This window comes from Cervus elaphus, chromosome 15 (assembly GCF_910594005.1).
Source record: "Cervus elaphus chromosome 15, mCerEla1.1, whole genome shotgun sequence".
NCBI lineage: Eukaryota > Metazoa > Chordata > Mammalia > Artiodactyla > Cervidae > Cervus > Cervus elaphus.
In genome coordinates this window covers 84,402,920-84,506,036 of record NC_057829.1, presented here as the reverse complement: position 1 = coordinate 84,506,036, position 103,117 = coordinate 84,402,920, and the positions used below count along the sequence as shown (strand labels likewise).

General features: G+C 49.2%; 1 protein-coding gene across 28 annotated transcripts; it reads right to left on the bottom strand.

The window, feature by feature from the left end:
• Nucleotides 1-11,856: 11,856 nt before the first annotated feature.
• DMBT1 (deleted in malignant brain tumors 1) lies at nucleotides 11,857-87,303 on the bottom strand. 28 transcript variants are annotated; one of them, XM_043925351.1, is made up of 57 exons: nucleotides 87,224-87,302; nucleotides 76,813-76,869; nucleotides 75,742-75,771; nucleotides 73,785-73,814; nucleotides 71,319-71,363; nucleotides 69,940-70,263; nucleotides 69,163-69,192; nucleotides 68,542-68,568; nucleotides 67,170-67,493; nucleotides 66,378-66,407; nucleotides 64,769-64,798; nucleotides 64,144-64,170; nucleotides 62,731-63,054; nucleotides 61,943-61,972; nucleotides 60,334-60,363; nucleotides 59,709-59,735; nucleotides 58,296-58,619; nucleotides 57,509-57,538; nucleotides 55,900-55,929; nucleotides 55,275-55,301; nucleotides 53,873-54,196; nucleotides 53,432-53,458; nucleotides 48,986-49,018; nucleotides 47,586-47,909; nucleotides 46,780-46,809; nucleotides 46,154-46,180; nucleotides 44,739-45,062; nucleotides 44,301-44,327; nucleotides 43,671-43,703; nucleotides 42,270-42,593; nucleotides 41,464-41,493; nucleotides 40,842-40,868; nucleotides 36,962-37,285; nucleotides 36,156-36,185; nucleotides 35,534-35,560; nucleotides 34,122-34,445; nucleotides 33,684-33,710; nucleotides 33,054-33,086; nucleotides 32,289-32,315; nucleotides 31,530-31,683; nucleotides 31,029-31,231; nucleotides 30,312-30,632; nucleotides 29,785-29,811; nucleotides 29,147-29,179; nucleotides 28,346-28,372; nucleotides 27,586-27,739; nucleotides 27,085-27,287; nucleotides 26,368-26,688; nucleotides 25,843-25,869; nucleotides 25,213-25,245; nucleotides 24,115-24,144; nucleotides 23,729-23,882; nucleotides 21,876-22,084; nucleotides 20,610-20,794; nucleotides 15,079-15,467; nucleotides 14,241-14,509; nucleotides 11,857-12,414 (listed from the first exon to the last, which is right to left on the bottom strand). In XM_043925351.1, the coding sequence occupies exons 1-57, from the start codon at nucleotides 87,282-87,284 to the stop codon at nucleotides 12,248-12,250; spliced, it is 7,065 nt and encodes a 2,354-aa protein (XP_043781286.1). In that variant the 5' UTR covers nucleotides 87,285-87,302; the 3' UTR covers nucleotides 11,857-12,247. The 28 variants fall into 28 exon arrangements, with proteins under 28 accessions (XP_043781286.1, XP_043781284.1, XP_043781285.1 ...); XM_043925349.1 differs by lacking the exons at nucleotides 40,842-40,868; nucleotides 41,464-41,493 and adding exons at nucleotides 38,363-38,395; nucleotides 38,993-39,019; XM_043925350.1 differs by lacking the exons at nucleotides 40,842-40,868; nucleotides 41,464-41,493 and adding exons at nucleotides 38,363-38,395; nucleotides 38,993-39,019 and having other exon boundaries at nucleotides 23,729-23,879.
• Between the last annotated feature and the right edge of the window lie 15,814 nt (nucleotides 87,304-103,117).

Here is a 103,117-nt window from a genome sequence, read left to right as displayed (position 1 = left end):
AGCAAGGAAATGAAAACATGCGTCCACACAGAAAATTGTGCATGAATATTCATGGCAGTATTATTCATAAGAGACAGAGTGAAAACAATCCAAATTTCCATCATCTGAAAAAAAAAATGGTCCATCCGCAAAATCATAATCATTCAGCCATCAAAAGGAATGGCAGCCCACTTGCCTTCCAAGGCTCATTACCAGCTATATACACACCAACCAAGAGAACCCGATGTCCATTTCCTGATTAAACAGCTCTGAATTTTACCAAGTCTTTCAAAACACCTTGGTGATTACAATTGTTTGAAATAATATCTTCTTTTAAAATGTGCATTTCTCCAACTCCAGTGCATTTGGCCACTTCTCCAGTGTTTCTAGTCCAACCCCAGTTCTTGTGAGAAATGTCTGGTCATACATATCTTTGAGCCAACCGTTTATTACTGTTGCATCACTCATTTTTCCTTATGGGTTGTAGAAACTTCCTGTTCTTTCTCACTCATACCTTTCTTTACAGGAGCTCTAATGGGCTCGCAGTGGGAGAGACATTCCACCTCCAGTGGACCACAGGGAAGCTGTCTGAGCCTTCTGGTCACTCAAGCTCTTCTGGCTGATGAATGGAGGAGGAAGTTTATTGGACAAGGTCTCCCTCTCAGAAAACAGCACTGATTCTGCTCCAGTTGGTTAGGCTCCCTGATTGTTACTTCTGTAAAATGCAATCATTCCTCATAGCTCTCCTTGCATCTAGAATTTCCCTTCCCTTCCATTCTCTGTTATCCCTTAGAGTCCCCTACACACAGAATACTCCCTGGCCCTGGCCTGTGGAGAGAACAAGGAGCACCCCATGGCTGTAAATGCCTGGATGGAGGGAACGCAGGAGCCGTGGGAGGAAGGCAGTTGCTTGTCTTCCATCCCAGCTCAAGCATCCCACCTTCCATCCCCACGTGTTGGGCCCACTGTCCTCCCCAGCAGGGTCCAAGCAGGGCTGTGACTGCCTAGGGAGAAAAGAAACAACAGTCTCTTTCCCAGGGACACGCAGGAATCAGTCCTAGGTTCCTGAAGTGACTGTGCCCTCTGGAGGAAATTTACGAGGGAATGGTTTTTGAGGACTTCCGTCCCTCAGATGTTTGTCCCAAAGCTCACGCCTGGTTTCTGAGGTCCCTAAACAAGCCTGGTCTCCTTGCATCTAAGCTCCTTCCCTGTGGACTGCTCCACTGAACACCTGTCCTCTCCTCTCCATCAGATGCACTGGGTGTCTGCACCCGGTTCACAGACCACCCCCCAAGTGTCTCCCACCTCATCATTTCTTCCCAGCTGCTCTCTGTCTAGACCATCCCATGGATAGGCATCGTCTCCTTCTCAGTGACCACGCTTTTATTCCCAGGGAGGCTCTGAAGGGTCTGTTGGGCATTTTGTAAGCTGCCTTCCTGACCCGGATTCCCTCCTCACTGACAGAGAACTGCAATTTCTTTCAGTTTCTATTCCCCTTGTGTGTGCCATGGGCCACGGGGGAAGCTGACCCCAGACCCAGCTCTGAGAGAAGGTCAACAGGAAGTCCCCATCCTGGTCGGTGATGGTGCAGGAATGAGCATGTCCCCAGGTGAAGGGACAGGAAAGGTCTGGCTGCAGGGGAGGTGGGAGAGGTCTGCCCCGCGTCCTCCCAACTGAGGGTGAAGCCAAGTCACAAGGGAGGCAGAGCAAGAGGATGGTGGGGTCGCCAGTCCAGAGCCACTGGGCAAGCTCGCCCCAAAGCCTCCTCCCTTCCAGCTCCAGAAGGCACTACCTGTCCTTGTGGTTGAAGGGGTTTCAGATGGAGGTCCCAGTCAGAAGGAACTTGACTGACAGGTGCAGGAAAAACAACCTCACCCCTTCAGGCTCCCAGGACTTGAGGGACACAAAGTTTTTCTAAGATTCCTTAGAGACTCTTAGAAGAACCACAGCTATCTTCTGTTTGAGCCCCCAAACTAAGCAGACCTGCTCTAGCTCTGCTTTTCTTTGGAGGAAAGGCCATAATTCCTAAATCTTCCAGCACACTTTTGATGAAATGTGATGACAGCCGTCCTGTAGTGTTCTTAACTCTAGTGCTGCTGCTGCTAAGTCGCTTCAGTGGTGTCTCTCTGCGACCCCAAGGACTGTAGCCCACCAGGCTCCTCTGTCCACAGGATTCTCCAACCAAGAATACTGGGGTGAGTTGCCATTTCCTTCTCCAATGCATGCATGCATGCTAAGTCGCTTCAGTCAGGTCCGACTCTGTGCGACTCCACAGACAGCAGCCCGCCAGGATCCTCTGTCCACAGGATACTCTATGCAAGAACACTGGAGTGGGCTGCCACTTCTAGGAATGCTCTTTATATCTCAATCATAAACAATATGTTTTGCTGGATGTTCTTTCTAGTTGCCATTTGTGAAAGCAAACTTGTTTCCCTCAATGACTAATTTCTAATAGCTTTGTTACAACATTAACAGTTATTCAATTTTTTTGAGTTTGTTTCTGTATCCGTTGAGGTGTTAATATGGGTTTTAGTGTTTACTCTATTAGTATGAGAAGTTACTTTCACAGATTTTTTTGATTTCAAGTTATCTTTGCATCCTTAGCATAAATATTTATTTTTAAGAATATTTTGTAAATTATGAAATTTAGTTTCCTAAAGTTCTGTCCTATTCTTTTTTATCTTATGTTTGCACCTATGTTCATAAATTTTATTTATTGATTTCCTTTCCTGTACTGTCCTTGCCTATTACTCATATCAGATCATAGTTTTATCAGATTTTTCTATATTTAAAATGATTTGAGTGGCTTTTTGAGTCCTCTAAGATATTTTGAATAAAATAAAGATGATTGAAAACAGCAATATTTCCTTGTAAAACTGCCTGAAAGTATGGCCTTTGAGCACAAAACTTTTTTCACTCTGTGGACAATTTCAGGGCATCAGTCGTCACATTTTATTAAATAATCTCTGATGTGATTATGAACGGATTGTTTTCTTAATTTCTTTTTCTGATAGTTTGTTATTAGTGTGTAGAAGTGCAATAGATTTCTGTATATTAATTTTGTATCCTGCAAATTTACCAAGTTCATCAATGAGTTCTAGTAGTTCTTGGGTGGCATCTTTAGGATTTTTTATCTGTACTATGGGGCTTCCCAGATAGTGCTAGTGGTAAAGAATCAGCCTTCCAATGTGGGAGTTCACTTCAGCTCAGTTGTATTTGACTCTGCGAGCCCACAGCATAACAGGCTTCCCTGTCCATTACCAACTCCTGGAGCTTACTCAAACTCATGTCCATTGAGTCAGTGATGCCATTCAACCATCTTTCAACCCCTTCTCCTCTTGACTTCAATCTTTCTCAGTATCAGGGTCTTTTCCAATGAGTCAGTTTTTCGCATCAGGTGGCTAAAGTATTGGAGCTTCAGCTTCAGCATCCATCCTTCCAACAAATACTCAGGACTGAATTCCTTTAGGATGGATTGGTTTGATTTCCTTGCAGTCCAAGGGACTCTCAAGAGTCTTCTCCAACACCACAGTTCAAAAGCATCAATTTTTCAGCACTCAGCTTTCTTTATGGTCCAACTCTCACATCTCACATGACTACTGGAAAAACCATAGCTTTGACTAGATGGACCTTTGTCAGCACAGTAATGTCTCTACTTTTTAATATGCTGTCTAGGTTTGTCATAGTTTTTCTTCCAAGGAGCAAGCGTTTTTTAATTTCATGGCTGCAGTCACCATTGCAGTGATTTTGGAGCCCAAGAAAATAAAGTTTCTGACTGTTTCCATTGTTTCTCCATCTATTTGCCATGAAGTGATGGGACTGGATGCCATGATCTTAATTTTTTGAATGTTGAGCTTTAAGCCAACTTTTTCACTCTCCTCTTTCACTTTCATCAAGAGGCTCTTTAGTTCTTTGCTTTCTACCATAAGGGTGGTGTCATCTGCATATCTGAGGTTATTGATATTTCTCCCGGCAATCTTGATTCCAGCTTGTGCTTCACCCAGTCTGGTGTTTCGCATGATGTGCTCTGCATAGAAGTTTGATAAGCAAGGTGACAGTAACAGCCTTGACGTACTCCTTTCTCAACTGGGATTCTCTGGTGGCTCAGACGGTAAAGCATCTGCCCGCAATGCGGGAGACCCGGGTTTGATCCCCGGGTCAGGAAGATCCCCTGGAGAAGGAAATGGCAGCCCACTACAGTACTCTTGCCTAGAAAATTCCATGGATGGAGGAGCCTGGTGGGCTACAGTCCATGGGGTTGCAAAGAGTTGGACACGACTGAGCGACTTCACTTTCACTTTCTGTTGTTCCACGTCTGATTCTAACTGTTGCTTCTTGATGTGCATACAGATTTCTCCGGAGACAGGTAAACTGGTGTGGTATTACCATCTCTTGAAGAATTTTCCAGTTTGTTGTGATCCACACAGTCAAAGTCCAGTGCAACACATTTGACAAAATTCCTGCCAAAGTAGGAGAAGCATGTTCAATCCCTGGATCAGGAAGATCTCTTGGAGTAGGAAATGGCAACACGATCCAATACTCTTGCCTGGAAAGTTCTGTGGACAGAGGAGCCTGATGAGTTACAGTCCATGGGGTTGCAGAGTTGGACACGACTGAGTGACTGAACACATCTATACTGTGATGACATCTGCAAGCCGTGACATTTAACTTTTGCCTTTTCAGTTTGAATTCCTTTTATTTTTCTTTTCGGTTTGCTATAACTAGGAATTCCAATACTGTGTTGAATAAAAGTGGCGAGAGTGAGCATCCTTGACTTGTTCCTGATCTTGGATGGAAATGCTTTTCACCACTTTTCATCAACTTTTCACCACTGAGAATGATATGAGCCGTGGACTTGTCATATATGGCTTTTATTATGTTGAGTTGTGTTCCCTCTATATACACTTTGTTGAGAGTGATATTTCTTTTTTAAAAAAACTCTCCAGAAATTGTAATCCATTACATCCCGTGACAAAATATGCACCAAGTGCCCTTCATTTCTCTGTCAAGTCTTTCTTATAATTTATGTGAAATCATCTCATATGTTAGGTGCTAAATAAAACTCACTTTGTACTATTAGAAAAAAACTCTCAGGAAGCATGGTTTTTTGAAGTAGAAAACTTTGAATTGCTATTGTTTTTTTGAGAAATGGTATTTATTGAATCAAAGAAGTAATGAATGGATGAATGAGTAAAATACTTATTTTTAAAATGTCTCATTATGCTTGCTTTCATAAGACTATTTATTTGACCATGCCATACCACTTGTGGGATCTTTGTTTCCTGACCTGGGATGAAACATAGGCCCCCGCAGTGGAAGGGTGGAGTCCTAACCACTGGACCACCAGGGAAGTCCCATCATGAGACTATTTTTTAAAGCAGTTTTAGATTCAGAGCACAATTGTGAGACAGGAACAGAAGTTCCCCATATAGCCCACGCTCCACATTTGCACAGCCTCCTCTTTTATCATCACAGCTCATCAGAGTGGAACATTTGTCATAACTGATGAATCAGAGTTGAAGCATCATAATCATCTGAGGTTCATAGTTTACATGAGGGTTCACTCTTGGTGTTGAACATCTATGGGTTTGGACAAAGTGTAATGACATGGATCCACTGTTATAATAACACACAGAGTATTGTCACAGTTTACAAAATCCTCTGTGCTCCACATTTTCATCACTCTCCCTTAAGCCCTACAAACCACTGACCTTTTTACTGTCTTCATAGCTTTACCTTTCCTAGAATGTCAAATAGCTGTAATGGTACAGTGTATAGCTTCATCAGATTGGTGTTTTTCACTTATTGATACGTCTTTCAGTTTCTTCCATGTGTCTTTTTGTGGTTTAGCAGCTCATTTCTCTTTGTGCTAGAAAATGTTCTATTTCTGGACATATTCTGCTTTACTGACCCATTCACCCTCCAAAGGACATCTTGGTTACTTCTGAGTTATGACAACTATTAATAAAGCTGCATAATATCTGAGTGCAGATTTTCATGTGAACATGTTTTCAACTCCTGTGTGTAAGAACCAAGATGCATGATTAGATATCACGTGTAACTGGTATCATATGATATTCGTCTCTGTCTCTGACCTAGTTCACTTAATAGACAAACTCCAGGTCCATCCACATTGTGGCAAATGACACTATTTCACTCTTTATGGCTGAGTAGTATTCTATTGTATGTATAATGTCTCTCTATATATGTATATATACTATGTCTTCTTTATTCTTTCACCTGTCAACTGGCATTTAAACTGCTTCCATGTCATGTCTATCATAAACAGTTCTGCAATGATGTATCTTTTTTAATTATAGTGCATGTATCTTTCAAAATTACTTTTCTGTATTTATTTTTGATTGCTTCGAGTCTTCATTGCTGCGGGCTTTCTCTAGTTGTAGAGATCAGGGCTACTCTTCATTGTGGTGCACACGCTTAGCTGCTCCGTGGTGGCATGTGGGATCTTCCCAGACCAGAGATCAAACTTATGGCCCCTGCATTGGCAGGCAGATTCTTAATCACTGTACTACCAAGGAAGTCTCCTAGAGTGCATGTGTCTTTTCTTAATTAGAGTTTTCTCTGGATATAAGCCTAGGAGTGGGATTTCTAGATGATATGTTAGCTCTATTTTTAGTTTTTAGGGAACCTATGTACTGTTCTCCATAGTGGCATCACCAATTTACATTCCCACCAACAGTGTAGGAGTGTTCCCTTTTCTCCACACTCTTTCCAACATTTGCTATTTGTAGATATTTTAATCATGGCCATTCTGATCAGTGTGAGGTGATAATTCACTGTGGTTTTGATTTGTATTTCTCTAAGAATTAGTGGTATTGATTCTTTTCATGTGCCTATTGGCCATCTGTGTGTCTTCTTTGGAGAAATGTCTACTTAGGACTTCTGCGTTTTTTTGAGTGAGGTTTTTTTTTCAGGTAAGCTGTATGAGCTGATCATACTGTCTTGGTAACTGCAGCATTACAGTAAATTTTGAAGTCAGATAGTGTCAGTCTCCCAATTTTGTTCTTCTCTTTCAATAATTTCTCATCTATTTGAGTCATTTCCCTCCACAAATAAAGTTTTCAATCAGCTTGTCAATACCCACAAAATAACTTGCTGGGATTTCAAAAGGAGTTGTGTTGAATTCGTAGCTCAATTTGGGATCTTGACAATATCGAGTCTTCCTGGCCATGAATATGGATTGTCTCTCCATTCACTTAGCTGGCCTTTGATTTCTTTCACCAGAGTTTTGTAGTTTTTCTCATATAAATCATGAAAAAATTTTGTTTGATTAAAACCTAAGCATTTCATTTTGGGGTTCTAAAGTAAATTATATAGGTTTTATTTATTATATAGGTTTTATTTATTATATAGGTTTTATTGCTTGTCATTGCTAATATAGAGGCAAGCAATTGACTTTTGTCTGCAAATATATAGGCAAGCAATTGACTTCTTATTCTGCAGCCTTACTATGATCATGTATTACTTCCAGTAGTTTTTTTTAAACAATTCTTTCATATTATCTAAGAAATGATCATGTCATCTGTGAACAAAGTGTATATCTTCCTTACCAATCTGAATGTTTTTTACTTACTTTCTTTGCCTACTGTGTACTGGAAACAAAACTTTTCAGTAGTCAGTATGATACTGAAAATGAGTAGTAAGACAGGATATACTTGCTCTGACCCAAATATTTGTGGGAAAGTATTGTCTCTCAGTAAGTATGATGCCAGCTATGGGGTTTTAATACATATTCTTTAACAAGTTGAGGGAGTTTCCCTCTGTTCCTATTTTACTCTGGATACTTCTGATGGATGAGTTGAATTCTGTCAAGTGTTTTCATGCATATATTGTTCTGATCATGTGATTTTTCTTTTTTGCCTTATTGATATGCTAAAGTGAAAGTGAAGTCGCTCAGTTGTGTCCAACTCTTTGCGACCCCATGGACTGTAGCCTACCAGGTTCCTCCGTCCATGGGATTTTCCAGGCAAGAATACTTGAGTGGATGTGCTAGATTACAATAATTGAATTTTGAATGTTGAGCCAGACTTGTATACTCATAATAGATCCCACATGACTGCGCATAATTTTTTTTATACATTGCTGGATTCAGTATACAAGGATTTTGTTGAGAATTTGTGCCTGTATGAGCTTTATTTCAAAATAATTTTTTAGCAATATCAGAACTTATGCTTTCAATGATACCATTGGTCACCTTTAAGATTCTTATTACAGTCTTTGCAGGAGTGTTCTTAAAAATTAATCTTAAAAAAATTAATCTAGAATGCTAGGTAAATCCATAAAGACATAAAAGATTGGTGGTTGCAAGGTAGTGTTAATCTTTCAGTTGGATGGAGGGGGAGAGAGATGACTGTTTACAGGCCTGGGGCTTCATTTAGGGCTGTTGAAAATGCATTGCAAGTCAACAGAGGTGGTGGTTGCCCAACATGGTGATTATACCAAATTCCACTGAAGTGCACTTTAAAATGGTTCATCCTATGTTATATAAAATTCACCTTGTTAAAACGTTTCCCCAAACAAGCTAATCCGGAGTGAATATCTGCTCCAGTTGTTGATTTCATTGGCCAACATGTTTAGCATTTCATCTATTTTATGTGTTGTCATTTGGTTTCACAGGTCCATTTGGAGTGGGATGTTTTTGTGCATCTCTGTGTCTTTCTTCCTCTGCCCTGTCCCCATCCTCCATCCCCACACTCTCCTCTCCTGTCTCAGCAGTTTTACAGTGACCTCCACGCGTCTCTTTCCTGGGCCGTGGGAGCAGAACCAACTGAACCTCCTGCAGAGAGACTGGGAAAGGGCAGCTCTAGTAGGAGATCCGGTCAGAGATCCAAGAGCACCAGCTGTGTCTGTCTTCTGCCTCCCACAGTGGGGCCCCAGATCCAGCAGAAGATTTTCACCAGCCTCCCTTAGCTGATGGAGAAGGCAATGGCACCCCACTCCAGTACTCCTGCCTGGAAAATCCCATGGACGGAGGAGCCTGGTGGGCTGCAGTCCATGGGGTCCCAAACAGTCAGACACGACTGAGCGACTTCACTTTCACTTTTCCCTTTCATGCATTGGAGAAGGAAATGGTAACCCACTCCAGTGTTCTTGCCTAGAGAATCCCAGGGACAGGGGAGCCTGGTGGCCTGCCATCTATGGGGTGGCACAGAGTCGGACACAACTGAAGTGACTTAGCAGCAGCAGCAGCCCTTAGCTGATGGTCATTGGGTAGGTTGATGCTCATCAGTCCCCATGAGGTTGGCCGGCTTCTGGTCCTTCCAGTAGGTCCTGCCTGTGGGAGAGACAGGGTGTCCCAGCTCCCACGTAACCCCTGAGCTTCATCCCACCAGCCATTAGTGTTTCATCAATGTTTCCAGGTCTTAAAAACATTGCTCTTCTATTTGCCATGTGAGCTTTTGATTTTTTCCCCTATGTTATCCATATAGTCATGTATTGAATTGCAGGCAGGTTTTTACCCAAAGGCCAAGGATTGTTTCTCAAAGTGACTGAAAAGTCACCTTTGTAAGAGCTGAAGTTGGGAGCAGTGAAGACTATGAACCACCAGCCTGTACCAAGTCAGCCAAAGAGGCTCCTGAGTGATTCTGAATGTGAAATGACTTCGTTTTAAAACAACTGAGCCTATTTAAAGTCTTGAACATGTTTTTATGTTCACTCCCGAAGGAATTCAGAACTTCCCACTGTAAAATATGTTGATATGGCATATTGACTATTTTGATTTAAAGACACTTGGAAAAAAGGCAAATCCAGAAAAATAACAATGCACACACATGCACGCTCTGACCTTTGTTTTTCTTATAAGCAGGAAATAATTTGCCATTGAAATGCATCCCCTTTATGCCAGAAGGAAATAACATGCTTATCATCAGGGCATAAAGTTGAGCCCAAAGAATTCTACACACAGAGATCGTGATAAAATAATTCCATCTTATCCTCCCCACATGATGCAATTTCTTTTCCACAATTGCTTCTCTTTGCTGAACCACATATAAAAGCAAGTAGGTTTCCCAATCTGGGGGGTTTTCATTTCTTATGAAGTCTCCCCCCCACATCATGTGCAACTTGCACTAAATAAGCTTGTCTGCTTTTCTCCTGTTGCGATGTCTGCTGTCAGCTGAAGTCACAGGCCCTGCCACATAAAACCCTAAGAGGGTGAAGGTAAACTTTTGCCTCCCCTTCAAGCTAAACTGGATTCCAGTTCAGCAGCCTTATCTCCAGGAATGGTCTCCATCTGCTTCCCCGTGTTAGAGAGCAGAGTCGGACACATTACAGATGCAGTTACAAGCTGAGAACAAGTCCAGGGACGAGCCCCGGGCCTCCTCTGACTGCTTTCCACCCCTGCAAAGGTCAGCCCAGGGTGAGCTCAGCGCTGGGGGCTTTGTGGACACAGCTTGTTAGCAAATGCCAGCTGGTCCTTCTGAAAAGGCAGACAACTCCCAAACGCCGTCTTCCCTCCACAGAGAAGTCAGAGCAGGACTAGCCTCCCCTCCAGGAATCTCCTCCTGAAAACGGGCTTCCTGTTAGAACTGGGTCCTGAGACTCCAGCCACCAGGGACCCTTCTCAATTAGAGACTCTTTTTTCCATTTCTCCTGCAGGTGGAGACGTCACTGTGCTATCACACTGGAGACTGAACATGAGCGATGCTGACTCCACATCCTCAAATGGTGCTGGAAGACTGTCCAGTCCACCCCAGATGTACACACTCAGGCACACACAGAGACGCACATACACACCACGAAGGCCCACATGCTTTTGTAACCCAGGGTCTTGATCCTGTCCAGAGCAAAACCTCAAGTTTTCTCACCATCTGTTCTTGGCTCCTAGAGACCAAAATCATGAAAGTGACCAGACCATGACCTGAGCCAAGGGTGGTCTCCCAAACTCTGTGTCCCGGACCAGGGTAGGTAGCAGCCACCTTAGATTCTGCACTGTGACCTGGTCTCCTGCCTCCATCTCCCTCCTGTCTGCTTTTGGTGGTTGTCATAGGAACCTAGACACCGGCTCCCCTGTAGCCCTGCCGCCAGAAGTCTAGGTTGACTAACCCTCCCAGTTTGTTGCGGCAGAGAGTGTTCTCAGGACACAGGAGAGCTGTGCTAAACCAAGAAGATCCCGGGAAAGCAGGGGTGAGCGGCCCCCTCCCAAACAAGAGTGATTTAAATGAGGATCCATTGGCCAAAGGACAGAGGACAGAGGTTTTATTGGCCACATGGCCAACCCTCTGCCGCAGCGTCAACCTGGCCTGCTGTCAGCCTGGTGGGAGATGCCTTCACAAAGACTTTAAAGTACACTTTAAATACACTTCTTGTATTCCCTGACCCTCCACCAACTCCACTGTCCTCCTCGGACCTCCCAGGAGGCCATAAGGGAGGAAGGGAACGTGTCCAGGGTCACTGCTGGTTTCTGTCTTGTGACCGCTTGTGAGCTCCTGACATTTCACCCTCTCAACCCACCGTCCCAGCTTGACACCACCCCAGGGCCCTCAGGCCAACTTCGGCCTCCGGCAACTACCTGCTCCATCAAGACTCATAGCAAGAAGGAAATGTCCCCAAGGCCCTTCTATAGAGGCTGTAATGGGTCCTGGGAGGGGAGGCAGGCAGATGTGGGGGTGGGTGGCAGTCTGCCCGCTCACGGCCACCTTGCCTGTGAAGACCCCCAGGGGCTGTGGGTGGAAAAGGCTGGGAAACTGTCGGCCCCACCTGTCCACTGCTCGCTCCACAGTCGCCTCAGCCTTGGGGTCACTATAGCGCAGGGCCCCGCGGCCATTCTCATTCCTGCCGGAGCCCCTTTACCCGCCTACCAAACACAAAGAGGTCCATGCTAGGTGCAGCCCCGGAAACGAGGGACCAATCCGACACTTGCTCTGAAAAAAGTTCTTTATTCAGCTTGCCCTATAACAAGGAAAGACTAAGATATATACACCCCAGGCCAAAGAATCTGGTTCCTAAAAGGTCAGAAAAGAAATTCTATCCACAAGTGCTCCTAGTGTGTAAGTGTCCAGCTGCAGGCGGGATTTTTAGGTCCCCGACCTGCTTGCCTGACATTTTGTCCCTGCCCCTAGCCTGTGTTTCGGGGAAACCTGCTCTCATCTTTCTCACCCCACTCCTCCGTCCACCCCCACCATGCACCAGGCCAGGGTTTAACCCAGTTGTGTGGTCTGGGTAGCAAGCCCTGGCCACTGGTTTCTTCCCTCCTCACTCGGCTCCAGAGCACAGGGACTTGGGTCTGAGCACCGCGCATCCTCCTGCTTCACATCCTAGTGCTCGGAGGCTGGGCACGGGCCGCCAGCACTCCCCGCCCCAGTGCGAAGGCTGCCACGGCCACGACCATGACCACGAGGACCCCGGCAAAAACGGCGGCAGCGTGGTAGCTCCCGTGGGTGCTCGTCTCCTCCTCTGTGCCCACCACCTGCCCGTCTGGGAAGGAGAGAAGACGCGGGGTCAGGATGAGCCCAGCAGGGAAGGAGGAGGGGAGACAAGAGAGGGTGGGGTGGGGTGGGGTCCCAGGGCAAGGGGATGGCAATCAGAACCATCTGATCTTGGTGGTTGGGAAAAAAAAAACAAAGGGAGAGAGGAGTGCTTTTCAGGAAACTGAGGCCAGATTCCCCCCGGAAGGGCAGCTGAGTGTCAACCCTGGGAGATTTCACAGTGTCTTGTCAGCTCCCAGGAGCAATGAGGGATTCTAAACAGAAGGGCAGAGATGGCCTTTGGCATAGTCTCTCTGGCTGAAGGCTCCTAATGGATGCGAAGGGAGGGAGTTGGGGCATTTGACCCCATCTGGGAATGGCTACAAAGGTCCCAGGAGAGGGCGAGACACAGGCCTTAAGCTACTGCCTTGTCAGCGGGAATAGAGAGAGGAGAGACAGGAGCAGCGCCCCATTGGCACCCTTTGCCCAGTCCCTGCCCCACCTTCCTTATCTCTGTAGCTCCACCCACCACAGCGAGTGACCTACGATGGAGCTGTGTCTCCTCCTGCTGGAGCTGCAGGGGTTTTGATCTATTTAGTTCTATCTCCTGGCACATAATAGACCTTCCAGAGATGATCTTCCAAAGATCACACCAGTCCTCCCTAAAGGAAATCAACCCTGGGTGTTCACTGGAAGGGCTGATGCTGAAGCTAAAGCTCCAATACTTTGGCCTCCTGATGCAAAGGGCCAACTCATTGGAAAAGACCCTGATGCTGGGAAAGACTGGATGCAGGAGGAGAGGACAAGATGGTTGGATGGCATCACTGACTCAGTGGACATGAGTTTGAGCAAGCTCTGGGAGATAGAGAAGGACAGTGCCTGACATTCTGCACCCCATGGCATCACAGAGAGTCGGACACGGCTGAGGGCCTGAACAGCAACAACAAAGATGCCCGGAAAGCTGAAAATGTCAGGGGAGAGGCTGGAAGCAGCCAGACGAGGGGAGGGCCTAGGTCTGGGCCCTGGGAAGGACGGAGCTGTCAAAGAACCTCTGTAAGGAGGAGCCTGTGGTCTGCAGGGGGTTTGTGGCAGCTACTGCTGCCCCATCACTAATGCCACCACATTTGTTGACCTGGCCCAGCCTGGACCAGAAATGGTGGGAATCCCTCTGCAAACATTTCCTCATCCACGCCCACAACAGGACAGCACAGCAGGGGAACTCTGCTCCCCATTCCAGGTGCAGAAAGTGGAATGGCTTTTCCAGGGTCAACCGCTGGGAGCTGTCAGAATAAACCAGTCCTGCCTGGATCTACACGGCCTTGCACAGACCCTGAGGTCACTACCCGAGGGTACAGTTTGTCATCATCATAGGTAATAATGTGATCATTAATGTTAACATTGATGACATGTGATAGTAACAAAGTCACTGTTCTTTGCAGCCAATGACTTGTACCAGGCAGAGGCCAAAGCAGTGTAACTAACGGTGTTTTATGCAACCCTCTCTGCAGTCCTAAGAGGTAGGACAAAAAGAAAGGTGTTTGTTTCATGGATGAGTGTGAGATTGGTATTCAGAACCCACAGGATAAAGGTGTCAAGTGTTCTGTGCCCTGGGTTAGAACTGTCTTGACGGAACCCCACACATGCATCCCGCCACAGCCCAGAAGCCCTTGGAAGAAGATGGGGACCAGGTCTAGCTCAACTCTGTATCGACTCCATGTCATATAGCACAGGTGCCCTATTCAAGGGGAAATAGGACACCCACGGAAGCAGCCTGAGTCCCTGTGGTTCACGGCCCGGGGCCCCGGCAGATGGCGGGATGGGAGGGCGGCCACCTACCCAGGTTCCTCTTCTGGGGGGAGGGCTGCAGCTGGATGGGTCCCAGGACGACGTCCACCTTCTCCTGGTAGGAGCCCACGTCCCTCTTGGCCCTCACGATGCAGCCTCTGTTGCAGCGGGAGAAGGGGTCATACGCCCTGCACACGATCATCTTGCACTTCAGGTACACGGAGGGGAAGCGGTTCAGGAAGTGGAAGGAACTGAACTTGAAGCGGACGATGTTGGACGAGGGCTGGTAGTAGGATCGGTAGGTTTCGTCCTTCACACACCTGGAGGAGGAGAGGAGTCACCGTGAGCCCTCAGCAAGGCGCTGTGCTCCTCACGCCACCCGACCAGGTGCTGTGCGTCCTCCAGGGAGGATGGAGGTCACGGGACCACCTGCTGCCTTCACAACCCTCCTGTGGACCACCTGCTGGGCAGGCTCTTTGTCCACTGCCCCATCTGCCCCTTGTTTAACCTTCCCAGCAGATTGTGAAAAGGGCTTCACTACGCTCATCTGATGGCTGAAAAAACTGGCTCAGAGAGGTGCGATTTTCTAGATGCAGCCAGCATGGCACTGAGCTATCTGCTTCAAAATCAATGTTGCTCCTGCTACATGCATATCTTTGGAAACTTAAGGCTCTCCTGGAGTTTAGTCACTTGGTCTAATTATACTTTATAGCTAACCTGCTGGATGGCAACTGGCGACTCCCTGAGTTCTCCAGATACCCAGAAATGATAGCCTGGCTGCTGAAGCTTGAGCTACTAGAGACCAGTCTGCCTTCCTTGCACTCTGGGCTAGCGGGGCATGAGTTTATCAGGTAAAGGCCGAAGTCCACCCCCAGAAGATGCTACTTACCCGCTCCGGATGAGATCATAGGTCAAAGATGTAAAGTCATTGGGATTCGGTGATGCCACACAGGTGTCCACAAATAAGGCTAAGGAGGCGTTAGAACGGAGGATTTCAGCCTGAAGGTACAAATTCTGGTTTAGGTCCACATAGTATGGGCTGCTGGTCACCGGATACAGGAATGAAGAGGATGTGTAAAAGGTAATGTTCACGTCAAAATTGCTGTATTGTATGTTCTCAATCTCGATGGTGTCATTAGTAACGTAGATTGTGTTAACCCAGGTATTCCGGAGCATCTTGCAGCTGAAGTGAATTTGGAGGTCCTTCTTCCTGTTGATGATGCCGCTTGAAGCAGTCACTTTGAGGAAGTTGGAGTAGATGATGGTGTCGTTATCCACCTGGGAGGGGCAGGAGGGAAAGCAGAATCAGGCAAATGTCATCCACTAAGAGCATCTCGTTGCTGATTTGGATTAGGAGGAGACTGAAGTGATGCTGCAAGACTGCAAAATGCTCCCAGAGCCTCAGAGAGATGGGAGGTATCTGTCTCCATGGCTACCTTTACCTGGGATGGACACACTTCCCAGCAAGATTCCCTCCTTTCACACCTCCCCTTTCCTCTGCCTCATGACACGGACCGCGAGGTTGGTGGTCCTCCCGGGAGCTGCTGCTCATGGAAGGATGAGTGTGTCCGGATGATCCCTATCCCTGCTAATGACTAAGCTGAGTTTTGTCTCCATGGCTTGGGGCCCTTTGGGTTGTTCTGTTTTGGTCTCAGTCTTGCTGGGAGAAATCAGGGGAGGCAGTCATGAGGGAGGGGGTGGCTGGCAGGATTCAATTTCACTGTGCTGTGGGGATGCATGTAGCTATTGCAGCTTGGTGTCTGAAGCTGCCAGAGCCTGAAGCAATAGAGATCCAGAGTTATAGCCGCGTCAGGTCACTGACCTCTGGGGCAGAAACCTCCCCAGAGGCTCATATGGGCCACAGGGTGGGCACCATGGCAATGCAGGAGCACTTCCATCACACTTTGCCTCTCCACTCCCCAAACGACAACACCATTTCCTACTGCGCCTTTCAGGAAGCAGCAAACTCATAAGATTGTTGGTCTCTCATGCTGCTTGATGTGCCTATGTCTTGTAAGAGCAAACTCTCCAGGGAAAAGAGTCTCACAACGTGATGGTCTGTGAGTGTCTCAAGGAAAGGGTGATGTCTAAGCATCTCTCTTTTCCCAGGGCTTGGTAGTGTTGATGATAGCATCATTAGCATCAATAAAAATTCATGGAATGGAGGAAAGGTCCGGGGCACAGAAGCCCAGCAAAAGTACTCTGATGAAAGAAGGATGGAGCTGGCAGTAGCAAGCCCAAATGGCCAAAAGGTCACAGGTGAACAAGTGCCCCTGGAAGCCACATGGTCATGATCCTCTGGCTGCAGGTGAGGTGAGCACAAGAGGAGCATTCCCAGGTGGAGACTGGGGAGAGCTGTGATGGTCAGAAGCAAACTCGTCTGTGCCTGGTACAAGTTCCCACCAGCTATGGGCACCAGCTGCAGGAATGGACACAAAAATAGTGGCCTAGATAGAAGCCCTTGTAAAATGTAAGACAACCTTACTCTTAAAAAAAAAAAATATGGAAGGGAGACTTCCCTGGTGGTCCAGTGGTTAAGACTCTGTGCTTCCAATGCAGGGGGCGAAGGTTCAAGGTTCAATTCCTAGTCAAGGAATTAAGATCCCATATGCCCTGTGGCCCAGTCAAAAAAAAAAGTAAGTTGTTGAGTGACATTTAGTCATATACACTGTGAGGAGCAAAAGTGCATTCCTGGCCATTTGGGAGATTAGACAAGTTCCCTTCTGAAGCCAGCACTTGCACAACCTAAATGTAATTATTCTTTAGAACAGCATGTGTTGCAGAAGCTTTCACTCCATGTCCGAAGTGCAGAGCTCAGCTCTAAGTTAGTCCCAGAAAGACATGTGAAAAGAGAAAAGTTTAACAAGTAACTAAAGTGATTTTGCCACTAGGGGAACCTCGCCTCTTCTCTGACCTTGGTTTCCCTTTTCTCCTGTCTGAGGGAGGCTCTGGTCTGCAGGGGATGCCAGAGCCTGCACTTTGGCCTCAGGTCTGGAGAAGGACCTAGAATGGGCTCTATGCCTTCCAGTCCTCCATGGGAAGTGTTACTCCCTCAGCTGTGTCTGACTGTTTGCGACCACGTGGACTATAGCCCACCAGACTCCTCTTGTCCATGGGATTCTCCGGGCAATAAAGTGGGTAGCCATTCCCTTCTCCAGGGAATCTTCCGGACCCAGGGGTTGAACCTCGGTCTCCTACATTACAGGCAGATTCTTTACCACCTGAGCTACCAGGGAAGCCTCCATGGGAAGTACGCTATATTTATGTTTTCTTTTTAAAAATGGGGAAGTTTATATTGGAGTGCCAGTGATTAGCACAAAAAAACCACATAAATGTTGCCATCTTGTTACTCCTTCAAAGATGAACTGAAGTGTCTTCAATTTGTACATTCGTATGAAAGTGTTTTTGAATCCACATTTGTCTCTGGTTTCCATGGTCAAGCTAGATTCTGAATGCACACCAAGCCACGTGGCATGCAGGCTTAGTTCTTGATCATAAGAAGCAGTTCTGATTTTAAATTAAAATTCATTATTAGACATCTGCCCGGGTGGTGCTAGGGGTAAGGAACCCGCCTGCCAATGCAGGAGATTCAAGAGAGGTGGGTTCGATCCCTGGGTTGGGAAGATCCCCTGGATGACAACATGGCAACCTACTCCAGTATTTTTGCCTGAGAAATCCCATGGATGGAAGAGCCTGGTGGGCTGCAGTCCAAGGGGTAACAAAGAGTCAGACCTGGCTGAGCGACTGAGCATGCACGCCCACAGTGTGCAAGACATGGGATGGATGGGAAGGGCAGGCTGTCCTGGCCTCTTCCACATGGCGTCTGTCCTGTGTAGCCAACATTTGTCTGACACCGGCTAAACAGAGCACCTGGAGGAGATGCAAAAAGTTCCAGCTACGGATCACACCATCCTGCCTTTGAATCTCAGTTCTGCAGCTCATGACCACATGGCCTTGAGCAATTGGTTTAACCTCTGTAAGCCTCTGTTTCCTCTTGATTAAATGGGAATAAAGCTTGTCTCAAGAATTTTGAAAGTCTCGTTGGAGTTCGGTGTCTGGCATGCAAACTAGCCATTAGTAATCTGATTATAAAGGCTTAGGCTCTGCACCAAGGGGCGCTGGCAGTGGCAAAGATGAATGAAATGTGGACCTGCCCCGGAGGCATGGTCTGTAGAGGATACAGGTATTTAAATAAGCAGAGGAATAAGAATTAACCTACACGGCCCACGACCATCCAGGTTAGAAGACCAAGGCTGGCCTGTGGCTTTGGCATCTCCTAACAGAGATGAAGGAACACAGATGGAATGGCCTAGACATCAGAGGCTCCAGGCTGTACATTTGGAGCCAGGAGGGATGGTTGCCTGTGGTGGACCGACTCCTACTGGCTAAACTCATGACAAGCCAGAATCCAACATGACCGATTTGCAAAATGTATAAGCCAGGTGGACTAGAGGGTTTGCAGGGCGTGACTCATCTGTACACTTCTCTGCACTTAATGCATTCGTGACCCACTCAGGTCCTCCCAGAAGCAGATCTGATGGGAGCTGGGTGACCACAATGGTGACTGCAGACCCTTGGGCCCGGGCACCCGTCCGCTGACGACAGGCTCATCTGGTTGGCTAATCGAGTGTCCCTTGCATCTGTCACTGTTCCTTGTGACTGGAACAGATCAGGCACAGTGCCCTCGTGGCCCCTTGCCTGGCACACAGCAAATGGGCAGAATGTCGTTGGTGACTGACAAACCCTCAGATTGCGTGTGTCACACACACTGTACACACTCGAGCATTTCATGCTGTATATTTGCTGCAGACCAAAACCTAGTAAAAAGCTTCCTATGTGGCTCAGTGATACAGAATCCACCTGCAAATGCTGGAGATGCAGGTTGGATCCCTGGGTCAAGAAGATCCCCTAGAGTAGGAAATGGCAACCCACTCCAGTATTCTTGCCTGGGAAATCCCATGGACAGAGGAGCCTGCGGGGCTACAGTCCATGGGGTTGCCAAAGAATCGGACAAGACCCAGTGACTAAGCAACAACAACAAACCTATTAAAAGTATTTCCTCTGTGTCTGTTTCCTGACAGACAAGATCTGGAAGTGGTTACTTAGGTGGTGGTCAAAAATTCAGAACTAGAATGGAGAGTTTGAAATAAATTTGCATAAAGTAAGTGCAACAACTCTGAGTGCCATTGAGTGAGATCTGGCAGTAAGAGGCCCGACATTCTCACAATCCCAGAGCTCCATCTGCCCTTTGCAGGCAGCGCCCCCGCCAGACTGGCCCATCACACACTGACTCTTCATTTCTAAGCTTCGTGGAAATGGAATCACAGGGCAGGGGATCTGGTGTGCCCGCCTTCTTTCACTCAGCGCCACAGTTTTGAGATTCTCAGAGTCTGACGTTAGTCCTACCACTACCTATCTAGTTAAGGAGCCTTGGGCAACCTTCTTGACTCCTCAAAGCCCAGTCTCCCTGCTTTTCAAGCAGGATGACAATGAGGGGAGGCGTGTATCTTGTTGCTGGGGAACTCGGGGAGTTTGACACGGACTAATCTCGGGGTCTGTCACTTGTAGGGTGACAGGATCAAGGAGTTTCCCAGGACTTAGGACTTCTCACTAAAATCTGCTAAGTCCCAAGTCAGCCAAGATAGCTGGTCACCCTAGGTGGTGACAGCTCAACTAGGGACACCTGCAGAGGCCAATGTATTATTGTGAAGCTAATGAAGCTTAAGGGCTTCCCTGGTGGCCCAGTAGTAAAAAGCATCTGTCTAGGTTTGATGCTTGGATGAGGAAGATATCCCGGAGAAGGAAATGGCAACCCACTCCAATATTCTTGCCTGGAGAATCCCGTGGACAGAGGAGCCTGGTGGGCTACAGTCCATGGGGTCGCAAAAGAATTGGACATGACTTCGCAACTAAACAACAATCAAGTGTAGGCGTCAGCACCCCCAACCCCACCCCCACCCCCGACCCCATGTGCAGGTCCCTCCAGGGGTCAGCAATGCACTGACACCACCGTGTGTTTTTGTAAGATTTCTAAAAGTAAGACATGCTTGCGTTCTTTCCATGAAGGAGGCACCCGTCCCTCTCACCCACCCCAACCTCAACCTATAGAAGCGCCAGGCCCTTTAAAACCTGCAACTGCCCCTGGGAGCTGCTACTGTTCTTGCTGACCTGATGGCAGCCTGCCAGGCACCCTCTCTGCTGGACACTGTGGGAAAAACTCCCCGCCGACCTGCCTTCTTTTTCTGTTTGAATGTGGCTGCAGCCACGTCATGACACCAAGGAATGCATTTATAGCCTCACCCAGATTATGTTCCGGTTATACCACAGTTATATTTTCTGGGTCCCCAGGATTCCCAAAGCAGAGCACTTGTCACTAAGAAAGCTTGCTCAGCAGGAGGTGGGGGGAAGCTCCAGGCTTACCTGCTGGCTGGTGCCACAGCCGGAGTAGGGAATCGTGAATGTCACCTGGCTCGATGTAATCTGGGGCTGACACTGGTAGTTTCTGTCTGAGCCGGGAATGGCGAGGTCCCTGGCAGAGTAGCCCAAGGATTGGAGGTAGCTCGTCCTCACTCTGGCTTGCATGTGATTTTGCAGGCAAAGCAGCTCTGGGGGCCAAAGGCAGACAGTGCGGTCAGTCAGCGCACCGCCCGCTAAGCCCACAGAAAAAGACTGAGATGGCTGGCACGTGGTCTTCCTGTGGACACAGCTCACCACCCGTCCGAAGATGCCCTGGGGTTCGAGTCAGTTCCATTCTCCTGAGACTCCTATGAGGGCACGGGGACTAGGATTCCTCTGATGGAGAAATGCAGGCAAGATGTAAAACAACAAAATGTTTTTGCCAGGTTGCTGCTTATCCTTTTAGTAGGATAGCACTTGGGCTTCACTGGTGGCTCAGATGGTGAAGAATCTGCCCGCAATGCAGAAGACCCAGGTTCGATCACTGAGTGGGGAAGATCCCCTGGAGAAGGGAATGGCAACCCACTCCAGTATTCTTGCCTGGAGAATTCCATGGATAGAGGAGTCTGATGAGCTACAGTCCCCGGCATTGCAAAGAGTCAGACACAACTGAGTGACTAAGACACACACAGAGTAACACTTGGGGCAACTTGCAGGGATGTTGGGAAGTCAGCATCCTTAGCTATGGACTTAATATAGGTCCTGCAGCTAAGGGCAGGTCAGTGCTTAAAATCCTGACCGCAAAGAGAGCCAGCACATCTCCTTGCCCAGCCCCTGGTCAATCTGTACATCAGGCCATTTAATAGATCCACCCGTGGCCACCAGCCTCTGCTGGACGTGGCTGAGAGAGCAGCTCAGACCACTTTCAGGAATCAGCCAAATACGCTAGGTCTCAGGACAAGGTCACAGTGTCCCACACTCTGGGAAGGCCACAAGGTCTCAAGCCAGGTGGTCCCCTCTGCCCTTGGCACTGACATCTCACTGTCTTATGACAGCGTCCTCTCACCCCCTTCTACTTCGTCTCTGCTGACCACAGAAAGGCCAACCCGCCACCCATCAGCCAGTCCTGGGCAGCCGGAGTCCCCAGACCCCTTGCTCTTGGCCCCCTTCTGCCCCACACCAAGCCTTGGTGTCCTGATGGGGTGGCTCTCGTTTCTCCTTCCACAGCCACAGGGTGGCTGAGCCGCCAAAGGCGCTCAGAGGTGCCACCCCGGATGAGCGGGGACTTACTCGTGTTCCCATTGGAAAGGCTGGAGTAATATTCAGCCAAGAACCCTCTCTTGGTGATGGAGATGTCGCTGACGAAGCGGATGGACATGAAGTTGGACGATGAGGTGAAGGAGCCCCTTGCCCCGTCACAAACCCGGGCGAGCAGTGGGGAACTGTGGTGGGGGCCGTCGTACACTTCGATGTAATCGTAGTTACAGCCGCCTTCCAGCCTGCAGAGACGGAACGCACAGTCTGGCTTCACTTTCAACCAGGATTTGACATTGGTGGTCAGAGGTATTATACCTCTAAGCCAGAAACTCCAACAAAATTAATAATTGAAAGGAATAGACTTTCTTTTTTTACCGGAGTACAGTTGTTGTACAATATTACACAAGTTACTGGTGTAAATATAGTGATTACAATGTTTAAAGGCTATACTCCATTTATACTTATTTAAAAAATATTGGCTATCCTCCCTGGGCTGTATTGACACCATAGAGCCTTGTAGCTTGTTTTCTACATCATAGTTTGTACCTTTTCATCCCCTACCCCAAGAGTGCCCCTCCCCCAAACCCTCTCCCCACTGGTAACCACCAGTTCGTTAGACTTTCTTAAATCCAATGGAGGTTCATCCTCCCATGACCTCCATACATCGGTCTTAGTCCTGCCTTTTGGGGTCATGCGTATGAAATCTACAGCTCCTCTCCTGACAGCCCTTCACATCACGTAAGAAAGAATGACATCCCACCTTCGACTTTTTCTTTGATCAAAAAGACCCCAGTTTCCCATAGAATTTTTTTTTTAATCCATGAATTCATAGCAACAGAAACAAATAATTGAACAAATAAGTATTGGACAAGTCAGATAAGCTCTCTGCAGCTCAGATTTTTTATTTGCAAAGGTGAAATCTCCCAATGCAAGTATACTGAAGAGAGCTGTCATGAGGCTCTAACAGTATAATAGATGGAAAAATGCTTCATAAAAATGCCATAAATGGTGGTCATTGTTACTAAGATGTTGGCTCAGAACTAGTCATGGTCAACCTTCCCCTGTAGAATTTAATGAGCTTTAAGTACAATCCCCCAAATGAATTGCAATGATGAAGAGATTAAAATAACATCACATCTTTTGCAAAACCCAACATGAACTTCCAAGGCAAAACCTCCCAGGCCACTGCAACCAGAAATCAAGAGAAAAAACTACTTTGTTTAGCAGTGACTGTTAGAGAAAAAACGATGGCACCCCTTTCCTAGGACTCTACAAGCTCCTGGTGTCTCAGTGTGGTCAGCCCTCCCCCTTGAGCCAATCATACATCCCGGTGGTTCTGATGCTGTCTCCTCTGATTAAAACAAGGATCTCCACCCTTCATCGGATGAGGAACAGATAACCTAAGATCTGCCACAAGAATTATTCCTCTTCTGCCCAAAACCACTCCCCAGAGAAAGAGGGAGTGGAGAGAAATGAGTTCAGAAAAGCTAGTGTGGTTGTTAATAGGATTCTTTCTGCTATTACTACTTCTAACAATAACCCCTCCCATTGGGTAACATTGCCCAAGTATTTTCATATATTTCTCTTATGACTTTCCCAGGAACCAGGAGGGGAGGGAACAGGTATTATAGTCTCCTCTTTTGAGGCTCAGGAGAGTTAAATGATTTCCTGAGGTCACACAGCAAAATAGTGACAGACCTGCAACTTGACCCAGGACTCTGGTCCTGGCATCCCCTCCTTGGCTGCTTCTACGCTCGGTCGAAAATGGAACCCATAGAAAAAAAGGGCAGTGGGGCAAACATCTCTCCAGAAGTGCCAGTTATCTCCTTCTAAAATGCCTGCAAGGGGCTCACCACACATCCCCTCCCACCACCGCACACACTTACTGGACATCTCTGAAGACCACAGTCACCCGGTAGTTGTTTTGAACTTCAATGTCCCACACACACTTGGCGTTGTTCGGATAGTTCCTAGGGTAGAATGGGCTGGAAACGTTCCCTGAAAATTGGGTCAGGAAGCCTCCGCAGGAATAATTTGCTGCTGGGACAAAGGGAGAAATGCCGATGACCCTCAGGGTCCACTGCACAGTCACGTGGGGGAATCCCTCCGGGAGGTGCCTACACCTGGACTCCCTACTGAGGGTCACTGCGGTGCCCCTACAGGGAGGCCGTACTCAGGGAAGCCGTCTCCTCACTGTTCTCCTCATCCCTCCCCAGGGTCACCGTCATCGAGGAGAAGGGAAGGGGGACTGGTCAGGGGGCTCAGAACTTACTGGCTGGGCCGGTGACGTTGTAAACAGGATCTGTTGACAAACAGAAAAGATAATGATCAGTTTCCTGGCACCCTTGGTTCAGCTGCTGAGTGCTTGTCAGCTCTGCGCTGGAAATATGCCAACCCCAAGTTCCCAGCGAGATGCCAGCTGCGGGACTTGCCCTCTGGGAGCTCACAGCCTAAAGAAGAGGATGGAAAAGAGCAAATCCCAGCCTCCAGGGATGGGACTGTGATGGAGCAGAGCCCAGGATTTGCTAGGAGCTGGGAGATTTGGCTCCTGGTCCAGACTGAGGAGGGAAAGGGGACGGGTACACAGGGAGGTGAGGCAAAAAGGTCGGAAGGGTGTTCCAGGCAGAGGGAACAGCATGTGTGAAGGAACCTAGGTATGAGAGTAGCTGGCACAATTGGGGAACCCTGAGGTGGATGGAGCAGGGATGGGAAGGATGGCAGGAATCAACTCAACAATGGGAAAGAATTTGCAAGCCCTAGAGATTGTCCTGAGCACTGAGGATCTGTGTCCAGACGGTGCTGAGGATTCCAGCCCCGAGGCAGGGACCGACCTTGGCATTTGATGAAGATACCCTAGCTGCCCTGCAGAGACTGGGTCAGGGGGAGGGGCAGCCTGAAGCTGCTGGTGCTGCTATAGGAAACCAGGTGGTGAGGAGGGGAGGCTGGGGATGCAGAGGAAACATCTGGGGTGGTGGGGGGCGGCAGTGAGGGGTGGCTCAGCAGCCACTCTGAAGCAGGCTATTGGGAACTTCTGCTGATTATATACCAGGCTCCACCCAGGCTGCACTGACCTGGAACTAATGTCCCAGACGAGGGGCAGGGCCTACACAGTGGGAGACTTCACCTAGACACTGACCAGAGATCCGAGTTTTAGGATGACCAGCTGATTAAAGGACAAATAAGAGCCTGGAGAGAGGCCCAGCCCTCCTGGGGTTGGGACATCAGCTACAGAGACGCCACATGGCAGGAAAGTCAGGAGCGGTGAACTCGTTGGACAGTGAGTGCCGTGACTACAGCCCGGAGACCGGCAGTCAAGCCTGGGGAGAGGAAACCAAGGCCTGTGGGTCAGGTGGAAAAATGCGATACTTACTCTGAGTGGGTGTAGTTGTTGAGGGCTGCCAATCTAGAAAGAAAGCAAGTGATTTTAGGATATTGCCGGATCATTTTTTAATTCCATACTCAAGAGTTTGATGGAGAAAATAAATCGTTATCCTTATTCAGGACTTCTCAGAGACTTGATTATACCAATTTGCACTGTGTCTAGTAAAAAGCAGTTAGAGAACACAGCACATCCAAACATATTTGCACCAGATATTTTCCTTGTCTCATAAAGACCATTTGGGGAATTGCTCTCAACATGAAGGATTATTTAACAGATAAACCTCTGTAGGGCTGCTATTCTACTTGGTTCTATGATGGTCACAGTTCTGCATGGCATCAATGGGACACTTATTTTCATAGAAATGATCAGAGGACCTAATCCTCTCCACTCCCACAGCCAACTGAATCAGCACAGGTCCCAGGAAGTGACAAGGAACAGGAGGTCCCTCCAGGGAGAGCTTAGTGACAGCTCAGGTCTTAGGGACTCAGCTGGTCACTGAACAGCCTCCAGAGTCCTCAGAGGGAAATAGCTCCCCTGGAGGAAGCTGTTCTTCTATTGGAAACCTGAGAGGCGGAATACCAGAGAGGAATCTGGCTGCGTGGGGCTGCAGGGACTCACATGGAGTGGAGGAGTTGATCTGTGCAACTGCAAGAAAGAGGACGCACGATCAGCCTCAGCACCGTTGTTGTTGCTTAGTTGCTAACTCATCTCAGACACTTTAGGGACACCATGGACTGCAGGCTGCCTGGCTCCTCTGAACATGGGATTCTCCAGGCAAGAATACTGGAGTGGGTTACATTTCCTTCTCCAGGGAATATAGCAGACCCAGGGATCGACCCAGCATCTTCTGCTTTAGGTTCATTATTTATCCTCTGAGGCACAAGGTAAGCCCATTAAGCAAATGGGAGAGTAATGATAAGCTGGACACCAGCGGAGTGTTCAGCACAAGGACCAGAGATCAAGTGGCCTCTGCGAGGTCTCCTGGAGTGCACAGGTCAAGGGGAACTCTGACAAGCTCCTGCCCACCACCACGCCCTGAACTAGCCACACACACCACCAGTCACTGGCCTCCAGTTTCCACTGCTCCAGTTTCCAGCAGCCCCGAGCTGAAAGGAGCCTTCCACATATGACATCACCCAATACCTGAGCAAATGACTCCAGCATCTTCATAGTGGCCACAATTATGGGAGAACCAGCCTTGGTTCCGGCACTGCCAGAGGTTAGTCTCTGCCCCTGAGCACGCCACGTTGTCCAAGGTGATGGGGCCAGAGCCAGAGCCAAAGTAGGCATTTCCTGGGGCTGAGACTGCGTATCCACAGCCCAGCTGTCTGCACACCACCTGGGCATCTTGAATGTCCCAGTTGTCATCACACACTGTTCCCCACTGGCCACCATGGTAGATTTCCACACGCCCAGCACATGTGGGATGGGAGGAGTTCCAATTCACCAATCTCAAGCTGACGTCTGAAAGACACACACTGTAAGAGGTGATGACCCCATCCCCCAGCAAACACCCAAAGCCAATTAACCCCTGCTTCTTTCCCCATCCCAAAAGCCACCCAATGACACTGATCAGTGAATAAATAGCTACGTGATCCACCTGGAAGGGGCTTCTGACATCACAGAGTTCAGATCCCTCATTCTCCAGATATATTCTTTTCCGTATCCGCTTCCATATTCTGTCCACATGGTTTATCACAGGTCACAGAATATAGCTCCCTGTTCTCTACAGTGGGACCTTGTTTATCCATTTGATATGTAGTAGTTTGCATCTGCTAATCCCCAAATCCGCATCCACCCCTTCCCCAAAACCCCATCCTCTTGGTAACCATGGATCTTTTCTCCATGCCTTGTACTCACTTCTTGGAAAGGAGTTATACCAAGCAGAAAAACCAGTGTTTTGGACACTGCTGTCACTCCGAAATCGAACAGTCAATCGGTTGGAAGGAGAAGTGAATATTTCCCTGGTGTAACGACAGATTCTCCTCGCTGAGGCATTGCTACTAAGTGGTCCATTAAGGATTTCAACATAGTCATAACTGCAGCTACTGTGTGTCTCCAACCTGTGTGGAAAACGGGATTCACATCAACATCAGAATGTCTGCTGCTCATAAACTTTGTAGGTATTTTGGACTTTATGAGAAATGTCCTTGAATCTAAGATCTTCTTCTTGCGCTTCCTTAATCAGATCAAGGGACTGCCCAATATCGAGACTGAGACTTCCTGGTGGGGATCAGAGAAACCTGAAATGTAGTCCATGGGACCTGAGAGGGGAAAGCCTCCCAGACCAGGACCCCACTCAAACCCCAGGGTGGTCCATGGAAGACGCCTCCTTCTCCAGGTGGCCTGGGGGTTACTTACTGCAGACTGTCGAAGCCCAGGTTTATGAGGTAGCCGGGGTTCACTTGTATTTCCCAGACACAGTTGGCATTGTTCGGGTAGTATCCAGGGTAGAATGGGCTGGAAAAGTTCCCACTGGCACTGAATAAGAAGCCACCACAACTTGGAAAGGAGCCTGCAGAGCAGAGAGAGGAATATCCCCATTGTGGTGGGTCTCCGGGGGTGTTGTGACAAGCAATCGTCCTCCAGATGAGTGTCCTCAGGAAGTCCTTTTCCTCCTGCAGGACTTCTCAGAGCCTTGACCATTCCCACCTACACGGAGACTGGCCTAAAGGACTGGCGTCCACAGCAGCACACCTTTCCATGGTGGGCACCAGGTGTTTTCAAGGCGCCGTAAAGATCATTTGGGGGTTACTCTCAACGTGCAGGAGTGTTTAACAGAGAAAGGTCTGTAAGGCTGCTTTTGAAAATGGTTTTGAGAATGGTCACAGTTCTGCATGGCATGAGTGGGACACTTATTTTCACAGAAATGATCAGAGGACCCAATCCTCTCTCTCACACTCAACAGGCACAGGCAGCAGGATGTGGCAGGGGACCAGAGGTCTCTCCAGGGAGAGCTGAGTGACAGCCGTGGTCCTGGGGACTTGGCAGGTCACTGAACAGACTCAAGTCCTCAGAGAGGCATGACTCCGCAGGTAGAGTCTGCTCTTCTCCTTCTGGAAACCTGAGAGGATGGATTCCCAGAGACAAACCTTGGCTTGGTGGGGCTGCCGGGACTCACCTGGAGTGGAGAAGTTGATTCCTGGTCCTGTAAGAAAGAGGAAGCATGATCAGCTTCAGCATCCACGATGGGCTGCAATGAACCCATCAGTTTCCTGAGAGAGATGCTGAGTGCCCGGCCCCTTCCTGGCCAGAGAAGGGCAGCCTAGGAGTTGTCCCGGGGAGCTGAATAGAAACATCAATCTCACACATCTGTCTTCACAAGCAACAGCAAATATTGGGGCGATTTTACTCTTACAAACTTGACGTCCCCTCCTTGATGTGAGGGACTGACCTTGCCATTGGGTGAAAATGACCATCACTGAGAGAATGGATCATGGGGGTGTGGCAGCCTGAAGCCGCTGCTGCTGTAGGGAGCCAGGTGGTGAGGAAGGAAGGACGGGGATGTGGAGGAAAGATGTGGAAGCAGGGTGGGGCAGTGAGGAGTGGTTCAGTGGCAACTCAGAAGCAGGCTGTTTGGAGCCTTTGCTGGTGACACTGAAGCAGAGTCCATCCAGGCTGCACTGACCAGGGACTAGTGTCCTAGCGAGGGGTGAGACCTAACCTGGAGGTCAGCATCGTCAAGAGTCTGACTAGAGATCTGAATCTCACAGGTCAGAATAATTAAGGACAAAAAGAGCCTGGAAAGAGGTCCAGCCCTCCTGGGGTTAGGACATCAGCTGTGGGGACACCACATGGCAGAAGTCAGGAGAGGTGACCTCACTGGAGAGTGAGCACCCTGACTGCAGCCCGGAGACCAGTGCCAAGCCTGGGGAGAGGAAACCCAAGGCCTGCGAGTCAGGTGGAAAAATGTGTTACTTACTCTGAGTGGTTGTAGTTGTTGGGGGCCGCCAGTCTAGAAAGAAAAGGAAGTGATTTTAGGATGTGCTGAATAATTTTAAAGTCCATGGTCACCACTTTGGTGGAGAAAGTAAATCCTTGTCCTAACAAGGACGCCTCAGAACCTTGACTATTCCCACCTACAGTGTAACTGGCCACATGGGCTAAGTAGAGAGAAGTTCCCAGCTTATTCAGCAGCAGATATTAACACTGTGGCCTAAGGATCCTTTTGGGAATTGCTTTCAACCTGAAGGAATTGCTTAATGGATAGACATTTGTGAGGCTGTTACCAGGCCATGGTTCTAAAGTGGTTGGCATGACAGTTCTGCTTGCCATGACTAGGACACTGATTTTCATAGAAATGATCAGAGGACCTAATCCTCTCCACTCCACAGCGGCTCTGAACAGGCACAGGCATCAGGAGGCAGCAGGAGACCAGACGTCTCTCCAGGGAGAGCTGAGTGACAGCCCTGGTCTTGGAGATTCAACTGGTCTCTGAACAGCCTCCAGAGTCCTCGGAGGGAAATGACTCCCCCGGAGGAGGCTGTTCTTCTCCTTCTGGAAACCTGAGAAGCGGAATCCCAGAGAGGAGGCTGGCTGGGTGGGGCTGCAGGGACTCACCTGGAGTGGAGGAGTTGATCTGTGCATCTGCAAGAAAGAGGAAGCACGATCAGCCTCAGCACCAAGTTGCTGTTGTTTAGTTGCTAACTCATCTCAGACACTTTAGGGACCCCCTGGACAGTAGCCTGCCTGGCTCCTCTGTCGGTGAGATTCTCCAGGCAAGAATACTGGAGTGGGTTACATTTTCTTCTCCAGGGAATATAGCAGACCAAGGGATCGACCCAGCATCTTCTGCTTTAGGTGCAGTCTTTACCCTCTGAGGCACGAGGTAAGCCCATAAAGCAAATGGGAGAGTAATGATAAGCTGGACACCAGCGGAGTGTTCAGCACAAGGACCAGAGATCAAGTGGCCTCTGCGAGGTCTCCTGGAGTGCACAGGTCAAGGGGAACTCTGACAAGCTCCTGCCCACCACCACGCCCTGAACTAGCCACACACACCACCAGTCACTGGCCTCCAGTTTCCACTGCTCCAGTTTCCAGCAGCCCCGAGCTGAAAGGAGCCTTCCACATATGACATCACCCAATACCTGAGCAAATGACTCCAGCATCTTCATAGTGGCCACAATTATGGGAGAACCAGCCTTGGTTCCGGCACTGCCAGAGGTTAGTCTCTGCCCCTGAGCACGCCACGTTGTCCAAGGTGATGGGGCCAGAGCCAGAGCCAAAGTAGGCATTTCCTGGGGCTGAGACTGCGTATCCACAGCCCAGCTGTCTGCACACCACCTGGGCATCTTGAATGTCCCAGTTGTCATCACACACTGTTCCCCACTGGCCACCATGGTAGATTTCCACACGCCCAGCACATGTGGGATGGGAGGAGTTCCAATTCACCAATCTCAAGCTGACGTCTGAAAGACACACACTGTAAGAGGTGATGACCCCATCCCCCAGCAAACACCCAAAGCCAATTAACCCCTGCTTCTTTCCCCATCCCAAAAGCCACCCAATGACACTGATCAGTGAATAAATAGCTACGTGATCCACCTGGAAGGGGCTTCTGACATCACAGAGTTCAGATCCCTCATTCTCCAGATATATTCTTTTCCGTATCCGCTTCCATATTCTGTCCACATGGTTTATCACAGGTCACAGAATATAGCTCCCTGTTCTCTACAGTGGGACCTTGTTTATCCATTTGATATGTAGTAGTTTGCATCTGCTAATCCCCAAATCCGCATCCACCCCTTCCCCAAAACCCCATCCTCTTGGTAACCATGGATCTTTTCTCCATGCCTTGTACTCACTTCTTGGAAAGGAGTTATACCAAGCAGAAAAACCAGTGTTTTGGACACTGCTGTCACTCCGAAATCGAACAGTCAATCGGTTGGAAGGAGAAGTGAATATTTCCCTGGTGTAACGACAGATTCTCCTCGCTGAGGCATTGCTACTAAGTGGTCCATTAAGGATTTCAACATAGTCATAACTGCAGCTACTGTGTGTCTCCAACCTGTGTGGAAAACGGGATTCACATCAACATCAGAATGTCTGCTGCTCATAAACTTTGTAGGTATTTTGGACTTTATGAGAAATGTCCTTGAATCTAAGATCTTCTTCTTGCGCTTCCTTAATCAGATCAAGGGACTGCCCAATATCGAGACTGAGACTTCCTGGTGGGGATCAGAGAAACCTGAAATGTAGTCCATGGGACCTGAGAGGGGAAAGCCTCCCAGACCAGGACCCCACTCAAACCCCAGGGTGGTCCATGGAAGACGCCTCCTTCTCCAGGTGGCCTGGGGGTTACTTACTGCAGACTGTCGAAGCCCAGGTTTATGAGGTAGCCGGGGTTCACTTGTATTTCCCAGACACAGTTGGCATTGTTCGGGTAGTATCCAGGGTAGAATGGGCTGGAAAAGTTCCCACTGGCACTGAATAAGAAGCCACCACAACTTGGAAAGGAGCCTGCAGAGCAGAGAGAGGAACATCCCCATTGTGGTGGGTCTCCGGGGGTGTTGTGACAAGCAATCGTCCTCCGGATGAGTGTCCTCAGGAAGTCCTTTTCCTCCTGCAGGACTTCTCAGAGCCTTGACCATTCCCACCTACACGGAGACTGGCCTAAAGGACTGGCGTCCACAGCAGCACACCTTTCCATGGTGGGCACCAGGTGTTTTCAAGGCGCCGTAAAGATCATTTGGGGGTTACTCTCAACATGCAGGAGTGTTTAACAGAGAAAGGTCTGTAAGGCTGCTTTTGAAAATGGTTTTGAGAATGGTCACAGTTCTGCATGGCATGCGTGGGACACTTATTTTCACAGAAATGATCAGAGGACACAATCCTCTCTCTCACACTCAACAGGCACAGGCAGCAGGATGTGGCAGGGGACCAGAGGTCTCTCCAGGGAGAGCTGAGTGACAGCCGTGGTCCTGGGGACTTGGCAGGTCACTGAACAGACTCGAGTCCTCAGAGAGACATGACTCCCCAGGTAGAGTCTGCTCTTCTCCTTCTGGAAACCTGAGAGGGTGGATTCCCAGAGACAAACCTGGCTGGGTGGGGCTGCCAGTACTCACCTGGAGTGGAGAAGTTGATTCCTGGTCCTGCAAGAAAAGAGGAAACATGATCAGCTTCAGCATCCACGATGGGCTGCAATGAACCCATCAGTTTCCCGAGAGAGATGCTGAGTTCCTGGCCTCTTCATGGCCAGAGAAGGGAGGCCTAAGAGTTGCACCAGGGAGCTGAATAGGAAACATTAATCTCACATATCATTCTTCACAAACAACAGCAACTATTGGGGCGATTTCACTCTTACAAACTTGATGTCCCCTCATCGGTGTGAGGGACTGACCTTGCCATTGGATGAAGACTACCATCATGGATAGAATGTATCATGGGGATGGGGCAGCTTAAAGCTGCTGCTGCTGTAGGCAGCCTAGTGGTGAGGAGGGAAGGATGGTGATGCGGAGGAAAGATCTGGAAGCAGGGTGGGGTTGTGAGCGATGGTTCAGTGGCAACCCAGAGGCAGGCTGTTGGGACCTTTTGCTGGGACTGGTGTCCCAGCCGAGGAGCTGGACCTAAACAGGTGGTCAGCATTATCTGGAGACTGACTAGATGTAGGAATCTCATCCAGATTAGACTAGTAAAGGACAAAGAAGACGGGGGGGGGGCAACCCTCCTGGGGTTGGGACATCAGCCGTGGGGACATCATGTGGCAGGACAGTCAGGAGAGGTGAACTCATTGGAGAGTGACACCTTGACTACAGCCTGGAGACCAGCAGCCAAGCCTGGGGAGAGGAAACCCAAGGCCTGTGGGTCAGGTGGAAATATGTGTTACTTACTCTGAGTGGTTGTGTTTGGTAGGGGCCACCAACCTAGAAAGAAAACCAAGTGATTTTAGGATACTGCTGAAAAATTTTAAAGTCCATGGTCATCACTTTGGTGGAGAAAGTAAATCCTTGTCCTAATAAGGATGTCTCGGAACCTTGACTATTCCCACCTACAGTGTTACTGGCCACGTGGACTAAGTACATGGAAGTTCCCACCTGATTCAGGAGTAGATATTATCACTGTGGGAAAAGATCATTTGGGAAATTGCTTTCAAGCTGAAGAAATTTTTTAATGGATAGATACTTGAGAGTCTGCTGCTTGGTCATGGTTCTAAAGCAGTCACAGTTCTGCATGGCATGGCTCGGACACTTATTTTCATAGAAATGATCAGAGGATCTAATCCTGTTTCCCCTCATAGCAGCTCTGAGCAGACACTGGCAGCAGGAGGTGGCAGGAGACCAGACGCCCCTCCAGGGACAGCTGAGTGACAGCCCTGGTCCTGGGGATTCCACTGGTCACTGGAGAGCCTCCAGAGTCCTCTGAGGGAAATGACTCCCTAGGAAGAGGGTGTTCTTCTTCTAGAAACCTGAGAAGTGGAATCCCAGAGAGGAGTCTCACTGCATGGGGCTGCCAGAACTCACCTGGAGTTGAGGAGTTGATCTGTGCAGCTGCAACAAAGAGGAAGCATGATCAGCCTCAGCGCCCAGGCTCAACGCAAGACACCCATCAGGTCCCTGAGAGAACTGCTGAGCGCCCGTCCCTCCATGGCCTGAAAAGGGCGGCCCGGGTTTTGTCCAGGAGAACTGAATATGAAACATCAAGCTCAGACATCAGTCTCCACAACTGAAAAAAGTCTGAGGGGAATTTGCTCTTACAATCGGAAAACACTCCCCTGCTCCAGGGGTCCAATACAGAAGGGGCTGCAGTGGATCCATGAAATCCAGGACTGACATCTATCAATGATGGAGTCAGTGAAACCACCCAACTTCCATGGAAGCTCAGTGTGATTGAGCCCAGTGCAAAGAAGGGCTCTTGTTGGGAGAAAATCACTCACAAAAATGCAGGTCATAGAAACCAACCCGAGCAGATGACGCTGGCGTCCTCGCTGTGTCCGCAGTTGTGTGTGTTCCAGGGGCTGTGGGAGCAGCTCCACAGGTACGTCTCGTGCCCTGAGCAGCCCACGTCGTCCAGGACAATGGGCCCTGAGCCCTGCCCGAACCGGGCATTTCCTGGGGCTGAAACGGCCCAGCCACAGCCCAGCTGCCTGCAGACCACGCTGGCGTCGGTGGTGTCCCAGCCGTCGTCACACACGGTGCCCCAGGAGCCTCGGTACAGGACCTCCACCCGGCCCTGACACCTGTCACCTCCGTTCACCAGCCTCAGGGCCAAGCCCGATTCGGTTCCTGGAAGGAGACAGGAAAAGTCACCCTCCTGTTTCTCCTGAAGGAAGAGGCACTGGGGACTGAGATTCAGAGTCTTCCAGGGAAAGGCTGCTGAGGGCTGGGTAGTGATGTCCATCAGGCTTGACTGGGCGTGTTCACCACTGTGTATCTCCAGTGTCTGTGTGATGGAAACCTCGACTGTGGACTGCGGACAGGCTCTGCAGGTTCTCTGATAGCATCCCCAAGTTCAGCAATTCAGGGACTGAATCCGATCTCAGGGTGCAGGTGGGAAGAGGGGAAGCCCACAGCCTACGTCCGCAAATTACATGACAGACCTCTGGGATAGAATGAGCCTCTGCAGCCGGAGACCACTGACACAGCTTCCCAGTTCCCACCATAGAGCCAGGTTCAGCCTTTCACCCCTACGTGGGAACCCACTCCATCAGCCCAAGGTTATTCTGAAGACTTCCATTCAATATATATTCAGGTACTTTCACACACAAAGCTTATCTTGAAACTTTTTTTTTTTTTTGTAAGTTTGAATCCTGAAATAACCCTGGAATTGGTGACTATCATTGGAGGACTTGGAGATGACTGGGGAGAAGGCCCCTATTACCAGCAGGCTGTTCACAATCCCTCCAGGACTTTATGCTCGGCATTGAGAACCAAAGACTCTCCCCTCTGTGGCAGGAGACTTGTGGCTGACAAGTGCCCCTGGCAGGAAGCAACCTGACAGTGAAGCTCATAAACAAAACCACGCAGAGGTCAGAAAATTGCATGGGGATAAAGAACACTGGGACTTCTGGATCCAGCGCTCCCTGAAGGTTGCCCTATATAGCTCAGTATCCTCGATATGTAAGCCGTGGCACCAGCCCCAATTAAGAGAGTGTGAGTGGCCATCCTAATACTTGCAAACAAAAGCGTTCTGAGTAACACAGGCCAGAACTCATAAGTAAAGTTTATCCATAACTCTGGCAAGTGAAGGCAACCGTCCAGAGTAGATGAGCTGGTGAGCTCAGAACCTGGACCCAAGAGGCAAGAACTGCACCCATGTCTGTGGACTGGAGTGTTGCATGCTGGTAGTTTAGCAGGATCTGAATGATGCTCACCATAGTCAGTTGTCGGATGCCACCAATCTGCAGGGGAAACAAGGCAGGATTACAAAGAAGGTCGGTAGAATCGAGGTTGGCCTGCTGACCTGTAACTGGGATCAGGACAGTGGGGTCTGAGAGCTCCACGGTCTAGGGGAGACAGAGGCCTTTCTGAGAGTTTGCTGTGAGCCCAGATCATGTCATCAAAGGGACACACTCATCTGAGGAGGTGGCACAGCCCACAGAGCCATCACCATGCCCTGCTGACTGGGTACTTCTTGGTAATAGCATCGCCTAGACTCTCTGGGGTGGAGGACAGGAAAACGCTCTGTCCTCTCCATACACATAGCTCTTGGTCCAGAGAGTTCACTCAAGCAGAAATCACCCCAGAACAGACCACCCCGTCACCCAAAGCTCTGGGGAGAGACTGTACAGCCAGGAAGTCCTGAAATCACTGAACCAGCCCAGAGGATGCCGGTGTTATGGCTCATCTGGAACCGTCTACATGCTCTAGAGTGACCAGGGCAGGTCCTGAGAGGAGGAGCACCCCCAGAGTCCCCTCCTGGGGCTACTGGTTGGGGGCCCTGGGGGTTGCTCAAGGGGAGGGGATATCCCAGAGTCAAGAGGCAGCAGGACTCACCTGGCACAGCCGTGGACTGGGTCTGGGCAGCTGGGGGAGAGAGAAGGCAGGTCAGACAAGGTGCACAGAAGGGTCTACATGGGGGCAAAGGAGGGGACGCTGAGATGCAGAGCAGCTGAGGTGTCAGTCCGTGCACCCGCTCTGCCGTGGAGGGCGGGGCCTCTGCCATCCTCAACCCTCCAAAGAGGCTCCTGCTGAGAGGTCCCAGCAGACCAGCACCCCTTATTTCCAAAGTCAAGGTGATTGACTCTGTGTCTTGATGACACAGTGGATATAGAATCAATAGCCAGGCTCCCAGCTTTTATGGATCCACTGAGGCAGTGAGACAGGGCTCCAGCTCTAGGTCAAGTCCCGTGTGTGATCAGTCAGGCTTGACCTTAGCGGATGACAAGGCGGGGTCTGGCAGGTCACACAGGGCCACTGCCCTGCTCACAGCAGTCCTGGTGCCCAGACCGTGCTTCCCAGTTCCTTGGAGGGGCCACAGTCCAGGACTCAGGAGGCAGAACCGGGGCCACCGGCAGCCCCAGCCCATGACCTCTGCTCAGAGACCTCCTGGCAGACCTGCTCTCTTTTGCCTTGGTTTGTATGTGGCATGGAGCAGAAGGCATAATGTCACTTTCAGTTTGTGTTTCTGTTCTAATTGTCCATCTACATTCTCAAAGGCCAGACAAAAGCTATTATACTAAATATCAAAGCACTGGAGGATTTCAAGGAAAAGAGAAACGTAGGGAATGCTTCTCAAGGGGATCAGAAAGTAAGCAAGAAACCACACTCCGAGAAGCACCCCCAGCTTGTTTGAGACCCACCCGAGCAGATGACGCTGGCGTCCTCGCTGTGTCCGCAGTTATGTGTGTTCCAGGGGCTGTGGGAGCAGCTCCACAGATAGGTCTCGTGCCCTGAGCAGCCCACGTCGTCCAGGACAATGGGCCCTGAGCCCTGCCCGAACCAGGCATTTCCTGGGGCTGAAATGGCCCAGCCACATTCCAGCTGCCTGCAGACCACGTTGGCATCGTTGGTGTCCCAGCTGTCGTCACACACAGTGCCCCAGGAGCCTCCGTAGAGGACCTCCACCCGGCCCTGACACCTGTCACCTCCGTTCACCAGCCTCAGGGCCAAACCCGATTCAGTTCCTGGAAGGAGACAGGAAAAGTCACCGTCCGGTTTCTCTTGAAGGAAAAGGTGCTTCGGACCTAGATTCAGATTTCTTCCAGCGAAAGACTGCTGAGGTCTAGGGAGTGATGTCCATAAGGACTTGACTGAGCGTGTTCATCACTGTTTATCTCCAGTGTCTGTGTGATAGAAACCTTGACCGTGGACTGTAGACTAGCTCTGTAGGTTCTCTGATGGCATCCCCAGATTCAGCAATTCAGGGGCTGAATCCTGTCTCAGGATGCAGGTGGGAAGAGGGGAAGCCCACAGCCTACATCCCAGACCTCTGGGATAGAATGAGCCTCTGCAGCAGGAGACCACTGACACAGCTTCCCAGTTCCCACTAAGGTGCTGAGTTCGGCCTGTCACCCCTACATGGGAACCCACTCCTTCAGCCCAAGGTTATTCTGGAGACTTATCCATTCATACCTATTCAGATCACTTTCACACAAAAAGCTTATCTTGTATCTTTTTTTTTTTAAGCTTGAATCTTGAAATAACCTTGGAATTGGTGACTATCATTGGAGGAGTTGGAGAGGACTGGGGAGAAGTCACCTATTACCAGCAGGCTGTTCACAATCCCTCCAGGACTTTCTGCTCAACATCGAGAACCAAAGACTCTCCCCTCTGTGGCAGGAGACTTGTGGCTGACAAGTGCCCCCTGGCTGGAAGCAACCTGACAGTGAAGCTCATAAACAAAACCAAGCAGAGGTCAGAAAAGTGCGTGGGGATGAAGAACATTGGGACTTCTGGATCCAGCGCTCTCTGAAGGTTGCCCTATATAGCTCAGAATCCTCCATATGTAAGCCGTGGCACCAGCCCCAATTAAGAGAGTGTGAGTGGCCATCCTAATACTTGGAGACAAAAGCATTCTGAGTGACATATGGCACAACTCATAGGTCAAGCTTATCCATAACTCTGGCAAGTGAAGGCAACCGTCCAGAGTATTTGAGGTGGTGAGCTCAGAACCTGGACCCAAGAGGAAGAACTGCACCCATGTCTGTGAATTGGAATGAATCCCCAGGCCTGTGGGTCAGGTGGAAAAATGGGTTACTTACTCTGAGTGGTTGTACTTGTTGCAGGCCACCAATCTAGAAAGAAAACCAAGTGGTTTTAGGATGCTGCTGAACATTTTTAAATTCCATGGTCATCGTTTTGGTGGAGAAAGTAAATCCTTGTCCTAATAAGGATGTCTCGGAACCTTGACTATTCCCACCTACAGTGTTACTGGCCACGTGGACTAAGTACATGGAAGTTCCCACCTGATTCAGGAGTAGATATTATCACTGTGGGAAAAGATCATTTGGGAAATTGCTTTCAAGCTGAAGAAATTTTTTAATGGATAGATACTTGAGAGTCTGCTGCTTGGTCTTGGTTCTAAAGCGGTCACAGTTCTGCATGGCATGGCTCGGACACTTATTTTCATAGAAATGATCAGAGGATCTAATCCTGTTTCCCCTCATAGCAGCTCTGAGCAGACCCTGGCAGCAGGAGGTGGCAGGAGACCAGACGCCCCTCCAGGGACAGCTGAGTGACAGCCCTGGTCCTGGGGATTCCACTGGTCACTGGAGAGCCTCCAGAGTCCTCTGAGGGAAATGACTCCCTAGGAAGAGGGTGTTCTTCTTCTAGAAACCTGAGAAGTGGAATCCCAGAGAGGAGTCTCACTGCATGGGGCTGCCAGAACTCACCTGGAGTTGAGGAGTTGATCTGTGCAGCTGCAACAAAGAGGAAGCATGATCAGCCTCAGCGCCCAGGCTCAACGCAAGACACCCATCAGGTCCCTGAGAGAACTGCTGAGCGCCCGTCCCTCCATGGCCTGAAAAGGGCGGCCCGGGTTTTGTCCAGGAGAACTGAATATGAAACATCAAGCTCAGACATCAGTCTCCACAACTGAAAAAAGTCTGAGGGGAATTTGCTCTTACAATCGGAAAACACCCCCCTGCTCCAGGGGTCCAATACAGAAGGGGCTGCAGTGGATCCATGAAATCCAGGACTGACATCTATCAATGATGGAGTCAGTGAAACCACCCAACTTCCATGGAAGCTCAGTGTGATTGAGCCCAGTGCAAAGAAGGGCTCTTGTTGGGAGAAAATCACTCACAAAAATGCAGGTCATAGAAACCAACCCGAGCAGATGACGCTGGCGTCCTCGCTGTGTCCGCAGTTGTGTGTGTTCCAGGGGCTGTGGGAGCAGCTCCACAGGTACGTCTCGTGCCCTGAGCAGCCCACGTCGTCCAGGACAATGGGCCCTGAGCCCTGCCCGAACCGGGCATTTCCTGGGGCTGAAACGGCCCAGCCACAGCCCAGCTGCCTGCAGACCACGCTGGCGTCGGTGGTGTCCCAGCCGTCGTCACACACGGTGCCCCAGGAGCCTCGGTACAGGACCTCCACCCGGCCCTGACACCTGTCACCTCCGTTCACCAGCCTCAGGGCCAAGCCCGATTCAGTTCCTGGAAGGAGACAGGAAAAGTCACCCTCCTGTTTCTCCTGAAGGAAGAGGCACTGGGGACTGAGATTCAGAGTCTTCCAGGGAAAGGCTGCTGAGGGCTGGGTAGTGATGTCCATCAGGCTTGACTGGGCGTGTTCACCACTGTGTATCTCCAGTGTCTGTGTGATGGAAACCTCGACTGTGGACTGCGGACAGGCTCTGCAGGTTCTCTGATAGCATCCCCAAGTTCAGCAATTCAGGGACTGAATCCGATCTCAGGGTGCAGGTGGGAAGAGGGGAAGCCCACAGCCTACGTCCGCAAATTACATGACAGACCTCTGGGATAGAATGAGCCTCTGCAGCCGGAGACCACTGACACAGCTTCCCAGTTCCCACCATAGAGCCAGGTTCAGCCTTTCACCCCTACGTGGGAACCCACTCCATCAGCCCAAGGTTATTCTGAAGACTTCCATTCAATATATATTCAGGTACTTTCACACACAAAGCTTATCTTGAAACTTTTTTTTTTTTTGTAAGTTTGAATCCTGAAATAACCCTGGAATTGGTGACTATCATTGGAGGACTTGGAGATGACTGGGGAGAAGGCCCCTATTACCAGCAGGCTGTTCACAATCCCTCCAGGACTTTATGCTCGGCATTGAGAACCAAAGACTCTCCCCTCTGTGGCAGGAGACTTGTGGCTGACAAGTGCCCCTGGCAGGAAGCAACCTGACAGTGAAGCTCATAAACAAAACCACGCAGAGGTCAGAAAATTGCATGGGGATAAAGAACACTGGGACTTCTGGATCCAGCGCTCCCTGAAGGTTGCCCTATATAGCTCAGTATCCTCGATATGTAAGCCGTGGCACCAGCCCCAATTAAGAGAGTGTGAGTGGCCATCCTAATACTTGCAAACAAAAGCGTTCTGAGTAACACAGGCCAGAACTCATAAGTAAAGTTTATCCATAACTCTGGCAAGTGAAGGCAACCGTCCAGAGTAGATGAGCTGGTGAGCTCAGAACCTGGACCCAAGAGGCAAGAACTGCACCCATGTCTGTGGACTGGAGTGTTGCATGCTGGTAGTTTAGCAGGATCTGAATGATGCTCACCATAGTCAGTTGTCGGATGCCACCAATCTGCAGGGGAAACAAGGCAGGATTACAAAGAAGGTCGGTAGAATCGAGGTTGGCCTGCTGACCTGTAACTGGGATCAGGACAGTGGGGTCTGAGAGCTCCACGGTCTAGGGGAGACAGAGGCCTTTCTGAGAGTTTGCTGTGAGCCCAGATCATGTCATCAAAGGGACACACTCATCTGAGGAGGTGGCACAGCCCACAGAGCCATCACCATGCCCTGCTGACTGGGTACTTCTTGGTAATAGCATCGCCTAGACTCTCTGGGGTGGAGGACAGGAAAACGCTCTGTCCTCTCCATACACATAGCTCTTGGTCCAGAGAGTTCACTCAAGCAGAAATCACCCCAGAACAGACCACCCCGTCACCCAAAGCTCTGGGGAGAGACTGTACAGCCAGGAAGTCCTGAAATCACTGAACCAGCCCAGAGGATGCCGGTGTTATGGCTCATCTGGAACCGTCTACATGCTCTAGAGTGACCAGGGCAGGTCCTGAGAGGAGGAGCACCCCCAGAGTCCCCTCCTGGGGCTACTGGTTGGGGGCCCTGGGGGTTGCTCAAGGGGAGGGGATATCCCAGAGTCAAGAGGCAGCAGGACTCACCTGGCACAGCCGTGGACTGGGTCTGGGCAGCTGGGGGAGAGAGAAGGCAGGTCAGACAAGGTGCACAGAAGGGTCTACATGGGGGCAAAGGAGGGGACGCTGAGATGCAGAGCAGCTGAGGTGTCAGTCCGTGCACCCGCTCTGCCGTGGAGGGCGGGGCCTCTGCCATCCTCAACCCTCCAAAGAGGCTCCTGCTGAGAGGTCCCAGCAGACCAGCACCCCTTATTTCCAAAGTCAAGGTGATTGACTCTGTGTCTTGATGACACAGTGGATATAGAATCAATAGCCAGGCTCCCAGCTTTTATGGATCCACTGAGGCAGTGAGACAGGGCTCCAGCTCTAGGTCAAGTCCCGTGTGTGATCAGTCAGGCTTGACCTTAGCGGATGACAAGGCGGGGTCTGGCAGGTCACACAGGGCCACTGCCCTGCTCACAGCAGTCCTGGTGCCCAGACCGTGCTTCCCAGTTCCTTGGAGGGGCCACAGTCCAGGACTCAGGAGGCAGAACTGGGGCCACCGGCAGCTCCAGCCCATGACCTCTGCTCAGAGACCTCCTGGCAGACCTGCTCTCTTTTGCCTTGGTTTGTATGTGGCATGGAGCAGAAGGCATAATGTCACTTTCAGTTTGTGTTTCTGTTCTAATTGTCCATCTACATTCTCAAAGGCCAGACAAAAGCTATTATACTAAATATCAAAGCACTGGAGGATTTCAAGGAAAAGAGAAACGTAGGGAATGCTTCTCAAGGGGATCAGAAAGTAAGCAAGAAACCACACTCCGAGAAGCACCCCCAGCTTGTTTGAGACCCACCCGAGCAGATGACGCTGGCGTCCTCGCTGTGTCCGCAGTTATGTGTGTTCCAGGGGCTGTGGGAGCAGCTCCACAGATAGGTCTCGTGCCCTGAGCAGCCCACGTCGTCCAGGACAATGGGCCCTGAGCCCTGCCCGAACCAGGCATTTCCTGGGGCTGAAATGGCCCAGCCACATTCCAGCTGCCTGCAGACCACGTTGGCATCGTTGGTGTCCCAGCTGTCGTCACACACAGTGCCCCAGGAGCCTCCGTAGAGGACCTCCACCCGGCCCTGACACCTGTCACCTCCGTTCACCAGCCTCAGGGCCAAACCCGATTCAGTTCCTGGAAGGAGACAGGAAAAGTCACCGTCCGGTTTCTCTTGAAGGAAAAGGTGCTTCGGACCTAGATTCAGATTTCTTCCAGCGAAAGACTGCTGAGGTCTAGGGAGTGATGTCCATAAGGACTTGACTGAGCGTGTTCATCACTGTTTATCTCCAGTGTCTGTGTGATAGAAACCTTGACCGTGGACTGTAGACTAGCTCTGTAGGTTCTCTGATGGCATCCCCAGATTCAGCAATTCAGGGGCTGAATCCTGTCTCAGGATGCAGGTGGGAAGAGGGGAAGCCCACAGCCTACATCCCAGACCTCTGGGATAGAATGAGCCTCTGCAGCAGGAGACCACTGACACAGCTTCCCAGTTCCCACTAAGGTGCTGAGTTCGGCCTGTCACCCCTACATGGGAACCCACTCCTTCAGCCCAAGGTTATTCTGGAGACTTATCCATTCATACCTATTCAGATCACTTTCACACAAAAAGCTTATCTTGTATCTTTTTTTTTTTAAGCTTGAATCTTGAAATAACCTTGGAATTGGTGACTATCATTGGAGGAGTTGGAGAGGACTGGGGAGAAGTCACCTATTACCAGCAGGCTGTTCACAATCCCTCCAGGACTTTCTGCTCAACATCGAGAACCAAAGACTCTCCCCTCTGTGGCAGGAGACTTGTGGCTGACAAGTGCCCCCTGGCTGGAAGCAACCTGACAGTGAAGCTCATAAACAAAACCAAGCAGAGGTCAGAAAAGTGCGTGGGGATGAAGAACATTGGGACTTCTGGATCCAGCGCTCTCTGAAGGTTGCCCTATATAGCTCAGTATCCTCCATATGTAAGCCGTGGCACCAGCCCCAATTAAGAGAGTGTGAGTGGCCATCCTAATACTTGGAGACAAAAGCATTCTGAGTGACATATGGCACAACTCATAGGTCAAGCTTATCCATAACTCTGGCAAGTGAAGGCAACCGTCCAGAGTATTTGAGGTGGTGAGCTCAGAACCTGGACCCAAGAGGAAGAACTGCACCCATGTCTGTGAATTGGAATGAATCCCCAGGCCTGTGGGTCAGGTGGAAAAATGGGTTACTTACTCTGAGTGGTTGTACTTGTTGCAGGCCACCAATCTAGAAAGAAAACCAAGTGGTTTTAGGATGCTGCTGAACATTTTTAAATTCCATGGTCATCGTTTTGGTGGAGAAAGTAAATCCTTGTCCTAATAAGGATGTCTCGGAACCTTGACTATTCCCACCTACAGTGTTACTGGCCACGTGGACTAAGTACATGGAAGTTCCCACCTGATTCAGGAGTAGATATTATCACTGTGGGAAAAGATCATTTGGGAAATTGCTTTCAAGCTGAAGAAATTTTTTAATGGATAGATACTTGAGAGTCTGCTGCTTGGTCTTGGTTCTAAAGCGGTCACAGTTCTGCATGGCATGGCTCGGACACTTATTTTCATAGAAATGATCAGAGGATCTAATCCTGTTTCCCCTCATAGCAGCTCTGAGCAGACCCTGGCAGCAGGAGGTGGCAGGAGACCAGACGCCCCTCCAGGGACAGCTGAGTGACAGCCCTGGTCCTGGGGATTCCACTGGTCACTGGAGAGCCTCCAGAGTCCTCTGAGGGAAATGACTCCCTAGGAAGAGGGTGTTCTTCTTCTAGAAACCTGAGAAGTGGAATCCCAGAGAGGAGTCTCACTGCATGGGGCTGCCAGAACTCACCTGGAGTTGAGGAGTTGATCTGTGCAGCTGCAACAAAGAGGAAGCATGATCAGCCTCAGCGCCCAGGCTCAACGCAAGACACCCATCAGGTCCCTGAGAGAACTGCTGAGCGCCCATCCCTCCATGGCCTGAAAAGGGCGGCCCGGGTTTTGTCCAGGAGAACTGAATATGAAACATCAAGCTCAGACATCAGTCTCCACAACTGAAAAAAGTCTGAGGGGAATTTGCTCTTACAATCGGAAAACACCCCCCTGCTCCAGGGGTCCAATACAGAAGGGGCTGCAGTGGATCCATGAAATCCAGGACTGACATCTATCAATGATGGAGTCAGTGAAACCACCCAACTTCCATGGAAGCTCAGTGTGATTGAGCCCAGTGCAAAGAAGGGCTCTTGTTGGGAGAAAATCACTCACAAAAATGCAGGTCATAGAAACCAACCCGAGCAGATGACGCTGGCGTCCTCGCTGTGTCCGCAGTTGTGTGTGTTCCAGGGGCTGTGGGAGCAGCTCCACAGGTACGTCTCGTGCCCTGAGCAGCCCACGTCGTCCAGGACAATGGGCCCTGAGCCCTGCCCGAACCGGGCATTTCCTGGGGCTGAAACGGCCCAGCCACAGCCCAGCTGCCTGCAGACCACGCTGGCGTCGGTGGTGTCCCAGCCGTCGTCACACACGGTGCCCCAGGAGCCTCGGTACAGGACCTCCACCCGGCCCTGACACCTGTCACCTCCGTTCACCAGCCTCAGGGCCAAGCCCGATTCGGTTCCTGGAAGGAGACAGGAAAAGTCACCCTCCTGTTTCTCCTGAAGGAAGAGGCACTGGGGACTGAGATTCAGAGTCTTCCAGGGAAAGGCTGCTGAGGGCTGGGTAGTGATGTCCATCAGGCTTGACTGGGCGTGTTCACCACTGTGTATCTCCAGTGTCTGTGTGATGGAAACCTCGACTGTGGACTGTGGACAGGCTCTGCAGGTTCTCTGATAGCATCCCCAAGTTCAGCAATTCAGGGACTGAATCCGATCTCAGGGTGCAGGTGGGAAGAGGGGAAGCCCACAGCCTACGTCCGCAAATTACATGACAGACCTCTGGGATAGAATGAGCCTCTGCAGCCGGAGACCACTGACACAGCTTCCCAGTTCCCACCATGGGGCCAGGTTCAGCCTTTCACCCCTACGTGGGAACCCACTCCATCAGCCCAAGGTTATTCTGAAGACTTTTCCATTCAATATATATTCAGGTACTTTCACACACAAAGCTTATCTTGAAACTTTTTTTTTTTTTTTGTAAGTTTGAATCCTGAAATAACCCTGGAATTGGTGACTATCATTGGAGGACTTGGAGATGACTGGGGAGAAGGCCCCTATTACCAGCAGGCTGTTCACAATCCCTCCAGGACTTTATACTCGGCATCGAGAACCAAAGACTCTTCCCTCTGTGGCAGGAGACTTGTGGCTGACAAGTGCCCCTGGCAGGAAGCAACCTGACAGTGAAGCTCATAAACAAAACCACGCAGAGGTCAGAAAATTGCATGGGGATAAAGAACACTGGGACTTCTGGATCCAGCGCTCCCTGAATGTTGCCCTATATAGCTCAGTATCCTCGATATGTAAGCCGTGGCACCAGCCCAAATTAAGAGAGTGTGAGTGGCCATCCTAATACTTGCAAACAAAAGCGTTCTGAGTAACACAGGCCAGAACTCATAAGTAAAGCCTATCCACAACTCTGGCAAGTAAAGGCAACCGTCCAGAATAGATGAGCTGGTGAGCTCAGAACCTGGACTCAAGAGGCAAGAACTGCGCCCATGTATGTGGACTGGAGTGTTGCATGCTGGTAGTTTAGCAGGATCTGAATGATGCTCACCATAGTCAGTTGTCGGATGCCACCAATCTGCAGGGGAAACAAGGCAGGATTACAAAGAAGGTCGGTAGAATCAAGGTTGGCCTGCTGACCTGTAACTGGGATCAGGACAGTGGGGTCTGAGAAGCTCAAGTGTCTGGGGCAGACAGAGGCCTTTTCTGAGAGTTTGCTGTGAGCCCAGATCATGTCATCAAAGGGACACACTCATCTGAGGAGGTGGCACAGCCCACAGAGTCATCACCATGCCCTGCTGACTGGGTACTTCTTGGTAATAGCATCGCCTAGACTCCGTCTGGGGTGGAGGACAGGAAAACGCTCTGTCCTCTCCATACACATAGCTCTTGGTCCAGAGAGTTCACTCAAGCAGAAATCACCCCAGAACAGACCACCCCGTCACCCAAAGCTCTGGGGAGAGACTGTGCAGCCAGGAAGTCCTGAAATCACTGAACCAGCCCAGAGGATGCCGGTGTTATGGCTCATCTGGAACCGTCTACATGCTCTAGAGTGACCAGGGCAGGTCCTGAGAGGAGGAGCACCCCCAGAGTCCCCTCCTGGGGCTACTGGTTGGGGGCCCTGGGGGTTGCTCAAGGGGAGGGGACATCCCAGAGTCAAGAGGCAGCAGGACTCACCTGGCACAGCCGTGGACTGGGTCTGGGCAGCTGGGGGAGAGAGAAGGCAGGTCAGACAAGGTGCACAGAAGGGTCTACATGGGGGCAAAGGGGGGGACGCTGAGATGCAGAGCAGCTGAGGTGTCAGTCCATGCACCCGCTCTGCCGTGGAGGGCGGGGCCTCTGCCATCCTCAACCCTCCAAAGAGGCTCCTGCTGAGAGGTCCCAGCAGACCAGCACCCCTTATTTCCAAAGTCAAGGTGATTGACTCTGTGTCTTGATGACACAGTGGATATAGAATCAATAGCCAGGCTCCCAGCTTTTATGGATCCACTGAGGCAGTGAGACAGGGCTCCAGCTCTAGGTCAAGTCCCGTGTGTGATCAGTCAGGCTTGACCTTAGCGGATGACAAGGCGGGGTCTGGCAGGTCACACAGGGCCACTGCCCTGCTCACAGCAGTCCTGGTGCCCAGACTGTGCTTCCCAGTTCCTTGGAGGGGCCACAGTCCAGGACTCAGGAGGCAGAACTGGGGCCACCGGCAGCCCCAGCCCGTGACCTCTGCTCAGAGACCTCCTGGCAGACCTGCTCTCTTTTGCCTTGGTTTGTATGTGGCATGGAGCAGAAGGCATAATGTCACTTTCAGTTTGTGTTTCTGTTCTAATTGTCCATCTACAGTCTCGAAGGCCAGACAAAAGCTATTATACTAAATATCAAAGCACTGGAGGATTTCAAGGGAAAGGGAAATGTAGAGAATGCTTCTCAAGGGGATCAGAAAGTAAGCAAGAAACCACACTCCGAGAAGCACCCCCAGCTTGTTTGAGACCCACCCGAGCAGATGACGCTGGCGTCCTCGCTGTGTCCGCAGTTGTGTGTGTTCCAGGGGCTGTGGGAGCAGCTCCACAGGTACGTCTCATGCCCTGAGCAGCCCACGTCGTCCAGGACAATGGGCCCTGAGCCCTGCCCGAACCGGGCATTTCCTGGGGCTGAAACGGCCCAGCCACATTCCAGCTGCCTGCAGACCACGTTGGCATCGTTGGTGTCCCAGCTGTCGTCACACACAGTGCCCCAGGAGCCTCCATAGAGGACCTCCACCCGGCCCTGACACCTGTCACCTCCGTTCACCAGCCTCAGGGCCAAACCCGATTCAGTTCCTGGAAGGAGACAGGAAAAGTCACCGTCCGGTTTCTCTTGAAGGAAAAGGTGCTTCGGACCTAGATTCAGATTTCTTCCAGCGAAAGACTGCTGAGGTCTAGGGAGTGATGTCCATAAGGACTTGACTGAGCGTGTTCATCACTGTTTATCTCCAGTGTCTGTGTGATAGAAACCTTGACCGTGGACTGTAGACTAGCTCTGTAGGTTCTCTGATGGCATCCCCAGATTCAGCAATTCAGGGGCTGAATCCTGTCTCAGGATGCAGGTGGGAAGAGGGGAAGCCCACAGCCTACATCCCAGACCTCTGGGATAGAATGAGCCTCTGCAGCAGGAGACCACTGACACAGCTTCCCAGTTCCCACTAAGGTGCTGAGTTCGGCCTGTCACCCCTACATGGGAACCCACTCCTTCAGCCCAAGGTTATTCTGGAGACTTATCCATTCATACCTATTCAGATCACTTTCACACACAAAGCTTATCTTGTATCTTTTTTTTTTAAGCTTGAATCTTGAAATAACCTTGGAATTGGTGACTATCATTGGAGGACTTGGAGAGGACTGGGGAGAAGGTCCCTATTACCAGCAGGCTGTTCACAATCCCTCCAGGAGTTTCTGCTCAACATCGAGAACCAAAGACTCTCCCCTCTGTGGCAGGAGACTTGTGGCTGACAAGTGCCCCCTGGCTGGAAGCAACCTGACAGTGAAGCTCATAAACAAAACCAAGCAGAGGTCAGAAAAGTGCGTGGGGATGAAGAACATTGGGACTTCTGGATCCAGCGCTCTCTGAAGGTTGCCCTATATAGCTCAGAATCCTCCATATGTAAGCCGTGGCACCAGCTCTAATTAAGAGAGTGTGAGTGGCCATCCTAATACTTGGAGACAAAAGCATTCTGAGTAACATATGGCACAACTCATAGGTCAAGCTTATCCATAACTCTGGCAAGTGAAGGCAGCCATCCAGAGTATTTGAGGTGGTGAGCTCAGAACCTGGACCGAAGAGGAAGAAATGCATCCATGTCTGTGAATTGGAATGAATCCCCAGGACTGTGGGTCAGGTGGAAAAATGGGTTACTTACTCTGAGTGGTTGTACTTGTTGCGGGCCGCCAATCTAGAAAGAAAACCAAGTGGTTTTAGGATGCTGCTGAAAATTTTAAATTCCATGGTTATCATTTTGGTGGAGAAAGTAAATCGTTGTGCTAATAAGGTCATCTCAGAACCTTGACTATTCCCACCTACAGTGTAACTGGCCATATGGAATCAGTACATAGAAATTCCCGTCTTATTCAACATCAGATATTATCATTGTGGCTAAAGGATAATTTTGGAAATGGCTTTCAACATATAGGAATTTTTTAACAGACAGACATTTGTGAGTCTGCTACTCGGTCATCCTTCCAACATAGTCACAGCTCTGCATGGCATGACTGGGGCACTTATTTTCATAGTAATGATCAGAGGTCCTAATCCTGTCTCCCCTCATAGCAGCTCTGAACAGGCACAGGCAGCAGGAGGTGGCGGGGGACCAGAGGCCCCTCCAGTGACAGCTGAGTGACAGCCCTGGTCCTGGGGATTCCACTTGTCACTGAACAGCTGTTGGGGTCCTTTAATGGACCAGAACCTGGTGGTCCGGAGCCGACAATAGGAAAGCGAAAGAAGGAAAGAGGCTAATGTTCCCTGGGTTACGCAGCCAGCCTTCACACTCCAGGGAATCAGCCAGAAATAGAGAGAGAGAGAAGGAAGGACACAGGAACCCAAGTCTCTGGTGGAACAAGGGTGCTTTATTGAATTTTGAGTGAGTATATATACCGTTTTACAAGGTAGCTTCTTCAGATAAAGATCAAAAGACCAGAAATTACAAGTTACCAAGGAAACAAGGAGCAATAGAAGCCACAAGGCCAAAAGGCAATTCATATCAAAAGAGGGTCGTAGATAATCACTTTTAGCATATGGAAAAGCTAATGAAGGAAATCCTATGCAAGCATACCATCTCTATGACCTCAGTCCTGGGAGTGGCTTGCCTGCTCCTCTTGCTCCTGACAGGAACTGATAAGGAACAGAGGGCTCAAGAGAGATAGAAAACAGCACACAGGAATCCTACTGTTAAACATTTCCTGACAATTCCCCCTATTTTATTATATGTGTAAAAAAAGGTCCCAACCATTTGAATTTATTTAGTTTTAACAATTTTTGCAGAAAGGCAATGGTAAACAACAAATATAGTTGCCAAGACAATCACCAGAGTTACAGTTCCAGACCCGAAGCTGTGGGTGGTGCTTGGAAACCATCTTTGCGGGTCTAACCCAGATAATTGATCAGCTAGTTGTTCAGATAAAATTTCTATATTGGTGGATGAGGGCAGACTTTTACAGAAGGTTTCAAAGATTTCTTTTTGCAATAATTGTACATTCAGAGAGGCATTATCATGTATATTTTGTAAATGAAATTTGATTTGCTCCCAGTTATAGGCACTATGATTGAATTGAAAAGGAATAACACAAAATTGAGTAGAATTCCAATCACATTTTGGTATCACTTGTTTTTATACATCTATTAATTGATCTCCAACCCATTTGATGGCTGTTTTTAGTTCCTGTATGTCATTTTGAATATCCTCATCTATCTGAGCCTGAGTGGCCCACATAGTATGAGCATCTTTAGTCCAATCTTGGATAAAATTATGTGTTTGAATTGAGGTTTGTAAAGCAACGCCAATGACGGCAGCAGTGGTGCAAATAGCTATTAATCCCCAAATGCCAAGAATCAGCCATCCAATGAATCATTCAGATCATCGAGTAATTTAGTAAGTAACTGGGAAGCAAGCCCGGCCATGGGACCTTCTTCCCAGGGCCGTTGGCGATTTACTGGTAACCACAAATTATGTCGAGATCGAAGAATCAAAAGGAATTCATTTCTTAAGGAAATAGAAGAGTTAAGACAGGTATACAATTTGCAATTTACACAAGTTACAGAACGTAAAGTCTTATTGAATTGTAAGTTTCCTATGGCTGAAACAAAAGGAAGGGGAATACAAGCTTGTATGAAATATGATTGTGTTTTTGATCTGTACTGCCGAATCTGCTTGTCCATACATCATTAGAGGAGTTAATAGAAATATAGGGTAAAAGAAGTAATTGAGCAATTTTGCCCCCCCTTTTGAATTGCCATAAAATCTTAGATGACATCACAATTTGAATTTCTCCTTTATAATCTGAATTGATTATTCCAGAGTGAACAGTAATTCCTTTAGTAATCAAACTGGATCAGCCAAGTAAAAGACCGAAGGTTGTGGGGGCAGACTTTTGGAGGTTTTTTATTAGCTTTCTTAGGGCAATCCCTTTTTAAATTGTTCTTATCCCCGCGTATAAAACATCCCTCATTTCCCTTTTTAAAGCAAGCAGCCATTGTTTCAGCTGGCATTTGCAGTCTTTGAGTTTCTGTTCCTAGATTGCGACAAGCCTTCAAATAATCAATAATAGTCCCTGTCTCACGAACTGGGGCTATAGCCTTTTGACATTCCTGATTTGCATTTTCATAAGCAAGTAACTTCTCTAATTGCCTTTTAGCTTTTTCTCCGATTACAGTACAGGAAATAGCAGTTTCTAATCTAGCTAAAAAATCAGCATAAGTTTCATTAGGTCCTTGTAATATTGTAGCGTAGCTACCTGTAGGTTCCCCTTGAGGAGTAATTCTATCCCAAGCTTCAAGGGCCACTGTTTTTAATTGTTCATGCAACAAAGGAGGGCACTGTATTTGAGCTTCTATAGCATCAAATTGTCTATGGCAGTTAACATTTCAAAAGTAATTTGATTTTGGGGAGCACCAGCTCGAGTGTTTCTGTTAGCGTGATCTCTGGCTATATCTTAAAACCACATTGTCCATTGAAGATATTCTCCTGGTTTAAGGAGAGCTTTTATTAAAGTTCGCCAATCATAGGGAATAAAGTTTCCAATAGAAGACACCATAGCATTTAGAATTTCTCTAGTAAAAGGCGAATGTGGGCCATACATATTTACAGACTTTTTCATTAGTTGCATGTGAAAAAAGTTAATACCTTCATATTGAGGTATTATTTGCCCTTGAGCATTAACATTTCTTAAAACTGGGAAGGCAGAAAAACCATTGGCTTCAGAGACTTGTAATTGCAAAGCCAGGAATTCAGAGAGCCTCTGTCACGAAGGAGAGTGAGTAGGTAGCAATTTTTGCAAATATGAGTTTGTACTAAGGACTTATCATTATTATCCAGAAAAGTATTGCCAGTTTTGGTGTCAAAAAGTGTCTCAGGAGAGTCGTCAGAATCATTAGGTTCTAGCAAAGGAGAGACTTTTGGATTCGCACCTGTTGGCAGAGGAGAAGCATTTGGAGCAGCCGGGGCAGGCCTTGTAGGAAAATTCAGAACTATTTAATGAATGTTGTTCTAATTGGGTCTTTTGTAAAGTTTCATCATCTAATTCATATTCATGGAATAAGTGTTCTGTCTGTTGTCGAAGATCAGGAGGGCTAGAATTGCCTTGAAATGGCGGAATTACAGCTTTAATGAGAGCCCACAGGGGCCAGAAATCAATTGGAATATTTTTTCCCCGTCTGGCAGCTCGTTCAACATTCTCTTTGACCTAGTGCCAAATTTCTAAATCAAAACTGCCTTCATCAGGGAACCAGGGATTATGTTCAACTATTGTTTGAAGGCAAGCCTCTACTCGGTGGTGCGAAACTGAAAGTCCCTGAACTTTAAATAAATGATGAAGTAAAGTAGAAAAGTGAGGGGGCTCTCCAGCCATTTGACCCGTGGCCTTGTATTTACCGGCCTCAATAGGCCCTGAGTCACTCCATCCAAAGTGCCATGTATACCAGGCCCCTGTTCTGGGCGCCACTTGTTGGGGTCCTTTAATGGATCGGAATCTGGTGGTCCAGAGTTGACAATAAGAAAGTGAAAGAAGGAAAGAGGGTAATATTCCCTGGGTTACACAGCCAGCCTTCGCGCTCCAGGGAATCAGCCAGAAATAGAGAGAGAGAGAGAGAAGGAAGGACATGGGGACCCAAGTCTCTGGTGGAACAAGGGTGCTTTATTGAATTTTGTGTGAGTATATATACTGTATTACAAGGTAGCTTCTTCAGATAAAGATCAAAAGACCAGAAATTACAAGTTACCAAGGAAACAAGGAGCAATAGAAGCCACAAGGCCAAAAGGCAATCCATATCAAAAGAGGGTCATAGATAATCCCTTTTAGCATATGGAAAAGCTAATGAAGGAAATCCTATGCAAGCATCCCAACTCTATGACCTCAGTCTAGGAGTGGCTTGCCTGCTCCTCTTGCTCCTGACAGGAACTGATAAGGAACAGAGGGCTCAAGAGAGATAGGAAACAGCACACAGGAGTCTTACTGTTAAACATTCCCTGACAGACAGCCTCCAGAGTCCTCAGAGGGAAATGACTACCGAGGTAGCTACTGTTCTTCTCCTTCTGGAAAACTGAAGGGCGGAATCCCAGAGAGGGGTGTGGCTGGGCGGGACTGCAGGGACTCACCTGGAGAAGAGGAGGTGATCTGTGCAGCTGCAAGAAAGAGGAAGCATGGTTAGCCTGAGCACCAAGGTTGGAATGCAAGAAACCCATCAGGTCCGTGAGACAGAGACGCTGAGTGCCCAGGCCCTCCATCGCCTGAAAAAAACGGCCTGGGTATTGTCCAGGAGAAATGAATATGAAACATCAAGGTCAGACATCAGACTCCACAATTAAAAAAAATCTGAGGGGAATTTGCTCTCCCAACCTATAATCACACCCCTGCTCTGGAGGTCCAATACAGAAGAGGCTGCAGTGGATCCATGAAATCCAGGACTGACATCTATCAATGATGGTGTAGTGAAACCACCCAACTTCCATGGAAGCTCAGTGTGATTGAGCCCAGTGCAAAGAAGAGCTCTTGTTGGGAGAAAATCACTCACAAAAATGCAGGTCATAGAAACCAACCTGAGCAGATGACGCTGGCGTCCTCGCTGTGTCCACAGTTGTGTGTGTTCCAGGGGTTGTGGGAGCAGCTCCATAGATAGGTCTCATACCCTGAGCAGCCCACGTCGTCCAGGACAATGGGCCCTGAGCCCTGACCGAACTGGGCATTTCCTGGGGCTGAAATGGCCCAGCCACAGCCCAGCTGCCTGCAGACCACGCTGGCATCGGTGATGTCCCAGCTGTCGTCACACACGGTGCCCCAGGAGCCTTGATACAGGACCTCCACCCGGCCCTGACACCTGTCACCTCCGTTCACCAGCCTCACGGCCAAGCCCGATTCGGTTCCTGGAAGGAGACAGGAAAAGTCACCCTCCTGTTTCTCCTGAGAAAATGCACTGAGGACTGAGATTCAGAATCTCCCAGGGAAAGGCTGCTGAGGTCTAGGCAGCAATGTCCATCAGGACGTGACTGAGCGTGTTCACCACTGTGTATCTCCAGTGTCTGTGTGATAGAAACCTTGACTGTGGACTGTGGACAGGCTCTGCACATTCTCTGATATTATCCCCAAGTTCAGCAATTCAGGGACTGAATCCTGTCTCAGGATGCAAGTGGGAAGAGGGAAAGCCCACAGCCTAGGTCGGCAAACCACATCCCAGACTTCTGGGATAGATTGCCTCTGAAACAGGAGACCACTGACACAGCTTCCCAGTTGCCAACAAGGTGCCGAGTTCAGCCATTCATCCCTACATGGGAACCCACTCCATCAGCCCAAGGTTATTCCGAAGACTTTTCCATTCAATACATATTCAGGTACTTTCACAAAAAACATGTAGATTGAATTTTTTTTCTTAAGCGTGAATCTTGAAATAACCTTGGAATTGGTGACTATCATTAGAGGACTTGGAGATGACTGGGGAGAAGTCACCTATTACCAGGAGGCTGTTCACATTCCCTCCAGGAATTTCTGCTCAACATCAAGAACCAAAGACTCTCCCCTCTGTGGCAGGAGACTTGTGGCTGACAAGTGCCCCTGGCAGGAAGCAACCTGACAGTGAAGCTCATAAACAAACCCAAGCAGAGGTCAGAAAAGTGCGTGGGGACAAAGAACATTGGGACTTCTGGATCCAGCGCTCCCTGAAGGTTGCCCTATAGCTCAGTATCCTCGATATGTAAGCCGTGGCACCAGCCCAAATTAAGAGAGTGTGAGTGGCCATCCTAATACTTGCAAATAAAAGCGTTCTGAGTAACACAGGCCAGAACTCATAGGTAAAGCCTATCCATAACTCTGGCAAGTGAAGGCAACCGTCCAGAGTAGATGAGCTGGTGAGCTCAGAACCTGGACCCAAGAGGCAAGAACTGCACCCACGTCTGTGGACTGGAGTGTTGCATGCTGGTAGTTTAGCAGGCTCTGAGTGATGCTCACCATAGTCAGTTGTCGGATGCCACCAATCTGCAGGGGAAACAAGGCAGGATTACAAAGAAGGTCGGTAGAATCAAGGTTGGCCTGCTGACCTGTAACTGGGATCAGGACAGTGGGGTCTGAGAAGCTCAAGTGTCTGGGGCAGACAGAGGCCTTTTCTGAGAGTTTGCTGTGAGCCCAGATCATGTCATCAAAGGGACACACTCATCTGAGGAGGTGGCACAGCCCACAGAGCCATCACCATGCCCTGCTGACTGGGTACTTCTTGGTAATAGCATCACCTAGACTCCATCTGGGGTTGAGGACAGGAAAAAGCTCTGTCCTCTTCATACACATAACTCTTGGTCCAGAGAATATGTTCAAACAGAAATGACCCCAGGACAGACCACCCTGTCACCCAAAGCTCTGGGGAGACACTGTGTAACCACGAAGTTCTGAAATCACTGAACCAGCCCAGAGGATGCCGGTGTTACGGCTCATCTAGAACTGTCTTTGTGGTCCAGAGTGACCAGGGCAGGTGCTGAGAGGTGGAAAACCTCCTCAGTGGCCTCCTGGGGCTGCTGGATGGGGCCCTGGGGGTGACTGTGGAGGAGGGGACATCCCGGAGTCAAGAGGCAGCAGGGCTCACCTGTCACAGCCATGGTCTGGGTCTGGGTAGCTGGGGGAGAGAGAACGCAGATCAGACACGGTGCACAGAAGGGGCTTCACGTGGGCCGAGGGGGGCGATGCTAAGCTGCAGAGCAGCTGAGGTGTCAGTCCAGGCACCTGCTCTGCCGTGGAAGGAGGGGGGGCCTCTGCCATCCTCAACCCTCCCGAGAGGCTCCTCCCGAGAAGTTCCAGCAGACCAGCATCTCTTATTTCCAATATCAAGGTGACTGACTCTGTGTCTGGGTGACAGAGTGGACGGGAAGCCAGTCGTCAGCCTCACAGCTTTTATGGATCCACTGAGGCAGTGAGACAGGGCTCCAGGTCCAGGTCAAGTCCTGAGTGTGACCTGTCAGCCTCGGCCTTAGGGGACGACAAGGCAGGTCACACAGGGCCCACTGCCCTGCTCACACAGACCTGGTGCCCACACCGTGCTTCCCACTTCCTTGGAGGGGCCACGGTCCAGGACTCAGGAGGAAGAACCTGAGTCTGCCAGTCTCTCCAGGACTTGTCAGCTGAAGGCTTAGAACAAAGAGGCTCTTTCTTCCTGTTGGGATGTAGACTAGGGGCTGACCCCTGCCTCCATCACAGGAAGTAAAGTTAGAGTGAAGCCCAAACACATAAAAATCAGAGGTATAAAAAGGGGTCAAGACAGGTAGTCCTGGAACCTCTGGATCCAGCTGTACCTGAAGACAGAACTGTGACTAAATGTCTTAGACATGAACATTACTAGGTCTTAGTCCAGCTTGAGTGTCAGTTGAAATCCTACCATGTGGAAACTGAAACAGCCTAACTAATACATTCTCTAATGGATAGGTGAAGGCCATCCTCAGTTCTGATGAGCAGAGGGTATCCCTGACGTTGAATGTGGTGGTGAACACACAGCTTTAGGCCAAGATTTAGACATTGAACATTGAGAGATGGCAGCATCCAAGTAATGCCCACCATAATTATTTATGGTTAGTTACCATAGGGAGGGGAATTAGTTAGTTACCAATCTGGAGGGGACACAAAGCAGGATTACAATGAAGGTCAGTAGAATCAAGGTTGGTCTAGTTCCTATGACCAGGATCAGGACAGTGGGATCTGAGGGACTCCACTGTCCGGGGAGAAGAAGCCTTTCCTGAGAGTTTTCTGTGAGCCCAGATCATGTCATCCAAGGTGTCATCATGGAATAAAGTGGCACAGCCCACAGAGCCATCAGCATGCCCTGCTGAATGGGTACTGCTTGGTAATAGCATCGCCTAGACTCCGTCTGGGGTGGAGGACAGGAAAAAGCTCTGTCCTCTCCATAGCCATAACTCTTGGTCCAGAGAATCCATTCAAGCAGAAATGACCCCAGGACAGACCACCCTGTCACCCAAAGCTCTGGGGAGACACTGTGTAGCCACGAAGTCCTGAAATCACACCTCCAGGCCAGAGGACGCCTGTGTTATGGCTCATCTGGAACCATTTACGCGCTCTAGAGTGACCAGGGCAGGTCCTGAGAGGTGGAAAACCTCCTCAGTCCCCTCCTGGGGCTACTGCTTGGGGGCCCTGGGGGTGACTGCGGGGGAGAGCACATCCTTGGGTCAAGAGGCAGCAGGACTCACCTGGCTCAACCGTGGTCTGGGTCTGGGCAGCTGCGGGAGAGAGAGGGCAGGTCAGACACGGTACACAGAAGGGGCCCCACGGGGTCACAGGGGGGATGCTGAGATGCAGAGCAGCTGAGGTGTCAGTCCGTGCACCCGCTCTGCCATGGAGGGCGGGGCCTCTGCCATCCTCAACCCTCCAGAGAGGCTCCTGCTGAGAGGTCCCGGCAGACCAGCACCCCTTATTTCCAAGGTCAAGGTGACTGACTCTATTGATGACACAGTAGATCCAGAGTCAATCGCCAGGCTCCCAGCTTTTATGGATCCACTGAGGCAGTGAGATAGCGCTCCAGCTCCAGGTCAATTCCCGCGTATGACCTGTCAGGCTCGGCCTTAGGGGATGACAAGGCAGGTCACACAGGGCTCACTGCCCTGCTCACACGGACCTGGTGCCCAGACCGTGCTTCCCAGTTCCTTGGAGGGGCCACGGTCCAGGACTCAGGAGGCAGAACCGGGGCCTCCGGCAGCCGCAGCCAACCACCTCTGCTCAGACACCTCCTGCCAGACCTGCTCTCTTTTGCCTCTGGTTTGCACTGTGGCATGCAGTGATATGTCACTTCCCATTTGTTTTTTATTTCTTTTTATTCATCTACGTACCCAGGGGCCAGAAAAATGCTAATGTACTAAATAAGCAAAGCACTAGAGGATTTCAAGGGAAAGGGAAATGTAGAAAATGCTTCTTGGGGAGATCAGAAAGTAAGCAAGAAACCACACGCAGAGAAGCACCCCCAGCTTGTCTGAGACCCACCTGAGCAGATGACGCTGGCGTCCTCACTGTGTCCGCAGTTGTGTGTGTTCCAGGGGTTGTGGGAGCAGCTCCACAGGTACGTCTCGTGCCCTGAGCAGCCCACGTCGTCCAGGACAATGGGCCCTGAGCCCTGCCCGAACCGGGCATTTCCTGGGGCTGAAACGGCCCAGCCACAGCCCAGCTGCCTGCAGACCACGCCGGCGTCGGTGATGTCCCAGCTGTCGTCACACACCGTGCCCCAGGAGCCTCGGTATAGGACCTCCACCCGGCCCTGACACCTGTCACCTCCGTTCACCAGCCTCAGGGCCAAGCCCGATTCGGTTCCTGGAAGGAGACAGGAAAAGTCACCCTCCTGTTTCTCCTGAAGGAAAAGGTGCTTCGGACCTAGATTCAGATTTCTTCCAGCGAAAGACTGCTGAGGTCTAGGGAGTGATGTCCATAAGGACTTGGCTGAGCGTGTTCATCACCGTTTATCTTCAATGGCTGGGTGATAGAAAGCTGGACTGTGGACTGTGGACTGTGGACTAGGTCTGCAGGGGCTCTGATGGCATCCCCAAATTCAGCAGTTCAGGGACTGAATCCTGTCTCAGGGTGCAGGTGGGAAGAGGGGAAGCCCACAACCTACGTCAGCAACCTACATCCCAGACCTCTGAGATAGAATGAGCCTCAGCAGCAGGAGACCACTGTCACAGCTTCCCAGTTCCCACCAAGGTGCCAGGTTCCGCCATTCACTAATACGTGGGAACCGACTCCATCAGCCCAAGGTTATTCTGAAGACCTTTCCATTCAGTATGTGTTCAGGTACTTTCACACACAAAGCTCGTCTTGAATTTTTGTTTTTTAAGTTGAATCCTGAAATAACCTTGGCATTGTTGACTATCATTGGAGGACTGAGAGATGACTGGGGAGAAGGCCCCTATTAAAAGCAGGCTGTTCACAATCCCTCAAGGACTTTCTGCTCAACATCAAGAACCAAAGATTCTTTCCTCCTGTGCAGGAGACTGTGGCTGACAAGTGCCCCTGGCAGGAAGCAACCTGACAGTGAAGCTCATAAACAAACCCAAGCAGAGGTCAGAAAAGTGCGTGGGGTCAAAGAACATTGGGACTTCTGGATCCAGCGCTCCCTGAAGGTTGCCCTATAGCTCAGTATCCTCGATATGTAAGCCGTGGCACCAGCCCAAATTAAGAGAGTGTGAGTGGCCATCCTAATTCTTGCAAATAAAAGTGTTCTGAGTAACATATGGCACAACTCGTAGGTAAGGCTTATCCATAACTCTGGCAAGTGAAGGCAACCGTCCAGAGTAGATGAGCTGGTGAGCTCAGAACCTGGACCCAAGAGGCAAGAACTGCACCCACGTCTGTGGACTGGAGTGTTGCATGCTGGTAGTTTAGCAGGCTCTGAGTGATGCTCACCATAGTCAGTTGTCGGATGCCACCAATCTGCAGGGGAAACAAGGCAGGATTACAAAGAAGGTCGGTAGAATCAAGGTTGGCCTGCTGACCTGTAACTGGGATCAGGACAGTGGGGTCTGAGAAGCTCAAGTGTCTGGGGCAGACAGAGGCCTTTTCTGAGAGTTTGCTGTGAGCCCAGATCATGTCATCAAAGGGACACACTCATCTGAGGAGGTGGCACAGCCCACAGAGCCATCACCATGCCCTGCTGACTGGGTACTTCTTGGTAATAGCATCACCTAGACTCCATCTGGGGTTGAGGACAGGAAAAAGCTCTGTCCTCTTCATACACATAACTCTTGGTCCAGAGAATATGTTCAAACAGAAATGACCCCAGGACAGACCACCCTGTCACCCAAAGCTCTGGGGAGACACTGTGTAACCACGAAGTTCTGAAATCACTGAACCAGCCCAGAGGATGCCGGTGTTACGGCTCATCTAGAACTGTCTTTGTGGTCCAGAGTGACCAGGGCAGGTGCTGAGAGGTGGAAAACCTCCTCAGTGGCCTCCTGGGGCTGCTGGATGGGGCCCTGGGGGTGACTGTGGAGGAGGGGACATCCCGGAGTCAAGAGGCAGCAGGGCTCACCTGTCACAGCCATGGTCTGGGTCTGGGTAGCTGGGGGAGAGAGAACGCAGATCAGACACGGTGCACAGAAGGGGCTTCACGTGGGCCGAGGGGGGCGATGCTAAGCTGCAGAGCAGCTGAGGTGTCAGTCCAGGCACCTGCTCTGCCGTGGAAGGAGGGGGGGCCTCTGCCATCCTCAACCCTCCCGAGAGGCTCCTCCCGAGAAGTTCCAGCAGACCAGCATCTCTTATTTCCAATATCAAGGTGACTGACTCTGTGTCTGGGTGACAGAGTGGACGGGAAGCCAGTCGTCAGCCTCACAGCTTTTATGGATCCACTGAGGCAGTGAGACAGGGCTCCAGGTCCAGGTCAAGTCCTGAGTGTGACCTGTCAGCCTCGGCCTTAGGGGACGACAAGGCAGGTCACACAGGGCCCACTGCCCTGCTCACACAGACCTGGTGCCCACACCGTGCTTCCCACTTCCTTGGAGGGGCCACGGTCCAGGACTCAGGAGGAAGAACCTGAGTCTGCCAGTCTCTCCAGGACTTGTCAGCTGAAGGCTTAGAACAAAGAGGCTCTTTCTTCCTGTTGGGATGTAGACTAGGGGCTGACCCCTGCCTCCATCACAGGAAGTAAAGTTAGAGTGAAGCCCAAACACATAAAAATCAGAGGTATAAAAAGGGGTCAAGACAGGTAGTCCTGGAACCTCTGGATCCAGCTGTACCTGAAGACAGAACTGTGACTAAATGTCTTAGACATGAACATTACTAGGTCTTAGTCCAGCTTGAGTGTCAGTTGAAATCCTACCATGTGGAAACTGAAACAGCCTAACTAATACATTCTCTAATGGATAGGTGAAGGCCATCCTCAGTTCTGATGAGCAGAGGGTATCCCTGACGTTGAATGTGGTGGTGAACACACAGCTTTAGGCCAAGATTTAGACATTGAACATTGAGAGATGGCAGCATCCAAGTAATGCCCACCATAATTATTTATGGTTAGTTACCATAGGGAGGGGAATTAGTTAGTTACCAATCTGGAGGGGACACAAAGCAGGATTACAATGAAGGTCAGTAGAATCAAGGTTGGTCTAGTTCCTATGACCAGGATCAGGACAGTGGGATCTGAGGGACTCCACTGTCCGGGGAGAAGAAGCCTTTCCTGAGAGTTTTCTGTGAGCCCAGATCATGTCATCCAAGGTGTCATCATGGAATAAAGTGGCACAGCCCACAGAGCCATCAGCATGCCCTGCTGAATGGGTACTGCTTGGTAATAGCATCGCCTAGACTCCGTCTGGGGTGGAGGACAGGAAAAAGCTCTGTCCTCTCCATAGCCATAACTCTTGGTCCAGAGAATCCATTCAAGCAGAAATGACCCCAGGACAGACCACCCTGTCACCCAAAGCTCTGGGGAGACACTGTGTAGCCACGAAGTCCTGAAATCACACCTCCAGGCCAGAGGACGCCTGTGTTATGGCTCATCTGGAACCATTTACGCGCTCTAGAGTGACCAGGGCAGGTCCTGAGAGGTGGAAAACCTCCTCAGTCCCCTCCTGGGGCTACTGCTTGGGGGCCCTGGGGGTGACTGCGGGGGAGAGCACATCCTTGGGTCAAGAGGCAGCAGGACTCACCTGGCTCAACCGTGGTCTGGGTCTGGGCAGCTGCGGGAGAGAGAGGGCAGGTCAGACACGGTACACAGAAGGGGCCCCACGGGGTCACAGGGGGGGATGCTGAGATGCAGAGCAGCTGAGGTGTCAGTCCGTGCACCCGCTCTGCCATGGAGGGCGGGGCCTCTGCCATCCTCAACCCTCCAGAGAGGCTCCTGCTGAGAGGTCCCGGCAGACCAGCACCCCTTATTTCCAAGGTCAAGGTGACTGACTCTATTGATGACACAGTAGATCCAGAGTCAATCGCCAGGCTCCCAGCTTTTATGGATCCACTGAGGCAGTGAGATAGCGCTCCAGCTCCAGGTCAATTCCCGCGTATGACCTGTCAGGCTCGGCCTTAGGGGATGACAAGGCAGGTCACACAGGGCTCACTGCCCTGCTCACACGGACCTGGTGCCCAGACCGTGCTTCCCAGTTCCTTGGAGGGGCCACGGTCCAGGACTCAGGAGGCAGAACCGGGGCCTCCGGCAGCCGCAGCCAACCACCTCTGCTCAGACACCTCCTGCCAGACCTGCTCTCTTTTGCCTCTGGTTTGCACTGTGGCATGCAGTGATATGTCACTTCCCATTTGTTTTTTATTTCTTTTTATTCATCTACGTACCCAGGGGCCAGAAAAATGCTAATGTACTAAATAAGCAAAGCACTAGAGGATTTCAAGGGAAAGGGAAATGTAGAAAATGCTTCTTGGGGAGATCAGAAAGTAAGCAAGAAACCACACGCAGAGAAGCACCCCCAGCTTGTCTGAGACCCACCTGAGCAGATGACGCTGGCGTCCTCACTGTGTCCGCAGTTGTGTGTGTTCCAGGGGTTGTGGGAGCAGCTCCACAGGTACGTCTCGTGCCCTGAGCAGCCCACGTCGTCCAGGACAATGGGCCCTGAGCCCTGCCCGAACCGGGCATTTCCTGGGGCTGAAACGGCCCAGCCACAGCCCAGCTGCCTGCAGACCACGCCGGCGTCGGTGATGTCCCAGCTGTCGTCACACACCGTGCCCCAGGAGCCTCGGTATAGGACCTCCACCCGGCCCTGACACCTGTCACCTCCGTTCACCAGCCTCAGGGCCAAGCCCGATTCGGTTCCTGGAAGGAGACAGGAAAAGTCACCCTCCTGTTTCTCCTGAAGGAAAAGGTGCTTCGGACCTAGATTCAGATTTCTTCCAGCGAAAGACTGCTGAGGTCTAGGGAGTGATGTCCATAAGGACTTGGCTGAGCGTGTTCATCACCGTTTATCTTCAATGGCTGGGTGATAGAAAGCTGGACTGTGGACTGTGGACTGTGGACTAGGTCTGCAGGGGCTCTGATGGCATCCCCAAATTCAGCAGTTCAGGGACTGAATCCTGTCTCAGGGTGCAGGTGGGAAGAGGGGAAGCCCACAACCTACGTCAGCAACCTACATCCCAGACCTCTGAGATAGAATGAGCCTCAGCAGCAGGAGACCACTGTCACAGCTTCCCAGTTCCCACCAAGGTGCCAGGTTCCGCCATTCACTAATACGTGGGAACCGACTCCATCAGCCCAAGGTTATTCTGAAGACCTTTCCATTCAGTATGTGTTCAGGTACTTTCACACACAAAGCTCGTCTTGAATTTTTGTTTTTTAAGTTGAATCCTGAAATAACCTTGGCATTGTTGACTATCATTGGAGGACTGAGAGATGACTGGGGAGAAGGCCCCTATTAAAAGCAGGCTGTTCACAATCCCTCAAGGACTTTCTGCTCAACATCAAGAACCAAAGATTCTTTCCTCCTGTGCAGGAGACTGTGGCTGACAAGTGCCCCTGGCAGGAAGCAACCTGACAGTGAAGCTCATAAACAAACCCAAGCAGAGGTCAGAAAAGTGCGTGGGGTCAAAGAACATTGGGACTTCTGGATCCAGCGCTCCCTGAAGGTTGCCCTATAGCTCAGTATCCTCGATATGTAAGCCGTGGCACCAGCCCAAATTAAGAGAGTGTGAGTGGCCATCCTAATTCTTGCAAATAAAAGTGTTCTGAGTAACATATGGCACAACTCGTAGGTAAGGCTTATCCATAACTCTGGCAAGTGAAGGCAACCGTCCAGAGTAGATGAGCTGGTGAGCTCAGAACCTGGACCCAAGAGGCAAGAACTGCACCCACGTCTGTGGACTGGAGTGTTGCATGCTGGTAGTTTAGCAGGCTCTGAGTGATGCTCACCATAGTCAGTTGTCGGATGCCACCAATCTGCAGGGGAAACAAGGCAGGATTACAAAGAAGGTCGGTAGAATCAAGGTTGGCCTGCTGACCTGTAACTGGGATCAGGACAGTGGGGTCTGAGAAGCTCAAGTGTCTGGGGCAGACAGAGGCCTTTTCTGAGAGTTTGCTGTGAGCCCAGATCATGTCATCAAAGGGACACACTCATCTGAGGAGGTGGCACAGCCCACAGAGCCATCACCATGCCCTGCTGACTGGGTACTTCTTGGTAATAGCATCACCTAGACTCCATCTGGGGTTGAGGACAGGAAAAAGCTCTGTCCTCTTCATACACATAACTCTTGGTCCAGAGAATATGTTCAAACAGAAATGACCCCAGGACAGACCACCCTGTCACCCAAAGCTCTGGGGAGACACTGTGTAACCACGAAGTTCTGAAATCACTGAACCAGCCCAGAGGATGCCGGTGTTACGGCTCATCTAGAACTGTCTTTGTGGTCCAGAGTGACCAGGGCAGGTGCTGAGAGGTGGAAAACCTCCTCAGTGGCCTCCTGGGGCTGCTGGATGGGGCCCTGGGGGTGACTGTGGAGGAGGGGACATCCCGGAGTCAAGAGGCAGCAGGGCTCACCTGTCACAGCCATGGTCTGGGTCTGGGTAGCTGGGGGAGAGAGAACGCAGATCAGACACGGTGCACAGAAGGGGCTTCACGTGGGCCGAGGGGGGCGATGCTAAGCTGCAGAGCAGCTGAGGTGTCAGTCCAGGCACCTGCTCTGCCGTGGAAGGAGGGGGGGCCTCTGCCATCCTCAACCCTCCCGAGAGGCTCCTCCCGAGAAGTTCCAGCAGACCAGCATCTCTTATTTCCAATATCAAGGTGACTGACTCTGTGTCTGGGTGACAGAGTGGACGGGAAGCCAGTCGTCAGCCTCACAGCTTTTATGGATCCACTGAGGCAGTGAGACAGGGCTCCAGGTCCAGGTCAAGTCCTGAGTGTGACCTGTCAGCCTCGGCCTTAGGGGACGACAAGGCAGGTCACACAGGGCCCACTGCCCTGCTCACACAGACCTGGTGCCCACACCGTGCTTCCCACTTCCTTGGAGGGGCCACGGTCCAGGACTCAGGAGGAAGAACCTGAGTCTGCCAGTCTCTCCAGGACTTGTCAGCTGAAGGCTTAGAACAAAGAGGCTCTTTCTTCCTGTTGGGATGTAGACTAGGGGCTGACCCCTGCCTCCATCACAGGAAGTAAAGTTAGAGTGAAGCCCAAACACATAAAAATCAGAGGTATAAAAAGGGGTCAAGACAGGTAGTCCTGGAACCTCTGGATCCAGCTGTACCTGAAGACAGAACTGTGACTAAATGTCTTAGACATGAACATTACTAGGTCTTAGTCCAGCTTGAGTGTCAGCTGAAATCCTACCATGTGGAAACTGAAACAGCCTAACTAATACATTCTCTAACGGATAGGTGAAGGCCATCCTCAGTTCTGATGAGCAGAGGGTATCCCTGACGTTGAATGTGGTGGTGAACACACAGCTTTAGGCCAAGATTTAGACATTGAACATTGAGAGTTGGCAGCATCCAAGTAATGCTCACCATAATTATTTATGGTGAGTTACCATATGGAGGGGAATTAGTTAGTTACCAATCTGGAGGGGACACAAAGCAGGATTACAATGAAGGTCAGTAGAATCAAGGTTAGTCTAGTTCCTATGACCAGGATCAGGACAGTGGGATCTGAGGGACTCCACTGTCCGGGGAGAAGAAGCCTTTCCTGAGAGTTTTCTGTGAGCCCAGATCATGTCATCCAAGGTGTCATCATGGAATAAAGTGGCACAGCCCACAGAGCCATCAGCATGCCCTGCTGAATGGGTACTGCTTGGTAATAGCACCGCCTAGACTCCGTCTCGTGTGGAGGACAGGAAAAAGCTCTGTCCTCTCCATAGCCATAACTCTTAGTCCAGAGAATCCATTCAAGCAGAAATGACCCCAGGACAGACCACCCTGTCACCCAAAGCTCTGGGGAGACACTGTGTAGCCACGAAGTCCTGAAATCACACCTCCAGGCCAGAGGACGCCTGTGTTATGGCTCATCTGGAACCGTTTACCTGCTCTGTAGTGACCAGGGCAGGTCCTGAGAGGTGGAAAACCTCCTCAGTCCCCTCCTGGGGCTACTGCTTGGGGGCCCTGGGGGTGACTGCGGGGGAGAGCACATCCTTGGGTCAAGAGGCAGCAGGACTCACCTGGCTCAACCGTGGTCTGGGTCTGGGCAGCTGGAGGAGAGAGAGGGCAGGTCAGACACGGTACACAGAAGGGGCCCCACGGGGTCACAGGGGGATGCTGAGATGCAGAGCAGCTGAGGTGTCAGTCCGTGCACCCGCTCTGCCATGGAGGGCGGGGCCTCTGCCATCCTCAACCCTCCAGAGAGGCTCCTGCTGAGAGGTCCCGGCAGACCAGCACCCCTTATTTCCAAGGTCAAGGTGACTGACTCTGTGTCTTAATGACACAGCGGATCCAGAATCATTGCCAGGCTCCCAGCTTTTATGGATCCACTGAGGCAGTGAGATAGCGCTCCAGCTCCAGGTCAAGTCCCACGTATGACCTGTCAGGCTCGGCCTTAGGGGATGACAAGGCAGGTCACACAGGGCTCACTGCCCTGCTCACACGGACCTGGTGCCCAGACCGTGCTTCCCAGTTCCTTGGAGGGGCCACGGTCCAGGACTCAGGAGGCAGAACCGGGGCCTCCGGCAGCTGCAGCCAACCACCTCTGCTCAGAGATCTCCTGGCAGACCTGCCCTCTTTTGCCTCTGATTTGCACTGTGGCATCGAGTGACATGTCACTCTCCATTTGTTTTTTATTTGTTGTAATTCTCCATCTACATACCCAGGGGCCAGATAAAAGCTATTATACTAAATAAGCAAAGCACTAGAGGATTTCAAGGGAAAGGGAATTGTAAAGAATGCTTCTCAGGGGGATCAGAATGTAAGTGAGAAGCCACACCCACAGAAGCCCAGCCAGCCTATTTGAGACCCACCCGAGCAGATGACGCTGGCGTCCTCGCTGTGTCCGCAGTTGTGTGTGTTCCAGGGGCTGTGGGAGCAGCTCCACAGGTAGGTCTCGTGCCCCGAGCAGCCCACATCGTCCAGGACAATGGGCCCTGAGCCCTGCCCGAACCGGGCATTTCCTGGGGCTGAAACGGCCCAGCCACAGCCCAGCTGCCTGCAGACCACGTTGGCGTCGTTGGTGTCCCAGCCGTCGTCACACACGGAGCCCCAGGAGCCTTGGTACAGGACCTCCACCCGGCCCTGACACCTGTCACCTCCGTTCACCAGCCTCAGGGCCAAGCCCGATTCGGTTCCTGGAAGGAGACAGGAAAAGTCACTCTCTTTGTCTCCTGAAGGAAGGAGTCCTGATGTCTGGGTGAGTTTTGGAAATCTTCCGAGGAAAGAGACTGAGTCTAGGTCTTGTTCCTTATCCAGAGCCCTTGACTGAAGCCTGGCCACCATCGCTGACCCACCAGCGACGCTGTCAGAGAACCGCGGCTGTGTGCTGTGGTATGAGTATTCTCTGACTGGTTCCTCACAACAGCAGGAACTCAGGAGCAGAGCTCAGCCTTGGGATGCCAGATGGAGAGGGGTGCCCACGTCCTGCATCCCTAGTGAGCCCTGGGACGGACAGGAGCCCGTGCATCAGGGTACCTGCAGACACAGCTTCCCAGCCCCCACCGATTGCCTCTTTCTGCTGCTCACCGGACTCGGGTCTCTACCTCACTTGACGCGAGGTTGCTCTGAACGTTTGCTTTCCACTTAACTCTTTCCATGTCGTTTTCAAACGCAAAACTTAGCCTGGATCTAAAATAAACCATGGACCCTCTCCCCATCACCAGAGTACATGGAGATGATTGGGGAACGGCACCTATTCCCAGCAGGCTGCTCTCAGTCTCTCCAAGACTTGTCATCAGAAGGTCTAGATCAAAGGGACTCTTTCTTCCTGCTGGAATGTAGACTTGGGACTGACCCCTGTCCCCATCACAGGAAGTAAAGTCAGAGTGAAGCCCAAACACATAAAAAAGCAGAGGTATAAAAAGTGGCTAAGACAGGTAGTCCTGGAACCTTTGGATCCAGCTGTACCTAAAGATAGAACTATGACTATGACTCTTAGACATGAAAGTAACTGAGTCCTCGTCAAGCTTAAGTGAGTGTCAGTTGAAATCCTACCACTTGCGAGCTAAAACAGCCTATTTAATACATTCTCTAAAGGATAGGTGAAGGTTATCCACAGTTTTGATGAGTAGAGGAAATCCCCGACATTGAATGGGGTGGTGTACACAGAGCCTTCACCCAAGATTTAGACATTGAGTGGAGTATTGAACACTGATAGTTCAGTAGGATCCAAGTGATGCTCACCATAATTAGTTGTCGGATACCACCAATCTGGAGGGGAAACAAAGCAGGATTACAAAGAAGGTCGGTAGAATCAAGGTTGGTCTAGTGACCTGTAACCGGGATCAGGACAGTGGGATCTGAGGAGCTCCATGGTCCAGGGAGAAGAGGCCTTTTCTGAGAGTTTGCTGTGAGCCCAGATCATGTTCAAAGGTACACACTCATCTGAGGAGGTGGCACAGCCCACAGAGCCATCAGCATGCCCTGCTGACTGGGTACTTCTTGGTAATAGCATCGCCTAGACTCCGTCTGGGGTGGAGGACAGGAAAATGCTCTGTCCTCCGGCATACTTAACTCTCAGTCCAGAGAATATGTTCAAGCAGAAATGACCCCAGGACAGACCACCCCATCACCCAAAGCTCTCGGGAGACACTGTGCAGCCAGGAAGTCCTGAAATCACTGAGCCAGTCCAGAGAATGCCTGTGTTATGGCTCATCTGGAACCATTTACGTGCTCTAGAGTGACCAGGGCAGGTACTGAGAGGTGGAAATCCTCCTCAGTCCCCTCCTGGGGCTACTGCTTGGGGGCCCTGGGGCTTACTCAAGGGGAGGGGACATCCCGGAGTCAAGAGGCAGCAGGACTCACCTGGCACAACCGTGGTCTGGGTCTGGGCAGCTGGAGGAGAGAGAAGGCAGGTCAGACAAGGTGCACAGAAGGGGCTCCACGGGGTCAAAGGGGGGGATGCTGAGATGCAGAGCAGCTGAGGTGTCAGTCCGTGCACCCGCTCTGCCATGGAGGGCGGGGCCTCCTGCTGAGAGGTCCCAGCAGACCAGCACCCCTTATTTCCAAAGTCAAGGTGATTGACTCTGTGTCTTGATGACACAGTGGATCCAGAATCAACCGCCAGGCTCCCAGCTTTTATGGATCCACTGAGGCAATGAGACAGGGCTTCAGCTCTAGGTCAAGTCCCATGTGTGATCAGTCAGGCTTGACCTTAGGTGATGACAAGGCGGGGTCTGGCAGGTCACACAGGGCCACTGCCCTGCTCACAGCAGTCCTGGTGCCCAGGTGCTTCCCAGTTCCTTGGAGGGGCCACGGTCCAGGACTCAGGAGGCAAAACCAGGGCCACCGGCAGCCCCAGCCCATGACCTCTGCTCAGAGACCTCCTGGCAGACCTGCTCTCTTTTGCCTCTGGCTTGCATGTGGCATGGAGCAGAAGGCATAGTGTCACTTTCAGTTTGTGTTTCTGTTCTAATTGTCTATCTACATTCCCAAAGGCTAGAAAAAAGCTATTATACTAAATAAGCAAAGCAGTAGAGGATTTCAAGGAAAAGGGAAACGTAGAGAATGCTTCTCAAGGGGATCAGAAAGTAAGCAAGAAACCACATGCAGAGAAGCACCCCCAGCTTGTCTGAGACCCACCCGAGCAGATGACGCTGGCGTCCTCGCTGTGTTGGCAGTTGTGTGTGTTCCAGGGGCTGTGGGAGCAGCTCCACAGGTACGTCTCGTGCCCTGAGCAGCCCACGTCATCCAGGACAATGGGCCCTGAGCCCTGCCCGAACCGGGCATTTCCTGGGGCTGAAATGGCCCAGCCACAGCCCAGCTGCCTGCAGACCACGTTGGCGTCGTTGGTGTCCCAGCCGTCGTCACACACGGAGCCCCAGGAGCCTCCGTAGAGGACCTCCACCCGGCCCTGACACCTGTCACCTCCGTTCACCAGCCTCAGGGCCAAGCCCGATTGGATCCCTAGAGGGCAGCACAGGGAACCACTTCATGTTTCTCTTGAGGTCACAGGCTTAAGGCAGGTTCCAGACTTAGGGGACTTCTAATGACTTTAGATCAAAGCAGTCCATCCTAAAGGAAATCAACCCTGAGTATTGACTTAAAGGACCAATGCTGAAACTGAAACTCCAGTAGTTTGGCCACCTGATGGGAAGAGCTGCCTCATTGGAAAAGACCCTGATGCTGGGAAAGATTGAAGGCAGGAGAAGGTGATGACAGAGGATGAGATGGTTGGATGGCATCACCGACTCAATGAACATCAGTTTGAGCAAGCTCCAGGAGATGGTGAAGGACAAGGAAGGCTGGCCTGCTGCAGCCCTTGGGGTTGCAAAGAGCCGGACACAACTAAGTGACTAAACAACAACAAATGGCCTCAGTTCCCTGGGCTGGGGGTCACCTTTGAATATTGGTGTGAGTTAACCTTCATCACAGGGAAATACACAGCGATTTTCTTCCCCCGGCCCAGGTTGCCAGGACCTCAGGCTCTCCTGGCTGTAAGTCTCAGCTCTCCTACTGGAGGGGACCCCAGGGTGGGTTACAGGACCTCTGCACCCCAGGCTAAAGGACCATGGTTCCTGCAGAGGGAACAAAAATCAGTGAGGCCTCATATGGACTCAGGTAGAGCCCAGGGAAGCTGGCCCCCTCAACAGATTTCAACTGCCTCTCCAGGCCCTGTAGCCAGTGACCCTGAATCCTAGCCTGACACGAGGTCTGCATGCATTGGTGAAGATAACATGGTGGGCATGGAGCATGGGGAACAGGACTCTCTTAGAGACAGAGAGCCAAGCTCCATCTTGGAGCTCCTTAGAGATGTCTCTGTGGGTTGATCCCTCCCCTATCTCAGAGTCAAGGTCCATGGAAGAGACACCCATTCAGTGAGGCCTTGTTCAGAGGCCCTCCCCCTTTGAGAGCTGAGCACCCCCATCCCTTATGCCTTCTGCACCTCTTCTGGACCAGATATAGACCTCTGGGTGCAGCAGGGGAATGAGCCCACAAGAATTCCAAATAGCAAACGTTACCTTCTGTTGGGCCCACTGTTGAGAGTTCCTCCGTGGCAAGTATAACTGCAGAGTGGAGAGAAGGAAAGGTCATTGGGTTGCGGCTCTCCTCCAGGGAGGACTGGCCCTCAAACTCGGCTCAGAAACGGGGCTGGAGGCAAAGATCCAGAAGCCCTGCCCACTGCCCCCAAGGCCGTGTTCCTGCTGAAGCAGAAGGCAAATCTGTCCCTCTGCCAGCCTTCAGTGTTGGAGGCCACCAGGGACATTCTTGGTTCCTGTTACCACCTCCTGTGCTTCCACAATCTCCATTCAAAAAAATCACCCTGTCAATGAATGGCCCAAATCTATTCACAAGACTAAACTTGAAATGGGCTTCCCCGGTGGCTCAGCAGTAAAGAGTATGCCTGCAATGCAGGAGACGCAGGAGACCTGGGTTCCATCCCTGGGTCGTGAAGATTCCCTGAAGGAGAGCATGCGACCCACTCCAGTATTCTTGCCTGGAGGGTCCCATGGAGAGAGGGACCCAGCGGGCGATAGTCCTTGGGGTCGCAAAGAGCTGGACACAACTGAAGTAACCGAACATGCACACGAACTTCAAATACCAAGTGCCTATTTCTCTGGTGCAAACATACTCCGAGATGACGACATCTACTGTCACTGAGATATTCCCGAGGGTGGCCCCAACTGGGAGGAAAGATGTTCCCAAAGATCCATCTCCAAAGCCAAGATACCTACTGCAACATGACTGCTTGGACAGAACTGCTCTCTTGGGGGACACATTCTCAGGTGATGACTGGATTCCACGGCCACATCCCATGCTTAGTGACATGTATGTACACACAGAAGCCCACATGGTAAATGCCAGAGGTTGCTCTGAGTCTGTGCGCTCAGTCACATTCGACTCTTTGCAACCCCATAGACTGTAGCCCACCAGGCTCCTCTATCCATGGAATCTTCCAGGCAAGAATACTGGAGTGGGTCACCATTTCCTACTCCAGGGGAACTTCCCGACCTAGGGATCAAACCTGCGTCTCCTGAGTCTCCTGCATTAGCAGACGGATTCTTTACCACTGTGCCACCTGGGAAGCAGGAATAGCCAGCTGGATTGCCTGTAGGCTTTTCCCAAGGTGCATTCTGGGTTTTTTTCTTCGCTCCACCTGCTGCCCCCTTCTGGTCATTTCTGTGAATGGTCCCTGCAGAAATTCAGCTTCCATCTGTGCCTTCCTGGAGGTCAGTCACCAGAAACCTGTCCCTCAAGTCCCTCCCAGGCCATTCCTGGACCCTCAGGGCATGCTCTGAAAGGGCAGGGATTGGCCTCAACACAGCCAAGCTGCCCTAGTGAGCACATGAAAGATGCTAATGGCACAAAGGGTGTGTTTGCTCTCTGTGGAGAAGGAGGAGAGAGGATCCATTTAGAAAGAATCGTGGACAGAGCCAAAGAGAACTGTTCTGGGTTTAAATCCCTGCCCAGCCACTGGCCTACCATGTGACCTGAGACACAGAACTTGACAAGTTACCTAACAATGCCCTGGTTCCCCCGTCTGCACAAAGTTAATTATCCTACTCACCTCAAAGTGCTGTTAGGAAGATTTCATGACAGTAGCACTTACTATGTGCACTAGTTGAGCACTTATTCTGTGCCAGCCAGTCTTTCAAATGTTTTTTTTTTTAAATACATATATATTAACTCATTCATTGTAAGAAAATAATTTTGTGCAGGGTACAAAGCAAGTCCTTGGGAGATATTAACTGTGTTCGGTAGAACTGACATTCATGGCAAGAAAGCGCACTGATTCTCCACCCCACCACCACCATCTCCTGACTCCAAGCTGAAGCTAATATCATGCAATGAATAACTGACAGGTAGAGAGAAGAAAGCTGAGCGCCGAAGAATTGATGCTTTTGAACTGTGGTGTTAAAGAAGACTCTTGAGAGTCCCTTGGACTGCAAGGAGATCCAACCTGTCCATCCTAAAGGAAATCAGTCCTGAATATTCATTGGAAGGACTGATGTTGAAGCTGAAACTCCAATACTTTGACCACCTGATGTGAAAAACTGACTCATTTGAAAAGACCCTGAAACTGGGAAAGATTGAAGGCAGGAGGAGAAGGGGACGACAGAGGATGAGATGGTTGGACGGCATCACCGACTCAATGGGCATGAGTTTGAGTAAACTCTGGGAGTTGGTGATGGACAGGGAAGCCTGGCGTGCTGCAGTCCATGGGGTCGCAAAGCGTTGGACACAGCTGAGTGACTGATGAGAGAGACGAAGGGAGAAGAAGGACACAGGGGACTGGTTGGGTGTGTCTCTGGTACACACCAAGGGTCTTGGCACCCCTGCACGACTCCTGCTCCATCCTTGCATTCTAAAGGGCAGGCTCTTGTCCTGTGGCCAAGGCTGCACTCAACCTCAGTTCGCCGCATCCCTGGCCAACCCAGCCAGCAAGCAAAGCCCCGGGGAAGGCAAGTAAAGAAAAAATGTCTTACCATCATTTATAGTCTGGAAATTCTCTTGATCTAGAAAGAAATACAGATTCATCTTAGTCGGTTCTGCTGTTTGTAAATGACACACGGGCACAGCAAAGGGCTTGAGGTTCACCTTACAATCACGCCAGGGGGCGCTGTGATTCAGTCTTGGGCTTGTGAGCCTGCAGCATCCTTGCTAAAATTGTTTGGAGTTTTGTAATAGAACTTCAAAACAAATGGGTCGGCTATGGGGCGTTCAGTAGTTTTAGATGTAATAAAGTACGTGTCTGTTTACCATGCCCCCTAGCACTAGTTGAGAGTCCCATGCGATCTATGCTCAGATATCACCCAGCTTATTTCATTCTCCTGAGTACTGTCTTTTCTGCCAAGCAGACTGCATTGATCTCCAAGTCTGAGGATTTTGTGGATGGTGAACCTTGTCTGAGCCCTCTCCATGGACTAAGCAGAAGATGTCCAGCCTAAGGGGATGGTAGAGGGGGACAGGATGGCACAAAATGCAGGCTGTGCCAGACTGCACGTTGCTTGCTGTAACAATAATTCAAGACGTGACCAAGGATTAGCATCCCGGAAATGTGCTCACGGATCCTTCTCTGGATTCGCCTCCATCGTCTCCATGCAGACTTAGACAAGGACTTAGAAGGCAAGCAAGAACTGAGTCTGAGTGGCAGCGGCCCTCCTGCCTGCTCTTCGCTCGTTTGCCCCCAAAGACGAACAGTGTTCTACCACCAATGGCAGGTGACACTTCTGAACTCCGTTGATCAGAAGTCCTTGTTGTTGTTTTTTTTTCCTAGAGCTTCAGAAAATATGCCAAAGGCACATAGTTTGGGAAATGGAACTTAGAGATAGGCCCCCATCAGGGCACTATGATGCTTAGATAAAATATTAGGGTGGGGGTGAGGGTAGGGTGACTAAGTCAGCTTAAGTCTATATCTGTTCCCTCGAGTTCCTGGCATCAGTACCAGGAATAACAGAAAAATGTTCTTCCTTCCTCCTCTGTCTGGCTAACTCTTACACCAGCCCTATACCTCCATTTACCTGTGACTTCCACGGGGTGGCTCTCTCTGACGGCTTGAGCACATGCCTCTTGCCAAGGACATCTCTCCCCAGCACCCATCACAGCTGTCCTTGTAACCGTGTGCTCAGAGATTACTGTCTATCTTTCCATAAAACCCTAAGTCGCTACAGGGGCCTGTCCTGTTTAGAAGGATCCTGGCAGCACTAGCTCTTGACAGATGAGGTGGCTCGGATGTTGAGCCCATTGTGAAAGATGTGTGAAAGTTCAATGTTAGCAATTCTCTTATGGAAAAGTCTTTACATCAATAAGCCAGACTTACGACGTAGCCAATAACCATCTGGGAAAATGTTTAAAAGCTGCATTTACTTGACATTAAGCAAAACGTAGACATTAAGAAAAAATAAGTTTAAAAAGGTAGCACTTAAAATATATGCATAGATCTTCTGTCACTTGCCTTGGAAATTCTTAGTCAAATCTTATAAGTGCATTGAAAACATGAAAGCTTAATTCAGTCCTGGGCCATGTAGCATGCTTGCTCAAAATGGGGTCTGCAGACCATCTTTATTTTCAGTTACATAAAAATGCAGATTCCTAAGTCCCACCCCAGACCATCCAAATCCACGTGTCTGGGGTGGGGAGGTGAATTCTAAGGACCTGCATTCAACCAAATACCCTAGTTGATTCCAATGTGCACTGAAGTTTGAGGCAAAGGCTAAATAAAATCAAAGAAAAAACTAACTCTATAACCACAGTCCATTTGTGCTATAGCTGAAAGAAGTTTCTATTGCCTTTGTATTTCCATAAAGGACACAAAACATAGTACCCAATCCTCATACCATTCACTAAAGTCCAAGGAGGCAGTGTTTATTCTTCAGATATAAATAGCTGTATAGAATGATAAACTTTAAACCAAATACAGGATACTGTTTTCAAAATACTTACCACGTGTTCTGGGAGGATCTGACTCAGAAACTATAAAAGAAAAAAAGAAAAATCAGACACGTGCACATTTCATGCACAAGGACCCTGAGCAAGAAATCCACCTTTGAGCCATTGCTTTTCTTATAGTAGACTCTGAGTTCACCTTCTTATAGTGCAATGAGAGATCTAGGCTTGCTTCCAAAATGCCTGCAGGGTGAAAGTCCACAAAGACTTGTTTTTTTTTTTTAAAGGGAGTCTGCATTTGTGTCATCTCTTCTCCTTCCTTGCACACACCCAAGGAGGCCCATTTTTAAAAGCTTAATCGTGGCAGATGATTTGAACATTTTCTAGCCTGGGGACCTGGGGTCACTCCAAAGTTTTACATCATACTCAAGAATTTTACAAGTGTTGTCTCAGCTCATCCTCATATAGCCCCATAGGGAAGCTGGCTTGAGTAGGTGACCCAGATCAACTGACCAGTAAGCGACAGCCAGATTGGTACTCAGACGGTTGCTCTTAACCATTTCGCAGTTCTGCCTCCCAGTGCACGTATATTTACCATTTGTATTATTTGGCTCAAATCATAGTCTGTGCTTTTGCACAAGCAGGTATGCTCATGCACACACAGGACTGCCATAAAAGAGGATTTAGGGAGCAGAAGCAGTTAGCATTTGAAGTACTGAGGCCAGGGTATTCCTTATTTCCCCAAGACTTGTTAGCAGCTCTAGAGAAGAAGAGGAATGTGATTCTCATCAGAGAGGCTCAGCTAGATCCTGCCGCCCCCCCACTGCCCCTGCCGCCCTGCTGTCTGTAACCCCTGCTGGACACCCCGTGGGGCAGCCTGGGGACCAGAGACCTTAGGAAAGGAGTGTGCCTGGACAGACACTGGCATGGAGCCTGGGGGCCTGTCTCATGGTCAGTATGGAACTTCACGAGGAAGGAGCTAAGGGTCTAGGTGGACCCCATCAGAGGAAACCCTTCCTGTCCCACATCTAAAACCCAGCAGAATTCTCTGTGGCAGTCCCTCCTGAGTCCTTGGGGGTGGCCTTGGGCACCACAATCGCCCAGCCCGGGGGGTTCAGATAGACTTACCAGAGCTGAGTAACTCCCAGAAGGCAGTGTCTGTGGTGTCTCTCGTTGTTGATGTTGCTGGAACAACAAAGAAAAACAGCCAAATGAGAGCTCTTCTGAAAACAAGCGTTAACGCCAGACGCACCCTCCCTCCCATCAGCTAATTTGAGCAGCAGAGAGAGTTGCATTGCTCTTTGCTTTGGAGGGTCGCTGGACCCATCGTTCATTAATTCATTGATTCACTCAGGGAATATGGACCTGACTCTGACCACACAAGGGGCAAAAAGCGGCGGGATCCATCACTGAAGGTAAGATGTACTCCTCTGGGGCTCAGAGGCCAATGGCAGCCAGACCTTGTCCATGTGCTCAGTCGCTCAGTCGTGTCCAATTCTTTGCGACCCCATGGACTGTAGCCCGCCAGGCTCCTTGGTCCATGGGATTTCCCAGACAAGAATACTAGAGTGGGTTGCCATGCCCTCCTCCAGGGGATCTTCTCAACCCAGGGATTGAACCCGTGTCTTCTGCATCTCCTGCATAAGTAGGCAGATTCTTTACCACCGAGCCACCTGGGAAGCCTCTGGCAGCCAGACTTGCTAACCAGTAATACTTCACCTTGGCCAATGAGGAACACAGTGGAGGGGAAATGGAAATCTCAAAAGAAGCAATTCCTGGGCTTGGAAGAAGGGCAGGAGGAATCCAGAGAGGACAGGCTCTTTCAACAAGGCTTAGAAGAAGGCATAGACATATGTCAAGAAAAAACAAGGTGAAAGTTGTTGAGTTGCCAGATAAAACTCAGGATGCCCAGTAAAATTTGAATTTCAGATAAACAATGATTTCTTCTTTGATGTAAATATGTTCAAAATATTACATGGAATATATGTATGCTTAAAATTTATCTAAAATTTGAATTTAACTGGATATATTATGTTTTTATTTACAATATCTGGCTACTCTCCAGTATTCTTGCCAGGGAAACCCCATGGGCAGAGGAGCCTGGCAGGCTACAGTCCACGGGAGATCCCAGCCAGACATAACTGAAGTGACTTAGCACTCACTAGATGGAAGGCATCCCAGCAGGAGCAGTAGACAAGAAGTTGTCTTAACTGTCCTTTAGGTGACTAACCCCCCGAGCCAGATCCACTGAACTCTCCATCCTTTCTGTAAACCTACTAACCACTAGCACTGGTGGGTTAATTTCTAGTACACTTGGCAACTTGCATTCCAACCAAGCTGTGTGATCAGTGAATGACAGATATGAGTCCTGAACCTGTTTATGTTGATTTTGACATAAATCAAAATCAACTTGACACTAAAATAAATATTAAGTAAATTGATCAAATATGGGTAGAAAAAGAAAGATGTTTTTCAAAAAATTAAGGCTGAATGCTTTGGAAATAAAATTAATGTGCTAAAAAGACATCAAGTGGGTTAGGCAGCAAAAAGGAGAAAGATATTTAAAGCAAGTGAATTTATACCCTCATTCATTTGTTCATTCAGTCACTCAATCATGTCCCGCACCTTTGCGACCCCATGGACTGTACCTCACCAAGCTCCTGTGCCTGGGATTTCCCAGGCAAGAATACTGGAGTGGGTTGCCATTTCCTACTCCAGGGGATCTTCCCGAGCCGGCAATCGGACTCACATCTCCTATGTTGCCAGGCAGATTCTCTACCACTGAGCCACCTAGGAGGTTGCTTTGCAAATGTCTTTCATTTCATACTCTACTTTAGAGAGACTAAAAATTAAAAGTTACAGATATGCCAAATGGGAGCAGTTTATGCAAGAAAGGTGCTGCAGAATGCAGAAGACCTCTGCTGAGAAGTCTATAGCAACAAATTGGCAAATCAAAGTGTGTTTATATGTTTTAAGATAAAAGGAAACATTTTAAATGTGTATCTATAATATTTTATGATTTTAAGCAATATTTTTGGGAAAAACAGCTGCCTGACCCAGTCACATTAGAAAAGGGTTCTTTTAGAACAATGGCTCTTAATTTAGTTCCATGAATATTCAGCACCAAGCAGCACCTGGGAATTTGTTTAAAAGAAAAAAAAAGCAAATTCTTAAGCCTCCTCCAGACTTAAGAGTTTACCCTGGAGGTGATGTCCAACAATATGTATCCATTCCAGGTGATTCTGATACACATTAAAGTTTGAAAACCACTGTCACAGGCCTGCAGCAGAAGTGTTTGGACAGAGTGGTAGGGAATAATTTATTCAACAATCACGCTCCTGGCAGAAAGTGAAGAGGAACAATGGGCTCTTGATGAGGGTGAAAGAGAAGAGTAAAAAAGCTGACTTGAAACTCAGCATTAAAAAAACTAAGATCAAGGCGTCCAGTCCCATCACTTTATGGCAAATAGAAGGGGCAAAAGTGGAAGCAGTGACAGATTTTATTTTCTTGGGCTTCAAAATCACTGCAGATGGTGACTGCAGCCATGAAATTGAAAGACGTTTGCTTCTTAGAAGGAAAGGCAAACCTAGACAGCAGGTTAAAAAGCAGAGACGTCACTTTGCCGACAAAGGTCCGTAGAGTCAAAGTTATGGTTTTTCCAATAGTTGTGTACAGATGTGAGAATTGGACCATAAAGAAGACTGAACACTGAAGAACTGATGCTTTTGAGTTGTGGTGCTGGAGAAGACTCCTGAGAATCCCTTGGACTCCAAAGAGATCAAACCAGTCCATCCTACAGGAGATCGGCCCTGAATATTCATTTGAAGGACTGATGCTCCAATATTTTGGTCACCTGATACAAAGAGCTGACTATTGGAAAAGACCCTGATGCTGGGAAAGATTGAAGGTGGGAGGAGAAGGGGACGACAGAGGATTGAGATGGTTAGATAGCATCCCTGATTCAGTGGACATGAATTTGAGCAAACTCTGGGAGATGGTGAAAGACTGAGGAGCCTGGCATGCTGGCGTCCAAGGGGAGGCAAAGAGTTGGACATAACTTAACGACTAAAAAACAGCAGCTGGATGCCTGACTCCAGCAGGCAGGGGGAGTGTGGAGATGACAGACACAGTGCTGCCTCTGGAGATTGGCTCTAGTGGATGAAGTTTAGAGACAAATGGTTAGGGGACAGAGAACTGAGAGCTCCGACTGTGGGATGCTGGGAGTCCAGAAGAAGATCTCCCGGAATAGAACCAGGACTTCTGAGCAGATGTGCACCAGGCAAGGGGAAGATGGGCTCCAAGGAAGTAAAACACTATAAATAAACTTCCCTTGAGAAGCAACCCCATAAGAATAAAACTATCGACTCTGTGTAAAGCTTCTTGGCTGTCTCCTCAGATGAAGAGATGAAGCGGGGTTCCAGATGGGAGGACTGAATATAGGACTATCAGTCATTCTAAACTAATTCATAGGTTTGATATCATTTCCATCAAAAAGTTTTTCTTGGATTGGTCTTTAAAAATTAATCTTGAAGTTTATCAAGAAAAATAAATAGGCTAGAAATGACTGATAAGTTCTTGAAAAAGAAAAAAATACCGATGGGGAGGGGGAAGGGACAATGTGGGTTTGGGACTGGGGGTCTTGCCCACCTATGAACCTGGGAGACAGGTACCTTGAGTTCAAATTCTAGCTCTGCTGTTTATTTGGTCTCTAAACTTGGGCAAGTCATTTATTCTCCCTCAGTCCTAGTTTCTTCATCTGTAAAAAGATAGTTATGCTAACCTACTTCACAAGGTTATTGTGAAGACAAAGTTAGAAAAATATATCAGGTGCTTAATTAATATAGTGTTTGTCATGTTGTCGGCATTCAAAAACTTAGGATTAGCTCCAAAATATTCAAAATAAGGCTATAAAAATTAAAGCAAAGTTTAAAATTTAAATTATTTTAGGATCAATTTAGATATTTACTTCACACCAGAAGGAAAAATAATTTTCAAAACCAAAAAACAGGATTTTATTAAACAAATGAAAACAGGAAACTAATTAAATGTTTATTTGATTTTTGTGAAATTTCTAGATTTTAAATCAACAGGAAATTACAAAGAAAAATAGCAATAAATTTAATTATGTAAAAATATTTGTGCAGAACGAAATCAAAACTTAAAGGCAAATAACAAATTGGGAAAATATTTGTCATCAATATAATGGACAAAGTGGAGAGAGTTTGTTCAACATAATGGACAGAGAGAGTTTCTATAAACCAACAAAGATGATACTAACTTTCACATACACAAAAAAATAGAGGATAAAAACAGACAGTTCAAGTAAAGGAATTTAAATGGCTTAAAAATTTTCACCATGACTATAAAGCAAAAAAATGCAAATTAAAATAACTGTACATCAATTTTTATCCAGCAATTCAGCCAAGAGTTTTGAATGGTAATATTCAGATTCAGCAAAGTTGCAGAAGATTGCATTTTCCTTTTTTACTATTGGAGAAAGAATTGGTAGATTGCTAGAAAATAATGTACCAGTATGCTTTAAAAATCTTAAAATGGTCAACTCTTTGACTCAGTAATTCCACGTCTAAGAATCTAGCCAAAGGAAATTATAATTTACTGAATGTGGACAAAGATGCATGAACAAGCATGATCTTCACAGTATTATTTATTATAATTACAGAAAGAATCTGAAAAGGGGTGGTAGAAATAGGGAGAGGTTGGCAAAAGGGTACAAACTTTCAGCCAGATGATAAATAAGATCTTAGGATCTAATGTAAAACATGGGGACTATAGTTGATAAAACTGCATCTATTATACAACCGAAATTTGCTAAGGGAGTAGAACTTAAATGTTCTCACCGAAATAAAAATAGATATGTGACGTGATGGATATGTTCTTAACTAGATGAGGGAGAATCTTTCCATCACGCATATGCATATCAAATCACCACAAGGTGCTCTTTAAATATCCTGTAAATTTCTTGGCCAATCATACCTCAATAAAGCAGAAATTTTTAAAAAAGAATAAAACCTGAAAAAAAAACTTCAATTTCCCAAAATCATGAATGCATGTTAAAATGTTCAGAATATAAACTATAGAAAAACTGTATGTTAAATGCTATCCTTTAGGGACTTCCCTGGCTGTCAAGTGGTTAAGACTCTGAACTGCAGGGGACATGGGTTTGATTCCTGGTCAGGGAACTAAGATTTGGCATGCCACTCAGTATGGGGGCGGGGAGAGGGGAAAGAAGGATGCCACTTCCATACACATGTAATTGGCAAGAAATACGTATTTTAATAAAGCCAATCTCAGGTGATGGGACGAGGTGTGCTTTTACCTTTGCTCTGTGTTTTTCTCTAGTTCCTACGCTCTCCACCCTAACTGCATTAAAAGCTGTGGTTTGAGGCTGAATGTGGGAGATGTGTTGTCTGGTAATGTAGGAGGCAGATTCTTTTAGGTTCAGAAGGAAGTGGTGTCGTAGGCTAAAGAAAAGAGCAAGGATGAAAGAAAAAGAAGACAAGGAAAAAATGAAGCTAAGGATAAAGCAGAGAGGGAGGAAGAGGAGAGAAAGAGTAGGAGGGGAGAGGAGGAAACATGTAGGGAAGGGAGGAGATGCTCTTACATCCTGGCAGTTACAGCATTCCCAGCACTGAGCTAACTGTGCTCCCCGCAGTATCTCCTTTTATCCTCAGGATATCCTTTATCAGATTATTACAGTGTCAGATTATTACACAGTCTACTTTATGGAAGTGAAATCCAAGGCTTAGTGATGTAAAACAGCTTATCAAAGGTCACACAGCGCTGACAGTGAAATTGATGCCGGAAGTCGAGGGCACTGACCCCAGAGTAAATATGCTCATAGCTCAGCTCCACCGCTTCCCAAAATTCAAGTGCAAATGAGATTCCGTTTCAACTTGTCAGAAAGCAAAGCATTCTGAAATAACAATCTTTAGTAATGAAGAGTTTGTGGTCAGCATTGCCCCTGACAGCACTGGAGTTGGTGGAGTTTGGGGCAGTAACAGCATGGGAGGTCACAAGTGCAGTCATCAGGCAGCAAATGGGCCGTTTCTAGGGAGGAATTTGAGGCACAGGGAGGGTGTGTCTTCTAATTATTACCTCCCAGCAATGGACAGGTATTTGGGATTCAGTGTCAGGTTGCCTATTTCAGGACAAGGGGAGTCTGGTCACTGTAATCCTCTTTCCCTTCCAACCCAGCTTTGGGGACTCAAAGAATAGCTAGTCCACCCTCCATCCCTGCCCTCCCCTTCTCAAGAGCCCAGCTCATACAACTGCACTCCATGTTCAGTGGTCACGATTATCCACTGGGAAGCAACATTCATGGCTTTCCTGTGAATGATCCCATTATCTACCTGGTAATGCTCTGTTCCCACCAGCTCCATGCCACAGCATTGCAGTGGGTTTAGGGCAGCCAAGAGTGGAGAAGAGACGTGTAGGATACTGTATGATATCACTTATGTGTAGTTTTTAAACAACACAAATGAATGCACATGCAAAAGAGAAACAAACAGATTTAGGGGCTTCACTGATGGCTCACTGATAAAGAATCTGCCCACCAGTGCAGGAGATGTGGGTTCAATCCTAGGTCAGGATGATCCCCTGGAGGAGGAAATGGCAACCCACTCCAGCATTCTTGCCTGGAGATTCCGACGGGACAGGGGAGCCTGGCAGGCTGCAGTCCATAGGGTCTCAAAGAGTCAGACACGATTTAGCAACTATACGATTGCTCCTGATATGGGGTCTTGTTTAGTTACTAAGCCATGTCTGACTCTTTTTGCCACCCCGTTGGACTGTAGCCTGCCAGGCTCCTCTGTCCATGGGATTTCCCAGGCAAGAACGCTGGAGAGGGTAGCCAGTTCCTACTCCAGGGGATATTTCCGGGCCAAGGATTGAAGCCATGTTTCCTGCGTCGGTAGGCGGATTCTTTACCACCGAGCCACCTGGGAAGCCCCAGTATGGTGCCTGGCTCCCTTTGAACTGTACATAAGGATGAGAACTACTTCTCAGGACCTGGCACAGGGCACAGAGCGGACGGCTCAGGAAGGGTTCTCCTGCCCTTCCCTTCCGGCCAGCGGGAGCCTCTGCCAGGCTCCAAGGGACGCGTGGTGTTGTACTAAGTATGCCAGACATGGTCCTTGCCCTCCAGGGACTCCCTGCATAGCAGGATCTCTAGAAAAATCCATAGAGCTAAGATGCTCTGGCAGAATAAGAGTGGCAAGCATAGGATGACACATTGTGTGTGTGTGTGTGTGTGTGTGTGTGTGTGTGTTGAGAGTACACGTCAGGGTTCCTGGATGGGACAATGCCCATGGTATTTAAAAAAGAGCAGCTAGATTTAGCCAGAGGTGAGGAGGTGGTGAGGGGAAGAATAAGCCTGTGTTCCAGGCGGAGGGAACAGCAGGAGAGCAGTCCCCATGGCAAGAGGCAGCTCCTGCTGGGTGTAAGGTGGCCAGAACAGATTCGCTCTGTACTGTAAGGCATCCTGCTGGGAAAGGGGCAGAACAAATAAAATTACAGGGTGGAAAACAGCAGGGGACAGGTTGGAACTGAAACCCTGGTGGGGGTTGTCAAGCCAGCTATGGAGAGACCCGAGGCTGGAAAGGAGGGTCCTGGGTGTCTGGTTGAGACTCAGGCTCTGGGCGTGGCCTTGGACTTCCTCTTCATTCTGGAACACTCCACAGCTAGATTGGACTGAGTGACCTAGCTCCCAGAGGGTAGCTTGCGCAGTAAAGACAAGGTGCAGTGAAGAGAGCTGATGAGGGAATAACTAGACATCTGTGGGACCTATTTAAAGGATAACAGAAGTGCCTACCCCAGCCCAATGTCAGCCACCTACGGACATCTCACAATTTCCTCCTTCTTTTTAAGGTGTTAATTATTGCCCAAATCCCTGAAAAACTGTGAAAAGGGGAAGTACAAGCATTAACACTTTTCCAGGAATTAGTTTGTAAGCAATTATTACTTTCTTATTTTGACCTTGAAGAAATGAGACCAAGGGAAGTTGAGTTTAAAAAAAAAAAAAAAGATTATTTCGGAATAACTTTCCAGAAAAGCTGCAGAAAATACACAGTTTCCATATCCTCTTACCCAATTTTCCCTCATGATAACATCTCATATGACCAAGCTACCTTTGTCACGATTACCAAACCAACAAGGGTACACTCCTACTAACAAAACTCCGGGCTTTATTTGGATTTCACCAGTTTTTCCTTTTTCTAGGATCCAATCCAACATACTGCCTTGTATTTAGGAAGTCATGTTAGGATTATGCCCAGAAGAGTAACAGTGGACGGAGCCCAGACACTCTCCACATGCCAGACTCCGCATGGGTGGCCCCATGTCTGTACGACCTTACGAAGCTGGAACACTACCCCCATTTTATCAGTGAGTAAACTGAGGCTTGCAAAGGCCCCAGAGTTGGTAAATGGCAAGACCAAAGACATTGCCAGGAGCAGAAGGAGTTTCACGGCCCCTTTAGCCCAGCACTAACCTGAACTCATTGACTTTTTCTCAAGAGTTGGTGCAAAGACTAGAACTGGGCAGTGTCTGCTGACGGGGTTTCCGCAGCACGGAGCTCCTCCAGAGGCTCCAGCGCTGAGCTGAAAGCCTCCGTTCCTCTCCTCAGCCGAGTTCTCCGCAAGAAACCGTGGGAGCTAACCAGCCAAACCCTCCACTCAAATTCAGTGGACCTCCTCCAGGCTCAAATCCTGGCCCAGCCCTGCAACAACTGCTGACCTTGGACAAGATACAGAACCTCTCTGAGCCTCATCTGCAGTGTGGATACCCAACTTGGGAGTTGTCTGCAGATTTAGACAAGAAAAGGTAGGTGTCTGTCTCGCAGAGTACCTGGTGCAGAGCAACCACTTTGCAGAGGTTTAATTCTCATGTCTAAAATGCAAATGTAGGCATGCGTGTCTGTGCACGTGTGTGCACATAACACGCAAAACCACAGCCCCCTCAAGCCAGTCATAGAGGGTGCCATAAGCCTCTCTGTAGATAGTGAAGTGAAAGTCACTCAGTCGTGTCCGAATATCTGTGGCCCCGTGGACTATACAGTCCATGGAATTCTCCAGGCCAGAATACTGGCGTGGGTAGCCTTTCCCTTCTCCAGGGGATTTTCCCAACCCAGGGATAGAACCTGGGTCTCCCACATTGCAGACGGATTCTTTACCTGCTGAACCACCAAGAAAGCCCAAGAATACTGGAGAGGGTAGCCTATCCCTTCTCCAGAGGATCTTCCTTACCCAGGAATTGAACCGGGGTCTTCTGCATTGCAGACAGATTCTTTACCATCTGAGCTATCAGGAAAGCCCCCTTTGTAGAGGAGGACAGGTCAATTCATTCCCTGTCCCTTAGGGGCTGACGTGAACCCCCTGTCACTTTTCAGAGCCAGTGCAAGACTGGGGATGAACTTCATATTGATAAAAGCCAGAGCTAAGAACACTGCCTTCCATTCTCCAGTATTCTGAGAGAGACACAGTCTCTAGCCCTAGTCTGTCCAGAGCCAGTACCCGCTGAGGTCCTCCTGGCAAGAGGGGAAGGCAGGTGTTGCCTGTCAGTGAGTTGCCTGTCACAGACCTAGACACAGAGACAGAGAAAGACAGGAGAACGAGAGAGAGAGACAGGCAGGAAGGGAGAAATGCTAAACAGACTAGCTAAACATCCTGTTCACTTAGCATCTCGGTAAAACGACATCGCGGTTCAAGGTCTCAGTGATTTGCACAGGGCTCTTTCATGTCCATTTTGTCACTTGACAATCTAAGAACACCAAAATGTGCTTAAAACTAATCTCCAAATCATTTATCTCGCTGGTCCAGTGGTTAAGAATCTGCCTTGCCATGAAGACGATGCAGGTTTGATCCCTGGTCAGGGAACTAAGATCCCACATGCCTTAGGGCAGCTAAGCTCATGTGCTGCAACAGAAGATCCCACGTGATACAGCCAAGGTCCCACGTACCCCAAATAAGACCCCACACAGCCAAATGAATAAATAAAGATTTAAAAATAAAGCAGTGACAAACATAGACTTGGAATCTTAATGATCTTTTCTGTGCTCAGCTATGTGATCTGATTTTGCTTGGTAAATGTTAATTATCAAACCAGACATACCTGCAGACAGAAGTCACATTAAGCGCATTTACAGGGCAATCTTTGCTGGCCATGTTCATCAATACACAAACCACAGGCTTGATCAATGATAACAAAGCTTTAGTTTCAATAATACACATTTTTCCTTAATTTCAGGAATTTTTCTAAAACCAATCAATCATTTCCTTAGTTGAGTGACTCACTGAAGACAATTGACATAGTGACTGGATTTTTCTAACTACAACCATTGCATTTCTCAGCCAGAAACAAAGCAAAAAATCTTTGCAATTACAATGATCACCAAAGAACTATCCCCCCACTCTTGATATAAAACTCCTCTTCAGATGAAAGAATAGCACCAAAAAACAGATATACTTTGCCATGATTTGGATTTACAGCAGTGAAAAACAAATGTAATAATTAGATATAATACCTGCAGATAGAATTTGACCCAATAAAAGACATATTTGAAGGATGACTGTGGAGATCCCCATTTTGCTGGGTTCTTCTCAATCTCAGTAAAAATGCCTTGATATTTATAGGTTCGTAGTTAATAGGAGGCGTGTCCTCCGGGATACTGTATTTGTATTGGTGCCATAAAGATAAAGGAAGTCAGGGACTTTTCTAACAATCGATGGCTAATCTGTGGAACAATTTAGGTGGGTTAGACTGATTGTCGTGTAACAGTCTGGCAATTTCCCAACTGCAAAAGTGCTGATATTAGCAGTGCAATTTCCAACTTCCTTCTAGGTGAACCTCTAAGTCTCTCAAGTGCTCCCTGAATATAGGCTTGACTTTAATCTGGGAGAATGTGAATGAATTTGTGGGAAGTCTGCTCCAAGGCTCAGGGCAGAGCAGGATGTGGGCTGCTGAGCAAATACAGGGCACGGTGCCAAGGGGAAAAGCATCTCTGGGATGGTTTGTCCTGGCAGGGCACTCTCCTGTTGGCCCCTGGCCTTGAAGAAATGAGGATGACATTGCAGACATGATTGGAGAGCAGAAGACATGAGAGAGATCTATGGATTCCACGGGCTTATATTAGCTTTAGCCACCATCTTCCGGGTCTCATACTCATTCCATAACCCAGGAACTGAGAAACATGTGACCTCGAACTGAACCACCTCCAACCATTCATAGGCTTTGCTTTCATGCCCTTGGTATTCACATTGCCTGACCCTTTTTTGCTGTTTAGTTGCTCAGTCGTGTCTGACTCTTTGAGATCCCATGAACTGCAGCACACCAGGCTTCCCTTTCCTTCACCATCTCCTGGCATTTGCTCAAACTCATGTCTACTGAGTTGGTGATGCTATCCAACAATCTCATCCTCTGTCACCCTCTTATCCTCCTGTCTTCAGTCTTTCCTAACATCAGTGTCTTTTCCAATGAGTCAGCTTTTCCTATCAGGTGGCCAAAGTATTGGAGCTTCAACTTCAGCATCACTCCTTCCAAGGAATATTCAAGGTTGATTCCCTTTAGGATTGACTGGTTTGATCTCCCTGCTGTCCAAAAGACTCTCATGAGTCTTCAACACCACTGTTCGAAAGCATCAATTCTTTAGCACTCAGCCTTTTTATTGTCCAGCCTGGCAAACCCACCAAACCAGCCTCCGACCTCCTCCAACTTTGCCCACAATCCCTCTCTTATGTAGATATCACTTTGGGATCCCTGGTCTTTATCACCAGACTGGTAAAACTCCCACAACCTACCTAGAAGGTTTCCTGTTGTTCTTTTTTTTTTTTTCCCAAAAAATTCTCTTGATGGTCGGTAACTCTTGGTCAGGAGCGTATGGCTTTCAGGACTTGCCTTTGTTATCCTGGCCTGAGTGAGCCCTGTCTTGCCTTTCAGCTGAGATGTGGACGCTATGAGATGACACCTCAGCTTCCTTGCCATGAGTTGTTAACCCTTGATCTCCTGCAGCTTCATTCTGGAAGGATACCAGGAACCCATGCCTTGTATCGGTCATCAGGCAGGATTTAGGGCCAGACGTCTGCATTAGGCTCCATCCAGATGAAAGTTACACTCAACCTTGGATTTCTTTTCTCAATCCTATAGCTTTTCCTGTTGTGGGTCCCCAATTCCTCCTCTCCCCTTGATGAGAAGAGGCACATTTCCGAGGGACTTCACTGTTTTCCATTGTCCTACTGGCAGCCCAACAATTGATGAGTGTCAGGTGACAGGAGAAGAGAACCAGGATACACATCTGCTAGGGAACTCGTAAGGCCAGATAGCACAGTGGATTCCTCTTATGATTATAACAGGAATGGTTATAGTTGGTTGTTATTGCTTATTATGTTATGATGGTTATTATGAGAGGGGGTTATGATTGTTTGGATCCTGAAGTGTTAGGTTTAGGATTATAAAAAAAAAAAAAAGAGTGCCGTGATTGATTAGTAACGCCTGTCCTGCGCAGAGCCAAAAAAGGAAAAAGAGGCAGGAATACAAAATATTCACAAGGGAGGAGGAGGTACAAAGGGTCCCTCCCCAACAGAAGCACACCGTCTTGTCTTAGAGACAGACCTGCATGGTGACCATTGCAATAGGGCAAAAGCACTAGTGCAGGTTGCTAAGGTGGGGGCGGGGAGGGGGGTTGGGCTGGAAACCATGTGACTCGATGGCAGAGGCAGTTTCTCTAAGGAAGTGAGACTAAATGCAATCAGGAGTCATTTGGCAACCACGAATGGGAACAGGAGTGACCTTCCAGGACAGTGTGGCAGTGAGGCTGGGGGAGGGGAATCCTGCCCGAACACTGGAGAGAAAGCCCCATGGATAACTGTTACAAAGGACAGCACCCCTTCCTCATTCTTGTCATTGCGATGACTCCATCCTCTACCCCCTGTGGTCAGCAGTAAAGATCCTAACACAACAAGGGCTTGTGAGCTTTTTGTTCAGAAGATACCAGGAAGAAGGAAGCAGAGGGAACCTACCCGTCATTCCAAAGCCCACTGGGGAGGCATCCAGGTGGGGAGACGGGTGAAGTCAGTGGAGCAGGAAGGAGGTGGAGGTCCTGGGTGTGCAGGAAGAAGACCATGGGGCCACAGGCCACCTGTCCTTCAACACCAGGACCCCATCCTGCCCCAAGGCCTTTGCGTCCCACAGCCCTTTATCAGACCCTGTTCAGAGAGCGCTTCCTCTTGTACAGAAAGGAGGGTCCTGGGGGGGCACACCCCTGTCAGAGGGCTCACCTCTCTCTCCCCGTCCCACTGACTAGAAGCATCTACGTCAACAGCATGTCTGGGTGGAAGGAAGAGCCACAGAGCTCCATTTCCTAACAAAATCTGCCATGAAGGACAGTGGGAAGAAGGAAAACTCATTGAAGCTCCAAGACTCGGCCCTCAGACCCTGTTTCTCAATGACCTTCCCCAGGTGGTTACGACCCTGTTGAAAGCTTGCTCTTGCAAACCCCAGAAGGAAACCCCAGGGCTGGACCTCAGTCCAGGAGGCATGGCCTTCACTGGGAAGAAACCCCTGTAGGGGTCATTCACAGCCTTGTTTAAGCAGCCGAACCCTTTCCTAAACTGAAATTCACAGGGAAGCTCCAAGTAGGAACAGGTCACTGGAACCATCTGGGTGTGGCCGGGGAGTCCCTGCCGGCTCTGCGAGCACCCCCAAGCCCTGTCCTCCCAGAGGGCAGCCTGTGGCAGGCCTGGGGATTCCCTGAGGGACCCCCAGGCCCAGGAGGCCCAGCGAGGCTCCTGGGGTTGCCAGGGCTCCGTCCGGACACTGTGCTGGGGTCCCCTGGGGGCTCCCCAGAGCAGGCACCTGCCCTCACGTTGGGTCATCTAAGCCCCTTACCCCAGAGGTTGACTCTACTTCCTGCCTGCCACCCTGGGCCCGCCCATCCCTATGGGGATCTCTGATCCCTGAGCCCGGAAGCCCTGTGACCTGGAACAGACCTGGGTGGGAAGAGTCGGGGCCTGTGGCCTCTGAGGCATCGCCGTTTGCTTCCAGACCGTGGAGGTCTGGGTGACCATGGCTCCCCTTCAGGGGTCAGGTTGACCCCTAACATCTAATTTTCCTGTCGCTGAGTAGACCGACTTAATTGTCAGCCACTGTTACCGTTGTGCCAACCCCTTGGGCATTGTGTACGTGATGCAGTGTTGCACTGTCACTCAGCTTTGCCCTCCAAGAGTCTGCTTCCCAACCAAGCTACCAGGGACCCGCACCCCACCCCAACCCCCAGCCTGAGGACCAAGCTGAGCCTCATCCTTTCCTCTGTAATCGGACGCCTCAAGCTGAACACGTGCTCAGTGGGCGTTGGCTGCTGAATGAAGGTGGCCGTCAAGAGCAGAAGCCTGCCCTCCCACCTTCCAGGGTCACCAGTAGCCTCGAGGAGGGGACACCGAGGTCCTGGGAGGGAAGGGACTGGCAGAGCCAAGCCAGTGTCCAGGGTGGCACAAACTGCCTCCCATGAGAAGGATGGAGGGCAGGAAGACTGATACAGCTCCCTGGTGAGTACGGTCCAACCTCAGAGTCTTCCAGCCACAAACACAGCCCTCTAGTGGCCCTTGATAATAGATAATAGAAGGCTCATCACATTCTTCTCTTTCTTAGGGCAGCACTGAAAGCCCTTACCATGGTCTATAAGGCCCCACTCAACCAGCCCCCATGGCCTCCCTCCACCCAGCCCTCTCTACCAATTGTCAACCACAGGGCCTTTGCACTTGCTGTCTTCTCTGCCTGGAAGACTTTTCCCCCAGAAAGCTATGAGTTCTTCCTCTCCCCTCCTTCAGATCTTTTCTGACATATCGTCTCCTCTGGGCAGCCTTTCCTGACCACCCTTGCACTGCACTCCCTCCCACTTTCCTGGCTATTCCTCTCTTCACAGCTCTTCTCACCAGATGGCCTCCTTATATATTACTTCCTCGTTCTTTTGCCTGTCTGCTCACACAAGCTCCACGAGGCAGGACTTTGTGTCTGTTTTGCTCACTGATGTATCCCCAGAATCTCAGAACAATACTTAGCACAACGTAGGTGCTCAAGAAATACTTGTGGAATGAGTTGACTGAATGAGAGTGGACAGAGAGGAAAGAGGAAGACTAGGGCTCTTTACCCAGATAGCTTGAGTGAGTTCTACGTCAACTGAGTGTCAACCCCACGCTACAGATTATGCTATCCATTCATCTGTTCAGTCAACAAATAAGCGCTGATCACTTACAATGTTCCAGGCACTGCTCCAGCTAATGGGGCTCAAGTCCAAAGTCAAATAGACATGACCCTTGTTCTCATGGGCTTACCAGGTGACGCTAGTGGTAAAGAACCCACCTTCCAATGCAGGAGACATAAGAGACGCAGGTTCGATCCCTGGTTTTGGAAGACCCCCTGGAGTAGGAAATGGCAACCCACTCTAGTATTCTTGCCTGGAAAAGTCCATGGGCAGAGGAGCCTGGCGGGCTACAGTCCATGGAGTCTCAAAAGAATGGGACACGACTGAGCATGCATGCACTCGGAGCTGCCCTCATGGGCCTTATAACTAAGGTAACATAGACAATAGGCAAGAAGTAAATCCATAGGGAGAAACATTTCAGGCTGGGAGGAGAATTAGGAAGGAAATGAGCAAGGTGATAGAATAGCGAGTATCTGTGGGAGGACTATTTGTATAGGGTGGTCAAAATCTCACACTAGCTCAATAACTGCTTCAGGGATTCCTCATCTAAGGCTCAGAGAAGTTAAGTAACTTACTGACAGTCACACAGAAAGTGGCAAAGCCAGACCTTGAAGTGAAGTCTGATGCTAAAGCCTGGTATTTTCTCACTGGACTCCAAAGCCTTTCCCTTTCCCCCAGAAGACTGTTTCTGTTCAAATAGTGGGACTTGTGTCTAATTGCCCTCCACCGCAGGAGGCCCTGCTGTGCAGAAACATTCAAAGGAACAGATAGAGAAGGAAAACTGGCTCTGGGGTCATCAGAACAAGTGCAGAATTTTTTTACATATGCCCCACAAAAGATGCTAAGTGGCTTCTCCCTGGAAGAGTGAAGGGAGAATGTTTTTAAAGGCAGCACTACATCTAGACCAACACGGTTAAAAGTGGTATAGGCAGCTTGTGGTGCCCAGTCATCTTGCAGCAAAATGGGGGGGGAAAGTCATAGTTGTGACCATCTCCCTGAAGTTATTTCCTTCTTCACTTTTCTCTGTTAAGGTACATAAGGTTAATGAAGCCCAACACACTGTCTCTCCAAGGGGGTTATGGCAACTGAGCAGGGAACCCTCCCTCGAGAGTTGTCATGCTGAGTAAAATAAGTCAGAGAAAAAAAGAAATTTCACACAGCATCCCTTATTTGTAAAAATCTACAAAGAAATGGCACAAATGAACTTATTTACAAAACAGAAGCAGATTTATAGACTTAGAGACTCACTTATGGTCACCAGAAGGGATAGGTGGGCGAAAGTGACTATTAGGGGCTTTGGGGTGGACATGTACACACTACTATATTTAAAATAGATAATCAACAAGGATTACAGGATAGCACAGAGAACCCTGCTCAATGTTATATGGCAACACAGATGGGAGGGGAGTTTGGGGGAGAATGGATACACGTATATGTATCACAACATTGTTAACTGGCTGTACTCCAATATAAAATAAAAAGTGAAAAAAAAAAGAGTGAAGGTCCAACAGCAAAGTGAAGGAAACCCAGGGTGTCAGGTAATGATGGGAATGGCTGTTTCAGGCGGGGCTGCCCATGGGTTGTCAGCATCACAGAGTGTTAGCCTTTTCAAGTTCAACTCACCCCAGTGTGATCAGATTCTAGAAAATCCAGTTACACTAATTACACTCGCCAGACACCAACTGGTGAGCCAGGAAGACCAATTCATTCATTTGCAATAGGAGTATCCTTTGACTAAAGAACTGTTTTGCTTGAAAGTTCAAATTATATGCCAATAATTTGCTTGGGGAACAAAGAATGAGAACAAGGAAATTGCTCAGTGCCCAAAAGAAACTCTTACTGAGATAATGGAGCCTGTCATTACCCTTTCTTGGGAAGTCTCTGCATAAAGAACTGTTTTGGGTTCCTCTAAATGCTCGTCATTGTGGTCACCCTCCTACATCCCCAACATGCGTCCCCTGATAAGTGAGACCTAAAGAGACTCAGACAGACCACCTCCCACCAGAGCACAGGAGAGCTTGGGCCACAGCCAAATTGGTTCATTTCATAGTTTTTCATGTTCAGTTCAGTTGCTTCGAAAGGGTGGCATTTGACAGTCTTTTGTTAACTTAAAAGACAAGAACTCAGTTACTTTAGGAGAAGTCTTGTGGTCCAAAGGGGCTGGTGATGAGTCTATTGAAGGGTGTCCTGAGCTGTAGGAAGGTCCTTCATCCCCATCTCCTTCAACACCTTTACCTGTGACTGGGGAACAACACAGAGGGAGGGATGAAACAGAAATGGAAGATACCACTCGTATGCATGAAAGTCTAGAAAGACTGAACCACAGGCCAAGCCAACTGTGATTAAATGCACCCGAATCATACCTGTCCTTGAGTGTAAAAATCAAGTGTACTGGTCCTGGAAGGTGGAGGTGGTTGGTTTTTATACACGTCAGAATGAACCAGAAATATAATAGGGGTGCAGCGGAAAAAGGCACCACCAAAGATGAATGGGTCTTGGGCATCTTAGTTGTTGCTTGAGGGAACCTGAGTGAGGAAGAACCAGTTTCCCTCTGGATGGTCCAGACTGTACCGCAAGTACTAGCTCAGGTTCACCTGGCTATTTATTGCACGAACCCACTGGCTCCCACAGTGTGGTCCCTGGACCACCAGCATCGGCATCACCCGCGCACTTGTTAGAACTGCGGAGCCTCAGGCTGCAGAGTGGGCCCCTGTAATCTGAGCTTCAACAAGCGCCCCCGGGACTCCGAGGGTCATTCTGCACTAAACAAGCCTGCAGGGAGCGCTGCTGACACGGTAGGCTCGCTTTCCCACCCAGGTGAGAAAGCAGGACTCTGAGCTGCCGGGATGAAGCAGGGCCAGTGGTGGTGGGGAAGATGATGATAATAGTAACTGAAGTCAGAAACTGGAGCTGGGGGCTGACTGGATGGCAGGGGCATGGGGACGAAGGGGACAAAGGAGCCCAGGATGACCAGTTCTGCTCCAAGTCACACGGAGGCAGGGAGCCCAGGAGGAAGCGTGGGCACTAGGGACAATGAGCGTTTTGGGGGGCCTCTGCCCCTCTTCCCTTCTTCCTCCTGATGGACTCCTTCTGCTCCCGAGGCCTCAGGGACTTTGACATACACACATACCCTAGTTCTCTCTTCCCAGTCCCTGCTTCCCCCTCAAACTTCTAACTTCCTGCTGGTCACTTCCACTTGCACAAAAGCTTAACCTGCCCCTTCAGCAGATGCAGCCCTGGAGGGGATGGGAGAGGGGCCCCCAGAGAAGATTCACTGAAAGACAAACAGCCCAGGCCCCTGGACTGGGGTGTCCTCTTCACCCAGGGTGGGGCAGGGAAAACCTTAGATGGTTCCAAGGGCGGGAGGTTGGAAGGCAGATGAAACGGAGGGGTCATGAGTGTGATGAAAAAGAAGAGTGAGGCTGGGGATGGAGGAGGTGAACTTGGGAGGCACCAGGGAAATGAGGTCCGGACCTATCACCATCCATGTAGGGGGACCAAGGGAGGGTAGGGGCTCGTGGCTGGGAGCGGAGTCTGGGAGCGTCACGTCAGGCTGAGGTTCTGGAAGTGGCTACGGTCTGGGTGTGGCCATGAGACTAAAGGAAGGCCACTGAGCCCAAGAACCAAGGCTCTGCTGGGCTCTGCACTCTGACATGATCCAGACCTGCTGTTCCCAGACATTTGCTTTCTCAACCCCATCAGCTTTCAAATAACTTTTATTTGAGGGGCCTTTTTGTCCCCACAAAGCTGCCATGTTTTATTTGCTAAATGAAGATGTTTTTAAAGCCCAGTTTTCATTATCGCTGTTTCATAAACTAATAGATGCTTAAACAAAAAGAATCAGGGATGATGGATCCGATTCAGGGATCACCACCTCCGAGAAGGGGGTCTCCTTTTTGCCACAGATCAGTCCCTCTTCATCTTAGTAGCTCTGTCCACATGCCAGCATCTGGGGGCCAGCGGCCGGCATCCCTAGTTGAGAGACACCAGGGCCAGCACAGCCAAAAGGCCAGCCCTCTACCCCAAGCCTGGCCAGGCTCACAGTCCCTCTGCCCCCTCCAGTCTTTTATCCTCACAGAGCTGGAGTGAGCTTTAAAAGCCATGAAATGAATCCTTGCTGAAAGCCTCCGGAGCCTATCCTAGGGCATTCCTTGTAAGACGGAGCACCACAGCAAAACCTCTGGAGCAGGAACTATGTGTCCAGTCGTCCCAGGGCAGTTCTGCCGTCACTTCCTATTCCAGGGCTGCGACAGCTGCAGCATCCTCCCACTTACACCGGCGTCCAGGTTCGGGATAAGCTGATATGGCCTCCTCCCCCTCCCATGTCTGGCCCCTGCTCACTGGCCTCCAACCTGGCTGGCCTTCCTGCTTGTCCTCAGCTGTACCTCATGCCCTTTCCCCTCGAGGTCTAGAACTCTCTGCCCACCTCCTTCTCTCTCCTTCAACAAGGAGTATGGGCCTTTCAGACCAGTGAAAAAGCACCGATTCAGAAGAGGAAAGTGGTGTGGGCATCACAGGAGGGGGTGTTGCTGAGGATAAATGATCCAGATCCAAACCCAGACCACCCCCAGTGCTGTGGATCTCCACACCGCTCTGTGCCCCAGGGTTGGAGGGAAAACACAAGGGGAGCCCAGGTCTTAACAGGCGCCCAGCAGGCCCCCATTGGGCCCCTGGGAAAGGCGTCAGGCCCAAGTCACCACTCTCAGACTTGGAGATGCCATCTCGGTCCAGCCTGTTGTTCTGATCCTGACAATGGAGGCAGTGATTACAAACAGCCATCAGAGCGGACCAAGTGGAGCATCGTAAAGGGCCCTCGTCACCCAGGAGAGCGTTTTATTTAAAAAGGAGGACCATCTGTTGCCCACATTGACTGAAGAGCCCAGTGTAGTCCAAAGTCAGCTCAGGCGGCACGTGCAGCCCCAGGGACAGGGAAGCTGTATCCATGGCCCCTTGGCTCCAGAGAGCTGGTTCACATCAGGTTCCAGGCAGTGGTTCAAATCCACTGCTTTGTTCATCAACCACCCTCAAGTCAGTCTTTGCTGTGTCCTTGACAGGGGGTGTTGAAAACCACAACACGTGCTGTAAAAACTCCAAGGAAATTGGAACAAAAAAGAGTCGTAAATGGGTACAGGGCAATGACAAGCACACAGCACTCAGCCAAACCAAAGAAAACAAAACTGCCTTAAAAACAGCACAGCCATAATGGAGTTCTTATGCATGGCCAGCGAAGAAGGAAATGTGCTCCTCCACAAAGCTTTCACTCACTCTCAGCTAGTTCCTTGAACGAGAAATGTTTTGTCCATATTTCCTTCTTCCTTGTTACAACACAAGACCCAGAGAGCCAGTGCACATGTGTGTGTATGTGTGTGTGTGCTCCGTTGTGTCTGACTTCTTGCAACCCCATAGACTGTAGTTCACCAGGCTCTTCTGTCCATGGAATTTTTCAGGCAAGAATACTGGAGTAGGTTGCCATGTCCCCACCCCAGGGGATCTTCCCGACCCAGGGATCGAACCTGCGTCTCCTGCCTTGGCAGGTGGATTCTTTACCACTGAGCCACCTGGAAAGCCCACTGCACTGCACACTCACGTGGGCTGAATCCCTCAGAGACCAACCATTTGGGTGGATTTAATTGAATGAACATTTGATCAGGTTGAGAACTGAGCAAACATTTGATCAGGTTGAGAACTGAGCAGTGGGAAGCCCAGTCCGGTAGGGAGCTGGCTCAGGTCAAGGGAGCCAGCCTGGCTTTACCCAAGGCTGGGGGAGAGCTGTGTGTCCGACATCACCTTTGGGTCGCTCCCAAGGCATAGGAGGCCTGGGCTCCACGGAAAGGCCCCAGACTGGGAGGAGCCATCGCCAAACCCTTTCCTCTTGCAGAAAGCACCAGGTCACAGGGCGGGTTTTAGCTGGTTCTCATTCAACCAGAAAATGTTGCTCAGAATTCTTTCCCTTCCTCTGTCATTGCTTCACACATTCTCAGGAAAATGGATTAATCACTCTTGCTTCCTCCATGAAGACTTCTTCACACCCATGGGGTTGGCCCCCCTCCCTCTCCCCCTTCCTCTGGCTCACAAGTCATGTTGGGCTGAGCCTTAATTATTCCATGCATCACCACTTGGGCCCCCCTTTTGAAATCAGGAAGCAGAGCTTCCATTTCTCCTGCACTGCACACCCAGCAAAATCTCAAATAGCACTTGAGGACAAACTGCAAAAACTGCCATGCTCTCGGCACCCTGAACTTGACAACAAAGCTTCATATACACCCTTCAGGTGAGACTCAGCCCACTTCACAGATGAAGAAAACCGAGGCCCGCAGAGATGAAGTAGTTCCTCCCATGATCATAGTTAATAAGTGAGTAGAGTGGGGAGAACTCAGGACACAACTGCCTGACCCAGACTCTACAAGCTTCCTGATGATATTGTTCTTGCCTGAGATTCCCAGACAGGATGTGGTATTTCTCTCCTAATTTGTTTGCACCTGCCTTGCTCCTAAACAGTTTGATGCAATTTTCAAAATCACATAAGGTGCAATAGCAAAGAAAGAAATGTTTAACAAGACCATAAAAAGTAATGGTAGGCTAGGAAAACTAAACTGGAGTAAGATCTCAACCCCAAATTGAGAAATACCATAAGGAACTTCGCTGATAGAGTACAATTAGAATTGCGACCCCAAGCTTCCTAACAGCTAAAGCAAAGAAGGAAACAAGATCAGTGTAAAGTTGAACTCACCTACTGCTCTTAGATATATTAGTTCTCTTGTTTCCAAGGCCTTGAAAAAATGTCTCCCAAGTGGCCTCATGGACAGATTACTTCGGTAATCCTTCGATGGTGCTCGGAGTGTGATGAAGAGGAGGGTGAGGATGTTGGCTCTCCTGCACTGCCTCCTCCAACCTAGCTTAGCTCCAGCAGAGCAAAGATTACACTTAGAATCCTATGGTGGCCCATGAAGCCCAGAGACAGCCAGCTCCTGCATGTCAGTTCATGGCCATCTGGAATTTTGACTTTAATGCTATTAAAATCTTCCATTCTGTCCTATTTTCTAGGACTTGAGGACAAGTTGCAAAAACTGTCATGCTCTCAGCACCCCGAACTTGACAACAAAGCTTCATATATACTCTTCAGGTGAGACTCAGCCCACTTCACAGATGAAGAAAACTGAGGCCCAAAACTCCCAACAGGCTTTCGCTTTTCTGTGCAAACAGACACACGAGGATCTCAGTCCCAGGCAAGGAGCCCCACATCTGGATCCCCCGTCCCTTTCTCATTTTCCTCCTCCTCCTTGCTACTAGCAACTCTTGGTGCCTTTCCTGGGCTGACAAACCCCACTGGAGGTGGGCTTTCTTCTTAAATTGTTATTCTCTCAAGAACTCTCCTGTAGATATATATAATGGAATATTACTTGGCCATTAAAAAGAATGAAATAATGCCGTTTGCAGTAGCATGGATGGACCTAGAGAGTGTCATACTGAGTGAAGGAAGTCAGAAGAGCAGAAATATCATATGATATCCCTTATATGTGGCATCTAAAGGGAAATGATACAAATGAACTTATTTACAAAACAGAGACAGACTCGCAGACTTAGAGAATGAACTTGTGGTTGCCAAAGGGGGAGGGTGGGAGAAAGGGATAGTCAAGAAGTTTGGGATGGACATGTACACACTGCTATATTTAAAATGTATACCCAACAAGGACCTACCGTACAGCGCATGAAACCCTGCTCAATGTTCTGTGGCAGCCTGGATGGGAGGGAGCTTGGGGGAGGACGGATACATGTATATCCATGGCTGAGTCCCTTTGCTGGCCAACTGAAACTATCACAACATTATTAATCAGCTATGCTCCAATCCAAAATACAAAGTTTCGTATAAAAAAAACATCAAATACAGAAACATTCAATGTAGGACCAGAAAAAGGGTCAAGTTTTTTTGAAACTCGATGGGAGCAATTTTGTTCCAACAAAACCACATTATTCACTAGGTTGGATTAATATCCTTCAGTTGAGTGTTCTCGGGTGGGTAGTTCAGTTAGTGTTCTGAGTATACATCTGTCTTTGGTGGGTTGAGCTCTATGAGTGAATTTGAATACTGCATTCTTCTTTGTATACATTTAAATAACAGCAGAATAAAAATCATTTAAGTCAACACCAGAGGTACTGAATGGCTGAATCTCTTTGCCGTTCACCTGAAACTATCACGGCCTTGTTTGTTAACTGGCTATATGCCGGAGCCTGCCGGCAAACGAACTGGTCGAGAACGCAATTACCAGAGTACCTAGGAAAATGAGACTCAGAAAGATGGGGTTGAGAGGGACGGAGTCCGCTTGCGTCTGACTCCACCAACTTTATTGAAGAATACCACGCCTATATATATGCTAACAGGAGTTACTAAGAATAGATCGAGGGTTTGCATACGTGCAGAGCTACAGATGTTTTAATCCCACACTTAAGATCAGTAAAGCATTAATTACCCTAGCGCCCAGCATGATTAAGATCAACAGAACTAGATAGAAAACAGGCTTCATCAATAGAACATCAACCAGATAGAAAACAGGTTCAAGCATGATGAGTTTATCGGCACCAGGAAAACAGGCAAAAGTTCACCGGGGTGTTTTTTCCCTGAAGGAGACAAATGCCAGTCTATACTTTAACAAGAAGGGGTGGCAGGACAAAGAGAGACCCTTTGTTCTCTCTTAGGGCCGTAAGGGGCCTGTACATTCAGGCCGGCTCCCTGCAGCTATATCCCAGTACAAAATAAAAAACTAAAAAAAAAAAAAGAATTCTCCTGTAGAACTTTTCTCTCTTCTCTTCTTGAAAGCAGAGAGATGGGGAAAGTGCTCCACACTCAACAAAAGAGGAGGGCTGGGTCCCCCATGTAAAATATACAGAATGCCATGATGACGGTTGGGGACTTACCTGGTGGTCCAGTGAAATGCTGACTTCCTATAAAGCATGTTAAAAAGCAGAGACATTATTTTGCTGACAAAGGTCCATCTAGTCAAGGCTATGGTTTTTCCAGTAGTCATGTATGGATGTGAGAGTTGGACTGTAAAGAAAGCTGAGTGCTGAAGAATTGATGCTTTTGAACTGTGGTGTTGGAGAAGACGCTTGAGAGTCTCTTGGACAGCAAGGAGATCAAACCAGTCAATCCTAAAGGAAATCAGTCCTGAATACTCATTGGAAGGACTGATGCTGAAGCTGAAACTCCAATACTTTGGCCATGTGATGTGAAGAGCAGACTCATTGGAAAAGACCTTGATGCTGGGAAAGATTGAAGTCAGGAGGAGAAGGGGTTGAAAGATGGTTGGATGGCATCACCGACTTGATGCACATGAGTCTTAGCAAGCTCTGGGGGTTGGTGATGGACAGGGAAGCCTGGCATGACGCAGCCTGTGGGGTCACAAAGGGTCGGACATGGCCGAGTGACTGAACTGAACTGATAATGATCATATGGCATGGATTATACTGAAGTCTTGCTGCTGGATTAATAGCCAACTTGAAAGAGGAAGAAGGAAGAAACAGCACAGCAAAAGCATCTCAACTGAGACGATTTCTAATTTCAAAAATGTTAAAAATGGAACCCAAAATGTGTGAGTCAACAAAATAATTTGATTAGAAAAGATTGTTTTCTGGTATTTCTTCCCAATACAAAAGGAGAATTAGACATCACCTACTCAGTGCCCCTCCCAACCCCCTCTCTAGTCAAAGCGCTTTTCTGCTCCATCCATTGCCTCCTTACAGATTTCTAGTGGATCTTAGAACCTGGCATCTTTGATAACCCCTGTCCTTCCAGCAGTAAACTATAAAGATTGTTTCAAGATAAGAGGAAGTAAGAAAGCCAGATTTTTTTAAGTTGGCTTCCTGGTTGAACCAGAAATCACTTTGTCTCCATTGCTTTGTGGCCCAAAGGTGAAGAGGTCCCTCCCTACAGATGGAGATGCTTCTGCCAGGGTTTACTGGAAGCTCTTCATTGAATCATAGACACCTACACACGGCAGGAGCTCCTTAAATTTCCCTTTTGTTTTTCAACAGAGCTACATGCAGTGGTAAACTAACGAGGTTCCTTTGGACTGGTTCCAAAATCAGAGGCCAAAGAGTTGTGCTGGGGGTGGGGGTAAGGATAGGATTGCAGTTGTGGTTAATTGCTAAGTGGTGTCTGGCTCTTGCAACCGGGTGGACTATAGCCCATCAAGTTCCTCTGTCCATGAGATTTCCCAGGCAAGAATACTGGATTCGGTGGATGGGGTGGGGGGCAGAACCATCAGGGTTTAAAATACAGATGCCTGGATCCCACACCTCCAAGATTCTGATACATCAATTTTGGCATTGGACCTGGAGATCTTTTGCTTAAACTTCCCGGATGATTCTGATACACACCAAAGTGTGGTAACTGAGAAAGGACGGCTCTGAGCAGGGCCTCCTGGCTGCAAATACAGAAGGAAATTCACATTGCAGCAACAGATTTATTTGGGAACAGGAGAAAGGCGGTTTGGGGGCTTCCCTGGCGGCTCAATAGTAAAGAATCTGCCTGCCAATACAAGCAACATGAGTTCCATCCCTGGTCCGGGAAGATCCCACATGCCATGGAGCAACTAAACCCATGCACCACAACTATTAAGCCTGTGCTCTCAAGCCCAGGAACCGTAACTGTTGAAGCCCACTTGCCCTAGAGCCCGCGCTCTGCAACAGCAGAAGCCAGTGCAATGGGAAGCTCACGCCCTGCAACGAGAGTAGCCTCTGCTCGCCACCAACTAGAGAAAAGCCCACACAGCAACAATGGCCCAGCACCGCCCAAAATAGATAAATGAATGAATGAGTAAAGAAATAAAAAGAAAGGTGGTTTGGGCTGCAAGGCAACAACTTCAAACAGCTTATGGAGAAATCTACATTTAATTCTGTAAGACATGGAGTCCTGGCAGGGTTTTGAGGAGGAGAGCGGTGGGGGACCTCTTTTATGAAGAAACAAGAAATGACAGTGTGTATCAGCATGTATGGAGCATGCTGTTTATCAAGCACGGCCACGCCTGCCATACTGTGCAGGGGTCTGGAAATCTACGAGGAAGAATAGAATAACCCCTGCCTCAAGAAACATACAGTCCAGGTGGACAGAAAAATCACTGGCTCATCAGAAAGTAACAGGTGGAAAACTTTCAGTTCCTTGGAGACATTAGAGACCATGGAAGATTTTGACTTTAAGAAAAAAGACCTAGGGAATTCCCTGGCGGT

Bases quoted from the DNA above. Each gene is read 5' to 3' on its own strand.
- DMBT1 (XM_043925349.1), bottom strand. From the start codon at position 87,284: ATGGGGATCTCCACAGTCATCCTTCAAATATGTCTTTTATTGGGTCAA. The intron at 43,704-44,300 runs GTGAGTTCTGGC...TTTTCTTTCTAG, and splicing joins GATCAACTCCTCAACTCCAG to ATTGGTGGCCTGCAACAAGT. The intron at 42,594-43,670 runs GTAAGTAACCCA...GTCTCCTTCCAG, and splicing joins AACAAGTACAACCACTCAGA to GAACTGAATCGGGTTTGGCC.